A 107371-nucleotide genomic window follows, 5' to 3' on the forward strand; every position below is an offset into this window, starting at 1 on the left:
GTGCAGGAAAAGAGCAAAAACAGAAGGCATGTCATCTGTTGAGAAGGAGCACAGAGGCAAAGGAGGGCAGAACTGGACAAGTAAAGTTGATTTATGTCAGTTGAGAGAAAGCGTTTTAAAGTGTCCAATAATACCAATAATAACACTCCACAATCATAATCCATGGAATCCCTTGATCCACAGCCTCACCATCAGCCCTCCTCCTCACCTCTGATCAAAGTTAGGCACCTTTGCATCAAACTATTATGACACTGCATTCCTTTCAATCCTGTCATGCCCTTCATTAATCACTCATCGTGTACTGTAGGCCTACATAATTATCTGTTTTGACTAAAGTCATTTTCCATTGTTCGATTCGATTATTAAAGTTGACACCCAAAAAACTAGTTTAGCTGGTAGAACTTGATCTCTTCCTGTACTCAAGTATTTGCTCCTGCAATGTAAGATGGAAGCACTGTCTGTACTGATACAGGTATTATTGAATTATTATTAAACATGGAATAAACTTGGACCATGCCACAGTAGCCTGTCTCAGGACTGCCACCTGCCAGTATACAGTGGATAACTTCCCAGTCTCCAGGTTTTCGAAAGTATAGCTAACCACTTCAACCTTGACATCCCAATTTTGGGCATGTCATTATAGGCTAAAAATCTACAAGCTCACAACAAGCTGTGATGTGTTGTGAGCTTGTAGATCGGCTTTCCCCCAAAATAATATTTAATTTATTTATTTGATAAGTGGCTTGTTTTAAAATGTGTAGCGCTGTGGAATAGAGTAGACAATATGGCACATCAGGAGTCCATTATTTTCACAGAATTGAGACAGCTATTAGCAATCATTTCTTTTAGCTGTCTTGTTGTCTTCACCTGATGCAATTGTGTGTACAGGTACCATGTGCAATAGGCCTACTAAAAATCTCCAGCAACTCATGTAATGAGCATGTGTTCATCCTGTAATGAGCACTTTGATCTGAGGACCCCTTGGAAGACGAGATGATGCATCTCAAGGGGTTTATCCTCCAATAATTTTTTTTCAAAATGTTACTTTACGAGTCACCAAAGTTATTCAAACGCATTTTTATATGTTTCTACATTATAATGAATAAAATATATAGGCTATTTCTGCCACGGACATAGACATGTCTTGCCACTGACATGTTTGATGACCCCTGGGTGGAAGGGCACTTGACAGCACTGCATCAGGTGAAAAGTGAGACTAAAACTGAGTGATGGCAGCCAGCTCATTTAAATTATAATTATAAATAATGATGATAGTGAAATTATAATTATTTGTCAAATGTTCGTCTTCCACGGATGTTGGGCAGGCCTTTTGTCTTTTGGGAAAAGGGCACTTCGAGGCAAAAGGGCATCGAAAAGCGCGCCCCCCCCCCCCCCCCCCCCCTCTGCACGTGCCCGTTGTAGCTTGTATTTTGCATGGGTACGCACCCAATGCAAATGGCAGAACGATGTAGAGTAATTCAATGTAGGCCTATCTGTCATGTTTTGTGGAAGGAGATACAAAAAAAGTCAGCATTGATCTGCAGAGCTGAACCAAATGCTCCTTAGCTGCTCACTCTCCCTCAAACCTTCCGGTGATTTTCTCTTTTCACTTTGATTATTGCCCAGAGAATGGCTGTGAATAAGTGGTTTTAAAAACATTTTACCAAACAAGGCTACATAAAAGAAAGACTGCTACCTCTAAGTGATGCCGCTGCAAGCAGGGGTGAACTGGAAACAAAAATCAGCATGGGAATTTAAATTCAATTTGTTATTGTTGTACATAAAAATAAACGAGTGAAACATGATATTCATGGACCAGGCCCCTGTCTGTTTTGTAAACCATACAGTATTGTTGTAGGCTACTGCACAGGCTCATGCAACTGCACAGCTGATGAAATGTCAGGAAGGGCCATATTAGGGAATGGGATGGTCTCGCTAGCGCCTTCTGTACAACATTACAGACTTTTTAACCCCATAATGAGCAGGAGTATATATAGAGCCCTACACAGAGTCCTTCTAGTCATTCTTCTAGTCATTCCAAACCCTGACAAGCACTTGGAATAGTAGGAGTTGAGGCATTACATTTAGTTTGACTCAGTTCCCACTTCCCACATGTAGGAGGGCTATGTAAAGCAATGACTACGCCACCCACACATATAGGAGTGAGGGATCCTTTAAACACATTAACCATATAATAGATAGATAGATAGATAGATAGATAGATAAACTGCTCAAAAAAAGTTCGGAAACTTAACTTCGGTCAATTATATCTCCCCTTTAATAATACCAATTGGTATTGTGTTTTATATCATTTTTATCGTTGATTAGTCACCTTTACAACGAGGTACAGCTTGTAAGGATCGTGCATTTGTGGAATGAGCAACACAGCTAAACGTGTGGGTAGCGCCTCCAAAAAATTTGCCAAAATCACCCAATATGCTTCTGTTGGTAATCACTCTTGTTTTGAGCAACCTGTCAGCACACACCTGCTGAGAGGTGTGTGCCAGTAGTCACAGGTGTGTGACTGCCTCACAGGTGAGTGACTGGCACCTGAACATGGGTTCTTCAACTTTGTTGAGTTTGTACTCCAAGCAGCAACACTGCCCCCATGGAAAGATGCCACGTTTGTCCCTTCAGGATAAGGCCCGTGCAATAGGGCAAGTGAAGCTGGTGTTCCGTTATGCAGAGTGACAGCATTATTTGGTGTTAGCCCTGGTACCATTTCCAAACTTAGGACCAAGTTCTGTGAGACAGGTGAAGTCAACAAGGAAGACAACATCCCAAGACCCCTTGCTTCACTGAGGAACCATAGATTTACAGGCAAGATTTGCACAACGGTACCAAAGACAGATGTCAAAGTTGCAGGGTCCATGCTCAGGTTCCAGTCACACACCTGTGACTGGCACACACCTGCCTACAAATGGTACCAGGGCTGACAACAGGGCTGACATCAAATAATGCGTAATCTGCGTAACGGAACACCAGCTTCACTTGCCCTATTGCACGGGCCTTATCCTGAAGGGACAAACGTGGCATCTTTCCATGGGGGCAGTGTTGCTGCTTGGAGCATACACACTCCAACTCAACAAAGTTGCAGAACCCATGTTCAGGTGCCAGTCACTCACCTGTGAGGCAGTCACACACCTGTGACTACTGGCACACACCTCTCAGCAGGTGTGTGCTGGCAGGTTGCTCAAAACAAGAGCGATTACCAACAGAAGCATATTGGGTGATTTTGGCACATTTTTTGGAGGCGCTACCCACACGTTTAGCTGTGTTGCTCATTCCAAGAATGCACGATCCTTACAAGCTGTACCTCGTTGTAAAGGTGACTAAATAACGATAAAAATCATATAAAACACAATACCAATTGGTATTATTAAAGGGGAGATATAATTGACCGAAGTTAAGTTTCCGAACTTTTTTTGAGCAGTTTAGATAGATAGATAGATAGATAGATAGATAGATAGATAGATAGATCTGAACATGGTAAGGTTCCCCAGAAAGGTACGGGTTCAGAATGAACAGAACCAGAGGCTGATGTATCAAATGTGTCAAGTTTATTCCAACAGTTGGTATAAAAAGTAGTCAGGTTAAAATACAGAAAGGAAGAAAGCAGTTAGTATTACTGTGAGTTCTGCAAAGGGACTAAACCCAAAAGGCAAAGGGGAAATAAGGGTAAGGGCTTCGGGGCCTCTAAAGTAATAAATATACCAGAATTAAATCAAAACAAAATACAAATACGCAAAATCAAACTCATGCAATGCTACTTAATGGCCCAGTATAGCTCTGTCCTCCTCAGTCAACTCTATTGCACACAGTTCAATAGCAAAAACCCAGTCTAAACAGTATGGCACGGTGGGAAAAACAGTGATGGTTAGTTCAGCTCCTACAAAAAATCAAATAATAAAGCATTAGACCAACCCTCCAACAATTCATCCCAGACATTAGGCCCCCAATAGCAAGATGACAAAATACAGCAAAATAACAAACATACCCAATGAGTCAATATATACTCATGGCTCCCATTGATATAGGCCTGCACAGCCACAGGGTACTGCTGCTCAAAGGACCTGGAGGCTTCTGGAAATACAGATGTATATTAGTATAATTAACAACAGGCCTAATATTGTCAGCCTATCTAAACTCTTATATATACACTATTGCTACAATGAGTTATAAAAACCTTGTCATTTGTTTCAGATTGTCTTACCGAGAATTAGTCTGTAACCCTCATGCCTCCAGGTCTCTTTCACAAACACTCAAGCCAGGCTTCTGGCTAGACAGGAGGCCACACACCTGGCCACACCTCTTTATGCACTTTCCTTAAAGGGCCAGTGCTACACACAGATAAAGATCCAGTCGGTTTGTGGGCCTTCTACTAGTTTTTCTGTTGCCAACATTAAATTAAATATGGTGTATCTCTCTCACATTAATCTCTCAAGACAGATTCTTCTAACAGCAGAATCTGTCAGCACCAATGCCCTAAACATGTAGTAGTGTTGCTAGTAGGAATAAACACAGAAGCAACTGGGAGGAAGTGGACTAAGAAAGGGGAACCAAACCAAACCGAGTTCTAGTTACTACACAAAAAGGTAGTAATAGATTATGTTTCTTGCACTCTTGTATCCTTTTATGCTCTTTTATTATGTTTCTCACACATTTGTTTATGTTGTTTTTATATTTAATGCTGTAAAGTGACGACTGGTCTTTTTTTTAAAGAATAGAAACATATCATTTTGGGCCACCTGCTGGCGGCGCTATAACAGGCCAATTTTAGAAGGGTGGCATTTGTTCCTCAACATAGTGTGAATGTGAGTGCAAAGTTTTACCACAATCGGATGCTGCGTTCATGATTTGCGGCATTTTGAAAATTTCAAAACAAGCCACAACAGCAAAATTTTGATATGAATCTTAGCCAATCAGGATGGAATAAGAACAATCAAACAGATCCCTCTTGATCACATGACTATAGAGATCATGTGTACGTACCGATTTGCCGATACCGATTGGTTTGAAATTTGGATAAAATCGGAAGGAGCAATACCAAAAAAATTGTTTTACATAAGTCGGCCTCCTGGTGGTGCTATAGACCCCTTAACAGACGACGTCACACTGATAAGAACAACTATGCGCGCAATGAAACCCATTCTATCAGGTCTCGCTCACTCCCTCACTAGCCAACACACAAGCGCACCCCGAAACAACAGGATGGGACTCGATTGCGTGAAACAATCACCTGTGCGTCCAGTCTCAATGTTAGTAAACAAATAATTGGTCTATAAAAGGCAGATATGAAAAATGCAGGGCAATGTTTTTCCTTGATCTCTAGGTGCAGTTATAGGTAAAACAGGAATCGGCCTGTGATAACGCCACCATGAGGCTGATTTGAAGAATTTCATGTGCATTTCTTCCTTGGCATAGTGGGAATGTGCGTTCAAAATTGTGCAGAAATTGCATGCTATGTTCATGATTTGAGGCATTTTGTTCAAAAACGGAACACTCCTGCAAACTTTGGAAGCCATTCTTAGCCAATCAGGATGGAATATGAAAGAAGAGTTTTGTTTAATGACTATAGAGATACTGTGTAACGCTTTGCGTGATGTTTGGACAAGATCTGTAGGAGTACTAGTACTGTCCAAAATGTGTTTTGTAAAAAGTGTCCTCCTGGTGGCGCTATAACAGGCCTATGTGGTGGGTAAAATCCTGCCTTGGGCACCAAAATCCTCAGGGCCAGCCAGTGCAGATTTAAGCTTAATTTATACTTCATCACGCAATGGTGTTGCTTGCCAGCAAGAACAGATTTACAAGCTAACAACACATAGCATTACAATGCCAGGCCCTCGCCACACAGCATCACTGACTTGCCATTGCACCAGGAATCCCTAACAGACACCAGTCCCTGCTGCTAGATCCCACCGGTGCCAAGTTTCCTCGGTACAACAGAGATGAGCCTATTGGCTAATCCAGGTTGAAACAGCAGCTCAATTCAATGGCTGGTCCCAACAACACAGCTGGCCCACCTTGCATTCGCATTGAAGGATGAGTGTTGTTACAGTCATTGATGAGCCTCAAACCAGAGGAGCAGATGAGCGATAGCATCCTTATGGGCGCTTTGGAGCAGTGATTTGGCTGGTGATGAACGTGTGTGTCAGTTCGAACAGTTGCAGGTACCAACAGTCACTTTCCATCCCTGATATACTATCTGTGCACTGTGCATAACCCAAACTGCAAATGTACTTTCGGTGCTGATATCCCCCGGGCCCGCCGGGTATAATGGTCTAGCAGCTCCAATCAGCTCCTAGCCACGGACACACTCCATCATCCACTCACCAAATCACCCTAACACACCTGCAGCAAATCACACCCAGATAACAGCATGTACAGACATTCACAAAGAAGTTTAAAACACACTGTATAAGCATAGAATGAATAACATACAACCTCAGGGTTGTACCAATATAAACCACCAGAGATTGGAAGCTATTAGAGAAACGTTTATGTCATAAATAGTGAAAATAGCAGATCTACAACTAAAAGCAATGTGTTGCATCACAATGCTTTAGAACATGTTTGACATTATTTTTTGAACGTTTTTGTAAGATTTCTACACACAGCAATACCTTGATATTAAGAAGAAAATGTACTTTTCATTTTGTATTTTTGAATACTTAGGCATTATTAAAAGCATGTACTTTTGGAAAGCTTTACTTTAAGTACACATTTGATTGAGAAACTTTCACTTGTAGGCCTACTACTACTGCAGATGAGTATTATTATTATTATGATACTGTGCAGATCAGATAACATAACATAACTTGTGCCACAGAATACAGGAAAGAAGAGCTTTAAACGTAACCTGCTGTTATATGTTTTTTATTATAAAAAGGGGTTAATATACTTTATTTACAGTATATATCATGCTGTGACATATAAAGCAAATGTAATGTAATAATCAATGTACGGTGAACCCTAAAATTGGAGTTAAGGCTTAAATGCATATAAAATGGGAAAAATGTTAATATGTAGGTAAAATGAACATTCCAAAATAATGAATACTCAAACAAGGATGTCTTTATCTAATGATACTTGAAACGCCCAAAAGAGCAATTTCATCATTAACTTTCTAAGAAAGATAATTGTTTTCATCAATTGGTTTACTGACATTTTGGTCTTGCCATTACATTTTTACTGTGCATATCTAATTAAGTACAAAATGGACAAAAGGTACAGTGCATCATTTGATGTAATAATAGTACAATATTTATAAATATTAGGATGAACTTTGGAAGATAAGGGGTATAAAAACATTACATTCTCGGGGACTCTTGACCAGCACACATAAAAGAAGATTTCTTTTTTTTTTTTTACAAAGAACACAATGTGATTTAAGGACTTATAGGAAAGCAGATGCTCTCATGTTCATCACATTAATAATACTGGAATGTAACACTGGTAAAATCTCGACTCAGTATTTTTGAGTGTCTTGGCGCGGCTCACACCAGTAAGCCAGGCTATAAAGGATTTCTATCATTTCAGTGCTCAGGTCTTCCATTATCACTACATGGCAGTACTTATAATTGAAGTGAGTCCTAACACTTTTAAAACTTGATTCAAGAAATACCGACTCCAGATTAAATTTGCGACTCACAAGGATTGCCTTAAGCATTTTTGCTTCTTCTTCACACAACAAAATATATGGTTGAGAGTAAAAATATTGACAAATAAGTGTATTGAAGATATCGACAAAAGTGGCACAGTTTGCATGAATTGGTATATTCATCTTTATGGTCACTTATCCTAGCTAAAGGAAGACACGTTTTCTGATGCAAATATATCTTTGCAAAGATTTGAGTAAAGACAGAAAAAGAACTTCTGTATATAAAAAGCAAAAGTGATCCTTTTTAACACAACATGTTACATGTAGCTGCCTGGAGCAATAACCATTTTATGTGTAGTTAGACTAAAATAACCGTTTTGGCCTATACGTTTCTGGCCTGAAAGTGCTATGAAAATCATCTTTGGATGTCCTCAATAATTATCATATCTGGCAAGAAAGCAAACACCCATTAACCACTTTGAACCTGGCACCTGTATTTTGGGCATTTTCCAAAATAGCAACAATAGCCGATCTACTAGCTCACAACGCATTGCAATGCGACACATTGTGAGCCGGCTACTTTCGCATGACAATATAAAATAGGGCTTAAGTGGTTTTAAAAAAAAAGGTCCCTCTCCACAAGGTACAAACACAATTTGACCGTTTTTTTTTGGAACCGTATGGTGGGAAAACAAAATGTGTTAGAGGAGAGTGGATGCCAGAGGGGTCGAGACGGGGATGTATTTTTAGATGAGGGAGATCCTGATAGGGATGGTGGGGGAGTCAGTCCTCTGCTGTGGAGAGTGATGACTCACCAGGTGTTCCACCACTGTGTGTTTGGACATGTGCTTCATAAGATAGGTTTCCTGAAGAATGAGAGAGAACAGCCGTCAACATCAACAACACCTTCTGCCAACCCAAAAAGTAATTTTTAGTAAACAATCCTCTCTGACACACTGTTGTATCAGAATCAGAATCAACTTTATTGTCACATCACAGGTTTAATCCTACTACTATCCTACTATAATTCTACAAAGCTCTGTAGTGCATGGTGAGGTGGTGAGGCCAAAATTTGTTCTGCCCGGTTCTCCTCAGTAGCTGGAGCAATTGATCTGAATTTACACACCGTTTATCGATTTCACCAAATCTCAGCTGTTTATTAGCGTTTTTGAATGTCGCCATGGTTACGGCTGCCCAGCTGTGGGATGGCCCCGCGAGCTATGGGACGAACTGCCACCCGGGTTGCCAGATCATGTGTGCATATCCCCCCACGGGTACGGACTAGTCCTACTATAATTCTACAAAGCTCTGTAGTGCATGGTGAGGTGGTGAGGCCAAAATTTGTTTTTGTTATTTCCATAAAAAGAGAAAGGGATGAAGAAGAGGGCGGGGGGGGGGGGGCAAGGGGAAGAGAAAGAGATCAATAAAAACAACAACACAATTTGACTAAGTATATGGGAGCGGCAGTGGCTCAGCTGGTACAGCGGCCGCTTGAGAATAGGAAGGTTCCCTGTTCGATTCCGGCTCCCCCTGGATCAGTGTCGAAATGTCCTTGAGCAAGACACTGAACCCCTAACCATCAGTGTGTGAGAAGGGGTGAATGTAATGCACAATGTAATGTGATTTGGATAAAGGTACTATATAAATGCACTATTTTACCTTTTTTATTTTACCATATATATACTGTAAATGGGGCTTAACTCACTGAAGTGTACGCTCGGCCACACATGCTGCAGCAGTACGCCTTGGCGTTCTTGATGGCGTGTACAGACAAGTGGATCTGCAGTGAGGCTGAGTCTGAGTAGGCACGGTAACAGTTGGAACACTTGAAAGGCTTGTCTTTGTTGTGTTGTCTCTGGTGAGACTGTTGCAGGGAGAAAAAACACACCGCACAGCTGTTAATTATAACGTTTTAAGGGGGATTTGCAGCACGTCTAGTCTTACTGTTTCACAAAATCCCACAAGTGCATCTCATGTCATTAGTCAGCTGAAGTAGTGAATAACATGAACAGTTGTACTGGTTGAGAAAAACAATGCACATGCAGTAAAGGGAGAAGACAAATGATTTACCTGCAGATTAGAGAGCTGAGTGAAAGCTTTTTCACATCCTGGAGAGAGACATTTATAAGGACGGTCTCCTGTGTGGATTCTAAAGAAAATGGAAACGGTACGGTGAACTTAAGCCAAAGAAAGAGCTTTAGCCAAAACATAACATGCCTTTCAGGTTTGATCAAAACAGAGGCCAAAGACAACAACCTCTCAGCATCTCATCATAAATGACTCCACTATACGCTGATTCTGTAACATTTCTCAACTAATCCTCGCAAGCTTAAGGTGCAATACTGGTGCAAGCAGAAACATATGCTGTGCTATAAGCATGCACACATATACGGATTTAACTTTGTTGCTACAGTCTTGCTTAAACACTATAATTAGTGAGCACTAGCCTCAAATGACTTTACTCAGTGACAAACAAAGAATTTATGAAGCGCAACTTTTAAACATCAGTGTGTGACTGTAATTGACTGAGGTTTTGCTAAGTTTCTTAGCATCATCACACCCAAAATCTCAAAAATCCTCTGGCACACAGTCCCAAAACATTATCAAATGGTGAAGTAGGGCTAATGTTTGTGAAAGGCAACAGTTTATTGGGTAACGGCTACCATGTTGATCATAGGATAGTAGTTCCGATAGTTACACAGCATATCAAGGTCTCCATTAGACTGTGTATCACTGTTACAGACTTGTGTGGCCTCATTCTGTGTTTTAACCCTCTGGGCCCTATTCAAGACCATACTGGCTAAACCCACTATTTGAGGATTTAGGAGTGCGCAAGGGGCGTTCCTGTGCAAAAGTTGCTATTTTGGCACACCTGCCTTATCCGCGAAACACCTGCACTACCCGTTACATTATGCATAGGTGTGGTTTGGGCATTATAATAAATAATAAAACCAATCACCGTGCCAGATGCCATTGCCTTTAAGAGAAGACTGCGCAAGTCATTATCCCCAATGCAATCTTACGCTCTTCTCTCTGCAGTGTTGACAGGTCTGCTTATTATAAGCCACATTGGGCTTGTTTGCTTGTAAATAATGGTAGTTGCGGGTTGATGTTGTGAGCTTGTAGATCGGCTATTTTCAAATAGCCAACATATATAAATATGCACATTGTTTAATGGCCAACATATATAGGTTTGAAGTGCTCATATGGCCTATTATAGTCGCTACTTTTGGGCTTATTTTCATAGACTGGTTGCTTATTCCTCTCGCAAATTCTGGCAACACTGCTCCTGTCGCAGGAGCGGCACTGAGGCGCTCCAACATTGGACACCATACGCCCGACGTTTACTTCATAGGCTCTAGCCTTTGATTGCCTTTCAATGAAACCAATTTAGCATAGCGGGTGGTTTTAGATTTCGCTATGCACTTTCCAAAACGTGTGTGGGAAAAATAGCAATTTTGGGGATAATGCAACAACACGCCCACGGGCACACCTCCAAGTGCAAATAACGGAGTCTGCATAATGAATAGCGGGTATAGCGGCCGCAAAATACCGTTTAGGGACAGTGCCAGCTCTCTTATCCATTTTTCACAGGTAGCGGGCAGTAATTCACAGCGAGGGGGCAGCGGTTGCGGGTAAAGTAGTGGCAATTATAGGGCCCTCTGAGTGTGTTCAGTGCCCCATGGTAATTGGACAGTAAAATGCAGATTGGATGAGTGGTGTGGTGTCTGGAGACACACCTGGGCCTCATTCCTCAATAAGCCAGCAGACAGCATACAAAGCCTGGGAGGGGCTCCTCTTCAGTCTTTATGCCATTAGTCACCATGTGCTGAACCCTTTTTTGTAGCTAGCATACATTCCTGTTTTCTGAGTCTGTACCACCCTCCACCCTTCCTTTTCAGGTAGGGTGGAGTGTTCTGTTTGTTGTTTTGGCCATGGCCATCCTGAAGTTTAGACATTTTCCCTATTTGTATTGACACTTCTATTCAGTTTCTGTAACCTCACTTTTTACTTTATGTGTTACTCCTTAGCCTGTAGACTCCATATAAGGTCGTAACAATCACCTTTTGGCCATAACAGGTGAAAATATTCCCAAAAGCAACCTAGAGAAGTGTATAGTTAAAATGATGAAAAAGATACGTTCTGAGTCGGTGTAGGGCCTATATGCTCCATCGTATACCAGATATCAAGCTCACAGGGTCGCACTGTGAGCACTGTGACAAGCATTGTGAGCTTGTATATCGTCTATTTGTGGGGTGCAATACCGTCATATGACAATGTATAAATCAGGCTTAGGTTACAGCCTTTCACAGTTTTGCCTTGCTTTGATGGAATGTTAGTGTTTCTCAGAGTCATATTTCTTGGGAAGTTGATACACTTTTGACATATGGCATGTCTCTGTCTACAATGTATTATCTCATGACAAAGCAAAAGGAGAAGAAGAATGATAAACCAGCACATAAACAATAGTGTTCTAGCGCTACAGGCTTGGACCCTAAAAACTCAAGACTTACCCTATAGATTTTGATTGAAACTGGAATAATGAGTGTAAATAAAAATGAGACCTGGTGTGCTGCTGTAGATGGGAGAGCTGGCGAAAACATTTCTCACAGTAGGAGCAGTGATAAGGTTTAACACCAAGGTGTATGCGGAGGTGCTGGGCCAGATACGATGCATTGGCAAAGGTCTTGGTGCAGTGAGGACACTTGTGCGCCTTTGCTTCTGTGTGGATCTTGGAGTGGAGCTGCATGTCTGACTTGGAGAAGAAGGTCAAAGGGCAAAGTTTACACCTGTCGGTAGCAAAAAAAACACAAAGACACATAAACACACACTCATTATTAGGAAGCCATTTTTAAAGGCATTAGAATCAGAGATACTACACAGTAAAATGCTGTTAAAATCCTATATACAAATGAAACCAAATGGACCCAAATCAAAACCACCTAAGTGGAAAAAGCGGCACTCCAAAATAAATACTGCAAGACAGTGCAGTATTATAATAGAACAACATTACGAGCGACGCCCACTGCACTCTGGTTGGTTGTGGAAATGAAACACTTCCTATATCGGGTACACCGACGCGCTGGTCCAGGCTTTTATTTTTTAGCAAAACTTAACAATAAAAGCCTGGAGATCGAGGCTAGTCATTTAATGACATCAGTCACCTATGACATACTGTACCTATGATGTATGACTCCACACTTTGGCAAGGTTTCAGCCCAATTAGAGCCCTGGCCTGTTGACTTCCATTATCAAATTAAAGTTAAATATTTAAGAATAAAACCTATGAGGAAAAACTAATGGTGGTGGTACTTCTGCGGCCTACTGACAGTGTGCACAAGAAGGTTTGGGCTGATCGGTCCATCGGTTTGCAAAATTAGCCCCAGCCACACAGACCAACAACCCCTCTTATAGCGGCTTGCTTCCTGCAGAGCCACACCCTAAAAACAGAATTGCCAGCTAAACGGAACATTGCCACTGTCTCTCCTACCTGTAGGTTTTTTGTTTGGCTGTGATGGTAACACAAGACTGGTCGTTGCCTGAGGCGAGGATGGGATACGGCACCACTAAGAGAGGAGAAGACCCGTTCTCTGCTTTTATCTTTTTGCGGCCTCGCTCCTGTTTGGGAGGAGGCCCCAGGAGCCCAGCAAGGCTGCAGTTGCTTTTGACAGGATCAAGCCCATTGATACAGGACAGCCCTGAGATGAAGTGGTGAGGTGAGGGCGCTCCGCAGAGCCGGCTCTGGCTGCTGGAGGTGGGCGTGGTCGGGGTGATGACCTCCGAAGTGCTGAGGTTACCGGTCCTGGACGCCAGCGCCACGCCTGAATGGTTTGGAGGTGAAGAGGGACGTAGTCATTTATCAATTAACCCCATGCTTTTTTAACCTCCCATCCCTGTTTTGGGCATGTCATTATAGGTGACATTTGTCAAAAAAAAACAAAAAAAAAGAACCCCCAAAAAAGTAAAACATTCAAAAATAGTGAAAATACCCGATCTACAAGCTCACAACGTGCCACGGTAAGATGCGTTTTCTATTTTAACTATTTTTGCTATTTTTGAATCGGGCTTAAGTGGTTAAGAGCAAAGGTGTTTCTAGACTGTTTTAAACATTTAAGATTTAAACATTTTCAGTTATTACTAATTTACATAAATATGTCTTCACCTTACATGCATGGTATAATGTTTGTCAGCTTGCTGGCCTGCATAATTAATTTGTTGATATGTATGTTAATACAGATAATTCAAATGTGAAAGTTACTTTAAACATGGGGCTTGAACATGCAGTAGAAGACAAGTATTTGAAATGCAACCATGAAGACCGGTTTAAGCTGAACATACAGTAGAAAGCTTAAACTACGACCACAGCTTTCAACACTGAAGGAACAGAAAACAATATTAAGGCCCAAACACAGGGTCTTGTATGTCGAGCGATCAGATTGGGAGACGCCGGGTGTTAAAATGCGTTGAAAGCTGCTGCTCCATCACATAAAGACATGTAATGTAATCATGTAATTCATGTGTAATGAACGTAGTTTTTGAAATTGTTGGACACACCCCCTACAGAGGGTGGGTTTTTTAAGTGATTTTTGTGCTTGCAACAGTGACATTAAATGTGATTTTCATTTGTCAGGATTAAGTGCTTTCCATGAAATAATTGCGTCTGTGAAGTGCCAGTGTTGCCAGTGTCTATCCCACAAAACCTGCTACAGGAGCTATGGCAGCCATTATAAATAAAAGGATGCCTGTCATCTCATCAATCGATGTTCTTTTGCCAGAAATGAGTGCATTCCATAAAATAATTGCATCTGTGAAGTGTCTCTCTCTCTGTCTTTCTATATCTCTCACTCTCCCTCACACTCGCTCTCTGAACTAGCTCTCTCTCTCATCTCTCCCTCCCCCCTCTCTCCCCTGTCTCTCCCCAACTAGTCTCACTGCCGATTTAACTAGCAAATTGGATGACTGACCCACACAAATGCCTGACTACCAATACACACCGCACATCATTAGAGATGTACCGATACCATTGTTTCCTTACCGATACCGATACCAATACCCACAACTTGCGTATTGGTCGATACAGAGTACCGATCCAATACCAGTGTGTAATAAAAAATAAAATCTAAGTGGGTTCCAGGGACCCTCAGGGTTCCTTGAGGGGGTCTGTAACTAAAGGTCTGTAACTCTGAGAGTGTACAAATGGAACCATTGTACAAATGGAACCATTTCTATACTCTCAGAGTTATAGGGGTCCTTGAAATTAAAAAGTTTGAGGACCACTGATCTAGGAATAAATAAAATTCCATTAGTAATAGTTAAAGGGCAAACTTTACAGTTTGTAAAATAATAATGTAAATAGTACAGTAAGAGTATAAAACAGTAAAGCAACATCAACTGAAGCATTCAAAATATTATTGTAAATTAAATGTCTTCATAAAGCACGTGGTATCGGAATGGCATAGACTGGCATACTTGCCGAATAGCGATGCCAGCATTTTAGACAGTATCGGCAGGTTTTCCGATACTGGTTATCGGCACACATCTCTACACATTATGCAACCGATTTTTGGGCTCAGACTCTAATTGACGTCCCGACGTTGGTCTGGTGTGTCAGGGCTTTAAGAAGATAGCTCTGGACCGAACTGTGACACGATTAGATTACCTGAAAGGTGGTTCGTTCTAGACGAGGGTTGGTCGATGATTTGGCGCAGATGCCAGTCTTCCCACAATCCTCTTGCTTTAATAGCCGCCTTATCGTCCAGATTCAAGTTGACATCCCCCAGGATACGGCCTGTTAGAGATGTTACAGAAAATTCACACTTTAAGACGAGATAAAAACACCCTTCACCCCCCCCCCCACCGCATTAACAGTTACACATTGTAATAACATACAGAAAAACGTGTTAATTTTGTCGACTAAAACTATGACACATTGTTTTCGTTGACTACCTTTTTTCACTGCCAAAACTAAACTAAGCTATGATGACAAAAACTATGACTAATCATCAGTCATTTTATGCTTGTTACATGTGGGTGTCACGCTCCGAAAATATATTTTCTGCACACAGCTAAGTATAAATCTGCCATTATGACGTGCCATTATGGTATTTGGTCAACAAAAATGTATTAAAACAAAGAAAATCAGATGACTAAAATATGACTATAACTAAATAGAATTTTGTTCAATAGACTATGACTAAAACAAAATCTATATGTCCTGTCAAATTTAACAACTTTGGCCTTGTTTTTCTGACTTCCTGACTTTCTGTAAAGTTTCTTAAATATTGGTAGTTGCGGGTTGCGGGTTTGTTTCTAAAGTGTAGTTGCTTATTTGGGCTTGCTTCCTAATGTTAATGTCTTCATGGACCCCCAAATTAATATCTATTTGTCCCTCCCTAACTCCAATCTGAAAATATTTAGTGCCAGGGAGCTCCGTGCCAGTTTTGTGTTATATATATTTTCAAATAGCCTATGTTTTAAGTGGCCTATAGTCGCTTCTTTTGGGCTTGTGTTCATAGACCTCGTTGCTTGTTTCTCTGGCAACAGTGAAACACACCTGTGACTGAGCTGGAGGCAGGGCGGGCGTGCAGGGCGATGTCGGGCTGAGACGGGTTGTGGCCGTGGAGTCCCGGCGGTGTCATCTGCTGCGCTTTGGGAGCGGACATGGCGTGCTGGCCTCCGTCCGTCTGGTGCATGGAGACCAGCAGAGGCTGTTGGGAGGGGGCTGTGGTGGGGGGCAGGTGTGAAGGTCTGATCTTCTCTGCCATCAGCTGCTCCTTGATTTTATTGATCAAGACTAGGTTATCCAGCTGACAGCCAGGAAACAACGTTTGTGACAGGAGAATATTCATCAGTTCAAGAGTGTCATTCACGCTACTCTGGTGCCCTCTAATGGACGCTACATGACAATGTATCCATGGATTCATGCAAAATAGAATCTCACGACTGAATTTATTTTTCGTTAGGCCAAGTCCTAACATGCAATTTGTGAAACAGCGTGAAAGGATATGGGGATCTCTCCCCATAAAAGGAACCCCCGCACACTAGCGTTGTGTTTCATAAACAATTAGCACAATATGTGGTATTATGATGTTTTTGTAGCCATACAACCAACCAGCTGAACTGAAGAAATTGCAGATTGATGATAAAGTCGGCCATACCAGCCCTGACAAAAAAGGATAGACGTCATTTTGTATTTTAAAACAAAATGCCATGACGCCAGAGGGTTACCCTTTGCTTTTATGAAATATCTGAGATCATTAGGATTTTCTGGAAGATTGAACATGCATTCTATGGCTAGTTTGACCACTTCAAATACTCTTTCATCTTAAAATAACGAATAACGGAAAATAGAAGACATGCTGACTTCTATGGGATCCAAATGACTAAAATCAGTGAGTCGTGGTGACTTTAATCCATATGTATCCATAACTTTCTTGAATGTCCCTGAGGATATATAGGATACATTATACAGTATAGTAGTATACTGCATGAGCCCTAGTGTATATGATACCCCATAGGACTATTCGGGGGGCAAATAATCTGCCAAAAATAGCCAATTTACAAGCTCACAGCGCGTTGCATCGGCTATTTTCCTCGAAGAGATTTGGTGTAGAGGGATTAGGAGAATAGGAGGAGGCCTTGTACAGACCTATGGGGGACTATGGTGAATCAAGTAAATAGGGTTTATTAAGTGGTTAAAAACGGCATGCAAAAAAACAAAACAAAAAAATTCTTAACACTGTTTGAACATTGATAATTCTGCATGATCTCCTGCCCCGCATTATCATGCACAGAACATACACAGAAACACACTCTCAGTCACTTACCTGGGTAGGCATGGCAGTAGGTGGAGGCCAGAAATAAGGATTGTTAAAGCGAGGTTCAGCCATCCTGAAATCAAGGAACAAGTGTTACATGATTATTTGGCTTCATCTGTAGGTGAATGCTTTATCTGTAGGTGAATGCTTCACATCTGTAGGTGAATGTCATTTTGATCAGATACTGTATCTAAGATCAGACTAAACAGTGTGAAGGATCTAAAAAACACTTAACCACTTAAACCCAAGCATCTGTATTCTAGGGAAAACTTTTGTAGAAGATAGCCGATCTACAAGCTTACAACGCGTCACACTCCTTTTTTTCCCTCTACACCAAATCTCTTTGAGAAAATAGCAAATCTTCAAGCTCACCACACGTTGCGTTGTGAGCTTGTACATCAGCTATTTATTTCTGAATGTTCTCTCCAGAATAGGGAAGCTAAGGTTCATGTGGTTAAATGATCTTGCATGGCAGTAGTTGCTCACAGCTGCTGTAGGGATGCCATAATGGGAGATGATGTCATGTAGTATTTTCAAAAAATATGTTTGTATCAATTACAGTATTTCTTCCTTTTCCGAGAGCAAGATGAGTGTTTGTTTAAAGCCACGCTAAATCTAATTATAGACCAGGCCATTATCCTAACACTTTGTCTGAGTCAAAACTTCATAAGGGTTGCCCACAGATAACAGAGGCTTTTCTCCACTTCTTGTGGAGGGTGATGTAAGCAAAACTTTGTTAACCACTTGAAAACCTAGCTTCCCTATTCTGGGCATGTCATAAATGATAATATCTGAACATTTTGCTAAAATAGCAGATCTACAAGTATCGACTTGTATATCGGCTATTATGCAGGCAAATAGATTTGGTAGAGGGGGAAAAAGGAGGGTGCCGAGTATAGACCCCTGGAGGGTGCCGAGTATAGACCCCTGGAGGACCCCGGACAACAGAGTGAGACACAAAGGCATAGAATGGGATAGTATGGAGTGGAAATTTCAAAAAGATTCTAGCCCATGTTTTGGCAACCTTTTCCTCAGGATTTCCAACCACACTAATGCATGATGGCCATTTCTCTGAAAGATAAGACTCCTACAAAAACTATATATATACGAAACACTTTATCTGTTAAACTGTTATCTGAGAGAACAGAAACGCTCAACCAACAGGACTCAGATCATAATCTGTCGCTGTGTGACTGACTCCTCCTCTCCATATAGGCCCCAAAAGACAACCTCATGTCAGGGGAAACAGGAGACGTCACCTCAGAATACAACATCAACATGACCTGTCAACTGAATGATGCGTCTAATCTCAATCGCTGAGGTCAGTAATTCAACTAAATGTAGAGTTGTACAGTTTTTATATCGACAGATAGACCTTTATTGATCCCACAAGGGAAATTCAGTTGTCATTGGCAGTACTGCACAATGACATACAAGACAGATACAGAAAAAAGAGATACAACTAAGAATAAAAATAAAAATAAAGATAACAAACATAAGAGTACAGCGGTAGTAACGAAACAGGGATTAGGAATAGAATCCATAACACATTTAGGACATTTAGTGTAATTCATAATTGCTTGGCCCTCTGCACTTGGACCGACTATAACAGCACTCCAACAGAGCAAAGATTAAACTGATATGTCATATGATATATGGACTCTAATAGATGAAATTCTAGAAAAGGCAATACATTTGAAAGGAAAAAAATAAAACCCAATAGTAGATCAATCAGATTTTTTTCTTGATAGGCAGTAACCTACCTGTCTCCAAGGCAGAGAGAGTTGCTTGCTCATAAAGCTGTGATCTTAATTTCTTTCTTTCCATAGATTCTCTCTCTCTCTCTTTTTTTTTCTTCCAATCCTCGTGAATTTCTTTATACGACATTCTACATTGTGTGTCTTGGCAGCGTTGACCATACCAAAGTCTGTTTGACTTAGCAGAAGCATAGCACAGTACATTTCTAAGAGCCAAGACAAACACAAACGATAGGTCCAGGCATATGAACACAAACCCCAAAGAATATTTCTCTAATGATGCCAATGGGTGTCAGTTTCACTGCCGAGAGGCTCTTTGCCTCTGGGAAACAAGCTGAAAAGTCAAGATAGTTGGCTGCTTCTAATATGACGTCTTTGTCTATTATTTCTTTCCCCTTTGGGGGAGGGGGCATATTTCACTTAGAATTTGTTTTTGTTTTTTGGCCACAGTAAAGTATTTTAAAGTAAACATTTACTATGTGAAAATAGCTGGGTGGTCATTGTATTGGGACCTCCTCGCCTAATAGCTCCTGAATGTGAGACAGACAGGTCAGGTCAGGTGTATCAACTAATAAATATTACTTTTGAATAAACAGTAACACAACAGTTAAACCGCAAATCTACGGTATGCATTACTTAAATCTAAATAGCTTTTCATACAAGATTACATGTGAAGATCAATTACATGTGTATAACCTTGTCAGTGGAACTGCATTGCTAGGGAACATTGGGTCCAAGTGTATTTCCTGTCAGCTACTGATATTCACAAACACTGCAACAAGATATAAACTTGGACCCATTTACAATGACTATGTTGCCAGGTTACGTGTTGGTCTATTCTGATGTTATAAATGTGTATTTTCTGTACAGTAGCAAGATAACCAATAATAGCCTACTACTACATCAAGTAGCCTAATTAAATTATAATGGGACCTCAATGGAACTAAGCCATATACTTTTTTCGGTTATCCTGTGCAAACTGTTAATAAAGTATTCAATCAATAAAAAAATAATAAGATACAATTTAAGCCCAACCACTGGTATGCTATCTACTGTATGTATAATAATATATTATGTTTAAGAGCTAATCTTTTCAACAATATGTTATTGATATGTCAGATGCTATAACGTTACCATTAGTCTGCTAAATAAATCATGTAGCCTATAATTAGGCTGTTAAACAATTCCTGAACCATGGGCATATAGGCTACAATTATTGATTTTCCAAACTATCAAATGAAACGAACTGTCATCCCATTAAGTGGGAAAGGAAACGTTATTTTTAATTAATGCAATTTTACAAGATCACACAATCATACTGAAATAACATTATTTAATGAAGTGGAAAGGGGGGAAACGCTCTGAAACAAAAGTTAAGGTTAACTTTTCCTTTATCCTATCAGACAGCATTCATAACAATCATTAAAAAGCTAGACAGCAGACTGTACATACATGACATCTAAATAAGCTGATCGAGAGCATCTATCTATTCTACAGTATAGGCCAGGGGTCTTCAAACAGGGGGTCCGGGACCCCTAGGGGGTCCTCAGAGGTACTACAGGGGGTCCTCCAAATCTTTGTATGATAGGATTCTGATTCTAGGGGACATTAGCCAAAAATAGCCAATCTACGAGGCATTGTGAGCTACTAGCTAGATCTGCTATTTTTGGCAAAGAGGTTTGGTGTAGAGGGGGAAAAAGAGCAAACCAAGTACAGCCAACGGTCAAGTATTGATGCTTATATATAATGGTTAAATTAATGTCTGAAAATACACATTAACATGAATTAATAGAGAAGCTAATGTGTCAAAAAAAAAAAAAAAAACATGAATGTATGCAACATTGATGATAGCGTTGTCAAACAAGTCTATGAAGCCATCTATAAATTATATGAAAAAGTTTAATCTGCAACACAATGCTTCATCTTTCTCTCAGCTAAGGGGGTCCTTGGCCTGATAAACGTTGAAGACCCCTGGTATAGGCTATGGATAGATAGGCTACTATCCTCCTCCTCGGTGCTGTCTGTCTCCACAGCCTCTCCCTGCACATTCTCAGACAGTTTATTAAAAAATGTTCAGACAAAAGAAAAACAAAAATGGCAGCCCGTCTTATTTTTATAAGGACTAGGACGCCATATTCTGCAGATCCGAAATTATAAGGCACATTTATTTGCCTGGCAAATTCATTGGGATGAAAGTGCATCGGGATGTGCCATCCGTTTATTTGCATTAAGTGTAACGGATGATTGTTTACTTTGATTTGCAGGTTTGAATAGCCCGGCTCAGAGAGGAAAAAAAAAACCTAGACACTTCCTACAACAATCATCATGCCTTGCAAAATGCATTGCGTTATTATCATGGCAACTGCAGTCCCACGTTTACTTAAAGATCTACAGGGGATCCGCGATCGTGGCACATATATAAAACAGTGTTTGCACAATAATGGCTAAAATGCTGTCTTTTGTCAAATATGCTCTGGAAACGGTCTTTTTTTATTAGAACTTTTTACGACTCAGACATAAACGATCAAGAAACGACACTGTCTGGAATCTCAGGAAAAAATGTAAAGGAATTGCATCCAGTATAAGTGCACGTACCTGAACCTTGGATATTAGATGTGTTTTTATAAATGGTTTAGATTGTTCTTTTTCTGCTTTGCTTCTGTCGTAGTTCAGACCTTCCGGGTCGCCTACTGTTCACTTCTGGGTGCTGCAGGTAGAGAGATATTCACTGAGCTGAGATATTTTTTAACCCATTTTTTGTTTTCCAAAAGTATACCAAATAATAGCCTATGTGTTTGATATACGCTGTAGGATGCTGCATTGAGCAACAATAGATGTCTTATGTATCATTTGGAATGTTTATCACATTTCAATTCAAAGGCATAGGCAAAGGCACAGGACCCCAATGGAACAAGCCATAGTGCTTTTTGGCTTTTGGATTTAATCCTTTTTAGCCTCCCTTTGTATACTTTCTGTGCTTTTTTTTTTAAATATAAACTGCTAAATAAAGTATTCAATCAATCAATCAATCAATCAATCAAACAAACAAACAATCAAACAAATCAAGCATTTAAGGGATTTAAGGGTTAAATGCTCACACATTATCAGATTAAGTCTCTTCTCTGTAAAAATCAATGATCATACCTACCTATCCAGTTTAAGCAATAATAGCAGCACATGATGTGTGAGAAATGCGTGTTATAAATTAAGTTACTATATATTTTAAAATGATGAACAGTTTCGTAACCATAATTAATACAATCCCTCTCATAGCCTATGCCTATTATTGTAATATAAAGCCTGTATAAAATACTACTGACATCATAGCCTGTATCATTCCTAAAAAAGAAAAGAAAAAAGAAAAAGCTCATGCACATCCTAAAATCAGATAAAATGGGGCTAGCTAGCTATGGTCTAAAAATAACTAGTGAGAGGTGTGCAAATATCTCTGTTTCTAAAAAACATTCCTTTCGTTGTTTTAGAGCATTGGTTCTCAAAGTGGGGTCCGGGGACCCCCAGGGGCCCTTGGGGGGTTCCAGGGGGTCCCCAGCTAAATATGTTAACACAGCATCACAATCATTTTAACCACTTTATCCATTTTTATATTGGCTGTTCAAAAATAGAAGATATACAAGCTCACAGCGTGACACTTCGTGCCACGCTTCTCTTCTGGGGGGTCCCCCCAGGCGCAAAACATTTTCAGATGGGGGGTCCGAGGCCAAATACATATCAAATTGTGTTCAAAATGTTTCCTTTGACACGAAAAACTTTGAGAACTACTGCTTTAGTGTTATATTTACTGTACGTAAGGCATGACTCCCTCATGGCATGATTGATATTTACAGACAGTCATATCTAATCCTCTCAGGAGGAGCATCAGAATGAACAGACCGCAAAGCTCCTACTAATATGCTCTGTGCTTAGTTCAGCAGGAGATGGCAGCAGTGTGTTGTAAGCTGTGTGGTCACTTGTCTTGCTATTTCAACAGGGTGAGAATGGGCAGGTGAGTTGTTGTAGTGTGTAGATAAACAATTCCCAACCTGTGGGCCCTGGTCCAGAAAGGGTTGGGAACTGCTGTAGTAGATCTTTGTAAACTGAACAAATACAAATATTGCCAGAAGAAACCTGCCTGTTATGTTGCACGTGCAATGAGACATTGCCAAAAACATTTTTTTACTTGTGCACAAAAAAATACAAAGAACAGTCATTCCTCGGCTGCTTTTGGTATCGGTTACTTGGCCTGGAATATGAAGTTAAATAAGAAATAATACAACTTTTAAAGACTACAATCTACTGTAGCTTGCGGTTGTCATCAATTAATCTTGTGTCAAAAAAGCCCATATGATTCTTTCTCTCCATATAGGCTACAGTGCATGTCTGAATGATCCAATAAGTAATTACCTTTACTATTAGCAGCTTGTAAATATATCACCATATTAGTAATTTGTTCATCTTACTTTTGCCCATATGCCCAGGGGCATAGCAACACGCACGCACGCACGCACGCACGCAGGCAGGCAGGCAGGCAGGCACACACACACACACACACACACACACACACACACACACACACACACACACACACACACACACACACACACACACACACACACACACACACACACACACACACACACACACACACACACACACACACACAGTCAGTGTTAAGTTAGTTTAGTTAGTTGTTGGACTGGTTTTGCAGTGTTCTGTACAAACAACCACTCCCTGTGAAACACACATGTGCTCTCTCTCTCTCTCTCTCTCTCTCTCTCTCACACATAGGCCAGGTGCGAAGTGGAGAGACAGGGGGGAGAGTCTCGTTAACCTCAAAGGGGAGGGGCACAGGGGAAGAGAAGAACACATAGGATAAAACATTTGACGCTCATATTGACATGCTGCACTGGAGGCTCCTGTGATCACAGGTAAGGAAAGAATTCACAACCTCACAGCCATTTATATACTCACCTCTGTAAATATATCTAAGGGGTATACTGTATGTAATATGTCAATAAACTTATTGATTGAGGTGTGGTCAGGTGTATATGTAATTTTTATGTACAGCTTTCATAAAGCTATGTCACTGTACTGTACTGTACTGTACTGTACTGTACTGTACCTTACAGACTGAACTGGTCTGATATCATCAATGTTCAGGTGTGTGTTTGGGGTTATAGTTTGCATAATTCATTTTACCTCCACCGAAGCCTATCTGAAAGGAAATCTTAGGGAAAAGGCTAACCTGAATTTGCATATGGAGAGTTCTGCAGCACTTGAAAATGATATTCATGAAATACATGCAGATCGTAGTTTTTGAAAGATGAATCTGACTTTATTATTGAATACTGTGTGTGTGTGTGTGTGTGTGTGTGTGTGTGTGTGTGTGTGTGTGTGTGTGTGTGTGTGTGTGTGTGTGTGTGTGTGTGTGTGTGTGTGTGTGTGTGTGTGTGTGTGTGTGTGTGAGTGAGTGAGTGAGTGAGTGAGTGAGTGAGAGAGAGAGAGAGAGAGAGAGAGAGAGATAGAGGGAAAACCTGTAACATCAAGGCAAAAGTGCAGTCCAGGGTTCACTCCCTATTGTACACAAAAATATTGATCTCCAGACTGCAGCCATGGGTCAAAAACATCTGGATAACACACCGCTTGTAGAACGACTTAAAAAGAGGTCTGAAAAGATCCTCTCGCTCATACAGTGAGAGTGAGTTTTGTCACAGCACGTTTAAGAGTTTTTAATATTAGGGAACTCTGCTAACCTTATTGTTAGCTGAGTTCCTGGCATTCCAGGGATCTTATGCCCTGAGGGGGAAAAAAGGAACAGCCAGAAGTGGATGAATTTTGTTGCTATAATTGCTCTCTGTCCTGTGGTTTTGTGTTTTTGTGTGTTGTCCCATGCAGCCATGGATGGTGTGCTGGAGGGAGCTACTGTGTTGTGTGTATGTAAGCTTGCCTGCAGCGTTCTCTTCCTGCCCTCATTGACCGCGTCTCTCAGTCCAGTCGGTTTCTGTTGCTGTTGCCTGCTCCTCTTCACAGACTTTCTCGTCTCAGGTAAGAGTGTCCCTGTCCTTCTGGGCGAGCGACGCGCTCGTACAATGAAGTTTATATGATATTATATTATGTGTCTTACACACATCACATCCTGTTATGCTGTTTTATTATGTTTCTTGCACAATGTGCCCTCTGTTTTTCTTTGGTGACGTGCAAAGGCTTTGTAACCCTGTTTAAAAAGGGCTCTAAACATAAGGTTTATTATTATTAAAGATTATTATTGTCTTTCATACAGTACTTCTAACTGTCCTGTGGATCGCTGAGTCCTGGCTACCTGAGCTGTCCCTGTCGAGTGACTTCAATGCCCTCCGCATCCTGCTGTTTCTCTGCCGTACATATGGGGCAGTGCTGATCTTGACCCCTCCTCTGATCGCTGTGGAGTCTGTTGGGAGACTTTTGTGGCCCCTTGCTGACGCTGGTCACACCGTAGACAAGCGGGGATGTGAGAGCACTCTGACACCATGTTCTGGCGCCGCGAAGGAGTCCGCGGAGGCGAAAGAAGGGAACGTCACCGACGAAGAGCGAGACGATGAAGAGTGGCTGCAGTGCCATGCTGTTTGCTACCTGTGCTGCCTGACGGTGTGGGTCGTCTCTGCCCTTCACGTGAGATGGGGGTGGAACGTAGAGGTGCTGCGGACCGCTGCCTGCATGTACACAACCGACTCCAACGCCCTCCTTGTGTGCCTGCCAAACCTGCTCACCGGCTCCTGGCCGAGCCTTATGGAGCCCTGCTGGAGCCTGGCCTTCCTGGCCTTCCTCTCCCTCCTGCTGCTCCTGACCGTGGGCATGGGCCTTCAGAGGCGCCGCCGGGCCCGCGCACGGACAGGCCAGCGTACGGAATCACATGCTGAGAACTATTACGGTGGCTGGTGGCACCTCGTTCCAGGCCTCACCGCGTCGTCCAAGCCTGTGAGCGGTGGGACGTCCGTGTCAGTGTGGGTGTCAGTGCCGGGACCAGAGCCGCCTGTTGTTGACCCGGAGAAAGCACACAACAGCTGCACTGTTCACAGGTCATGTTCCTGGAACGGCATGCAGATGCCACCGCGTCACCATGGAGACCTCGTCCTCCTTTCATGTCTGTCTGCAGACGGGGGAGGACAGGAGCACAAAAGGACAAAGGGAGGTATACCATTGACATATTGCATAGAGCAACTCACAGACTCACCATACAGGAGCCAGTGTGGGTGGCAGCAGAGGGGCTTTCCCTGCCTGGGGGTGAATATAATCACAGGGTTGGTGGGTGTGCTCTCTCTCTGCGTGCTGCCTCTGAACCTCAGTGTGAACATTCTACTGATACGAACCATAGAGACTGTGCTGGGAATGGCTATGAAGTCCTTAGTAGCTCCATGGAAAAGACAAGAGAAGGGTCCGTTTCTCGACACATAACACTGACTGGAAGCTCTTTATGCTGTGTATATGGATCATCTCATTAATATTGCATGTATGCAGTATGTAGACAGCTGGTCTACCTGTCAATACTGGTTTAATAGAGTGTAAACAAGCCCTCTCTAAGCAGCTATTCACATGTGTCAAGTAATCTGTGGAAAGCCGCTGAAAGGTGCTGAGAAGGCAGGTTGAGGCGCGTGTGGCGCCTCCCACAAGCACAGACACTAAACACTGACTAAGACTGTAGAAATACTCTTTTTGAGGTATGAAATGCATCAGATTTATTAATTGTACAGTCGCTCATGGGACCAGCCTCCTCGGTTGAGATTGGGAGCCTATTTCTCCACAAAATATTATTTTTTGAAACAGGAAGTGTTCTTAAATGGCATCAAAACAGTCATACATGAAGTAATAACACAACATGAGTGAATAAAGATGACCTGAAGCCGTGTCACAAACTTTCTTTGTACAAACATGTGTTTATCTGCTTAGGTTACGGAATTGCTTTCAAAGCACTGCGCTCATGTGCAGCCACGAGGCGGTAAACTGAGATGTGATGTAACTGGTGAAATTGAACCAAGACAAAACCAACGCAAACATCTCCAATGCACACATTCACATACCTGGGAGATTTGACACTCAGCGGAACCCATCTAAAACCCTGAAGCTGTCACATGCAGTAGACGCCTGAATACGTACTCTCACATTTCACCACAAGGTGGCAGTCCAACACAGTGACAAGGCCTGGATACAAGGATAGGCTATCAGGCTGCATGACAGACATGCTATAGGATGAAACAGGAGAGGGATGAGGGGGATTCTGGGAAACAAAAGAATCGTTTTGATGGAGCCGGAGGGCTAAGGCTGAGCATACAGATGAGTCTATCTATATAGTACCACACCTCTCTCTGCGAAACTGACATGGCATTCAGACCTGTACAGACAAATCTACCTGAAACATACATAGCATACTAAACTGAGATTACGAAACACCTATAGCGTCTGTATGTGACCTTCTGATGTATGCGGACAGTTATTCATTTATCCTAAATGGATGTAAGACATCAATGTCCTGATGATTCAATCCAATAGTGATTCTCAACCTTTTGATTTCAAGGACCCCCAGTTTGATATGCATTAGACTACAGACCCCCATTTGATTAAAAAAAATAATCTCTGTGACCCTAATCTACACTGTAACTCCTCAGTGTTCATTTAACTGAGAGTGTATAACTATGTAGCCAAATGGAGAGTTACAGTAGAGAGTTCTATTTGGTTCCTATCAATAATTTAACTGGAACCCCCTCAAGGACCCCAGGGGGTCTCCGGGCACCACGTTGAGAACCAACGTAGTGAGAAAGTAGATTGAGTGAGTTGGCTTTGCAGATTTACAGTTTAAAAACTGAAGGGATGACAAAATACCAAGGTTCAATCAAGATATTGTGACTTCATTATGGCAACCTGCCCGCCCCCCTCCCTATCCTTTCTGCATTCACCTGCCACAACAGATGATAAATGACAAATAAGATAATGGTAAAGTATAGTGTCACGAACGCCGGGACAATTTTCCTCTGAATGGGTTTATATCACTCTAAAAGAACGATGGCACACGCCCTCAAGTGCTTTAGCTACTCTCTCAGCCAAGTGAATAGCTGCATATTGCACCAAACATGTGACTCACTTCTGCACGCTGCTTTATCAAAATGAAAGGCTTCAGGGGTGCATTTTCACGCCCACATTCAGCATCTTGTGTAATCCAAAGTCACACAAAGGAAGAGACCAGTCAGAAGTTGTGTTAGTTATTAGGCCATCATCTCCAGAGGCACACTGGATCATAGTTCAAAACAGGACAGCCAAGAGTTACACCCCATACATTTCTTTGTTTTTGTCGCATTCCTGAGCCAATAATTTGATGACCGGGTCATTGGTCAATAGGAGACTCAGTAGAGGCTCTTAGAGTCTCCGTCGGTCACCAAATTATTGGCTCAGTAATATGATAAAAACAAAACAATCTCCATGAATTCAAGGCGTCATGGGGTGTGTAATTAATAGAAAATAAGTATTGTTTTGGGTGAACAACGCCCTTTAACCACTTTCAACCTGGTGTCCCTTTTTTATATTGTAAAAAAAAAGAGAAGACATAGCAGATCCACAAGCTTGTAGATCGGCTATTCACACAAATTGTGCACATTTTATTTAGCACACAGTCATACATTGAAGTATATAATATGGATTAACCACTTAAACCCTATATACTTTGTTGACCAGGGTCCCCCAGGGCTCTATAGACCTGCTCCTTTTTTCCCCTGAACACCAAATCTCTTCACAAAAAGATATCTACAATCTCACAACTTGTGACACGTTGTGAGTTTGCAGATCTATTTTCACCGAATTGTTCACCCCCAGAATAGGGACGCTAGGCTTCAAGTGGTTAACATGCCAATTTTGTTTAACATGATTCCCAAGGGTGAAACTATATTTGAATACATGCAGATCAAAGTAACTAATACCAACGTACCAGATTCTTCCAGGTGTGTAGATATGGACAGTGCAGACAGCGCTGACCAGTGAATGAGCCCTACTTGAGCAGAGAACGGGCCTGTGTGAGTGATTCAGATTATTGACACTTTTTCAAAAGTATGCCTGTGTTCAAACTAATTCAAATAAGTTAAATAGCTCTATATTGTGATAGTACTCATTGCTATAGACTCAGCATTTTTAGGTCAGGATACCTATTTTAACCAATCAGGAGAGAGAACTTGCACAGAATACAGATTAAACAATTAAATGGAAGTGGAAGTGATAAAACTAAGAAATGAGCAGACAAAATACGAACTGGAACACTAAATTGAAGCTGATAAATGGGCTCATAAAGTTCCTGATTGGCTGACATTTTTCAATCCACCTGAAAATGTATTTTCTGTTTATTAAAGAGCTAGAGAGGCGGGGAGGCCTCTGATACTGAACAAATACTATATAACAATGATTACTATCAGAATATAGGGCTTTAAGCCTTTAACAAATAACGTTAACCAAAAAATATCACTTACCCTACCTTAAGTTTAAACATTGTCAAAGTGCCATTTGCTATATAGGCTATACCCTCAAAAAGGCAAACCATTGGTGAAATAGTCTGTAGCAATCTATAACAAAATTATTCTGATAGCTTTCGCTTTGACCTCTACTAACCCTAACCCTAAGTAACTTGCTCGAGTATGACTGTAAAATCCAACAGAATGTTGGTAAATATATATACAGTATATGCCTAATGGTTAGTGTGGGTGGGTGTGTGTGCTGCATAACTAGAAACTAGCGTGCACTGAGGGGTCAGAGGGTTCATACGGGGCCGTCCGTAACAAAATGATGACACTGGATCTTACATAATACATAATACTGCTGTGCATCATGTAACAATCTGTACTGTACCCAATTGCCCTTGGATATCTTTGAATTCACATTTGAACATAGAGCAACAAGTGAGATAATGCGATTGATGATGACGGAATATGAATGCCTTCATCCGGCAGATGCAGCCTTACAGTAAGGAGGTGACAAAAGTGACAGACCATAATATGCCTGCCTCAGGATGGTCACATGTCAGTTGAATTAGATTGTGGTTTCACAGCAGACGGCTCAGTCACTGGTTAATGGACACTTTCTCCTGAGGTTAAAAACAGTGAATGCTCATCTGGGGGGGAGAAAGTTACACCAAGCCAAAGATGATAAAAAGATGGTACTTTGCCTGGGGGGTCTGGAGTGAACAAAGAGGCTCAATCTCAATGGTTCAAACTGCACAGTTCTGCTGCGGGGGGAGATGTAATCGTGATGCAACGAGAGTCAATTCAGCTGAAATTAGAATTTAAAACAGCATGGCAGAGTATCAACCCACCCACCCTCTCACACACACACACACACACACACACACACACACACAGCCTTTTATAGTTTCAACAGCCTCAAGTGACCCATCTGGTATGTATGATCGTGGTGTTCCACATTATACAAGAATTTCATTAAAAATGTATGATAATCGATTCACCCTAGTCCTTAAAGGGATAGTTCCGCTTTGTATCTTTGAATCTGATATCGCAAGCTGATCCCAAGGTCAAATAGTAAAAAAACAGGGATTTTATGGGGCCTGGTTCTGGGACCCCCAGTGGTCCTTGAGGGGATTCCAGGGGGTGCCCATCTACGTAATTGACTGATGGTTAGGAACCAAATGGACCCCTACGGATCTGTAACTGAGAGAATTACATTAACATCGTAGACTGGGGGAGATAAAAAAAATCGTATCAAATAGGAGTCCGTGGCCCTAACTGGGGGTCCTTGAAAAAAAAGAAAAGGTTGAGAATCACTGTAGCACAGTGGTTATCAACCAGTGGTCCTTGAGGGGGTTCCAGGTGGTCCCCAGCTAAATGATGGAGAGTTGGAAACCAAATGGACCCATATAGATCTTTAACTGAAACCAAACAGACCCTTCAAATGCACCCTTACGGGTTCATTTGGTTTCATTTTACACTCTCAAGAGTTAAATTATTGTTAAACATCTGCATTACTTAATTTACAAGAAGTCTATACCAATTAGAGCATGTAGAAGAATTGTTATTTTTATCAACATTTGCCGGTTATCATCTCTCCTACGGTAACATCAATACAGCATGATGGAATTGTGGGAAAAATCTTATCCAAAAACAACAAAATATTCAAAGTTTTGGGTCTGAGAGGCTAAATCTCATCAAATGGTGAATCCGTGGCTCAAATGCCAAATAAATAATGGACCTTGATATGAAAAAGGTTGAAAACCACTGCTTTAGCAGACAACCAGTGAATGTGGAGAAGCACGTACTGTATGTGTGGCTGATGTGTCTCTCACCTGCAGTGAGAGAGAATTTGGCTCAGGCAGACAGCGATCATGCTCCTTGTCTTTTTCACTCATTGCGTGTCTGAAGAAAACGCCTCAGTATGAGAACAGAACGGAGACAGCCGCAGAATAACCTCTCACTTCATTGCAGGATGCCTGACGTCTCACTGTAGTGTAGGCAGTGGTGGACAGTACTCAACAACAGCACTTTGAGTCAAAGTATTGATACTCGACTGGTCAAATATTACTGGGCTACAGTACAAGCGAAAGTTGCCCAGTCAAGTTTGTACTCGAGTTAAGAACTTGCTTTTAAAAATACTTAAATTATTCAAAAGTACATGCTTTAAGTATTCAAAAGAACAAATTACAATTACATAACTACAGAAATGTTCAACACCTATCTATAGTAAAATTAGCAAATCTACAAGCTCAAATCTTTGAGCTTGTAGATCTGCCATTTTCAATATTTGAAATAGGGCTTACGTGGTTAATTCACAATGTGCATTTTTCTTCCTAGAAATGTAGTGAGTAGAGTGAAAGTACAATATTTGTCTTTGAAATGTAGAGGACTGAAAGTACAATATTTGTCTTTGAAATGTAGAGGACTGAAAGTACAATATTTGTCTTTGAAATGTAGAGGAGTGAAAGTACAATATTTGCCCTGAAATGTAGTGGAGAGTGATAAGTATCCAAAAATACGAAAACTCAAGTAAAGTACAGATACTCAAAAAAGTTACTCAAGTACAGTACTAAAGAAAATGTACTTTGTCCAAACATGACTGTCCATCACTGACTGTAGGACTCTTCAGATCTCTGATGTTGAACTGTAAAAAATTTACAGTATGGACAAGCACGGGCAGAGAGAGCATTTCAAGTAGCATTCCTCCTCCGCTCCCTAGAAATGATTCCTATGATGTGCGATGTGTCTGTGCACGTTGTTGCACTGCTACACAACCAAGACAGAGTCACGACAATTAGGTTGCTCATAACGATATTTTTTATTTTAAGTACATCGAAACAGTTTCCCCACAAACCTGTAGCGGTGAAAGCTTGCTACAGGGTGTTCACACGACGATAGATGCACAGCGGCCATCATCAGAAAAAGGACCAGATCATCATTATAATCATCAAAAAGGTGTCAGTCATCATCATCTTTGTATTACTATAACCATCACCAGCTCATATTAATTATCTCCTTAACACACAAATCATTCACGGAATTAACATCTTTCTTAAGACAGACCCCACAGAGGTCTCTACCGGACCAACAGACCTGGGCCAAGTAAACAACGGTAACAAATGGACTCCCAGAGTTAAATCAACATTCATTGAAGCATTGGCCAATCATTTTTGGTGCTCATTTTATCCTACTTGATGTACCAGGTGAGAGGGGTATCCGTGCCAATCAGAGGAACATTTATAAAAAAGTACTCATTTTTGTGTCACTACCTATTACAACTGGTTTTCAATGTGAGGTCCAGGGAGTGCCCCAGGGGTCCTTGAGGACGTTCCGGGGGGGTTCCCCTGCTAATTGATTGATAGCTAGATACCAATTGGACACTTTCAGATCTGTAACTCTTAGTGTACAATTGGAACTAAATGGACGGGTCTATTTGGTTCCATTTGTACAGTTTCAATGTTAAAAAGATTTAGAAACACTGGCCTATACTGTACCTTCTGGCACTGTTAGGATCCTATGCAGCAGAGCCACCTGTCAATTTCTCTAAGCAGGTTACAACAAATGCCAATGAGTTATTTGTAATCTTTATAGCAGGGGTCTTCAACGTTTTTCAGGCCAAGGACCCCCTAGCTGAGAGAGATGAAGCAGGGACCCCATCTATAGTGTATACAATTGTGTTTCAGATTAATCTTTTACTTGGTCTGCTCTTTTTTCCCCCTCTACACACCAAACCTCTTTGCCAAAAATAGCCGATCTACAAGCTCACAGCGCCTAAGTTCTCCTAAGAAAAGGGATGCTAGGGTTTTAGTGGTTCATGTAAAAAAAAAATCATATCACACAAAGATTTGGCAGCCCCCCTGTAGTAACTCTGAGGACCCCTTAGGGGGTAACAGTCTTCCACGCCGACATCTCGCCACTCCGACTAGTGGCTTCCGCGTGCGGTTAGGGTTAGGGTGAGGGTTAGGTATAGGGTTCGTTAACGTCGGAAAGGCGACATGTCGGAAAGCCGCCATGTAACCCCCTTAGGGGTCCCGGTCCCCCTGTTGAAGACCCCTGCTTTATAGAACTATTTGACCCAGGCCCACATCATACTGGTAACTGCACACAGTGGAACTCATGTCCACCTCGGTATACCCAACAAAACTTTCAAATGGACAACACGGATAACACACATACGTACATTCAAACACACTATATAAGTACGGTAGCAAAGGGAGGGGAAGGTGAAGTCATTTTTCTTTTTTTTTGCTCTTGAATTTCTGTTGAAGACTCTCTCACACCAGGTTCAAAACAATTCTCGCAGTAAAACACATTTAACTACAGCCAAGAGCCCCTCTGGAGGGCTATGTGGGCTGATGAGACTTAATATTCAGCTTGAACCAAGTCCGAGAAGAGTGCACACACACACACACACACACACACACACACATACTCTGTGTGATGATTTGGCTAAGGGACAAGGGCCTCTTAGCGCAGACTGTGGAGTGCTTGTGTATAACCAGTAAAAACATGAGCACTTGAGTAGCAACCACATAACTGAGCCTCAGAGGATATTATTAGGGACTGAACCATCATGTAATACACTGACATCCTTGTCAATAGCCTAACAATGCAAGTGCATTAATCAGATCGCATCCCATGGAAATCATTTTCTCAATATGACGTTTTACTCCATGAATATAAATAACATAATGCAAAAAAGAACGATTGATGTCAACTTTCAATGCACTCATCTTAAGCCTAATTTATACTTTGTCGTACAGCAAAAATAGCCGATCTACGCACAAGCTCACAATGCATGTCATCGCGACACGTTGTGAGGTGGTGGATCGGCTATTTTCACCATGTATTAATCAAATATTCAGGCCTAGGCTATTTTTAAGAATGTATGCCCGTAATGACATGCCGAAAATAGGGATGTCAGGTTTAATTAAGCTTTCCAGACTTCAGCATCTGCAAAGCAATGATGCCTATGTTTCAATTAGTGGTCACTTTCTCCATTGGATCCTACTTAATATGCTCCGATTCATTCATTTTGACTGGCCTTTAAACACACAGGAAGCAGAGAAACGGAAGCATGGTGTTCTACAACAGTGGTTCCCAACCTTTTCTGGATAATGGCCCACTTGACAAAAGCGTTCATGGCCCACCAACCTGACCACTTACTGTAACAGTGAGTGTCAGTCAAGTGGTCAGATGGGTGGGTCAGGTGAATTTTCAGAGCATGTTTATTTTAATGATCAATCAAAATTGATTGTGTTCCAGCTTGGATCAATGGAACCAACGTAGTATAAATTAAGTTCTTACTTATTGGCATCACAAGGAAAGCAACATTTTCAAGGTTTTAAAGACAAAATACTGTCATTTGTTTTAATATAAATGTTATATTATCATTCAAATCTTAAGTGTTTTGCCAATTATTTTGGGGACCACTTGCAACACCCTCACGGCGGCCCACCAGTTGGGGATCACTGTAGAGTGTGAACAGTATATAGATAATCAAATACCCAAAAGGTATACTGTGTAGGTAGAATCCAAGAATACTAACGCTTCCGAGGAAAGAGCAGAAACCAACGTACAGCAGCAGAAGAAGAATGAATGCCTTAACCCATTCAATCCGGGAACGCATCTGTGTCATTTTAAGATTTCTTTGGGCTATTAAAAAATAGCAGCTATACAAGCTCATAGCGTGGCACCGAGCTTGTAGGTATATTCAAAGCAAATCTTTGAATATATATATTTTTGATGCAAACATTTGTAACTGAAATCTGCTTCTGGAAATATTTGACAAAAGTTCGCTTTAAAAAATACATATATTCAAAGATTTAAACACATTTTCACGATTTTTCAAACATTTTTGAGTGGTGCCAACCACTCCTATATCTGACTTTGTCTCTGTGTCCGTGTGTATGTCCGTATGTCCAAAAAACAAACATTGATGACAACATCAATACGGGGCTCATCAAAGGCACCACTCTCTTCACACAGGGTGTGATTTTTCTTTATAGCCAAAGAAATCTGAAAATGACACAGATGCGTTCCCGGTCTTAATGGGTTAATAACTTGCGATATGTACAAACATGCAACAGCGAGGACCCACATCCCAGAATAGCAGCTTATTCTCAGATAAATTACATACCCTCAGATCACACACAAAGGTGGAGGATGGGACAGGCGAGAACAGGGGGTGGTGTGGTGGGTGGGGTCAATCTGTCAAGCCTCAAACTCGTTCATTCATTTTGTTGTCAGTGACACGACGAGACGCATTTCTGGAGGACATGAAACGGTAGCTTTCCTCGCAACAATGGACCCTGTTCATGGACATCTGCGATGAGACCCACAGAGAGCAGCCGAGAAACCAAGAACATGACATCATATTTCCCATCAGAAAAAGGGTCAAACACACACACACACGCACACACACACATGAAGTGAAAAGTGCCGACAGGCTTGTCAAGCCTGACAGTGTGGCCAAAGGAAATGAGTACAAACACAGCTAAGCTAACTGTACAGCAGAGATAAGACGGTGTCCAGAGGGCCATGTCAGTGTCAGTGTGGAGTCTGATAAGGAAAAGTCTTGGCCCCTGGGACTGTGCGAGGTGGGCCTGGGACAGTCCCTAATAGAAAAGGAAAAATCCCATTCTGGGTCACAAAGGCCCCAAAAAGAAGCCCAGGGGTCCTTCTGCCCCCATTAGTCTCAACAGCTTTTTAATGGAAAAAAGGAGAATGAGGCTCCACTCCAGGCCACAATGTATTTCAAAAATCCTAAGAGAGAGAGATAGAGAGAAGGAGAGGGAGGCAGAAAGAGAAGGAACAGCGAAACAGCACAGGTGATAAGAGCAGCAGCACACACAAGTCTTAATATCGAAAAAAGAAAAGAAAATCACCATGTCAAACACCCTGTTAAACATTTCCTTTTAAACTTCTTTTTTCTTTTTTAAACCTATCAAGTCTTATGGATTTATCCGTGACGGATACACAAGGCCGAAAGATCCCGGCCCGCAGATCACTGTTTTTTTTTGGCGAGTGCTGCTCTTAAAGGCGTACAGTGTTGATTCTTAGCGGCTGCACGTTCTTGCCATTGGCGTGGCTTTGGCCGGGACTGAAGTACGGGCACAGCTTGGCGGAGAACTTCTCCCTGTAGGTGTAGAGCCAGGACATGTCGTCCGCATTGTAGAACACCAGCAGGCCCTTGGGGTAGTCCAGGTAGACCCCCACCTTCTCCAGCTTGCTCTTGACGTTGAGGCGGGTCCAGGGCTCGGTGCAGGCGCTGTACTGGTTGCCGTCGTGCATGACGATGCAGTAGAAGCCGCGACTGGGCTGGATCTGGATGCTGCCCTTGCGGCTGACCGTCTCGTTGGCCACGCCGATCATCCACTGGGTCTTCTCCGACACCATCACCTCCCAGTAGTGGACGCCCGTGCCGAAGCCCTCCGCCCCGAGGACGGACACCTCCACGTCGAAGCGGCGCGGCGAGTCCTGCAGCGGTTGCGGGTGCAGGTTCCCGTAGGCCACGATGGTGCAGTCGTCCGACAGGATGAGCCTCTGGTGGGCCGTGATGGGGTCAAGGGTCAAGGCTGCCGGCACTGGGAGAGGGAATGAAGAGAGACAAAAGAGGGCGTAAATGGAGGGAGCGACGGTAGGATGTAAGGCAAGGGAGCTAGAGTAGGATGGAGAATGAAACAAAGATTGAGTCATCAGTGCTTTTACCTAAAGCCTAATTTAATATACTTGGCCATACAACCGTGTGGCTCTCAAAATAAACTGTTGGTTCAGATAATAAAGCCAATTACAGATAAGATAAGATAAGGTAGGATACTGAGCGAGAGGAGAAAAAACAAACCCCACTTCAATAAGTAATGAGAGAGCTTAGGCAAACAGCACACCTACAGTATACACGTATTTGCTGTGTCACTCTTATGCTTATACTTCGTCGTACGATGGCATTGCGTGCCAAGAATAGCTGATCTGCAAACTCGCGATGGGACGCGTTGTGAGCTTGTAGATTGTGCATTTTCAGTACGGGACACCATCATACAACGAAATATAAATCAGGCTTCATGGCCCAACTTCTCTTTCTCACTGCAGCTGTGGTGTGAATGGTTGTTTAGCCGAGGCAGTGAGCAGCTCAACCACTCTACAGAAGGGGGGGGGGGGGGGTTATTGAGTCAAGAGTCTAGAACGATCAAAATGTCACCAAGAAGGATTCATCAAGGACAGTCAGTGGAAATGAAAGAAACACGAGAGCGTGTTTGAGGGTAGTTTGGTGTGGACTGTTTAGCAATCAAACATATGAACTGGTGTGTGTTTGTGTGTGCTTAAGAGCATGTGTGTGCTTGCGAGTGAGCGTGCGTGTGTGTGTTTATTGTTGTATTGTTATGCTTCGTTCACACACACTAGTGGCGACAAAAGCAACAAAATGACCAAGCGTGGTTAGATACACTGTCAACTGGGTCGCTGTTGAAGTGTTGCTGAAGCCACACTGCTTAAATGAAATTGTGAAACAAAAACATGGATTGATTCAGCTTCAGTGCGTCAATGGAGCGCTTTTTTAGGGTCGGCTGTCAGTTTGCAGCTTCATGTTGCTGGCTTCCATTAAAAATTACTTGTAGCCTGTTGCTTTGTCACAGCTAGTGTAAACACAGCATTAGTGTGTATGTGTATGTGAGTGAGTGTACAGTGGAGTATTTGTGTGTAAACTATACTTGCTCACAGACGGTGTCTGTATGCAAGTATAGTTTTTCTTCATCTACTGTTGTATGATTATTGCTGTATATATAGTTCATTGTTGTGCACTTTTTAAATCTTTGCTGCTGTATTATCCTATACTAAACAACAGTGCTTCTCAACCTTTTCACCCCCCAAAATAATCATACCGTATTTGAACTGGGGAACAGTAGGCATTACATTTAGTTTGACTCGGTTCCACAGATAAACATTGTGAAAATAGCCGATCTACAAGATCACTACGCCTCGAGTTGCGAGGCGTTGTGGGCTTGTAGATAACTTTTCTTATATTAGTTTCTTATATGTTTTGACAATTTGGCCAATGTCTGACCAGTTTTTATAGTATAGTTTGATTACCTCTGATGCAGTAATTGTCTTTTTTCATTTCTTTCTTCTTTTTTTTATTTATTTAACAGGTCTTACAAGTCCTTAAATTGTCACTTTACTGTCATCTGGGGACCCCCCCACCCCTCCAACAAATCATATGGAGACCACAGGTTGAGAACCACTGCCCTATAATAATTGACCAGGGACGTTACAGAAGAAATAGTCACTACACTGACATATGACATGCATACCACTAATGCGGCAGTTCAACCACATGATCATACTCATCATGCCCTGAGGAAGAAGATGGTGGATGAACACCCTCTCTGACACTCTACTTCCCATTTCAGGAAGTCGAAACAAACAAGAGTCATACGATGACTGTGGCCGAAACTACACAGTGGGACTTTTGTTTTTTAATGTCATATACATAAACTATGGTCCAGAGAGGAAAGAAAATAAATAAATTACCACAGAGTTCATTCAAAGTCAAGTGTTCCCTAGAGTCCAAACGAGCAGCAATGTCATACCAAGGTATGCAAATACTAGTGGAGCAGAGAGCAGTAATTACAGCTATGGGAGGTGAACGGCTCCACAGGCCCAAAGCTGCTCTCTGTGCAGGATATGTGGGTTAGGGCAGTGGTTTACCACCACGGGGGGCCAACTGGAAAGGAGAGTGAAAGTGAAAAAAATATATACAAGAGATGATTGTGCCAATTTTACCACTTTCAACCTGGCATCCCCTATTTTGGCTACTTGGGGGTCCTTGGCATGGAAAAGTTTGAAAAATACTGGGCTGGGGGCGTTGATGGCCTAGTGGTTAAGGTGCGTACCATAGGCTATGATGCAGCCTGAGCGAGTCCCGGGTTCAACTCACGAGCCCAGCGGACTCTTGCTGCGTGTCACTCCCCGCCTCTTTCACCGTCTCCTGTCAAACTTCCACTGTACCATCAATAAAGGCAGAACCCCCCCCAAAAAAGTATCTTAAAAAAACAAAACACTGGGTTAAGCCTGATTTAGCTCACAACAGTATGAATCGGGCTTTGGAGAGCCCTGCTCTCAAACAGTGACCACACCGCCTCTGAGCCACACAGGGTTCAAGTTCAGTCAGTCATCATGAAGCCACATCAGGAAGAACAATACAGGCCTGTGTCCATGACCCTCTAGCAAATCCATGGAGCCGACTCAGAATCGAGTGGGAGGGGGATTTTGTACTGGATGTGCACTTCCTCTAGTATTTATGTCAGTCAGCATAAATGAGCATGGTAATGCGACTGGCCAGTGAGGGGGGGAGACGGTGTCTTCTCCAGTCAATGACAATGCCAGTGTGTGTTACAACACTTTCAGTTGCATTCTGAGTATGAATTTCTGTTCTTACACAAAACATGCAGGCACAGGAACTGCCAGCAGTGCCAACTGGATGAGTGAAGGCAGGCACCAGGTTTGTGAGGAGGTAGCCTGTTATTTATTCCCAAGAAAGCATTCAACACAGAGAGAGAGAGGGGGAGATAAAGAGAGACAGAGATACAGCGAGAGAGAGGGAGAGAGGGGCAAGAGAGAGAGAGAGAGAGAGAGAGAGAGAGACACAGACAGACAGACAGACAGACAGAGATGACGATGGCAGAAATGACTTTGTCCTGTCTCACTGGCAGCTACTGGTGATGAATTGGAACCAATTGTTCCATTTGGCAGCCAGTCAAGGAAGGCCAAGAGACTGCCCTGCCTCCCCTCTGCCAGGAGGGTAGGCTAAAAATGAGAGAATTGATCGAAGGAGTGAAATATTGCTCGGTGCATTACTTTAAGTAATCTTCTGTGAGATTGAGTGATGGCCATAGGCAGGCGGGGGGGGGAAGCTCCTCCGCAACATTCCGTCTCTAACACAGAAGGTTCATCACAGCCCTGCAGTTCCAGACATCCATATCTCATCAGAAGACAATAACCGCTCACAAGCATCCCAGCAATGTTAATGCAGGTTGGGATTAGTTCTCACGCTGGGATATTTCATCATCTGGGTCAGATATCCTGCTGCTGAATGAAATTATAATGAACTGTCCAGAGTGACCCTCACTACATTCCTCACTTAGAGGACATGCTTGTTTCGTATGAACCTTGAGAGTTTGTGTTGAACTACACCACTGTGCACTCATCGAGTTACCCTGTGGATACAGTTAAGCCTTTTGCAGGCACTCGTACAACGTGCAAGTGTATAATGTTCCAGTAACATCCGGTGATACATACCTGGTGAAATATCCTGAAACAGAGACTTCCATATTGTGTACTGTAAAGGCCCCATGTACTTGGATGTCGGGAAATCTTCATAGGTCAGATTGGTCTCATGTATCTTCCCTTTAATCCTATGACAGAAAACAGATCAATGTCATTCTATGCAAGTCTATGTTGTTGTGTGTGTGCGCTCTACTGCCTCAAGTCAATGGATCTGGTTTGTGTCTGGTCCGAATGTGGATTTGTTGACATTAACAACTGGGGAAATGTTTTGTGAATGCCTATGGCTATCATTCCAGAGCAACAGACATTATTAGTAACAGTCAGGAGGGCCCAGGTCTGGTGCTGTAAAGAGTATGAACTGTGAACACCCACACATATTATAAGAAAATGGGGTGAAGCGAGTTTAGGAGCTTATTTGGACTCCAGAAAAGAATATAAAACATGTTGTAAATTGCTAGGCTGATTAAAAGGCTTCGCCTGAAAGTAATAAAAATAATAAAACAAAAAAAAACACAAGGGATAACTTTTAGGATGGTTTAATTAAACCACCCCCACAGATTAAACATTACGGCTGGTTTACATCAGACAAAAAGACACCATCTGCTCAGAGATTAGCTCATTCTGTCGTTCAAATGTTTTTCTTTCTCCAAAATGTCTGGAACCCTGATGATTAAACAGTACGAGATGAACTGGCACCATCACAAATAATGATTTCTGGTTACTTTAGTCCCAGACATATAATATGGTTAAATATGCTAGCGTATGATATCCTAGCGTCCCTATTCTGGGCATCTCATAATACTGTAGGCTAACAATCAGCAAAAATAGAAGAACGTTCAGCAAAAAAGGCGATCTACAACATGTCACAAGACGATGCGCTGTGACCTTGCAGATCTGCTATTTTTGGTGAAGAGAGTTGGTGTACCAGGAAAAAAAAGTAGAGTATAGACCCCTGGGGGACTTGATCAACGAAGTATAAAGGGTTTAAGTGGTTAAATAGGCTGTAGTGGCATGGTGAAGTAGTCTATAATTGTATTAACAGTAGGACTCTAAGATACTGAATGTCGTTATTGTTGTTGTTGCTGTACTGTACATCTGTCTCTTGTCTCTCTCTCAACACAACTGGTCAAGGCAGATGGCCGCCCACCTACAACACAGCCAGGTTCTGGTCGAGGTTTGTTCCTGTTAGATAGATGTTTCTTTCCTTGCGAGTCCGGGGACCCCCAGGGGTCCTTGAGAAGGTTCCAGGGGCGTTGTTGTGAGCTTGCAGATGTGCCAATTAAAAAAAATCTAAAATGTGACAAATTTGGAATATTTCTGAAACATTTTAACACAAATTGTGTATGGGGGCTCCTGGCACGAACTCCTTTCAGAAGGGGGTCCGCAGCCAATAACATTCATTTGGGGGGGGGGGTCCTTGAACCACTGGACTACAGTATTGATCTCTTAGCAAACCTCTCGGAAGTGACAGCCACGCCCTCCAGGAAGTCGTGGCGTCCTGTCTCGTTGAGGCGCTCCTGCAGGATCTGTATGCCCTCCTTGACGTCGCGCAGCTGCTGACTGTAACGCTGGATCTTGTGCTCGATGTCGGCGAACTTGCGCGCCGTGTCGATCTCCAGCTCCTCCAGCATGCTCTTCTGGCGCTCGCGCAGGAACCGGTGCAGGCGGTCGAACGCGTCGCCGATGGTCGCGCGAAGACTTTTCGCCGACGACTGAAAAAGACAGAGGCAGGAGATGGTGAATTTGTGCAATGTTCTTTACTTTTCTTTAAAAGTAGCAATATCAATACAATGTAGAAATACTACAAGTTCAAAATTTTACTCGAGAGTAAAAGTACAAAAGTATTGGCATCCACAAAAGCTTTTTCAAAATTTGTCAAACGTTTTTTTTTTAAATTGCATATAGTAGAAATATAAAGTATTGAAAAATTGACATACTCAAGTAAAGTAAAAGTACCTCAAAATTGTATTGTACTTGAGTAAATGTACTTAATTACTTGTAATGTGTGATAAAGAAAAAAGCTTTCAGGCAATGTTCCTTTTGATGCGTTCTTTCAATGCAATATGAAAATGCACAAAGTGGCTTTGAACAGCGGCTGGCTTCATTAAAGTATTTCAGTCGCTACAGTGGCAGACTCTTAATTGGACATGACTCTGTATCCCCAGGGCTTGCAGTGCGCTTTAACAACATAAACATTATGTAAACATTTATTCATTCATTCTGCTCCTACGTGCATTGATTTTGTGAACACCATCTCAGTTCAGACTGATGGACAAACCCACGGGCGCAGCATATTGTTTTGTTGAGGCCATTAGTACATTTTTTCAGAGGAAACTTGTTTTAACAGGCTGATCAGACCGGGGCTGCCAGGGAAACCCCTGTGTATGAAGGTGGGTGATTAGAAGAGCGGCAGACTGGAAGATAAAACGATGCTATTACTGTGCCAAGGGAGAGAGGGCTGCAAGATGAGGAGAAGGAAGAGAGCGAGAAGTTGTGGAAATTGATTTCGTTGAAGGGGGGGAAATGAGAAGCTGGACATCAGAGGGAATGAATCATCAGAGACTGAGAGCGTCAGAGAGGGAGACAGAACAAAGGGGGCCAGATGAGAGAGCGCTGCAATAATCACCAGAGTAGCAGCACCAGACCTACTGACCAAAAGGAAATGCTGGGTAGGGGTGCAACAGTTAACTCTTTCATTGCCACACTTATTTCAGACTGTGTCGTCCCAGTGCCACGGAAAAAGGTGCATTTTTCCTCTGTTTGTTTTTTAACATTGAAGTGAATGGAGCAGCAATTTTTTGGATAGCGTTATCTCCTAGTTCCTTTGAGATAAACAAAAAAAAACAATACCAAAAAAATACATACATATTAATTTATTTTTTTTTTAATAATTTCGTCATTTCCGTCCGTGGCCATGATAGCCATAGTAGCATCGGACGGTAATTCCCGTTTTTGGCAGTCAAAGAGTTAATGGAACTAATCAATTTAATCGATTATAAAAGATATTCTATAATCGATAATTTAATCAAAATAATCTGTGAATAATCGACCCCTATTTTGGCTATGTCATTATAGGCGATGCGCGAATGTTTAAACAAAAACTAGTTAAAATAGCAGATCTACAAGATCGTCTATTTCAACTATTTTGCATTACACCATTGTGCGACAAACTGACTAAGCATAAAATAGGGCTTAAGTTGTAATAGATTTGTTGACATATATACGTGTATATATCTTCTTTTTTTTATTGTCACTGCCACAATACACACTAGACATACAGGGGAGCAAAATACCGTTCTCCGCAACTCATTTAAAAACAATTGACACATTAAAAAGAAAGTAGAGAGAGAGCAGACAACATTGGTAAAAAGAAAAGTGCTGATGCATTCAAAGTGCAATGTAGATACAGTACTATTCAAAAGTGCTATTCATCTCAAGATGAATATAAAAATAATAAATATATATATTTAAAAACCTGTTATCAAATAATCACTACTAAAATAATCGATAGTTGCAGCCCTGATGCTGGGCTTTGTTCACTGACATTTATTGTTCTCATCAATTATCCCAAAATATCTTTTTTTTTTTGTTCAAGGTTTTTTTATTTTATATTTTTACATACAGGTCAGTAATAAAAGGCATACAAAAACAGTGAATGTATGTATGTTATCCCTCCCACCCCCCCAAAGTTCACGCTCCCAAAATATCTTTGACCAAATACATTGATATCGATACGATAATATTGTGACAATGGTTTTATAAAAATAAAAAAAGTGAATATTGCAATGTGGAAGGAAAAGACAACACTTCTGCTGTAAATCACAATATTACAATATCCCAAATCCCAAATGATAGAATCAAGTCTCATGTTACAATATCAATATATCGATATATTGCCTAGCCCTATTTTAGGCAAGAAAACTACATTTGTGTTCATGCCTAAAATAGGGCTGCTAGGCTGCTAAACAACAGCAGAAAATCTTAATCTGAATTAGAGTGAGGACTACTCTCTCTGTGCATCTGTTAAGTGTCCGCAAAGACCAAAGATCTCAATTTAGAAAAAGATCTCAATTTAGAACTCCTCACAAGAGGAGCTGGATTCTGGAGCACTGTGACCCAAGGCTTCATTACTCCTGCCTAAAGAAAAAAAAATCAATCACCATCCAACCCCATTCGTGTTCCTTCTCAAACCAAGGGCAAATATACTCTCTGTGTTCCAGAGGGAGCCCATTAATATCCCTCCTGTGCAGGCACAGAGGGCTGTGACATCAAGGTGGGCAGTGTGTCCCCACTGTCCTCCCACCTGGGATTGCTAATGACACAGAGGAGAAAGAGATGGTGAACCGCAGCAGCTCGGCATTCGCTTTAACCGACGTGTCTGTCTCTCTGTCTGGGCCGGCAGGCTGCGGTGGTTGCTGGGAAGACGATTGCAGCCAACAGAGCGAACAGGTTCGCTGGCTGCCTTTCAGGGCACGAGAATGGGACACAATGTCTCCTGCCCCTCAGACCGCGAGACACTCCAGAGCACAAGGCCGACGCGGCCGTTACGGAGGAGAGCCAATGTCGCTGGTTAGAGCCTATTCACAGTAGACATTTTTGACGGGTAGACAACACAACTGAAGGTAATAACATCGATTGTGGCTGCGTTTCATTTAGGTGTAGCACACAGTCTGCCAGCATGGGAAACTCCTATACAGTTGGCACACAGACACACCATAATGAAACATATCCACGATCAACGATTAACCATCAAAGTATCTGCTGAGAAAAGGCTACATTTCTCCTCACCACGACTCATCTTCCACAGCAGCGGATCCCTAACTCCGGTTCTCGGGACACCCGGTACTGCTGGTTTTCCATTATATCAGGTCCAACCAGTCTCAGAGTAGACGGTTAGAATTACAAGGACAAGGGCATTCGGGTGGTGGAGGGGTAAAGTTCCTTTCCACCACCGAACCGTGGAGACTGGGGTTCCATTCCTCTAGAGTGCCTCCAGCTTGGCCGAGCACTCGCGGGTGGGAAGCCGGCAGGGGAGAACAATCTCTACACCCTCCCCAAGACCAACAGCAGGGGTTACAGTACAGGTGCAACATTTAATCGAACTAATCGATTTCATTGATTGTAAAAAATAATTGATAATGTAATCAAATAATTGATTGATAATCAATCTCTATTTTGGGCATGTCATTAAATGATATAAGTATATGTGTGTGTGCGTGTATGTATGTATATACACACACACACACACATGCGCGCACACACACACACACACAGTATATATACAACCACACACACTTTATATACAGTACACACATACATACACACACACACACACACACACACACACACACACACACACACACACACACACACACACACACACACACACACACACACACACACACACACACACACACACACACACACACACACACACACACACACACACACACACACACACACACACACACACACAATACACTAGGCTTTCAAAATGCTCTGTGATAGATCCTGCCATTTCGACATTCATTCCTGTATCCAATGTGACTGTGACAAAGCAGGGCTCATCACGAGAACATACAGTACTGAAAAACGCTCCAGTATGGGTGCGGAGACACTTCATTGTCAGCTTCCTAAATGCATCAGAAAGATGGAAAGATCAATTTTAGTCACACTGTGGCCCCCGTCCAGGCAGTGCGGCCTCTACAAATGGATGTAAACGTAATGAGATGGTGATGCTGATTTACTACGGGGGAGCAGCAGATGGCTGAACAAGAGACCTGCGGATGAATCACAGTCAGATCCAGTCGATGGAAGGCCACAAATGGACAGAGCCTGTATCTGCCTGACTCCGTTAGTATGCTGGCAGAAAATCCTGCAGTGCAGGACTCTGACCGACAGACAGACTGACAAGCACTGCTGTGACATGGGACAGCCATACGTAAACAGAAAGAATGACAAGAAATCTCTGACGGCAGAGACAGCCACGCGTAAATAGAAAACGTGACAAATATCTCTGACGGCAGAGACACCCTCCTTGTCAGACATACAATAGCTCAACGTCACTACAGGGGAGAGATGAGACAGGGAGGAAAGGAGGAGGAAAACCTGCAGTATTGACTAGATGCTCATGTGCAGCTGATTAAAACAAGTTGTCAAGATTAAAACGGCTGCTCAATAATCCAATTTACTTGTTGAAATTTCACTGTCAATACAAGCCTATTAGGCAGGGGGACAGATGGCCAGTGATCAAGGTCTTCCCGTTTATCGTCACCCGTTCTTTTAACCGGTTCTTTTAAGTGACTCAAATAGACACATTTGATTCAAATTAGCTGCCTGGTTTGAGGAGACCCATGCAGGCAGGCGTTCAGGTACCTTTGTCTCAGTGAGTTGTCTCTGCAGGAGCTGCAGGGCCTCAGTGTGGCCCTTCTCACTGTCCTGCAGGGTGGCCAGCTGTTCCTTCATTTCCCTCTGCAACACACAAACAAGAACACCACATGAGCAACTGGTGAAAGGACTTTAATACAAATCCCCAATTTAATCCATTACATTGGAATTATACTGGAATTATACTGGAGTGGTAGCAGGTCAAACTACACAATACTTGCAGGGTGCCATTCTAAATGCAATATACGCCCCCCCTTTTTTTTTTACTTGAAAACCATCATTCTGTATTTAACCACTGAAGCCCTACATACTTTGTACGACGAATAGCTAAAATAGGCAATCTAACATGTCAGCTTGTAGACTGAGCTGGTAGATTGTGAGCTCATGTAGCGTATCTTGACAACACCTTAAAAAAAAAAAAAAAAAAAAATTATATATATATATATATATATATATATATATATATATATATATATATATCTGTTTAACTTGACTGAATCGTCGTTTTATAAGTGTCACTTTTTCAACCTTCTTTTTCTCATTTGGGAAAAAAGACCTACATGAAACGTTTTATTACTGTGGTTGACTTCTTTAGTCAGAGGAATTGTCATTTGTAAGGGTGAATACACTGTTCTTGTTATAGCCAACTTGTTGCTAAGGGAACTGACGCCAAAGGTCCAAGTTCTGTTCAAGGTTGGACTCTCCTCATTCTGGCTGCTCAGTGGGAGGTTCAGGTGTCTCAGACACCTTCTAGCCCTAAAGGGCTTCCATGACTTATTGATTAAGGTGGACTGATTGTATTAACAGCTCGGCGCACTGAGTCACAGCACAGCAAATGTCAAGTCTGACCAGCAAAGAAGGCAAGAAGGTGGTGGTGGCGATATGAAACACAGAAAGAGGTGGTTTATTCAGTGTAAAATGAGCTCTCTGGAGATGGTTGGCTCTGTCAGAGAAACTGGGTCTTGTCTCTAGTCAGGCAACCCCACACATAACCAGTGTTTCTCTTAGCCCCCTCCAAGATTCCTCAGGATGGGCTCCTGTCACAAATGGTTGCAGGTTTTACACTGGTCCCCTGTGCTTGTCCAAATGCATTCTCGAATATATATTTCAGAGAAGCCATGGAGCTGCAGAGACACATTCCCTTCAGCTCCTGTGTGAACACAACATAGCCACGTAAGACCTATACTTCGTGTTACGACGAATAGTAAAAGAGCCAATCTATATCTTGTAGATCTGCCATTTTTTAAAATTTAGTTTTCACCAAAATGACATGCCCAAAATAGGGATGCAGGGTTGAAAGTGGTTAACATTAGGGCTGGATATTGGCAGGTAACTCACAATATGATACGTCTGCCAATACAATGCACATGACCAAAATGGTACAAGATACGTAAAGCCAAAACAAATAATGGGCTTTGAGAGTGGCATAGACTAGATTTAGTTACAGTACAATGTTTCATGTCCTCCTTGGTATTCTCTCACCTCTTTCTCCCTCTACATTGCAGAGGGATTTACCAGCATGTAGGCCAGGGTAAGGCTCAGTGGAATACAAATGCAGAAATGTTATTAAAAGCAAACCAAAAAAATATATACACTGCACATATTTCTATACGGGCCCATCAATATGACACAGGCATCACTGACTACATATCCTGATATTGTGAGACAGCTCTAGTTAAAATGCCATCTTGCTCTTTGTATTCACAGCCTGCCTCTTCGCTAAATGCGGTCTGTGTGTCATGCAGCCTTGTGTGTCACCTTCCCTGTAATCCTGAGGGACAACAGCTCTCCTGAACACCACTGCAGAATAAAAGCTTCAAATGGAACTGTCAGTTTAGCAGTGTCATTAAAAACACCCGCCACTCACAAATGAATACCAAAACAGAGGGGAAACAAAAAACACACATTAATACAAACGTCTTTGAGAGGGTACATAAAGGGCTGCTGCCGTAGCATCAAATTCCACCCACTTGGGCAGAGAAACAGCTGTACAAAACAACAGCATTGACATTCAGAGAATCCTTGACCTCAATTATGAGCTAGAAAATTAAAGGCAGATAAAATATGGGCTGTTGGAAATAAAGCACTCCCCCTCCCCTTTCAAGGACAAGGAAAACAATCCGTACTGCAGTCAGAGAGGGAACGTGACTCTCCATGTTAATAATAGGAGTGCAGCAGGATCAGCAGTCTCTCATCTGCGGTGGGTCAAAGGCCTCTCCCACCGGCAGAGGAAGAACCATCATGACAGACTTGCATGTTGTCTGACTGTCTAGCTCAAATGAAAAAAAACTATTGGGGAGGGATTCGATTAATTGAATAATCGAGAAGCCTGTTTAAAAAAAAAACATGTTTTGTATTGTTTATACATCAATGAATCAACATTAAAAAAATAGTTTTTTTTAATAATTGACTAGCCCCATTTAATACTTAGTCCTACAGTGTCGCACAAAATACATCCGTTTGGACGATATATTGACATTGTCCAGATTTTTTACCACTCAGATTTTCAAAAATAGACAATCTCACAATGCATTGCAACACACTTGAAAAGGCGTGTGTGGTTAAATAATACAGTAATAAACTTCAGTTCATGTATAATTAGAGTTAAAAGTTCTATTCACATATTTCAAAACGTTATGCTTATTTATACATGTTTACTTATAAGTTATGTTCTAGTAGTAGAACCTTTAATCAAATCTAAGTTTTTCAAGCCGATTTGATTAGAAAATCAGCATCGGACCCAAACATCTGGCATTGGTCAGGTGGCTCCAATGAGGCTCATCTATGACATATGACTCAACATTTTGGCAAGGTCTCAGCTCGATCCGTCACCCATCCTACTATAATTCTAGTAACCTCTGTCTGTTTGTCTGTAGTGGTGTCACTACCCGGTTCTCCTCAGTGGCTGGAGCAATTGCTCTGATTTTGCACACAGCCATTGACCATTACCATCTGAACTTAACTGTGAAGCCCGTTTTTCAATTTCATCAAATCTCAGCTTCTTATTAGCGTTTATGTGTCAAACAATGTCGCCTCCCGGGTTGCCAGATCATGTGCGCATATCCCCCCACGGATGCGTCGACCGGGTATGGTCTAGTTGACATAATGAGCCATTGACTCGATTAAAAAATGTAAGTTCCATATTATCAAAAACATTTAACGTATTGGCAGTGTGCATACAAAGTTTGATTGGTTCAGCGGTTTGAGAGATTAGCTCCAGCCAGACACATAGAAGGCTCTTATAGACGGCTAGTCTCTTGCAGAGCCACATCGTTTTTTAGTTTTTAATCTACTTTTTAACCCAATAAGGGTCTTATGTTGTTGCCGAATGTTTTTTGTTTTTGTGGGGTTATTTTTATGCTATTGTTTTTAAACCCTGTAGCACTTTGTGATCTGGTAAAATGTAAATAAATTAAATGTATTATTATTATGGACATATTAATGCACATTATTACACTGCTTAGTTACATACTTGATTCTGATTGGTCAATCGCTGAATTCAGCGGTGTGTTATTTCTGAATAATGACCGATGAGCTCAATAACAGTCCGCTGTCTAATCAAAGGGTCAGAGCAACTGCTGCGCTGCTTGAATTTTATGCTGTATCCAACCATGCCATGTAAACAAACACACAACATCATTTACAACTTAACATTGCTCTCAAGAATGTTTTTGAAAACATTTGAAGCGAGAAATAGAGGATGTAATAACCGAAAATGTATTTCATTTGAACAACACTTCCTTGTTTTCCGAGGCGACCGTGTCCGCCCACTCGTATATACTGTAGGTACAAGCAGTGAAATGCTTGTGTGGCATGTTCCGCAAGATGAAAATAATATGCATTATACTGGAATGCAATTAAATAAAACATACAGTAGCTATACGTTAGAAACTTAACCACACTATCCAAAACCAGACAAAAATAGCCATCTACAACCTCACAACATTGCTTGCAACGTGTTTTGAGGTTGATCTGCTACTTTTCACTACTAGAGGTTCAGGCCCTCACATCAGGAGTTTGGGCCTACATAAGGTGTAAGGGATGATGAGATCTGAAAGGTATGATGGAGCTAGACCCAAGTAGCGATTAATAGGCTAGCATTGTGGTTCTCAAAACTTTTTATGGCTCAGGGCATCCGTGTACTGTAAATATTCTTTTCATCCACGGCACCCCTGAATTACATTGTTACTTTATAGCACCCTACATTTGTCAAATTACGGCACGTAAATATGTACATCTGTCCCCCTAAGATACAGTATGTCAAGGGGAAAACTTGGCGAGAAAAGAGAGAATATCAGCATCCCTATTCTGGGGGGAACATTCGCAACGCGCTGTGAGCTTGGAGATCGGCTATTTTTGGCAAGGAGATTTGGTGTACTGTAGATCGAAAAAGAACACAACGTACAGTGAAACTCAGGTCTGTTTTACTAATTATAGAGGGTTTAAAGTAGGGTGAGTGATATCGTTTGGTTAAAGCAAAACATTTTTTGGGCACTATATTCTGTGTTTGTTCAGTAACAGGGGTCTCCCCGTCTCTCCAGCTCTTTAATAAACTAAAATTAAATGAATACATTTTCAGGTGGGAGACAAAATTTCATTCAATCAGGAGAGAGTAGCCATTTATCATCTTACATTTTATAGTGATCCAGTTCCAATTTTGTCTGCTCATTCCTTTATGTCATAACTTCCAATTTTACTTGTTTATCCTGTATCCTGTGTGAGTTCTCTCTCCCGATTGGATACAAATGGTACCCTGTGGTGACAATGTATTTTCTGTTTATTAAAGAGCTGGAGAGATGGCGAGACTCCTGTTACTGATCAAACACTCTATAGCGATTAGTACTATCAGAATACAGAGCTATTTAACACAAATTGCATTGAAAAAATATGACATTTCCCTAGGTCTAGGATGTCAAACTGTGGGGAATTGGGGGGGGGGGGGGGGGGTTATAAATCTAAAAACAATTTCATCCTTCTGTCCTTCCATCCTTTCTTGGCTTCTCTCACATTAGCAGCTCCAGGGTACATGTTGGGAGGTGTGTGTGTGTGTGTGTGTGTGTGTGTGTGTGTGTGTGTGTGTGTGTGTGTGTGTGTGTGTGTGTGTGTGTGTGTGTGTGTGTGTGGGGGGGGGTTACATTTCTTCAAGATGCTTAAAATTCCACAAACTTTCCTCACAGCTGCTAGCTTTATTAAATTCAGCCACTCGTTCACCAGTTAAAAAGGCAGTTATTGGTTTCAAAGTGCCTGCACCGATAGAGGTGGGAACAAAACATGCGGAGTCGCTGAACGTATAATGAAAGAGCCTACAGGAGGGAGAAGCACACACACACACACCAGTATAAATGGTTTCCTCTGATTTCAACAGATGCCATGCAAAAAGCACCCTGCAAAAAATGTAAAGGCAAAAAAAAGTTATGACTCATAGCCCTCCTGAAGGGCATATAGTATGCACAGGCAATATGCTGCTCAAATTCATAATTCATTTATTCCACTGAAAAACAGCAGCATCGACCCCTTTCATCCGATTGTCATTAGGCTACCTGTGCACACCCCAAAAGCACCCGCATAAACTGTGGTGCAAGTGATTTTTACAAGGACGGTTTAGCATAACCTTCCCCAAGCTCAGATAGTAATTCTGTCAGGTAGCAGACAGCCGGGGTAAATAGGCTGCCAGCCAACAGAGCAGCAGCAAGCAGTGAGCACACAGCAGCCGTTACAGACAGGTCTGCTGCTTTATGAGCTTCTTGTAAATCACTATGGGCACAGGGTCGGAAAATATGTCATCCATACAGAACCAGCCCTTGCACCGTTGTCACCGAATAGGTGTGTCACAGCAAGGGCACCGTCATAACACACGTTCAAAGTTATCAGCTTGTTTGTTAGGACAAGAAACAGGGCATGCATGTGTGTAAAGGATGGGCCTTTTCTTTCTTTTTTAACATATTTTTTAGGGCTTTTCTGCCTATATATAGTGGAGATGGACAGGAAACCGGGAGAAAGAGACTGGGGAGAGACATGCAGTGAAGATCGTCGGGAACGGGACTTGAACCCGCAATGCACTGTCAGGCTACATTGGAGCCTAGGTGCCCGGATCGCTAGGCCAGCGGTCTGGGCCAGGGATGGGCTTTCTTCTTTTAAATGTCCACACTTGAAAATGATGTTGTTTGTCAGCGGTTTATCGTAGCATGATGTTATGTCATATTTATAGATATAACATTGTACTAGCCTTGAACACTCCAACTGCATCATAGCGTAGCTTAACAAGTAGCTCAAATGACATACTTGAATGCAGCGAGGCAACAAGATGAACAGCTTAGTCATCTCTCATCGGTCTTTCTGGAAAGGCAACTTGTAACTGGTATTTACATACTGCACATTAGAATACAAAGCTGCCGATCCGCCTGCCTTTGAAGGACTGAGTGAGTAGGGTGGTTCATATACCCCATCAGAGAGCTAAAACCTTAGGCCTGGTACACCATATCCTGGTTGCGTGAATTCACATCATCATGCGTCTTCTGTAGACCAGTCTGGCCCCAAGCGCCGGGTGGGCGTTTTGCAGAACATGAGTACTATCAGATGCAGAACATCTGCGCTCAGGGCCCTGTGATTGACAGACGCCGATTCATTGGCTCTTAAAATTTTTTGATTTCTGCAAAACGCCCACCCAGTGCTTGGGGCCAGACCGGTCTGAAGAAGACACGTGATAATGTCAATTCACACGACCAGGAAAGTGTACCAGGCTACTAATCCCTGGCACATTGACTTCACTTGCAGGTCTGTCTTTCTTTGGTAGAAAAAGTAGTGTGTCCCATAATAGAACCAAGCACATCTACAACTAATTAATGTGCATCTAGTCTAACTATAGAGTGCTAAAGGTCGTGTAGCACTGCTGCAGCAGCACTGTATTGTATGAAGCTCAATTAAATAATAATATTTACATCATTTACGGTATATCATTTATATTACATTTTCGGTTAATCAGCCCTAAACGGAAAGTCAATAATTTCCGGTACATGCTTAAACATGCCCTATCATAAATGTGTGCACTGTGTTTTATGTTGCTTTACCAAGAAAGGCTTGTACTGTACAGTGGAGAAGTGAATCATTCTGCTCCACCCAGGGGGGGATAAATGACTCTGTTCAACCTCAAGATGGGATTTCAATTACATCCGGCAACAGAGAATAAATGATCAGTTCTCAGAATGACGAGGGGAGAGAAAAACACGAGTGACTACATAGTTTCATAAGAATGCTGTCAAATAAAGCCTGGTCCTCGTGTATTTTTACACATTACATTGTCCTGCACTAAAAAATTGCTGATCAATCGCATTGTGAGCTTGTAGATCTGCTATTTTTGACACCACCATACGACAGAGAATAGATGGTTTGCTATCTTTTTTTGACAGTCAGAACATTCATTATAGACCAGGGAAATACATGAAGATAAACTCCCAAGAGAATACTTATACAATGAACTTGCAATAGTCAAACAGGACACCAAACATTAGGTTACAAACTGGCAATGAGGAACAGAACACAGAGGATAAATTCACACAGGGACTAACTCAACACAGGTCTATGGTTTTCTATCTTTTCTACATCTACCAGGTATACATACTGTACTGTAGTTCCAAGGCATTCACCCAGCTGCTGCATCTCTAGGCGTAACTAGTCCGTGATTCGATTAAATGACAAGGATGCCAGGTCAATGCAATTATTAGCTTCCTAATAGGAAAACCAACAGTGCCTGGCATACCTGAGCATCAGGGTTTGGAAGCACTGGTCTAAAGCTATCTATTCATTCAATCAACACAAAGCAAACCTAGCACAGTCAAGATCAAATGGAGGAAGAGAAGACACAGACAGTAGTTAATGATGGCTTCCAGTATGCTGACCGGCCCCACGACCCCTAGAATCTCTATACTGCGTTTGCCAATTAGGTCATACAATAGTAGTAGAAACACAAAATGCCGCTACACACACACACACACACACAAGCAAAATGCACTTCACTATCAGACAGCTCCAATAAGACGCGATGACAAGTGAGGGGAGTATGAAATAGCTAGTGCATGGTCATGCCTTCCCAAAGACACTGTGACCCAAACCAGGCACAGTCTCAAGGATCCGACACAGGCTGCAATGAAAGCAGCAGCCATAAATGGAATGAAATTACGGGTATGAAACCACCACTAGACACACAGGTTTTGCATTGCATTGTGTGTCATGGTGCTTTAAGGAGCACCGATGTCAAAACACAGGCGATTGACTGCTGGAAGCAACACACGTTGTGAACACTGAGCTCTCTACCAATTGTTTTACACAAAGCACAGAGTTAATACAATCACAGAAACCTTTATGTCACCTCAATGAAAGTTTAACAAATCAGTAATGCAGTGATTAAAGCCAAGTCCCAATCTGTGATTTGTGGAATAGCTCTCCACAATAGAGATCTGTTTTCTAAACAATTAGCACAATATATAAAATCATGATGTTTTGGTATTATCGTTCTAAACCTATGTTCCTGCTATTTTACTATTTTACCAACCAGTTGAAGAAAGGGTGTTATGGATGATGCTTCTTTTTTTTTTAAATAAAAGATATATTACTGTAGGGCTAGATTCCAGCTTTGGCCTCCATAGAGGCCAATGCTGGCCTCTATGGATTCCAAACGACTGAAATTAGTCTTGGCAACTGAGAACTTTAATCCGTGGTAATGTGCTGCTAGTTAGGTTGTAATTAGCTGTAGGCTACACACATTACAATGATGAAACCGTGTGAAATTAAATCCCATGTTATGTAAGCAGGTTGGACAGTAAACGGATTACTGTGTCACCCTACTGTATGTGTAATAGCATAGCAAGAAACATAGGCTAACGAACGTTAAAGTGTTACACTAGCCTGTGTTATTACATGTACAGATATTATACACAAAGAGATGACATAATGCATACCTTTAGCTTATTATTATCCCTTCTTTCCCCTTTTCCTTAATTAAAAAATGTAATTATTGGCAAGGAGATGTAATTATTTTTTATTTGCAGATTTTCATTCAGTTACAGTGCAGGGGTTCATATGTAAGATTATCAAGCATCATATTCCAGTCCATTCATGAATGTCCATCACTGTTAGAGGTGTCATCTTGATGGGTTCTATATTCAGTCCATTTCTCCCATTTTCCAAGGAATAGAGTCTCTTGCAATCTCAAGTTATGAGTTAGTTTCTCCATTACAAATATCTCCTCCACAATGCTCAGCCACTGCTCACAAATTGGAGTTGCATTGTACCATAGCCTTGTAATTGCTTGTTTACTAACTGGCCTTTTTTCTTATCCATTTTGTGGTGATGTAGTTTAATTGGTAGCATTTCATAGTGCGACTGATTTTTACTAATTGCAGTGCTGTACAAAGCTAGAGGTGCGCTAATTGATAGATTTCCCCTACTTTCAGCTTTCAGAGAAAGTGGCTGACCTTCCAGCAGACAGTAACTTGCCACGCTCACACACTAGAATCAGGGCTCCCTCTCCAACAAGGTTAATTGACCCACACAGTGATGTGATGTGCACATTGGTGAAAGAAAACCGTTCACGCAAATGTCACCATTCTGAATTTCTGGGAAAATAAATAAATGTGGCATTAAAATAATTGCCAAATGCAGTATAATTTCTCAAACGTTAATAGGGCGTCCCGCCCAAATAAAGCCTGTGTGTGGGACACACTGATGGATGTACAGTAGGGACTCGGGAGCCATATTTGAGTTGCAGACCCATTTTCATGGGTCGCGAGTAAATCTTCCTTTTCTACGTTTCCTACATTTCTGGGGTAAAAATGCAGATTCTTTTCTTTTTAAAATTTGTCAAAAGAATTTCAGAAATTTCAAATAAATAGTGAAAATAGCAGATCTACAAGCGCAATGTGTCGCTCATAAATCAGCTACTTTCACTATTTTTGAAATAGCCATAAAATTGTTCATTCATAATGTATTTTGGTACACTTGGGTCCCGAGTAGACAGATTTATCTTTTGGGTCCCAAGCGGAAAAGTTTGTGAACCACTGATCCAAGTTGTGCGTCACGTTTCTCTCAGCACCTGCATAAGTAGACCTACCTCATAAGCACGGGACGCCATGCCGCGCACACAAACCTCCTCCTTTCATAGGGGCCTGTGTGGTAACCAAGTTCCTGCAATCTCATGTCTTTGGCCCCGGGGCGCGGAGACTAAAAGAACAAAACTTCATAAACAAACAACTGAACTCATGGCAACAAAACAAAAAAAATGCTGTCTCAAGCTATAAACTCCAGTGTTTATTCCGAGACATCAAATTGTGCTCAAGCTGTGTGCCTTGTATCCTAGCCTGTGAGTTTTCCCCTAGCATCAGCAGAGCCAACAGAGCCTCTCTCCAGGGGAGACGCCTGTCCCTGTAGCCTGAGATCAGCAGCCAGCAGCCAGCTGAGCTGACTGAGCAGGAATGACTAAGAACTCTGGAGCTTGGACCCACGGCATCTGCCTCCAAAATAACACTGGCCTGCTGAGTTAGAGGCAGCCTTATACCAAAATCATACTTTGCTGAGCGTCGCTCACCGAGAAGAGCGGATTCCAAATGTCAAAATCAGTTATTTTCAGACAGCGACGTTACTGTACAACAAAGGGGAGGCATGCGTTAATCCGACAGACCTTTTCTCCGACTATGTGGCATCCGCGTGCGGTTAGGGTTAGGGTGAGGGTTTGGTTCGGGTTTAGTATTGGAAACGTCGGAGCGCTGCGCTGTCGGAGGAATGCGCTGTCGGACTAACCTACTGCACCCCAACAAAGTATGATAAACTAGGCTTGAATAGACATTGGACAGCCTGTGGAGTGCGAGTGAGTGCGTGCGTGCGTGCGTGCGTGCGTGCGTGCGTGCGTGTGTGCGTGTAATTGCTGACTAATCATGCAAAATGTTATGCTTAATTTAAATTGTATTTTTATTTAAAATTGGAAACAAACGACAGTATCACCAAATGAATGAGAAATCCACACCAAAGAGGTACCGGTGGACGTGAAAATCTAAACAGAATAGAGTTAAAAGACAAAAGACGGTTTGGGTTCTAATCTGATCCACGCATGTAAATGTGTTCAGATTGTTTGACAATCAAATCTTTTAATTAAACACAGCAGATTTTAAATAAACTGTGAAACAACAGAATATAAAGTATGTGTTTGAAGAGGCCATTACCTAGTTATGTAACATAAACAAAAGATAAAAAGCATTTTGAAAAATTCCAAACTCGGTCATCTTCTTGTTTCACTTCCCGAGCAGCGGTCAAGGCACAGCACAAAAACAAACAGCACTTACGGTCATTCACTTCAAAATAAAACCTAAATTGACACATTTCATACAACCTGCATTATTTTATCATCAATGCATTTCAAATTAATCACATCCGTTAACGCATTACTTTCGAAAGCCCATAATAAAACAAATGTAAATGAAACCTCTTAATCCTATAGTACAACAGTACTGCAGTGCAGCAAATGTTTTTTAACAGACACTTGTAGTTTGAAATGAAAAGTTGACATATTGTATACCACATAAGAAATTACTCATCCTATAGTGCATTAGTAGAACTTAATATCTGTTCATACAAATGCAGTGGTTCTCAAACATTTTCATGTCAAGGACCCCCAAAATTAAGGCTTTAAAGAAATATACCGGTATATATATATATTCAAAGATTTGCGCACATTTTCACAAGTTTTCAAAAATAGCAGATCTACAAGCTCATAGCTTGTAGATCTTGAACAGCCAAAGTATACAATAATGGTTAAAGTGGTTAAACGATTGTGACGCTACATTAACTTATTTAGCTGGGGATCCTCTGGTACCCCGCCAAGGACCCCTGGGGGTCCCCGGACCCCACTTTGAGAAGCAATGTACTAATGCATCTAAAAAGACTGAGGTGTAACGTAACACAAAAGGCAGTGTTTTTATTTTGTTTTACACTGCCGACGGCGATGCAACACTCCTCCCTGTGCTGCCAGCACAGCTGGGACATGGTTAGAGATTACAGTGCCAGTGGCCACGCACTGGACAAGGAGATCAGCTCACAGCCGTGTGCCCAGCAAGCAGGGATTATCTACTCTGTAACAAGATTACTACCAGACAATGGCCCTAAAACAAAAAGAGAACTCACTTTGTGCCATATGAATCAATGTTCCCCAGATTTTCTTTTTGTTTAAAAATGCATTTCCAGAATTCTCTTGAGGGCTTTTGGGGTTTCCTCATGCATGCTTTCCAAAGCACGTTTTGTACTGTATACTTCTAGGATTTGAGTTTTTATATCAAGTTCTTCTATTACACTAAATGTATAATGGGTCTATACTCTCTATATATCATTGCTTTCGGGTGGAAATCTGTCCAAAACTGTTATTTTTCAGGATCCAAAAAATAATAATACCAGATCTACAAGCTCAAAACGAGTCGCATTTACGATGCGTTTGGAGCTTGTAGATTTGCTATTTTTGCTACATTTGTGTGACACTGTAGTATGATGAACTAGAGCAGCAATTTACGACACAACATAAAAGTTTAAATATGGAGATAAGGTTTCTGCCTGACAGCGACGATATAAATGTAGATCATTTAAGCACTATTAACCTGGCTTCTCCATTTTGTGCATGATTACATTATAGGCGAAAATTGACAAAATGTTTACAAATAGTCCAAACGGTTTTGTACAGTATGTATGAAATGCTTACACATACTGTAACATTGCATATTCGTATCTACATAAAAGTTTTAACCCTATATGCTTCGTTGACCAGGGTCCACCAGGGGTCTATACTGAAAATAGCCGATCTACCAGCTAACGGCACGTTGCTAAGCAACGTTGTTGCTTTGTGGCGGATTGTGAGCTTGTAGATCGCCTATTTTTGCTGAATGTTCACCCCCAGAATACCGATGCTAGGTTTCATGTGGTTAAGAAAAAAGATTCCGCATTTCCATCAATTAGTTTCAGGGAAAAGGCAATAATAGCATGCACACCCACTCCCAATTGCTATTCATTATGCACACACATGCACATTGCAGGTGCACAAGCTCATTACTCACACACACACACACCCCTTAACAAGTCATCTCTAGGGGCACAGTAGTTGGGTACTATAAGCGTATGACTTTAATCCATTAAAACTGCCATTTTAAGATTTCTTTGGCTATTCAAAAATAGCAGATCTACAAGCTCATAGCACGGCACTCTGTGCCGCGCTATGAGCTTGTAGATCTGCTATTTTTTGAGAAACCGTGGAAAATTTGTGCAAATCTTTGAACATAAAGTGAATATTTTTAACTCCCATCTATGCTTCTGGGGTTCCTGGAACAACTTATTTTGAGATGGGGGTCCGTGGCCAAATACATATAATTTTGGGTGGTCCTTGACATGAAAAAGTTTGAGCACCACTGATATAGCAACATACTGTTAGGATTTAGAAAACATTTTTAGATATGTATTTGGCCGTGGAAAAATATATATTCAAAGATTTACAAAAATGTTCAAGATTTTTCAAAAATAGCAGATCTACAAGCTCATAGCGCTATGAGCTTGTATATCTGCTATTTTTGAATAGCCAAAGAAATCAAAAAATGATGCGTGTCCGGATTGAATGGGTTAACAAGCATAACGCCCACGCACCCAACACTGTTTAATGTACGGTAACCTGCAGGTACTGTATGTGGTGGTGAAAGGAGAAGCAGGGTGTGTGTGTGTGTGGAGGGGCTGATGCTGCCGTAGTCCTCCAACCATTAGAATGTAGGGCACGTCATGTAAATGATGAATGTTCAGAGCACGCTGCTCCACTTCCAATGAGGAAGGGCACAGAGTACGCAAATGTACTTCTTCCTCCTCCAGTTAAACCCTAACGTTAAACATAGTATCGCATGTCAACTCAGATCCCACCGCCCCCCTAAAATAAATGGATGCATAAGTCTTTCAAATAGCTAATCGTAAGTCTTTCAAATTGCTAATCGTAATGCTAATGAGCCCAAACAGAGCTTGCTGGAATGAGAACGGTGCTGAAGGGCTTATTAGCTTGTGCGAGAACAAATTGTGCTGCGCTACAGAAGCAGAAAAGTACTGCAGGTAGAATTTACACAAAAAAAAAGAAAAAGGGTCATCAGATAGAAGGATACATTGGTATCACAACGTTCAGCGATACACTGGTGCCACAGCGTTCAGTGGTACGTTTGGTAATTAGGGGGCAGATGAAGCAAGCAAGCTCGAGCAGGGAGCTGCCTGCCAGAGACAAGGTACTGTACTCTCTAGTGGTCTTGACATAAAGTCAATTTATACTTACTTCGGGCAACTGTTTCACATGATCTACTAGCCGATCTACAAGCTCACAGCCACAATACGTCGCGTCCATGAAGCGCTGGGAGCTTGTAGATCAGCAATTTGCGGCGTGCAACACTTAGGGCTTGTTTGCCTTTTAGGCTTCGTAATCAAAAATTGCTCAGGGCAAATATGACAAATAACTTAAAATATACAAAGAAATTACTGACATATTTAATAATTTTCAAAATAGCATTAATAGCTGATCAACAAGCTTACAATGTGTCACTAAGTGACACGTTTTCAACATGGAAACGATTATGACGATTAAGCAAAATAATTGCGATTATGTCAAATAATTGCGATTAGGCGATCAGGCCTAGCGACACTGTCGTGCAACGGAGGATAAATTAAGCATTAGCAGCCTGAGTTGCTCTACCGTCATAGTTGTTCCTCCCCTGACTACTGTAATAACTCTTCTCTGTCTTCAGAGCTAGGAGTCATGGAATCTAGGAGAAACTAGGAGTCCAAGGAATCATCCTTGGATCCTGGAAAATACCTTTTATTTCTGAAGATGGCATTATAACACTGTAGACACCCAGACTTGTCTAGACAAGTATGAGGCCCAAACGATCAGCATCCCATCTGATACAGTATATTCCAGTTCAAGCCCATCTTTGACAAGCCATCAATCATCTCTGTCAGTAGCTACAGTAGGCACCAATCTGTGAATGGGCCATACATCATCTCAACAGGCAACTGATGAAGGCAGGGGGAAAAAAGGGTACATGCAAAAATTACTAGCTTTGTGCCTCTTCCTCCGACATTACATAATATCTCAACAAATCTGCCAGCTGTTCTCATAAATCAGCTTTCTAATTATTTTGAAAGGAAGGGGGCATTATTAACATCGATTCCAAGTTATATTCAGAGCTTTCCTATTAACCAAGCAAAACTAAGCTTGCCAGGAAAGCATCTCCTGCTGCTAGTGGTATTTTTATACAGAGCAACAACGGCCTGGAAATGACCCTCGGATATCCTTGACTGCCAGGGGATTATCATCACAACTAAATGTATGTTCATGTCCTTTCCAGATCAAAACAGCTTCCAAGGATTAGCAAAGCTGAGCAAAAAAACATGCACATACCACCTTGTATAAAACATGACATTGCTGCATGCTAGCAACAGAAAGCGGGGATAAACAGATTTATTAGACTCCTCCGTGTTGGCAGGCTGAATGCAGCTCAAGAAGAATCCTCATACAGCTGTTGTGCATGCAGGCTTTGAAATCATTTAGCTTGCCAGTATAGACGATTATGATGCCAAGCCCGATTTTGGAGAGTCCTAAAGCACCAGAATAATGTTTTGATCGATATATTTGTTGTTTTTAAAAAAAAGTAATTTTCTTTTATTTAACTACTTATTCCAAAATTTCTATTTTCTATTCTATTCAAAAATAGACGATTCACAAGCTTGCAGCTGAAACTGGTAAAAATAAATCTGGGACACATTGGCTGCATAATTGCAGATACCAATAAAAAAATAAAATACATTTACAAAAAAACTAAATCTAATAATGGCCATATCGGACAAAATGATTTATCAGTCAGGCTCTACTTGGCAGCATCACTGTTCTGCCCTAATAAAGTTAGGGCCTGTTTTCAGTCACTCCCTTGACATCAACTTATCTCTTGGGGACTCAAGGCTGCTTTGTAAAGTCACCAGACAGTACACAAAAACATTTCCAGCCCTAATATAGGCTTACTCACTAGACTAAATAGATCTGCCTGTTGATAAATTCTGTCTTGTGTTGATAAATTCTCTCTTCAATTCCAATTAATGGTATCTGGGTTAGTTGAGCCAACATCACGCTGTAGCACCGTAACATCAAGTAAAAGCCAAAGCCCCATGACTAGCACTATACAGAAAACTCTCTGAAAATAGACCAACCTTTTAACACATATCCTGGAAACTCCAGAGTAAAAGCGGGTCAGATTGTCCAAGCGGAATCAATTTAAGACCTCTAGCCTGAGGATACAAACCGTAGTGCAGAAACCTCTGCTAGCATGGCCAGGTGGAATTCCTCCTGAGAGAAGAGCTGACCAGAGGTGATGGGGGGGGGGAGGCCACACGGGTCTGTCTGACCGTTCTGCGATGATTAGTCTGACCCCGCCAGACCCAAATGCAGGAGTGAATTATGGGAGTGCAAAAGAGCCTCAAAAGAATATGTGGTCAGAGAAAAATGGTATGATTCAAATAATTTGCCCAGTTTTTGATTTTACCCATGTGGTATTGTCTCTTTGTGCAACTTATATGATCATGGGATACAGATGCTATTATATACTGTGGATATTAACTATGTGTATTGTATGTATATAGTTGGGCACCGATAGCTTAATGGGTAGAGAGGCCTCTGGGATTCAGAAGGTCCCCGGTTCGCCCCTTGGCCCAGGTCTGTGTCTAATAAATGTTCCTGAGCAAGACACTTAACCCCTAACTGCTCCCCAGGCACTGTATTAATGGCACCCACTGCTCTTAATAGTTAGGATGGGTAAATGCAGAGGGGAAATTGCAAATGCACTGTGACAAAAAAAAATACACACACCCCCCAAAATATAGACTGGGGTCCCAACATAAATGCATATCAAATTGGGGGTCCTGGAAATGAAAAAGCAAGCCTGAATGGAACCTGCTGTTTGATGTGAAGAATACACACTGACTGCAGTTACATAAAAGATGAAGGGTACATTACAACAACTTGATTTTCCTAATGTGCAAAAGCCACCATCATAGAATTGTCCGTTTTTCTTTTTTCAAAAGTGTGTTTTCAAAAGTGTTAATTGAAAATGTATCGAATTGTGACCTTATTATTCGAAAGTCACGACACCCCTAGTCAGTGGGTAAGCAAAAAGTGGAACTGGGCTTTGAACCTAAACAATAGAGACATTCAAAGCTTAAACTTTCATTGGCCTCTTCTTGTCTATTCATTTCACTCTCATCGGCTGCTTCCGTTGGGTCATACTTCAGTCTGGCTCATAGGTTGTACTGTATAAGTGACATCTCCTAACAGCAGCATGTCTAATTGAATCATCTCTGGCTAATCGTAGACTTACAGGAGATCTATGACCCAACCCGACCAACCCCAGGCCTCCTGAACAATGGCCTGTAAGTCTGCCATAATTCCCCAGCTAATCAGGAGCGCCAGGCTCAGCCTCAGTCTCAGGGGTCAATAAACACGCATTAAACTCAAAGTACAGAAAGAATCGTCACAAAATGAGTAGAGGAATTAACACCAATTACATAGCGGCCTTTAATCTAGTCAGTCGAGCTTCTCTTTTGCAAAGTGACATTTGGCCTGCTTTGTCCAAGTCCCTGAACGAAACATCTCATTAGCCTTGCCATTTGAAATTAGTCTCTCTATAGGCTACTCTGGCTATGAAGCCATGGAGTTGAAACACCTGTCAACGCACTATCACTGCCTGTTTATGGCGGCTTCATGGGGGGATAGACTTAGTTGACCGGAGTACCCCAGGGGTCTATACTACTAGGTTTGCTCTCTTTTCCCTATATACCAAATCTATTTGCTGAAAAGAGCAGATATAAACACGACATTTTGTGAGCTTGTAGATCTGCTATTTTCGCCGGATGATCGCCCCAGAAGAGGGACACTAGGGTCCATGTGGTTAACACTGGGAAAGGTGGTTTTATGGTGTGTGTGTGTGTGTGTGTGTGTGTGTGTGTGTGTGTGTGTGTGTGTGTGTGTGTGTGTGTGTGTGTGTGTGTTGGGGGGCAGATTAACTTCCCCTTTCCTTTAGCAGGATGACCTGCAAATTCCTCCTCTGCAGTGACCCTGCCTCTCGCTCATTCTGTGGTCCTGCCACTCTGCCAGACCAGTTCTCTTGTACACACAGAGTGCTTCCTAGACCCAGAGGTGGATCCCAGACTGTCAAAACCTTTACCTCGGGTACAGAGCATTATAATGAAAATAAATCCTGTTTACACATGAAAGATCATTCTGTTATTTGCCTATTGCAGCAGAAAGACCTTTAAAGCCATACGCTCACTGTGTCGTGAATATGTAAAAGTAAAATGACAGAACAGAATAGGAGTAGGCAGGTTTGGAACAAAACAACAGATGTGGAGTTGGTGGAACAAAGAACAACCGAAGGAGGTAAAAAGTAGAAAAGACGAATGTTTGCCATCTGCCAAAAGAGCCAACGGCTAAAGGTTAGAAATCCAAACTTGAAGAATAAAAGGACGTCTCCTGAGGAACAATAAGATATATATATTTTTAATGAAATTATGCAGTCAATCCAAAAAACACCTTAAGTAAGTAAAACAGTTATACATTCCACTGGGTACTTTGCGTTAGCAATCGGTCAAAATATGTTGGCACACTGGCAAACATATGGTATAATTTTAGAGCTAAGCCCTTTGTCCATAAGGCCCATAATACATGCAATTCCCAGAGGAAGCACAAAGTCTAACAGATGTACCAACATTTCAACTCAACAAAATGCAAGCCAAATAAATCACCCTCCATCTAAAAAACAAACACAGACTGATGGGAATATTAGCAAAAGGAAATAGAAAAGTATCCACTCTAGTTTCCTGCAATGACCTCAATGACCTATACAGCGTGTGGGCTAGATGCTAGATGACAAGGCATCTGATGGATTTACCAACAGTATGGGGCTAAATTGGCATCCAGCCTAGCCATCATGTCCCACCTTGAGCATTCTCCAACAATGGTAATGCTGCAACAAGCCACTGCATCCCTCTGGATGAGGATATTATGCCTACATTCCTCTAATAGAATATGACTGTTGTGCCTTTCCCCATGGCTCTGTTTACGCATGAATGAAACCTCTCCGCAACGCCACCTGCACTGACTGCCAACAAGATCATTATTTTGTTGGGGGCCCTGCTGGCAGCCACCTCCCGCCACATAATTAACTAACAACCTAAATCCCAAGCATTTAATAAAGCATGCAACTTATGAATGAGAAGAGCAGAGCATAGGTGGAGCAAGAGAGTGCGAGGTGAGAGAGAGAGAGAGATGGAGCTAAAGGGAGGGAGAGGACTGGGGCAAGCCATGGAAGACATGGCAGTCGTGGCTGCCCTTGAAATAGCCTGACTCATTACTGCAGTAGTGACAGCATGTGTACCGATGGCATCCTCTCAAAGAGCTACGGCCTAGCACTGGCAGTCACCAGAGTGACAGACAACCCTGTGTGCTACGGAAGCTTTTGTGCCAAAAATGAATGTGATAGTGTGTGTGCGTGTATTATTTTTTCTTTAAGAAACAGTAATTACACTCAATTCATCCTGAAATATAATTTCCTCTTTCACAACATTATTATCGTTAATGAAAAAAATAAATATTGGAGTTTTTTTATACTGCATTTGTACTTATTTATTTTAATAATTGCTTATTTATAGAATTTTGCACACAAGGGATTCAACAGTGTCTCACCACCCCATGGAATACTGCAAAACACGTGTTCCCCTTATTCATACTGTACAGTAGATATGGAAGGGAACATGCCTGCCAGAGGTGTAGCTTCTCAATTTGATTGACGCACGTCACCAGAGGGACACGGTGCTATCAAGCCACCAGCCAGCTCCTGCGACTCCTTCTGCCTAAACAGTCTAGCTTAATCTCTGGATAGCCTCCAAACAACAACCCTGCATGCATGGATAACCAGGGGCTACAGCGCCCATTTCTTTTCTTATCCAGCGTTACACTGCTCTAATGACATGCCGTGCCTATGGAGGTCCCCCGGGACCAACTGGAAAGCATTGCAGAGGCTCTGTCTCGCCCCAACACAACGATCTCACGCTGCCCAGTGACAATCTTGATCATCATAATTAAGGCACAGTGGTAAATGTGGCTTATAAAAAAAGACCACGTCACTAGCTGTAAGCCACCGAGATCTGACTTCACTGAGGGTTAGAGCAATCAACTGAAACCTCTATTTTAGATGGCGCCAGTTTAGCATGTCGGAAGATGGGAACACTAATCTCACCATCATTAACTATGCTGCCTAAAACAAAGTCATTATTTCCTAAACAACCCATTACAAGCTTTACAGGGTAGCTAAACGATGAGCAATGGCGATGAGAACTTTGGTTTCCTGTCATGGCGATATATACTTTTAATGGGTTTAAAGCCTTTAGGAAGATCAAAATATTAAGAATTGAGCAGTCATTTAGGTCATTATTTACGATCGTCATCGTGAAATCTCATCAGTCAAGTCTGGGACAAACAGTATTTAGCATAAGAGTAGTTTTGCTCTTGTAACTGGATTTAAGCAGCGTTTGATACCACCCTATGCGATCTGTGGAATAAAGCCCTTCCTAATCAATGCATCAGTTCCTCCAAGCAAATGGCAGAGGCTGCAACAAATCCTCTTCGATTCCCCCTTAATAGTCTTTACATAGAGACATGCGACGAGGAATTAATTGCATATTAGCGTACATGTATGGCAGATGCGTTTGTCATGCTGAGCAGTTGTGCACATTTGACTGCAGCAATATCCATGGGAGAGAGGGATATAAATCCGCAGGAGGTAAAAGTCATCGCAACAGCAACAAGACTGTGGTCCGGGGGTCAGAGGAGTAAGGTACCAGGATAATGAGAGGTCCCCCTCCGCTCCAGTCGCATAGCAAACAAAGTGCATTCATCAGTGGCTGGATCAACAAACTGACAAACGTACTGATGCCCAGCAGAGGCATCAACAAACTGGGTCTAACAACAACCAAACCTCATTCATCTGAACCCCACAGGAATGGAGGCTTTGAGAAATCAAATATTTGGGACTCAAAAAGGAATTGCATCACCAAGCCAAGCTGTCTTTCTGAGATGCAATGCATGTTTAATTTTCAGTTTGAAATGCAGGCAATTTTGCAGGTCAATAATTCAGTTTCAATACAAAAAAAACCTAATTCTATTGATGGTACATAGGTCTTATTGTAGGACTTATCTTTTCTCATTGTACCTTGTACAGGGAGGCTTGACTTTTATCAAAAACACAACGTATATAGAATAAAATAAATAACCCGCACACAGTCTACACTTGCACAATAAGGACAATTGTATTTAGGCAACGTTTCAGTCAATAGACCAGGCATCAAAAAATCTAAAACACTACAAAATGTAACACTCAGGGCGCCTTCTTTCAGTGTAATGGCTAAAGCACCAATCATAGTTGCGACTTGCAAGATCTTCAGAGTCAAGCCCCGTCTCTCCCTCTATCTCTAGTGTCCTGTCAATAATAAACCAGAAATGACCACACAACCATTTACACTCTGCTGTCTGACGTTTGTTAGGTAAACAAGGAGGTGGCATAAAACATTTCTATGCCTCTTGCCCTAATGGATAATGGGGCGAGAGAAGGACTTTGCCTATAGCAAGACATCAGTGCAGTATTCGGCATAGCAAAGTAATGTTGCTTTGCAGGATATTTAACTGACAGAAGATTCAGAGTTCAGACCGTAGCTAATTCTCCGTACAACCCTCAGTAGTCCCAGTTCTTCAGAGTCAACGAGATGAAGAGTAATCTCAAACTGAAAGAGGGAAAGGAAGAGCAATACACACAAACAATAGACAAAACATAGTCGAGGGAAATCCAGTGTACCATGCCACTAAAATAAATGGGCTCTAAAACATTGTCCAGGCTCTATACTAGTCTAGACAAACCAAATACCCATTACCCAATGTATTTATAATCTTTAAAAAAAATGTAAAGCGAGAAAGAAAAAAATGTTTTACAGACCCCCCCCCCCTTCTGACCTCAGCAGTCAATAAACTGGAGCTGATCGCTGCACTTTATCACGTCCTCATCATGTCATTTGGGCACAGTGTTTAAGGCTGTGTATAATCAAAGCTTGTGCTAAAAATGACCTTTGTGCCTCTGGGCACAACTGTGTCATGTTTGTTTCGATCTAACTCACAGCCTGGTCACTGAAAAGAAAGGACAGACACAAAATAAAACTGAAGCACGGCTAAAGTCACAGCACATTACTTTCTCAAAAGTTCAATTAAAAGAACAATTAATTCAGAGAATATTCTCTTTACATATGCAGTACAGGCACTGCTATTGATTTAAGATTTGATCACGAATAACAAATGAGATAGTAATCGTTTCTGCACCATCCGTTTCGTTCTATTGACATTTGCGTTTCTCCATGCTGCATAAGAAAGAACATTTCTGCTTGTAAATGTCTGCGCACACAAAAAGGTAAGTGTTCTTCCCGTTGAGTGGTTGCAGATCTGGGCAGCCTCCAAACCTCCTGCCAGCGTAGGAAATGCCACATCACTCTGCCTTGAAAAGAGCTCCAAGGATCGGGACAAGACACCACCCAAGAGAAAGAGCAACGTCTTGTACTGGGCCTAATTACTTCTGCACGAAGATTACACAGCACGGGTCCTTTTGAGTTGAATTAACACCGAACATTTTGCTGCGTACACCCTTTTTTGACCTTTCTGATGCTTCCAGCAAGATGCCTGCCCAAACATTTATGTTCATACTAGTAACATTCATTCTAAAATGTTCTATGGTGCTGCAGAATCACACAGCCCTGTGGATACAACTACTAAATAATGTGTTAACAGGATATATATTTTACTTTTATTACAAAATACATTAACCACTTTCGATCATTATAGGGGAAGATTTCCATTATTGTAGGTGAAGATTTTTAACAAATTTCACATTCACAATTAGCATCTTATATTGTGAACTTGCAGATTGGCTATTTTCGCTATTATCGTACAACAAAGTATATATAGTGCTTAAAGCTTAAAATCATATTTCCATCAAACTGCTCTTTATATTAGCCTCTGTGTGCTATTTTATGGCTGTGGACATCAACATATATAGTTATAGTTCATAAATGCCTCAACTGAACTGTGATCCAACAGGAATGTCAAAGATTATTTTTCTGTAATATATACGGCCATAAAATAACACAAAGAGGCTGATATAAAGAGCAGTTTGATGTAAATATTCTGTCAATAGTTTAAGGAGTAAATAATACAGTGAACTTGTAACAATAATAAACCTCATCACTGATGCAGGGTGATGAAGGGAGGGGCTGCCTTGATGTTCCAGCTCAAAGACATACTTTCAGAATGGTGTAAGTGGACAGCAGCACAATGAACAGTCAGGCCTTGGGCCATGTGAATGGGAACATCTTTGCGACACAGACAGACTGTGAAAGTGGCATACAAGAGGCTTAACACTATAACATCAATACCACTCAGTGCTCAAACAGTACCAACAGTCTCTTTCATGAGAAACTGCAAAACAACTTGGTGATTAAAAAAAAAGAATTACAATTTTGATTTATGAAAATGCCCTTTAAGCAGGATATGGGGTTAATTTGGCCATTTAATTACAGCCTATATTTGATGGATTAGAGCAGAACCACATAATCAGCCTTATCTGCCAGTTTACGCCCCTTTCTGAAGCACTTTAATTCTTGTAATGATACGCAATATGTTCATTCAACTATGTTGTGCAACATTCAAAACAAAAAGTAGGCTATTTCTAATGATGGAACATGCAGACATAAACAGAAGTCAGCCTCAGGGGTTATTTTTCTATGCACTGTTCAAATTCCATTTAAGCTCAACCCAATAGTAAAAATGAAACTGATTGTGGGTTGCTGAAAATCAATAGAATACAATGGAACCACAATAATGATCCTTATGAATATAACATTAAATATTATATTTAATAAAGTTATTTGTTTTGTTTTTAGTACCTACAATTTCCACTCTATAAAATGTGTTTTATTATTATCCAATTCCCACAAACTGAAGATCTGCCTATTGAAGGGGTTCTTTGAATCCTAAGAACTCTAACTTTGCCAAGTGAGTTGACCTACATTAGAAGTTTCCTGTTTCCATAAGATGCATGTAAATGAGACGATAGGTTATTCAGAACTATGTTAAATATGAACATCCCCAGTTCCCCACATCTCTGTGACACTGACCTGTATCTCCTCGTAGGCCTCGTCAATTGTGGTCACCTGATGTTGCTCGTGCAGGGCTGGCTCGTCACAGAAGAAGCACACCAGGCTCTTGTCACTTAGGCAGAAGAGCTTGACCTTCTCGTGGTCTTTGCAGGGATAGGAGCTCCTCTGAGCGTTGAGGATGGCGTCCAACGGGAAGGCAGAGTAGCGCTCGACAATGTTGGACAGCTTGAGACTCGGAGAGAGAAGAGGGTCGGCGAAGGTTCTCCGGCACTCTGGACAGTCCCGTGCTCCGCGGGGCTCCTGCCTGCTCCAGTGCTCGGTGATGCACTTTCTGCAGAAGTAGTGCTCACAACCAAAGCTGACGGGGTCCTGGTAGATGCTCAGACAGATGGAACAGAGGAGCTCGTCCTTCAGACAGCAAGCCATTTGCAAACACAGAGACAGAGCTGCATCTAACAGGACACCGTTCTGGAGCACTATATGGTTGGGTGATTGGTTGGTTCAATTGATGGTTCAGTTCAGTTCTCAGTTTCAGCTCTCAGATTGGGAGGGGTTCAGTGTCATGCAGATGTTCACTGACAGATTAGGATCTTAGATTTTCCACTTCTGATGTATCTGATGAAAAAGAGCACAAGAACACTTTTTTAATACTAATTCACATGGATTTTGGTATGGTTGATGTTGTTGCATCAACAGTACAGAAATTGACAGGATTTCGGTTATTTCAGAGTCAAACCATAATAAATATATTGCTCACGTTATATTCAATAAAAAATATCTTATCCTTCATAAGTTGTCTTTATTCATTCATGAGTTGTTCTGACAGAAACATGTTGGTTTACATGATATCGTTAACAACCCCACACTCTCATCCACATAAAGTACAGCTACATTTTGCCTCATGTGGCTTCGACCAGAAACCAGAACCAGTCTCTTTCCTTGTGTTCAACTAAGATCCGGAAAACTGGAACACTTTGCTCTTCAGAATCATTTTGAGAAGACTGACTTTTACCACCGTGGTGTTTTAATTGTTAAGTATTTGTGTTGTTCTTGTGAGATGTGCTGTTGCTTCAGGAAGCACCTGCAGTGGGAAACATTCTTGATTTCCTCCTCTCTGGATGGAATATTTCATTCAGTGGCAACAAGCAAACCTTAACTAATTGCTTATTTCTAACGGGGAAAGTCGAGAAGAGATAACGTCTGTATAACTAGAGCTGAGCTTGCTTGCTGTTTAATTGACTTGGTTGCTCCTTGCATGGCTACTAGCTGCATTTGTAAACACATCCGATCCAAGCCAGACCCACACGACACCACCACGGCAGCAGGGATACACAGTGCAGAGAGCACACACACAGCACAGCCAAACCAACCAACCAACCCGTTTAAAAGGCGAACACGCCCAAAGTGAACAGCCTAAAAAACTATCAAAGCGGATTTATTTGAGTATCTTCTCATGACAAAGTAGTCACCTGGCGTTTAGACTGAAACACTCAAAGTGAACTCACCAGCTCAGCCACACCATCGACCAACAGCTCCGCTGCTCACTGCTTGCTTAGTGCCCACTTCTCTGTTCAGGAAGAGACATATACAGCGGCATCAACGTTGCCAGGTTTACCAAGAGAAACAAGCAACGAGGTCTATGTAAACAAGCCCAAAAGAAGCGACTACGCTACGCCGTATGCTGCGACGCTACGGGACAACACAAATCTTGCATGGGGGTCCCCCTGGCATAAACTATTTTCAGATGGGGGGTCTGCGGACAAATGCATATTAATTTGGGGGTCCTTGACAGGAAAATGTTTAAGAACCACTGGTTTAAACAACATTAGGAAACAAGCCTAAATAAGCAACTACACTTTAGAAACAAGCTAAAAAAAACCTGCAACCATCAACCAATATTTACAAGTAACCTTACAGAAAAGGAAGCCCAAAGTCGCTTATTATAAGCGGACTTGGCAACCCTTAGCGGCGTCGAAACCATACCCCCTGTGTGAGATTTTTGGGTTATATTTACTGATATTCACAGGCAATGTGACATATAAGCTTTTAATCAATGTAAATACTTCTCATTTAATTATAATAATACCTTGAATAACAACTGCAATTATTAAATGTGTAATTAGGATACAATAAACCGTTTAGATTGGTCCCTTGAAGATGCGTTCGCCCCTCCAGTAATGGAATGGCCCAGTTCCTCTAGCCCTCCTCTTTGGCAGCGCTGCTCGCGCTCACAGCTGACAAGCTCCCTCGTTGCCTTGTCTTTCTGTCAGTGGTGGAGAAAAGTACTCAAATGTTTTACCTAAGTAAAAGTATCAATGGTGCAATGTAGAAATACTCCATTGCAAGTAAAAGTCCGGAATTAAAAAATGCACTTGAATAAAAGAACAAAAGTATTGGTATCATAAAATGTACTGTACCAAAAGTAGAACGTAGGCTACTCATTGTGCAGAATGTCCCATTTCACAAGTTTTCAAAAAATGTATAAAATGTATACAAATCTTTTGAAAATAGTAGATCTACAAGCTCACAATGCGTCGCATGGCATTGTGAGCTTGTAGATCAGGTATTTTCAAATGTCTGAAATGTTTGTAGGGCTGAAGTGGATAATGTATGTTTTTTTTGTAATAATAATAATCAAAATCTACAAAGTAACTAAAGTTTTCAAATAATTGTACTGGAGTAAAAGTATAATATTTGCCTCTGAGATGTAGTGGAGTATAAGTAAAAGTACAGAAAATTGGAAATACTCCAGTAAAGTAAAAAATACCTCAAAATTGTAGGTTACTTGAGTAAATGTACTTAGTTACTTCACACCACTGATTGCCTTGCCTTTCTGTAATAAATCCTCCAGCGTGCGCTGATTGTCAAATATGACCACTAAAACTGTCCTACTAATGTATTACATAATAAACCTTAATTGATGGAGGAAGGAATCATTGAACACAAACAGCAAAGCGAAAGTATGACATCCATCATTGTGGTCCAATTTGGACCAGTAGGTGGCAACACTGTACCTGGTACAGGTGAACTGGATACTTTTGCAACGTGAGTTCAGTTCAAGGATAAGTTATAACTAGGAACTTACTGTAAGTGGCCACTGGATAAATAACTGGGCACTTGTAGTGGGCCCTGGCCTGTGAATTTAGATAACTAAGTCTTTCACGGTCACCATTCACAGTCAGTTGGAGTCAAGAGGATTTATGTCACTCACTCATAGGTACAACTGGCAAACAGTGAAATATTGGTGTAGCATGTTCCGCGCTGTGCTAAAAACAATTACTTTATAAAAAAGGAATAAGAAGGCATTTTAAACATAATATAAAGTTTGCAATAGTAAAGGTAATAAAGACAGGAGTGAATAATATGAATAATTTAGTATCTGTAAGGTATACACATACAGTAGCCTAATACATTAGTGCAGTTGCAAAACTGCAATAAGGAGAATGTACAGACTGAATGCAGTTTAATATTTTTTTTAGGGCAAATTAATTCTTGGTGTCTGACCCAGTTTAGCAGTTAGGTAATAATGACCTAGGGGCACATACACATTTTTGATGACTCCTTTTGTTCTAACACAAGTGGGAGGGCAACTGTTAGTATGAACAAGTTTAGTTAGTAAAGTATTAACTGAATATATCACATCAAGCATAAATTATTTCCCCAAAGATGTATTGTGAGCTGAGAAATTGTGAAAATCCTGCCTGTCTGTGTATCTATTATGTAGCCTAGTGGTTCTCAAAAACGTTTGAATTTCAAGGACGTCCATAACTCTCAGTTACAGACCTGTAAGGGTCCATTTGGACCTCCCTCGAGGAACCCTGAAGGTCCCTGGACCCCACTTTGAGAACCACTGATGTAGCCTATTATGTACTGTTGACCCAGCATCTTGTGTTGTAAGAACCTTTATGGTGGGCAAAATGCATCTGTTGTTCCCAGTTCTCCAGTTACACTGTCCAGAGAGTATCCCACTCAGGACCGATCAACAACTTACGTCACACAGTATTTTTGTAATATATATTTATTTACTATTATTTACAGTATGTACAAACAAATTTCAGTAGCTGCTATGATTTAATGGATTTAAAAATAATACAGGTAATGCAGTGCTGTACCACGTAAAAAAACCGGTATGTTCATCTTGTTTGACTGTAAGTCGTTAAATAGTACTTAAGGTGTACACTTTGAATACAGTTTTTTCATACAGTTAGCATGAAATTAACGAGTGAGTGTATGAATGAGTAGCTACACCAACAGTATAAGAGTAATTACAGTCAGATAATTCAGTCATTTAAAGGCAGATGTGTTACAGAGCGAAAACAATAAATGTATTCCCTTTAGTTGCTGTTCGGGTAGGTACTGTACATTTGCACATACCCAGAATGTATCCTCTGTATTTAACCCATCCTAACTATTAGGAGCAGTGGGCAACTATTGAACAGCACCCAGAGAGCAGATGGGTTTCATTGTCTTGCTCAAGGACACTTCGACACCAAGCCAGGAAGATCCGGGAATCGAACCGGGAACTTTACGGTTCCCAAACGGCCACTCTATCTCCTGAGCAACTGCCACAGAAGAATAAATTGTGTCATCTGTTGCTCCTACATAGGATTTCTTCATTTATCATTCATGACAAAACTAGTGAACTTCCACTTGTTGTGGAACGGTGAGGCACTCCTCTTCCTCCCCAAGGGGCAGGTCATCAACTGCCTGTGCTGCATCTTCAGCTGGGATGATGGGGGCTGCTGCACCACCACAGGTCCCATTTCCTATGTGGAAAGTGATGTTGACATTCACATGGGAACCGTTGGCCAGGGGACTGATAGGCTGAGAGGTGGGTTGTGGGAGGACAGTGGGCTGGAAACTGATGGACTCTGTGTTGGTGAGTAAGGGCATGGGCTCTGACAGTGAAGACTGTGGGCTCTGCAGTGGTAGGGTGGATTGAAGTGAGCCTATGGACGGGTCCTCCTGACTGCTGCAGACCTCTATCCTTGTAAAGACACCAGGAATGTCAGAAAAGAAAAACAGATACTGTAGGTAAATAAACCTATATACCTCCCTGTATATACACGCACTAAGATAATGCGCATGCATGCACACAGACACACACACAAACATATGCACAAGCACCACACTACACAAATGTGTGAAGTGAACATAATGCACTTGCACAAGTATGAGCGCACGTGCACGTATACACATACAAAACATAAATGTAAACTAGGAAAAGTGCTCCTCGGAGCAAAGGTCTCCGCCAGGTCAGGTAGGTTATTGTGAGCCAGCAATGTTTGGAATTCAGTCATTATAGAATATGGAGGTGAGTGGAATCTGTAGTCGAAGTTGAGGGATTAATGATGTTGAAGTTATTGCACAATATCTTGATTTGTGGGATGTGCATGCAAAGTTTCACGGCAATCGGACGCTGCGTTCATGATTTGAGGCATTTTGTTCAAAACGGACCACTCGTGCAAACTTTGAAAGCCAATCTTAGCCAATCAGGATGGAATATGAAAAATCTTGATCACATGACTAAGAGATACTGCCTCCCGGTTGCAATTTAAAATGTAGGCATTTAGCAGACGCTCTTATCCAGAGCGACTTCCAAGTGCTAAATCAGTCTAGGTTTTATGCATTGTCCCTGACAAATAAACTAATAAATGTAATAAATAATTAAAAAAGACTGACCGGATTTATTGTAGGGTTCCTCTGTTCTCAAAAGACTCTGTTGTTCTGGGGATTTGTTGGAGAAAGAAACAAGCTCAACGTTCTTTGAATTACGCGGATTCACCTGTATCAGAGAAGGAGAGACAGACAAGAATAGTAAGTTGAGTAGTTGTACGAGCTCGTCTTATTGGATCTTGTTTATTCAAAACACGTATTTGTTTTAGCTCTTGCTCATTTGATTTTCCTATTTTGTCTCATCTGTTTATGAAAGTAGGTAGCTGATATATTGCACTTTTACTTTAGCGCTAGGTATACTCTTAGTTGCTTGTTTTAGAAGAGAATGCACTTAATACTTCTGGTGATTAGTAGTTTTGTTCCCTACCTATGTTGGGTTAGGTTATGCACTTATTGTAAGTCGCTTTGGATAAAAGCGTCTGTTAAATGACTGTAATGTTATGTAATGTCATCTATGTCATATGACGTATATAAATATTAATTATTTCAGATCATAGAGTAAACACAAGCAAAGAAACTCACGTCATTGTCCCTCTCACAATTTCCATTTGCATCTATTTTTGGAGGAATTTGTTCCAGGCTACCTTCACCATTTATCGGAATGGTTCTACGGCGGATCAACAGCACCAGGACAATAATGAACACCATAAGAAGTCCAGTGACACCAGCAATTACTGCAACTACAAAAGTAGGTAGACAAAACACATATGTAAATCCACAATGTTTGTATATCCACACAAAAAAAATATAATCTGAAACACTGTTTTGGTCACAAAGCTACTTATAATAAACCTTGACCAATTGGCATACCTAATTGTGGCCCAGAGTTGGGCCATGGTGGTGGTATTGTTGTTTTTGTTGTGTCTTGTTTGATAACTGGATCAGTTGTACTGATAGGTCTAGAGTGAAAGCTTGATGGATTTGCAGTCGTTTGTAGATTTATGGTTGGGTGCACAGAACTGCCACGTGGCTCTGTCTGTATCCTTGGATGCAGGGTTGTATAAGCAACAGGCTCACACACTGTGTCCGAGGTAGCACCGCCATGTTTCACGATAGCCCTTCCTTGACAACTGGAGAGGGAGGGAAACATTTCAGACGGTCAGAAGATAATGCACCGCAAATAACTATAGCCTAGCTATGCGGTTGTGCTTCACTCACTCTGTATGAGGCCGACAAAGCTCAGTGTAAGAGATCTTATCAGAAAATGTCCCATCAGGACATTTTTTACACCTCACATTGTAGTCTTTTCCGCCTGAAAAACATATAGAAAAAATCCCTTTAAATGTATATCACACTATATACTTTGCCGTGTGATGAATACTGAAAATAGCTCACAATGCATTGTGATGCAATGTGTTGTAAGCTTGTAGATCTGCTTTTTTTGCTATTTTAGAACATTTGAAAAATGTTGCCTATAATGACATGCCAAAAATAGGGATGCCGGGTTGAAATTGGTTAATTGTATATGGAAGACAAACATGATTTCACATATCTGTAATTAATAATGAAGTTACTGTTAGTTACATTCTGAAAAGATATCAATGGCCTCCTTGAAAATGGTGAGCATTGTACCTTCTTTAGAGACCCCTTCCCCAGCCTTGCAGGATTTGTATATTCTACATTCTGTACAGTATGGGTCCTCAAAGTCCATGTAGCAGTACCACCCAGTCTGACACACACATTTGGACCTGGTGGTACTGTTGCATTTCTGGGCATACAGCAGACCCTTTTCTGTTCAAAAAGAAACAAAGACGGCATTTCACATACAAGGGATACCAGAGTAATGAACAGCTACTGTATATAATAATGCATCCACCAACCTGTTTTACACTGAGGGCATCTCAAGCAGTTTGGAGAATAGTTAAAGTTCGCCAAGTATTGGCCGCTGCCACACTCTTGACACTCGCTGTCATTTGTGTCACTGCATTTCTTTATCAGCTTCATCCCTGTTAGAAATACAAACACATGGAAGTACAGTTCAATACACACAAAAACATGCAGAATTTGGTGGCATACTTTTCAAATATACTTTTCATTATGCTTTTCTGTGTTCTTGCTGGAGTAAAGCCTTCTTCTACCAGTCAGAGTCAGTGTTAGTCAGTTATGGCTATCAGTTAGGGTAAAATAAATAAAAGACAAAATTTGATAGTTGATACACATGGTTTTTGCAGCATGATGAACAAGGCCTATTCCGGGAGGATTTTGTGGAATGCTATTTGCTTTCAACAGAGCACTAAAATCCTGAATTGAAAAAAAATAATTGAATCTGTAACAGGTGTGTGATAAAGTGATGCTGTTAAAGTGGTTGTAATCCAATTAATTCCAAAATTGTGTAATGGACACTTAACATTTGGTTCCATCTGTACACTTGTTACATTAATGATGATTTTGGGGCACTCGGAGTCGGCTGGTGCAGGTGTAAAGTTCCTTTGCACCACCATGGAGACTTGGTTTGAATGCTCTGCTGTGCATCAATTGGCCACATTCAAGGGATGGGAACCGAGCAGAGAGGGCGAACTGTCGCTGTACTATCAACTCCTACAGGTTGGTCAGGGCACCTGTTCAGTGGGGAGCTTAACTGAGAAGAATATCATGTTCCTCCACATGCGTTACGTCCTCCCGGTGAAACTCCTCTACGAACTACAAACACCTCACACTGCGAGGGGTTGTGAGCTTGTAGATGGGCTATTTTCACAATGTTTTCCTATTTCTTATGTAATATTTGACAATTTGGCCAATTTGGTGTTAAAAAGGTCTTAAAAGTAATTCAATTGTAACTTTAGAAATGTGCAGATACCCTGTATAGTGTATACACACTTTATACTCTATGTTGGTTTACTGTTGAGAGTGAGAAAACAATGTTGCATATAAAGCTAATCATCTGGGGACCCCCAAAATAATTTGCGGACCCCCAGTTTGGGAACCGCTGACCTACACCCTCCCTATTGAGCAAACCAGTAGGGGTCAGCAGCAGAAAGGGTCTACAAAGGGGAATTGGGAATTGACAGAATGACTAAATTAGGAGAAAAACAAAAACAATTGCAAAACAAAACACTTTACTGTTATACATCTAATCTGAACGCCTTGACATTTTCCTGCATAATAAACATACACAATATTCTCTAAACTAAAGCCCTCTAAAATTGATATGATTGTATATTACTCCTGAAAGTCTGTAGGAATCAGTATGAGGCTATTCATGAGTGAAGCCAATCCATCTCTTACCAGGGGGACACTTGCTGCAGCACAAGTTTGATACATCCTCTGATAGATATTCTCTGTTTGGGTTCTTACATTCTCCACTTGAATCTGCATGATACGGTAGCGAATACTCCTGCTGTTTAACAGAAAAAGTACAAAAGAAAGAGGTTGCTGTAATGAGCAGCTCAATTAGAACAATTAGAGTGCAAGAAAGTCCCAAACTCAGATATGTGAGAAAAGCCTGACAAGTCTGTGTGTTTGTGTGTGTGTGTGTGTGTGTGTGTGTGTGTGTGTGTGTGTGTGTGTGTGTGTGTGTGTGTGTGTGTGTGTGTGTGTGTGTGTGTGTCCATAGTATATCATTCGTTTGTTTTCTTTGATTGATCTCTCTTCCCCCTTGCCCCCTCCCTTCTTCTTCTTCACTTTCTCTTTTTTTCTATGGAAATAACAAAACGCACAAAAACAAATTTCACCCACTTTTTTACTTCTGTAAACCTGTGATGTGACAATAAACCTGATTCTGATTCTGTGTGTGTGTGTGTGTGTGTATATGTGTGTGTGTGTGTGTGTGTGTGTCGCTGTCTTTCTCGTAAATAACTCAAGTCGACTTCAAATCTGTCACGTTGTGTGTATCACGTCCCGACAGATCAGTGTGTTGTGCGGAATGGGAATTCGGGCGGACCGGCGTTTGTCTAGAAACAAAAATCCCCAAATCTCTGTATCTCTCTGTCTGTCCTTTGTATGCCCATATATGGAGATCCCTGATGTCATCAACATGATGTCATGGTACTGACGCCATAGACTGGCCTCTGTACTAAGATTACTGCACAAAGTTCCCTGACAACGGGTTATCGCATATGCATAAGGGACATGCATTCCCAATGGGCATCATTCCTAACGGGCATCGGCCTATAGTTCGTAAAAGCAGGGTACTGTACTGACCTACTGCTGTTGGCTGGTTTTGGTGCCAGCCAGGTAATATCATTATCTGCAGGAGCTGCAAATGTTTGGTTTCCCACACAGAAGACAGAGGTTCAAATTCAGGGGGTCGTTACACACACAGATTTACCCAAAATAAATCAGTATTTCTAAGCGTTAGATGATAGTGTTTTGATGTGCGTATACAATCAGGCGCAAAACTACTTCCTTAGTTGAAAGCTTTGTCCTCCCATCAAAGAGTTGCTGATAATAGCAGTGTATTTCTTGTACAACAGGAAATAGAAGAGTCTACACAAGGGGCGGCTTCATTTTTATATACTGTACGTGTGGTTTAACCACTGACAGTAAAGAGTAGAGTCGATAGAGACATTCTTCCTATCATGAGAAGTTCTGAGAACATGCTGTTATTTCCTTTTTCACTTTGGCTGCATTCCTAAACAACCACACCATTTCTCCAGAAGTGATAAGAGATCATTGTAGACGGGAAGCAGCAGAACTCAAGGACATAAGGTCCTGTGTATGATGAGTTGTTGATTGGAATTGAATCAGGTGCCAATTTCCTTTAATGAATAGTCATGCAGGTGAACTATTACACTGCTGTTAATTTCCTTATTCTATGAATTCATGTGTAGTAGTATTGTTTTGACTGAAAGTGGACTTAATCTGATTAAATGTGATACAACAAATTCCTGACATTCCACTGGCTATATGCCAGTTATATGCTTGGTGGCTACAGTGGGAGCTGTTCTATTCCCATGTATTTATAACGATACATACAGAGTAAGAAAATGGATATATGGTACATTTGGCTATAGAGTAGACTCAATAAAAATGTGTTATCAGATTGAATATTAATCAATCTGATAACCTACTCCCATCATAGTCAATGCACTTGAATAGATTCACAGCTAAATTGATTTGTGTAGAAAGGTAATGATGTCGGCTATATTGGATTATGGAGAGATGTAGCATATTTTGATTTGACTAAATGAGACAAGTGAAGATGTTTTGGAATTATGACACCAACAACGTTGCTCCAGAATAATTTTAAATATGTTTGCGATGGCAGTATCCTAATAGCCTTGGATCAAGACTATCATAGATGTATTTTTATTTCTACAATACGAAAGTAAAAGTCAGACTCGATCAAATCTATGATAGTCTTGATCCAAGGCTAATCCTAAACCTACTGGAGCTGTGGTCCCCCCCCCCCCCCCCCCAAATTAAACCGTCATAAAGTAAGTGTATAGGTTACTACATTTATTTAAAGTTAAACTGCCTTTAAAGACATCCAGCGAATAGGAATGCAATAATTTACAACTTTCAAGGAAGTAGTCTAATCTCATCTACCGGATTAGCCTAGTACCTAACATTCCAACCCCAATTTAGACCTGCATAATAACGAGTGTGTGAAATAGTAAGCTTACTGCCCTACTTTCAAATTATTACGCTCCCGACTGATACCTGGCGTCCTTGATGAAGGACAGCTAGCCTACGGCATAATGTCTTACCTGCTTGGTAGTTCTGGCATTCAGCAGCAGGATCGCAAACAGTAAACACGCAGCGTCCTTCATTGCCTTCTTAATCGAAACTATAGACTACAACCTATGAGTACAACTAACGTGTAGTACTTCATTTTAGAAAGCTGACACAAACCGTCAGCGACAACAAGTTGTTTTTACGCTCGGAGTGATTAAAACTTCCCCGAAATCAGACCGGCTTTTACAGCCAAGACAGGAAACACAGTGAACTGCCTCTAAACTAGTCAGAGGAAGTTGAATAGCATCTCGTTTGGCTGCACACAGGCATGTCAAAAAGTAAAGTCTCTGACATCAAAAGCAATTCATATATTCATTCATTTTTTATATATATATATATATATATATATATATATAAATAAATGGACTCTCCTTTACATATCCTACATTTCATGACTCTTAATTTATTATGCATATCAGCCACTTTTTATGCACATTATTCTACTTTGCTATGCTCTAATTCTCTGATCTGTCTTTTAACTGCATTGATTGGCCTGCACAATTAAGAATTTCACCCATGTTACTTGTAATATGATGTGACAATAAAGTGTGATTCTGATTTGTGTGACATATAAACTCAATATGTAATTTCATTTCAGAATCAGAATCAGGGTTTATTGTCACAAAAGTCAGTTACAAGTAAAAGGCAGTGTCAGTTACAAGCAAAAAACAAGTGAAATTCATTTGTGCTTCTCAGCGACGGCAGCCTTCAACTCCATGGCGCCATAATTTGATGGATGTTTTAAATCCATGAATATGATACATCAAAATGTGCACAGTATAAACAGGTGTTTTGAAAGTAGCTATAGGGTGACAGTTCTTACTAGGCTACTCTGCCCTGAATCGACCCGTTTTCCTTCCTTTGTGGTAAAGCATTGTATCTAGCTCATCATTATTACTGTCATAATCTGTGGGCATGAGACAGTGAGAAAAGTCATACAAGCTCCGGAAGTTATATGCTTATAATGTAGTCAACTGATCCTGAGTCAGCAGTGCTCTTCACTCCTGTGTGAAGCACTGTGATTTCACAACAACCATTCTGAATTTTTTGTGCTTGTGTATGACTCATATAATTACTGTCACATTCACAGTATTCAGTACTCGTTCTAAAGAAAACAGAGTTTGCAAACAATATTATTTCCGGTCTCATCTTCTGGCTTTCAATCAAATGCCATTTGTCTGGTAAAAGAAAGTATTTAACTATACTGAACTGATCACCACTAAATCCCCAATGATGGTTTTAGGCCTTCGTTTTTAAAAACCTGACAGTCTAGAGGATAATTGACACACAATGGTTAAAAGTAGTTAAAAAGTATCAATGGTGCTCACAGGATCAAAACATGAGAAAAAAATGGCACTCAGGAATAAAGCAAAGGAAAGACCTTTATTAATATAAGGCAAATGTTTCGACCTCGGAAGGTCTTCTTTTTCTCATGAAACTGATATTTGAAAATGATATTTTAAGAGACTTAGAGAGAAACGCAAGGTTGCATTACCCATCTCACAGAACGCCCCTCTTTGTCTCGAACACCTTTTTGGAGGGAAAGTCACACAAGAGCACCTAAAACATTTCAGTAGCCCCCACAAACTATTCATCCACATACAATCTAGTTCTCAGAGGGTGATCAACAGACACCTTGTGATTAAACAATTCAATGTTAAATTCCCCCTCAGTAGGTGAGACACAGACAGTGTATAATATCAAAACTTTGTGCTACATGAAGGCTTTGAGAATGCAATGCTGATGTTTTTGTACTGAACTTTAAAATAGTGACAAAGAACTCTGACACAATTACATCGCATCCGTTTCAACACACCATGTGACGACTGCAAGCTTGGCTTCTCACAATCAATTAACCTGCATGAAAGTGGAAAAACTGTCTGTTTCTTGGTTTGGTCCTGTGTGTGAGAGATTAAAGCCTGATTTATGCTTTGTTGTATGATGGAATAATTAAGCATTAGATGGTCAGGTACAGTTGATGTTACAGTAAGTAGTAGGTGTGGTGTGGTTTTGTTTCCTGCCATGTGCAACTGAGGCATCCACCCATTCTTTAGAATTGCTAGTCTCATGGTTAGTAGCCTACAGGGGATAATATAATGTAAAAGGGAAGTTAAAACACTGAAAGATTTGTCAACTTGGGAGCCAAAAGAAACAATTAGAAAGGGAAACGTGAACTATTACTCAAAAAGCACTTCCTTAAAGCTGTTCCAGTCCTACACAAAACCACACAAGAAGTGAAAGAATTGAACAGTTCATGCTTTTGCTCACTCAGATAAAGGGTTTAGTTTCAAATATACTGTACATACTGTACACTATGTATATTAACCACTGCCTGTATATTAAGAGGGCTATAGACCCTTTAGAGTCTAACGTTTAGACGGCCGACATGTTGATGTGTCATAGACAGTAAATGCAGATGATGGTACATTAATTGTGGGTGCATTTCATTTAGCTGTTACGACTCCTATGGTACAATTAACTTCATGTTGGAACACAGAAACAACAGATGAAATACATCTACAATTAATGTTATTACCATTTACCCATATATGACACCTAAAAATGTCCATTCCACTGTGAGAAGAAAAACCTTTTGAGAGTTATAAATTAGTGCAGGTTGTGGTTCAGATAACAATTTACAATGTAAATTATGATATATGAAATATGTTCCAATCAACTTGAGGCTAAATGGTCAAAAGCACTGACTATTACCAAAACAGTATATCTTCAGTCAGATTAAGTCTGAACAAAATCAACTACTCAATGATCTAAGTTGAAGGAAGCTTGGGCAAAATAATGTATTGGCTTCAAATTACAAACTCTAATTAGTATTGGTTTATATATAAACAAATAAAAATTATATATATATATATATATATATATATATATATATATATATATATATATATATATATATATATATATATATATATATATATATATATATATATATATATATATATAAATAATAATTAAAATACACAGTATATCAAATATTTATAAAGTCAAGAAACATTGATGGATAATTTAAAACCAGAACATGAAAACAGACAATTGTTATGGTAGCATTATCAAATGGTAGGATGCTGGAAACGGTACCGGGCCAATCGAGAAACATCTAAGATTTTGTCAGCGCGCTGGCTGCCGGACACAGGTAGATCCTGTAAAATGATAAAGAACTACATGTGAATATGTCTTACTGCTTTTACAGTTAATTAAAATTTCATTTGCCAAGTTCACAGTAAAACTTCTGCAGTATTTTACCAAGTGGTCCTTGTTCTGTGACTTTTCCAAGGGACGGCCAGCAGAGGTCTCTATGTTTAGATTGCTCCGTAGGTCAAGGGTGCTAGGCTGTGACAGGGTGCTCTGGCCTGTATTTGACCAACCTGACAGACAGTGCTGGAGAATTGCAAGCAAAGTGATGAGATGAGTAATGACGTAGGGTTAATAATAATCTTTACAAAGGTAATAGAAAAAGCTCACATTTGGAAAATGGCACAATGATAAAATAATAATGATATAGTTGAGACTTTTCCACTGGCGCACTCACCGATGGTAACCCCAAACTATCAGAGGGGTCAAAACTACATCGTCGATGGGGTTTGTATTTGTAAGTTGGCAAGAGGGTGGAACAAGGAATGCTGACCCTGAGGTACAAATAAAGAGAATAAAGCATTTCACAAGGGCAAAATAAGATTTAGTAGTGTATGACTAAAGCCTGAAACGTACTCTATGCAAGCACGCAAATGTCAATGCCTGGCCAAGCCATCACAAACGTGCAATCCATCCCTGGTTAACATATTTGCAAGTGTGCTATTATGCACCAGTTACGTTTGAAACTACAACCTGCTATATTATGAAAGCTAGAGCAAAAGAGAGCACAACTCCAAGATGACAGCTTCATTCTGTTGTTGCCTTCTACCTAAAAAACCCTCATTGCAAATGCACGTCATGCTTGTGTCACATTACAACTTTCAGGTGACATATTACAGAACCCAACAACGCATGAAATCGATTTTTGCAGAGCTTGAACTATCCGCATTTGTGCGTGGAGTATGTTTCAGACTTCACAAAGACACATACTGCTATATATTTGACAGAGCAATTTCAATTTGACAGGTATTTAGGCACCATATTCGTGCCTGTGAGTGCACATGCTTTAACAGCATTGATACCTAATAAATGCTGGTTCTGCAGCAGTGTGAGGCTGAAGGGATTTTGGCTTTTTGCACACGGGACAACGCTCCTCGGGATCCAGTGGAATTGGGAACAGTCTGCTATTAATCCTGTAACAGAATGTACCTAGAAAAGAGCAAAGCAGAGAGACAAAATAATTATTATGAAGGGAATTAGCAAAACTGCTTGACAGAAAGAAATGAGTTAAAATACTATTCTCACACTGATGAGTGTCCTTGTGGGCCTCTTGTCCAGCCTCATCAATTAGCAGCGGTGGGACTGAAAAGTCATCCTCAGGAAACCTATTAAAAAGGACCAATGTATACAGTAGCAATTTAACAACACACTCATGAGTGCAGTTGTAATCAGCTTGACATAATTTATTGTCGCTGTCGGCAGAAACCTTGTATCTCTTGTAAATTAATGCCGTAATTCATCGTACAAGATTGTCGCGCAAAAGTAGCCAAAATAGCAGATATACAAGCTCAAAACACATTGTATCACGACCAGATCATCTATTTTTACTCATACCGTTTTTCCTTTTAAGTGAAAGTGGTTAAGTGTGTCGTGGGTACTGTAAATATTTAAAAAGTATTAAGAAGAGCTTGTGACTAAATAATAACTATATTGGATCAATTGGAACACAGGTTCTTTTTTTTCAATTTCCTGAAAAGTAACAGTTTTGGACATACAAGGTTTCCACCTCAGTGACGATATCCAAGTGTAATGGTGTGTGTGATCCAATTACCCTTCTTGTTGGCTGTGGACACATTCGTCTTGATTGACTGATCGAAAAGTAAGGAGGTCATTGAAGAACTCATCAGAATGCTCTACTAAGGAGCTCTCCACATCCAGGATTCCTTCAAGAAAAGAAACAAACACACCAGAGTCAGAGCTGTTCTTGTATTAAGAGAGCGCTTGTGATATAATGAAGATGAATATTGTGTGTACCTGCAATCCAGTCATATCCGAGTAAGGGCTGCACATATTGCCTGTGTGAGGCAGACATCTGTTCACATCCAGGAGACTGAAATGTGACTCTGTTTGCAGTCTCCCTCTACAAACACAGAATCATTTGTGTAATGTTGAGTAAGTTATCAATGCTCAGTTCATTTGAAATTATTGAGATGGGTCACATTTTCAGTGGTAAAGTATTATTTCCAGTTCAAAGCACCATCTGGTGGTCAAAATGGGAGGGAGAATAGAAACACAAAAATGTGTATGAACCACAATAACCACAATAAATCGTTTTTAATTCACCATTTTGGACACATTTGTTCATTTCAATGGAGCAATAAACAATGCCGTTATAATTTATGATGCACAAGTAATAAACAAATATGTAACAGATGTGTCATGTCTCACCCTTTCCTTGTCTCTGTCATGGAGAAGGAGATGGGGTCTGGGAGTGTGTTGCCTTGTGTCGTCTGGTCTTCTATGGACACTGGGACGCTTGTTACCGTCTTGTAAAAGGTCTGAAGACAAGTGATCAAGTATATCATGTCTGTGTTTAAGAGCCCTGGACGGTATGTGTATGTTAATAATTAACTTGACAACCAAGTAGATAACTTGACTTCAGTGAATCAATTAATATTTACATTGGTGGTTATTTGTTGATTTTGTTCGCAAGGGGTCCTTGAGGGGGTTCCCCAGTAAAATTAGATCAGTTTAACCACTTAACCTAGATCTGGTCCATAGCGTTAGAAGGAGTTCTCCTTCTAACGCTATGGGCCAGAGCTACACTTAACCCTACATCAGATTTTGAAAATATCCGATCTAGACACGCTCACAATGTGTCTGCTATGCGTTGAGAGCTTGTAGATCTCGTAGAAGCTTGTAGAAGTTACACTTTTTAAAAACATTTTAACAACACAAATGTATGGGTTTTTTCTGCCTGGCACAACATGTTTTCAGATGAGGGTCTGCAGCCAAATACATATATTTTTGGGGGGTCCTTACACCTTGACATGAACATGTTTGAGAACCACTGATTGAACACCTGTATGCTCACCTGCACCTCTGGAGACTCCATCTGCTCCACTTGTTTCATTGTGCACAAAGGACACAGAAGGTTTAGAGAGGGCAGCTCTTACAGAACCCCTGTCACCGTCAAACAGGGTCACCATTTCTTCAGGTTGTTGGTTGTCCATAGTCTCCTCTGCTCCAGAGCCACGTAGAGAGACATGGATCTGATTCTGTTCTGTTCTATCTGGGATCAGATCCAGTGTTGCCAGATTTTGTGAGAGAAATAAACAACCAGGTCTATCTATGAAAACAAGCCAAAAAGAAGCAACTAGGCCACACAAGCACTTTAAAGCTTTATGCATCAGATATTTGAAAATAGCAGATCTACAAGCTCGCAATGCCACGCGTTGTGAGCTTGTAGATCTGCTATTTTCAAAAACGAAATGTAAAAAATACATAAAATAAAATGTGGATATTTGGAATATTTTTTGGAATATTTTAACACCACAAATGCTCCCTGGCTGACACAAAACATTTTCATGAAAATATTTGAGAACCACTGGTTCAAATAATACAAAAAATGGAAGCAAGCCTAAACAAGCAAGTACACGTTAGAAACAAGCCCCAAAAAACGCAACCCGCAACTAACCAATTTTTACAAGTAACTTTACAGAAAAAGAAGCTCAACGTCGCTTACAATAAGCAGACCTGCCAACACTGATCAGTGGTTCTACTACCTGGGAGGACCTGCTGCTGGTTGCAGGTTAGATTCTGCAGTCTTTCACCTCGCTGCCTCAGCTGCACCAATAGTTCTTTGTTGCGCTCTCGCAAAACAGCCAAACGATCGGATGAAGACATGGTACTATTTATTTATTTCGCGTTCTTTTGGAAACACATGAATATACATCTGATCTGAAATCTGCTGAATGAATTCAGTTGGGATTTAAAAGTTGTTTTACTTCCTAACAACACGTTGACAACATCCGTTTGATTGGATAGAAACGGTTTACCCACAATTCCATGCAACAGTGTTGCCAGGTTTTGCAAGAGAAACAAGCAACAAGGTCTATGAAAACAAGCCCAAAGAAGCGAGCAATTCGCCCTTTAAACATAATACATATGATATATATGGCTATTTTCAATATATATATATATATATATTTTAACCACACAAAGTTTGTATGGTGGGTCCCTGGCCACTGACATAAAATATTTTCAGATGGGGGTCCGGCGGTCCGCAGACAATTACATATTAATGTGGGGGGTCCTTTACTTGAAAATGTTTGAGAAACACTGGTTTAAACAACATTAGGGAACACGCCCAAGTAAGCAGCTTCACTTTAGAAACAAGCCCCAAAAAATCGCAACCCGCAATATTTACAAGCAACTTTACAGAAAAACAAGCCCAAAGTCGCTTATAAAAAGCCGACATGGCAACGCTACATGCGACAGGATTGTACAGAGCCGGTGCAGGGAGAGATATTGAACAACAGAGGACGCCGTCGTTCTCTGATAAAGTGAAATGAAATATCAGTAAAAAAAGCGAAATGAAATATCAGTAAAACGCGCTTGAAGATAAGAGAAACATTGTGAAAGCACCACTTTACAAGGACAATATTTAAAAAATATATATAATAATAGTTCATTCTTACACCTATGTTATCAGTGGTTTAGTAGTTTTTTTTATGCTTTTAACATAAAAGAAAGAAAGTTGTGAATCCTTGTCTGAGACAAGGGTGTTTTCTGGCAGAGAGCAAGTTTAGATGGAGAAAAAAAAGGAAACTTTAAATGAGTGTGTAAATAAGTAATAATTTGAGATGTTTTGGTAAAGGACAATTCCTTTAACAGGTCCGTTCATGAAAGTCCTTGCGGTCTTGTTTGAGGGCCTGTGAGCAATTAGGGGTTAATAGTCTTGCTCAGGGACATATTTCATTTCATCGACACATTTGCTGGCCTGGCCTGGAATCGTACCTGGGGCAACCAGGGCCTCTGGCTCCCCCCAATTATCAAGAATGGATGATACTTCTTTGTCCAAAAAGTATGCCTACACATTCCTGGAAAGATTCAAGATTGTATTATGCAATCTTGATAAATTGATTTTATATAGGCTACACAGTGTACTTGACAGTGTAAAATTCTTTAGTCGGTTGCTCAACATTGTAGCATCAGAAATAACAAGAAATAATTTAGGATTTAGGATTTGCCTGCCTGCCTGCCTGCCTGCCTGCCTGCCTGTCTGCCTGTCTGTCTGTCTGTCTGTGTAGTAGTGGGCAAACATGGAACAAACCATATCAATCCTGGTTGCCGGAGGGTTAGCGGTTCCGGAGCTTACTCTTCCTGGTCTTCTCATTCAAAAGCCTGATTGTTTCGAGGAAGTAACTATTTAGCAGCCTACTGCCAGTGATCTTGTGGCTGCAGAACCTCTTGCCAAGTGGTATAATCTGAAACAGTCCATGGTTTGGGTGCCTAGGATCTTTGATAAGCCTACAGGCTTCGCTGACACATGTTGTCCTGCAACCCAGTCTCCAGCCTGGATCGTCGTCCTGGATGGAGGGAAGCTCACATCCATCCACTGATGCACTGGGTTGTCTGCATGACCCACTGCAGTGCTTTGTGGTTGCGGTCAGTATACAGTTCCCATACCAGGCATTGATGCAAAAGTGGTTCCGTGGTACCCCATGCCAATGCCAAACTTGCCCCAGCTCCATGCCAAACTTCTTAAGCCGCCTGTTGTCTCATGAAGAAAATCACGAGAAAACAGACCGTCCAAATCAATGAAGTAATTTGAGAATGTTATGATTCAATTACCATAAGTAACCATGAATAAAGTTTAACTGCTAGGACTGTGTACAAAACTGCAACTGTTTTAGCTCTTCTTAAAGATTATCGCCCCCTTTGGCTTTACAAAGTTACAAGGTGGTCTTTGTTATTATTATTATTATTATTATTATTATTATTATGTACAGGTACATAAGAATACAATAAAAAATCTGCTCCACAGGCATTGTAGCAGCATTGATAATAGTAAGAAAAAATAGTTGTTGGGGAAGGGTATTATTGTTTCTCAAGCTTTTTTTTGGTTGCTGATTTGGCCAGCTCATTCATATGCTTGATTGTCCAGGGGAAGAAGCTCTTTAGAAATCTACGGCCTGTGGTCTTATGGCTACGGATCCACTTTCCGTCACAATCATCTGAAACAGTCCGTGGTTGGGAGGTTACGACCACGATCTTTGATGATTGTGCAAGTCTTGCTGACACAGCGTCCATTATATGTCTTTGATGGAGGGATACCAGGCAGTGATACTGCCAGTCAAGTAGTACCTCTGTAGAAGGCCTGCAGGGCTTTGGGACCCATGCTGAACTTCTTCAGTTGCTTGAGAAAGCAGAGGCGTTGTTGTGCTTTCTTTACCACCCATTCAGCGTGTATGTCCCAGTAGAGTTTCTCAATGATCCCCAGGAATTTGAAGTCACTGACCCTCTCTACCGCAGCACCGTCTACTCTATATGTAGATGGGGATGTGCTCTCTGCCTGGCCTCCTGTAGTCCACAGATCAGCTCTTTGGTCGGGCCGACGTTTTTGATCTTGTTGGCGGCTTTTGGAGTTCTCACTGTTGGAATGTTTTGCCCATGGCATTCATTCCCATAAGTAATGTTAACTTGAGAAAGCCTGCTGTATTAATGAGACAAGACAATGGGTGGGGTTTATAGGGCATACAGGAGACCTCAGCTATCACTACTAATCAAATCTCAGGCCCTGAGATCTCCAGTGCTGTCGAACCAAAGTCATAACAATGATACAAAACCGATATGGATAAAAAACCTCATCAGTATTCCCATATTGAAAGGCTTTTTAAGAAATCCAGGATTCTTGCCTGAATTATGGAAATGATGATGTTAAATATGCATGGGAGTAAATGCCTATTCTTATATGTTAGCTGCCGAAATTACAGTAGCATCATTATGTCAAATATATCCTGCATAATACACAGTATAACAACATAGACAGGGTTGAAGCTTGCAAAAACGGTTCGTGGTAAGAGAGGGCCTAAGACAATTAAATGCAAATGTCAAAGGCACGACATCAACATACACTCGACAACAGGTGCTTCACAACATCCATGTAGGACATAAACAACATTTTGAAAAAGCAGAAAATATGTGTATGCATTATCTACTGTGCAGCCAGGTGAGATTAGTTTATCCACAATTAAACCTATCCATCCGCGGTGACGCTAATCATAGCTCTGCAGGTGGCAGAGGGTCACAGTCATAATCATATGTATGACCCCCTGTGGAGCGGATGGTGCAGAACCGCGTGGGCGAGCTGGTGCTCTGTATTCTGGTCACGGCTCGTTTGCATTGAGAGGTGTCCGAGCCAGTCGTCCCATGTGATTATCTGTCCTCAGTACTGTGGAGGTGGTGGGAAGTAACTAAGTACATTTACTCAAGCACTGTACTTAAGTACAATTTTGAGGTATACTTTTACTTTACTTGAGTATGTCCATTTTTCAATGCTTTATACTTTTACTCCACTACATCTCAGAGGCAAAATTGTACTTTGTACTCCACTACAATTATTTGACATCTTTAGTTACCTAGTAGTTACTTAGCAGATGTATTATTGTTAATACAAAACATTAATTAACCTCTTAAGCCCTGTTTTATACTTCAGGGCTATTCAAAATAGCCGATCTACAAGCTCACAATGCAACATGTTGTGAAGTTGTTGATCTGCTATTTTTCAAAAATGTTCAGCATTCTTACCTTTGTTCTGCAAGTAGGCTATATTTTGAATACTTTTGTACTTGTACTTAAGTACAATTTGGATACATGCTTTTTACTTGTAACAGAGTATTTCTACATTGTGGTATTGCTACTTTTACTTGAGTAAAACATCTGAGTACTTCTTCCATCACTGGTTGCACCCTATTATCATTAAACGGTACCAGTCATGAAGTCATACTCCTCTCTGTCCGTCTAATTACACTCCCACTGTTGGGCTCCACACATTTACTGCCTGCTGCCGGAATGCTTCATCGCTCATTAGGCACGGATAACAGACAGCGCAACAACAAATACAAAAGAAACAAAACAAGTCTACAGATTTATTATTTATTATATATAATAATATGTTATAATAATATAATAATACTTGTATTATTAATAATAATAATAATAATAATAAGGGTAATAATAATAATAATAATAATAATAATAATAAAAAGTTGTTTGGTAGGAATTGTAGGCTACTTTGTATTAAGAGGTATTGGTTTATTTGCCTGTTATTATCAAAGGGAATAGGGATATAGGACATGTGCTGTATATAGAGGACAGTAGCAACAGTGATTGGAGCAGGGGAGCCCATCGGAATGAAAGCAGTTTTGGGGCATACAAGCAAAAAGTCATTTATGTGCACTTATTCATTTCATAACCCGTAGAGGGCGATCTGTGACTCTAGAAAACACTTTTCAAACTTTGTGCTCATTTGCAAGAGTAGTAGGATTGATAAGTGATTTGCAGGTTGTTTTTTTTACTTAACTAAAAGTAGCAATACCGCAATGTAGAAAGTCTGTTACAGGTAAAAGTCTTCAATTCAAAATGTTACTTGATTAAAAGGAGGCTACAAAGGTATTGGCATCAAAACATACAGTACCAAACATAACTGTACTCATCATGCAGCATAAGGCCCCCTTCACACTCATATTATTGAATTGTAATTAGTAAAGCATTAATGTGTTCATCACTTTAATGCAGCTGGTAAAGGTGGGGCAGATTTTAATTAGGCCTACTCGATGTGCTGCTGGATAGAGTAACCTATAATAAGAAATCATCATTTAGCAGTTTATGTATGCTAATCTTAAATATTAAATCTGCAAAGTAACTAGTAACTAAAATAGTCCAATAGCCATGTATAACAGACAGCATATTGCAATTGTAGTGGATTAAAAAGTAGAATATTTGCCTCCTCTGGGATGCAGTGGCGTAGAAGTGTAAGGTACTGTACTGTGTCAAAAAAAAAAACTGTATTGTACTTAAGTACAGTAGGCTACCAGAGTAAATGTAGCCTAGTTAATTTCCACCACCGGTGATTTGGGGAAGTAAGGTTGAATCATACCTTGCTAAGATATCCATCTGGCTCCCCCAGGGCTCTATTAGGTCTGCTATTTACCTCTACACCAAACAAACCTCTTTGCCGAAAATAGGGTATCTACAATCTTGCATCGTGTTGTGAGCTTGTAGATCAGCTATTTTTGCCAAATGTTCTCCCCAGAATAGGGACACTATAGGGTTCATGTGGCAAACAATTGTGTAAGGAGAAACAGTAGTCATGTAGCCTTGGGTCAGATAAATATGTCTGTATACTGAAATCTGTCTGGCTGCCTTTGGAGATTGCAGCCAGCATTTGATATGTGCATAATTATATCGGTGGTTCTCAAACATTATCATGTCAAGGACCCCCAAATTGATTTGTATTAGGCCACAGAGCCCCATTTGGAAATGCTTTGTGCCAGGAAACTCCATAAAAGAAGATTGTTGCTGTTAGATTAGATTTAGTACAGAATTCTACAACTGTGATACTACAGGCAGAGGCAGGGAGATAACAGTCGAGAGAGTGAAACCTATGATCTGAAAAATCATTCTTATACATATACTTAGTCGCGTTACCAGACTGTTGCTTCCCACAATTTTCAAATGTTTCCGGCACACAGTCTGGGACTCAGAAGCTCTGATAATGATTAGAATATAAACCGGATGTGGAGCCTTCTCTCCATTTCCATTTCGTCTTTACAGTCGCGCAAATTTATCCTAATATAAATACAAATCATCTAAGTGTATTTAGCTTGCTGCTTAGCAGAAATGGAAATTAAAAAGTAAAATGTAAAGATATTTTAAAATATATTTTTCGTGAACGGAAGTGCCAGTTTCCTCTCTCGGATTTTGGGAGTTGTAGTTCCAGACTCTATATAGCATTCAGAGATTGTGGAATAGTTGTCTGGCTACACGAGACTACATATACTTGTTATTGTAGGTAACTTCTATAGCCTGTGAAATCATTTTGCTGGGGACTCGCTGGATCCCCCTCAAGGACCCCACTTTGACAACTATTGTGTTATATAACCAAAGGTGGAAAAAAATAAAAGTCAGTGGAGCTGCATTTTTTTCCTTCTTCCCGGTGCTCTTGTTATGTTGAAATGTATACATACTGTATGTATTGAATTGAAAATTGAATTGTATGTAATTGAAAGGAGAGCAGTCGCCCAAGGACTGAGTTAGTGTTTTTTACAGAGCATGTACTGCATGTAGGCCTGTGTTACCTCATAGCCTCTGGCTCGCGATTTCTTTCTCTTTTTGTCTGACCTGTATTGTCTGTCTCGGTTCCTCTGGAGTAAAGTTGCCATTGTCACACTGCGAATATGGGTTCATAGAACCATTTGTTACAGAATGGAAAAGTAAAGGAAAACAAACCAATAGCCAATGTATACATTGACCCTGTGTGTGGTGCATGTCTGTATATTTTCTCAAATTAAGCTCTTATTTTCTCTTATTGTTGGCTGGCTATGTCAATGTCAGCAGATTCTGTAACATAAAGTGTTTTTAACTGGCTAGACGCCATGCATATTATGGTCTTAACCAAATAAACCCTATAGCATCCCTATTTTGGTCATGTCATATCCAAACATTCGTCAAAAATAGCAGCTCTAAAAGCTCAAAATGTTTGTTGTTGAGAGACACCGTGAACATGTAGATCATCTATTTTTGCTATTTGACATATACAACAAAGTCTATAGCAAAGTCTATAGTGGTTTAAAAAAAGATCAGGAAAAAAACATTTGTCTTTAGAAATAAAACTGCAAAGGAAGTGCTGATTTCATAAGAATCTGACAAAGCAAAGGCTGAAATTAGATAATAGAAGAGGGAAAGATCAGCCAAGGCATCAGATGGAGGGGGGGGAGGGTGTCAGAGTGGGTGTCAGGGTGGGTATGTGAGGTGGTTCTGCTGATAAAGCGACAGAAGTGGTCGATTGTCCCTGCTGCTCTGGCGATAGCAGTGGATGCCATTAAGATAAGGAGGATTAGACCCGGGTACATCCAAAACGCTGTCCTGACTGCCAGCACCCGAGGGACAGGTGGAGAGGTCACATGGTGGGTGTGAAATACCTCAGCACAGAGGTTAACTGTCACTATGCAGTTTAAATAGCCAGGCTTTCACACAAAGACTTGTGTGATTCAATCAGGTCTAGTTCACCACTTTCAACCTGGCATCGATATTTTGAGCGTCTCCATTGTAGGTGAAACGTTGTTTTGTTTTTATTTTATCAAACATTTTCTTAAAAAAAAAAAAAAGATTATTAAAAATAGGAAGAATAATGGATGGGAATGGGAAGGTCACTGTGTCACTGTGGAAATACCCCTCCCTGAGCAAGACACTTAACCCTTAACAGCTCCCCTCATGCACTCATCTAAGCCAATGTATAGAAATGTAATTTCCCTCCCCTGGGGATCAGTAAATACCATGATGTTATGGAATTGGATATTCAAATATAGTGTTATCCTCCTATAATTTGACAAACCTCTGTCATGGTGTCATGGTTGGTGGTTGGTGAGGCCAAAACTGCTCGAGCAATTGATCCGAAATTGCACACAGCCATTGACCATTACCATGTGCACCTAACAGCGAAGCCCTTTTTTCGATATCACCAAATCTCAGCTGTTTATTAGCGTTTTTGTGTAAAACACTGTCGCCATGGTTACGGGGCTGCCTCCCGGGTTGCCAGACTAGTGGTAATAACAGCTGAAGTCCTTACTAATAACAAGAAAATGGACCATATCATTCCAGTTCTTAGATCTTTACATTGACTCCCTGCCTGTCAAAGATCTGATTTTAAAATACTACTGTTGCTTTATAAAGCAATGAATAGTTTAAGGCCAAAATACATTTATGATCTTCTGCTATATCATGAACAATCCAGACTTCTCAAGTCGTCTGGGACAGGTCTGCTTTATGTCCACAGAATCAGAACTAAATATGGAGAAGTGGCGTTGAGTTTTTATGAACCGCATGTCTGGAACAAACTCCCCGAAAACTGCAGGTCTGCTACAACTCTCAGTTCTTAAAACAAAGACTTTTCTGTTTGTCGCTGCATTTTACTGAGGTTTTTAAATCATTATTTTATTCTCTTATTTGATTGTAGTCAAATTTATAATACATATAATATAATGCCCTTTATAATGCATTTCTTTCTTTCTGTTAATGCTCTGTCTTAATGTTTAATATTTTGTGTAAAGCACTTTGAATTGCTTTGTCGTTTAAATGTGCTATGCAAATAAACTTGCCTTGCCTTACCTTGCCTAAAAGAGGGCACAATCGGCCTTTGTCAGCATAAACAACTCTCCCAAAGTTAGAAACTGGATTGTTAAAACTCTGCAGTGGTGTAACGCTGGGAGCTGCTCCACACAACCAAAACTGTAATTAATGACATAATGGATGTACCTCCTAGAGATGCCCAAAGAAGATTATAGGAAGGATGCCTTTGTGATGTCATATGCTACACTGCTTGTGTGAATGTTTATTTTATGATATTTACTACAGTACATGTCATCCATCACTGAAGTGCACTGCAAAATCCCCAGTGTTAATTTAATAGGTCAACGTTTACAACTAACTCTATCAACTCCAAACCAGAAACATCATTCAAGAATCATGAATCAAGAAGGGCGTATTTGTCACTTACTCATACAATTGCAAGGAGCAAAATGTTGGTGGGACATGTTCCACAGAGAGTCCTATCACTGTATAGTTGTATATACCGTATTCTTTTTTATTATTGTCATTCTATCCTATTCTTTATTTTCTTGCTTTAATATTTTTTCATTACACTGTATGTAGCACAATCTGCGGTCCTAGATAACATTTTGCTATAAGTCTGTATGTATAAGTCAGTGACAAATAAAACTTCTTGAATGTTGAACAATACTATATAGCAAGATAATAAAAACAAAAAATACAACAAATACATGTAATAATACTGATTGAAGATAATTCATTTATCTTTTCAATATATTGTACTGTATAATATAATATACAGTATAATACATAAAAAAAGGCTTAAAAAAATGTATGATCTTCAGTGTATATCCATAGAGCGGTACATATGTACAGTATTAAACTATGTGATCTGGACACACTACTTTTTCTTGTTTCTGGTTACTAAAAGTGGTAGTGTCAGAGAGGAGGAAGAGGGACAGTGTCAAGAGCATCCTGGACAGTAGCAGCCCCTCCCACCCCCTCTATGGTGAGCTGTGACAGAGAGGAGCACCTTCAGCCAGTGGCTCATTATCCCCAGGTGAAAAACACAGCGGTTCAGGTGTTCATTTGTACCAACAGCCATTGTGTACGTGGGCATGTTCGCGACTGAGTACAGTATACAAACATTGCATGTGAGTATTTGTGTGTGTGTGTGTGTGTGTGTGTGTGTGTGTGTGTGTGTGTGTGTGTGTGTGTGTGTGTGTGTGTGTGTGTGTGTGTGTGTGTGTGTGTGTGTGTGTGTGTGTGTGTGTGTGTGTGTGTGTGTGTATACGTGCGTGTGTGTGCACGCTTGCCATGTGAGTATAGTTTATTGCTATAGTTATTGTTCATTATTGTGCACCTTTTTACTCTCTTTCTTTCTCTTTGCTGCTGTAAGACCTTGAATCTTCCCCCTGGGAGATTAATGAAGTGTTATCCTCTCCTAAGTGTCAAGTGAATGTTCAGTAATAGAGATTGAGTCCCCAAGCATACTGTTCATAAAATGAAAAATATGCAATACGGGCATTGGTACATTCTGCCATGATGAAACTGTATGTTGTATAGTTGGGAGCATTTTTATGAGGGAAAAAGGAACATAATACCACAGAATGAGTGTGTGTGTGTGTGTGTGTGTGTGTGTGTGTGTGTGTGTGTGCGTGCGTGCGTGCGTGCGTGCGTGCGTGCGTGCGTGCGTGTGTGTGCGTGTGTGTGTGTGTGAGAGAGAGAGAGAGAGCGAGAGAAAGAGACACACTAATAAGCAGATTATGTCTTACTTATTTTCTCTCCCTAGGAATTTATCATGCATGCAATTATGTGATTAAGGAATCTGTCAATATGTTAATTGAGGTTAGTCTATGGTGTCGTAAGTGGAGACTAGCAATAAACCAGAGAAAAACACAATTAACGCATTTCCGAAAGAAAGATAAGGAAGGAAGTACACAAACAATTAGTTTTGTCTCTGTTGCTTTAGATATGTTAGGACATATCTTTCTTGATACATTTATGACTTGTGAGGTTGGAATTTGGGTCCTTTGCTGACACTGCTGGGAAAGCTTTTTGGATCAGTTATTAACAAACTGAAACTATGTTATGATCTTGGCTATTCTACATGTACCCGACTTTACGATGCATGTGTTCCCCCATACTCTTTTATGATTTATAATTGTAACATTAAGAAATGTGGCACATAATATTTCGTAGCACAGTGTCCAAGGGAATACACATGCAATCCCCCCCCCCCTTTAAACACAAACAACAAAACTAAAACACAGAACACAATCAACAAAGCACAGACACCAAAAGTAAAACAAAACAAAATACCCCTAGAAGCCCACAGCGTCACTGAAGCTGTGGGCCTCTCCCCATACCCATACTCAACTATCAACATATCGCACAGTTCTCCATGGGCAAAAGGGCTTACTACATTTTTGAGAAAGTGGATAATATCTACTGGAACAAACTGTGCTGTAATGGTAACTCTGTTCTTATGTTCTGTTAAAGCCAAAATTAAGGACATATGCAAATATCAAACAGAATTGTGGCCCCGAATTATATGTTACATCTCATTTATCTTTAACAAAGATCCTTTGGTTGCACAGTTGAGAGCTGGTATTCGTCCTCTGGCTATTGAAGTTGGTCGATTCATAAATATTTCAGAGGAAAACCGGCTGTGTGAACTGTGAGATTTGGTGAAGTGGAAAGTACTGAACCCCGCTTTCTTTTGGGCAGTTGAAATGATGATGATGACTTAGGGGAGTCACTGTTCCATTAAATCACTCAACAAAACCCTGAAATTCTGTTCAGATGAGCAAAGACTGGAATGTGTTTAAGTCTGCAAACTTTATCCCGAAAGCCTGGAAAAGAAGGCAAGAAAGATTGTGTAATCTATTCATTTATATTTTTCAATAATACATATAAAGTAGTAAGCTTCTGTCAAGATTAACCACTTAAACCTTTTTTTCCCCCGAATTCCCAAGGGCTCTATTATATACTAGGCCTGAAGACAGCAGACTTGCTGCCGAAACATTGATGTTTTGACAATAATATGATAATAATAATACACTTTATTTGTGTATAGTACTTTTCATACACGGTTGCAGTGCAAAGTGCTTCACAGGCAGGACAGTGTTCAAATAACTTCCCTGGCTTCTTCAAATTTGTGGTGTCTTAATTTATTAGCTCAGGCGGACTGGGCATATAACCGTATGCATAACACAATAATAACATTTCCTTTAATTCCTTTCATTCATTCACATGCTCAGGAGTCTTGTATGAGTGGATTGGGGATCTAATGCAGTGATTTTCAAAGTGCAGACTGTGGCTCCAGAGGGGCCGCCAGGGAAAGGTGAAGAAAATGGAAAAAGAAACAGAAGAGGAAGAAGAAGGGGAAAAAAAATAAAATTATAAATTTGTATATGAGTGTATTAATACAATACAATACAAATAAATAAGTAATACAATTGTTAAAGTAAAGAAAAAGCAAAAATAGTTCAGCTTGTAGAGCTCCTATTTTTGCTATTTCTGTATCTTTCTTTAAGCATTTCACAATAGGGGGCTGCTGCAGCCAGAAGGGCTATTTGGGGGTCCTTGGAATGGAATAGTTTGGGAACCCCTGATCTACTGTACAATGATGAATGAGAGACAAAGACAAATATCATAATGTTTGCTTTTAGATATATTCATCATGAGATAATATGGGACCCCATCTTGGGGCTTTTATTTTGCCACTGTGCCTAAAGGCTGATGAGTGGCCCATTATCCACTTAAACCCTATATAGTTTGTTGACTGGGGTCCCCCAGGGGTCTGTACTTGGTTGTACTTAGTTTGCAGATCTGCTATTTTAACTAAATGTTCGTCTGTTTTCACTGAACGTTTGCCTAATATGACATGCTCAGAATGGGGACGCTGGGGTTCATTCGGCCATAGCTAAATGGGTCGAGAGGCTGCCTGAGAGATAGAAGGTCCCCGGTTCGCATTCCGTCCCCAATACATGTGAGAAAGTGTCCCTGAGCAAGACACTTAACTGCTCCACTCAGCACTCATAAAGACCAGCTGAGCAGCCTTCAGCTGAAATTGAATTTCCCCTGTGGGACTAACAAAGGTTTCCCTCCCATTTGGTTAAAGGAATACTTCACCCAAAAAATGACTACATTTCTACCAATTACTCACCACATGAAGCCTTGAATACGTGGAGATGTTCTTTTTTTGTCGCAATAATCCAATATTTTACTAATTGCGACCAATCAGAGTAACACTATATCTAAAACATTCTCTTTGAACCTGGATGATCAGTAGGCCTCTTAGTGATTACACTGTGAGAGTTGTTTTGGAGTTTATATTGTTCTTTTACATAGTTTTGCAATTTGCATTGGTCTCCTTCCTACCACAGCAGTGTCAGCCTATATTGGATTATTGGTTCAGGAATGCGACAAAAACAAAAAACTCTCCATGGGGTAATTGATAGAAAAAAGTATTTTTTTTTCTAGTATTCCTTTAACCATTTAAACCCAGGAACGCATCTGTGTCATTTTCGATTTTTACTACTATTTTATACTTTGGCTATTCAAAAATAGCAGATATACAAGCTCATAGCTTGTAGAACTGTTTTTTTTTTTTTTATCGTGAAAATTTGTGCAAACCGTTGAATCTATATATTTTTTAAGCGAACATTTGTAGCTCAAATCTTTGCTTCTGGGGGTCCCTGGAACAGAATATTTTGAGATGGCGGTCTGCGGCCAAATACATATAATTTTGGGGGTCCTTGACATGAAAAAGTTTGAGAACCACTGCTGTATAGACATAACAGACAGATGGGATGGCCTCGTCAGCCAGCCCTGACCAGAAAGGATCCTGTCTCTTATTTCATCCGCTCTACCGGGATCAGCCATCCCTCGTTACCTAATCAAGAACACACAAGCATAATGTTCTGATTTAAAAATGGGGACAATTGACTTTTATTTCCTTTGATGTATCATGGTATCCCAACAACGTCGCAAAATGGTATTACATATAAATAGGATCCACATGGGGTGTCTGGTGGTGACGTTTCTCTATTCTATTGTCTATTCTATTATTCTATAAGAACACATTTAAAATAGAAATATAGAGTCCACACAGTACTGGCTACCATAGTGCATTTATTAAATTACCACCAAGGTTCCAGCTTCTCCGCCGTCTGAGACAGCGGAGATCCAGTGTGTGGACTATATTCTCCTCACTCTCTGCCCTTGGTTTCTTGCCTCTCTACAGTGACCTATCTGAACAAAACAAAACATAGCAATAAAGCAATGTCATATACTGTATAAATCTTAAAAAAGAAAATAAGGATCCACAAATTATATGATACAAATTGAAGTTATGCAGTTGAGGGCCCAAATATGCTGGGCTGGTTGAACATGTTGAAGGCTTAATCCAACAATATTTCTCAGGGGATATAACTGACAGGAACTAGGAAATTGTGATTACTCCTATTGGAAATTGATTAATGTGTGTTGTCCAAATTGTGTAACCTATAATTGTTATGTAGCCTACTTCGTTGACCATGGTCCCACAGGGGTACATAACAATTGTGTAACCTATAATTGTTATGTAGCCTACTTCGTTGACCATGGTCCCACAGGGGTACATATGGCCCCCTCCTTTTTTCTCTCTACACTATCTACCTCTTTGCTGAAAATAGGTCATCTACAAGCTTGAAGATGGGCTATTTTCACGATTGTTCGCCTTGATTGAATGATTGATGTTTTGTACATATCTGTCGAAAGGATAAAACACAAAAAAAGCTCACGCTTGCTTCCATTTTGGTCCTTTAAATTATGACATGCCCCGAAAAGGGTCATGTGGGTCAATTTTGTTCATTTTAATTATTTTTTCATAAGTGTTGCCTACTGCAGCTCAGACAACCATTTCCCTTCTCCGTTCTGATAGAGTACTGTTTCCAAGCACTTGTCTTGTTGTCTGGAACAGGCTTTTAGCAAAGTTGTGCAACCTTCTCCATCAAATAGGTTGCATTCATCTACAATAGCCTTATTAAAAAGCTTTCAGGCTTGTTGTTCAGACCCTGCGATCACCAAGAGGCAATTCATTTATGGCCTATGTGAGCGCGAGCCTTTCACTTAGTGCAGCTAATAATTCTCCAATTATAAAATTTGAGATTCCATACCATGAACATTATGTAGACTTGCTATAACTGAGCTCTTTACAGTCTACTCTGGAACCAAACAAAAAGTATTAGCAACGTGACAAAATGATGTCAATAAACAGCTTGTTTTCTGTTTCTGTTTCAGTGACCATGATACATCACATTACATGGAGCAACAAGTGTGCAGAAGCAGAGAGTGGAGAACACACACAGAAGCTGAGATAAAAACAAGAGCTTGGCTCTATGCTTTCAAACAAGAAAATTTAAGAAAACATACGCGATACAATTCTAATAAAAAGGAAAAAGTACTCAGAACACTAAAAGGAACTGAGGTCCATGGGTACAGTATATGATTTAAATGAGAGATTACATTTGATAGAATTGGTGGTAAAAAAAAAAGAGTGTAGGGAGAATCGTTTTCCCGCAAAGGAAATGGTACAATGTTTCCCCTTTCCCCATGAAAGTGACTTTAAGGACCCTTTTCATCAGTACTACACCGTAATATAACTGGACAGTGAGAGTTGTGTCACTCCTTTCTATTTTCAATAGTGGACTTTCCACCATCCCAGTGGGATGGTGGAAAGTTCAGTGGGGAACTGGAGACAGGACCTGACAATTGATCACATGCTCTCCTCACTCTATTCTGACCTCTATGAGCACATGGCTCAAATACAGTGTTTCCCCTGAGGATAAAGGACACGAGTCACCCTTTCATTCAAGCCAGGGGCTGTGCGAGTAATAACACAGATCAGACCTTTCTTACTTCATATCTTACTTCAGAAGATGACCAAATAGATCAGGTCAAAGCTCAGAAGGACCTATGTTTCAGGGGGCCCATGTTAAACAAATGCTCTTCAGGCTTCAGACTCTTAACATTCTTAGTGGCTCAGCTTACCCTGATTGAGGCAACACTGTGGTTATGGAAGTGGTCATTTAACCACATCAACCGTAGCGTAGCGTCCCTATTCTGGGGTGAACATTCTGTGAAAATAGCAGATCTACAAGCTTGTAGATTGTGGATGTTGTGGATCAGTTATTGTCACCAAAAAAAATCTGATTATGATGTTTTTACTGCCCAATTTCTTGCCCAATTTTTTCTTCTTTTTATTTGACCATGTACAGTAGGCTAAATGTTTTATCTGATAATTGTTGTAGCTCAATCAAAAATCTATTCATTTTTCCTAAACCATAACCATCATCCATATAAAATATGGTAATGGTGGTAGCTTTTAAAAAATGACTGATTGTGGAGACAGAAAGATTTGCTTCACATTTATAGTGAAAATACCCCATCTGTAAAATAGAGCTGGGTTCTGCAAACCTTAATTTCCCAGTCAGTGCATCTTTGTAGATTTTATTGTTGTTTTTGTATGAGGTTTTGTATGAGGTCAGGTTCAGGTTGTCACCACATCCATGAAATTCAGCATGGCTCATTTCAACTAATAATGAATATGTGAACAGTGCATGTGTATAAAGATGGTCTTTTTACATAATAGCGATGCATGATAATATCTCCCTTCCAAAATTGTTTACTTTGAAGATGAGCTCCCATCATAAATTACTCAACAACAACACCTGAGCATCACGGCCAACTGCGTGACTAGGAGCATTTTAACCAGCCTTCAGCGGGTCCCGCTTTCTCCATAAGATTAGATAATTAGCGTGGTTAATCAGCCTGATAATGTGCCTGGGAGCGGTGCCATCTCAATCTGACATCAGGCCAGGGTTCATATCTCTACCAGCAGTGCCACAAGAGTACAGCTCCTCCCTAGATTGACATCCTTCTATAAGTATAAAAAAATAATTTATGTTAAGTGGTTCTCAAACATTTTCCCATTTTTTGTATGGGGACCCCCATACAAGATTTGTGTTCAAATGCCACAAATAGCAGAAAGCCAATGTATGGTTTAAAGTGGTTAGACTGATGCTATGTTAGCTAATTTTCCGGGAACCCCCTCAAGGTCCCTGCATGGATCCCACTTTGAGAACCACTGTTCTATACGTATAAAAAGAACGGTGATGTTAAGTCTTTACCCTGGTTACTGTGTAGCTCAAGAATGTGTTTTTTGTGTTGATTGGTTTGTTTGTTTGTTACATTGTCTTTGGGCAGGTTTGTGCTACAGGCCAATAGACAGGAGGGTATAGAAATATGAGAAAGCGAGGTCAAAGAAGTTGAAAGACATAACCACCCAGATCTCCTGCCACAATGGATATTGCGATTATGTGGTCGATGCACTGCCCGATAAGCTACCGACGACGGGCCACTAGATGTTATTCTACAATGTTTCCCAAACTTGTGGTGAGTATCAGTTTCATTCCCTGGCTAACTGTTCCCTGGGAATTGTTTTGTTGTTACGTCAATTTCAATAAACTGTTTGCTTTAATTAAATCAGTCCCCGAGGGCATACAATGCCATATGCATTGCAAAATCCAGAGTGTTAATTTAACTCTGCAAATGCAAGAATGAACCCGTGAGGATCCATTTGTTTTAGATTAACTCTCTGGATTTTGCTGCTGCATAGTACTTTCTGGTTCCCCATTCCCAAGACAAATACACAGAAATACTGTTTTATTACCCTCTGAAATCCTACCCACTTTGTTTGTTTTATCTCATTCGTTTCTGAGAACTTACACAGATCTTCCAGGAACTGTACATTTAAGCATCACAGGATCTGGATCTGTCAATAGTGAAAATAAAGCAAAGTGATGTTTACAGCCAACCATCCTATAGTCTCTTGAACTCTGACATTTTAGCCCACCCAATATAACTCACTATACCATTATCCATCACCCCCCCCCCCCCCCCACACACACACACACACACACACACACACACACACACACACACACACAC

General features: G+C 40.9%; 5 protein-coding genes across 9 annotated transcripts; 1 reads left to right on the top strand and 4 right to left on the bottom strand.

Moving 5' to 3' along the window:
• Nucleotides 1–6860: 6860 nt before the first annotated feature.
• znf362a (zinc finger protein 362a) lies at nucleotides 6861–22013 on the bottom strand. Of its 2 annotated transcripts, none has more exons than XM_084061614.1 (9): nucleotides 21771–22013; nucleotides 17428–17491; nucleotides 16155–16374; nucleotides 15261–15389; nucleotides 13092–13422; nucleotides 12166–12390; nucleotides 9671–9749; nucleotides 9306–9464; nucleotides 6861–8466 (listed from the first exon to the last, which is right to left on the bottom strand). In XM_084061614.1, exons 2-9 carry the CDS (start codon nucleotides 17488–17490, stop codon nucleotides 8347–8349), a joined length of 1326 nt encoding a protein of 441 aa, XP_083917740.1. In that variant the 5' UTR covers nucleotide 17491; nucleotides 21771–22013; the 3' UTR covers nucleotides 6861–8346. The 2 variants fall into 2 exon arrangements, with proteins under 2 accessions (XP_083917740.1, XP_083917739.1); XM_084061613.1 differs by having other exon boundaries at nucleotides 16155–16407.
• Nucleotides 13435–27205, top strand: LOC311048365 (uncharacterized protein). Of its 3 annotated transcripts, none has more exons than XM_084061616.1 (6): nucleotides 13435–13618; nucleotides 18634–18739; nucleotides 23100–23178; nucleotides 23961–24100; nucleotides 25068–25217; nucleotides 25453–27205. In XM_084061616.1, the coding sequence occupies exons 5-6, from the start codon at nucleotides 25070–25072 to the stop codon at nucleotides 26601–26603; spliced, it is 1299 nt and encodes a 432-aa protein (XP_083917742.1). In that variant the 5' UTR covers nucleotides 13435–13618; nucleotides 18634–18739; nucleotides 23100–23178; nucleotides 23961–24100; nucleotides 25068–25069; the 3' UTR covers nucleotides 26604–27205. The 3 variants fall into 3 exon arrangements, with proteins under 3 accessions (XP_083917742.1, XP_083917741.1, XP_083917743.1); XM_084061615.1 differs by having other exon boundaries at nucleotides 23105–23178; XM_084061617.1 differs by lacking the exons at nucleotides 13435–13618; nucleotides 18634–18739 and having other exon boundaries at nucleotides 22249–23178.
• A 5239-nt stretch (nucleotides 27206–32444) lies between these two features.
• Nucleotides 32445–73202, bottom strand: trim62.1 (tripartite motif containing 62, tandem duplicate 1). Its single transcript, XM_084063554.1, has 6 exons — nucleotides 73102–73202; nucleotides 71615–72211; nucleotides 47300–47395; nucleotides 42380–42636; nucleotides 40937–41052; nucleotides 32445–37230 (listed from the first exon to the last, which is right to left on the bottom strand). The coding sequence occupies exons 2-6, from the start codon at nucleotides 72020–72022 to the stop codon at nucleotides 36680–36682; spliced, it is 1428 nt and encodes a 475-aa protein (XP_083919680.1). The 5' UTR covers nucleotides 72023–72211; nucleotides 73102–73202; the 3' UTR covers nucleotides 32445–36679.
• Nucleotides 73203–75607: 2405 nt separating this feature from the next.
• tnfrsf1b (tumor necrosis factor receptor superfamily, member 1B) lies at nucleotides 75608–83164 on the bottom strand. Of its 2 annotated transcripts, none has more exons than XM_084061544.1 (9): nucleotides 82921–83164; nucleotides 80498–80609; nucleotides 79093–79218; nucleotides 78845–79003; nucleotides 78431–78524; nucleotides 78083–78342; nucleotides 77795–77952; nucleotides 77279–77381; nucleotides 75608–76578 (listed from the first exon to the last, which is right to left on the bottom strand). In XM_084061544.1, exons 1-9 carry the CDS (start codon nucleotides 82981–82983, stop codon nucleotides 76232–76234), a joined length of 1422 nt encoding a protein of 473 aa, XP_083917670.1. In that variant the 5' UTR covers nucleotides 82984–83164; the 3' UTR covers nucleotides 75608–76231. The 2 variants fall into 2 exon arrangements, with proteins under 2 accessions (XP_083917670.1, XP_083917671.1); XM_084061545.1 differs by having other exon boundaries at nucleotides 76453–76583.
• A 2778-nt stretch (nucleotides 83165–85942) lies between these two features.
• miip (migration and invasion inhibitory protein) lies at nucleotides 85943–90059 on the bottom strand. Its single transcript, XM_084062458.1, has 10 exons — nucleotides 89827–90059; nucleotides 89136–89333; nucleotides 88490–88599; nucleotides 88076–88181; nucleotides 87873–87984; nucleotides 87347–87426; nucleotides 87124–87250; nucleotides 86499–86595; nucleotides 86213–86347; nucleotides 85943–86109 (listed from the first exon to the last, which is right to left on the bottom strand). The coding sequence occupies exons 1-10, from the start codon at nucleotides 89945–89947 to the stop codon at nucleotides 86020–86022; spliced, it is 1176 nt and encodes a 391-aa protein (XP_083918584.1). The 5' UTR covers nucleotides 89948–90059; the 3' UTR covers nucleotides 85943–86019.
• Nucleotides 90060–107371: the final 17312 nt, after the last annotated feature.

Source organism: Gymnoscopelus microlampas, assembly GCF_963454915.1.
Source record: "Gymnoscopelus microlampas genome assembly, chromosome: 7".
NCBI lineage: Eukaryota > Metazoa > Chordata > Actinopteri > Myctophiformes > Myctophidae > Gymnoscopelus > Gymnoscopelus microlampas.

What these genes read in the sequence shown, in the direction of transcription:
- tnfrsf1b (XM_084061544.1), bottom strand. Translation starts at nt 82,983, where the DNA reads ATGAAGGACGCTGCGTGTTTACTGTTTGCGATCCTGCTGCTGAATGCC. An exon ending in CTGCAGCAAGTGTCCCCCTG is followed by an intron (nt 79,219 to 80,497) that starts GTAAGAGATGGA and finishes TATTTCTAACAG; the next exon opens with GGATGAAGCTGATAAAGAAA. An exon ending in ATGCCCTCAGTGTAAAACAG is followed by an intron (nt 79,004 to 79,092) that starts GTTGGTGGATGC and finishes CTTTTTGAACAG; the next exon opens with AAAAGGGTCTGCTGTATGCC.
- miip (XM_084062458.1), bottom strand. Translation starts at nt 89,947, where the DNA reads ATGTCTTCATCCGATCGTTTGGCTGTTTTGCGAGAGCGCAACAAAGAA. An exon ending in GTCCACAGCCAACAAGAAGG is followed by an intron (nt 87,427 to 87,872) that starts GTAATTGGATCA and finishes CCTTTTTAATAG; the next exon opens with GTTTCCTGAGGATGACTTTT. An exon ending in CCACAAGGACACTCATCAGT is followed by an intron (nt 87,251 to 87,346) that starts GTGAGAATAGTA and finishes GCTCTTTTCTAG; the next exon opens with GTACATTCTGTTACAGGATT.
- znf362a (XM_084061613.1), bottom strand. Translation starts at nt 17,490, where the DNA reads ATGGCTGAACCTCGCTTTAACAATCCTTATTTCTGGCCTCCACCTACT. An exon ending in CATCTACAGCAGCACACCAG is followed by an intron (nt 9,750 to 12,165) that starts GTCTCATTTTTA and finishes CATTTTCTTTAG; the next exon opens with AATCCACACAGGAGACCGTC. An exon ending in CTCAGCTCTCTAATCTGCAG is followed by an intron (nt 9,465 to 9,670) that starts GTAAATCATTTG and finishes TCCCTGCAACAG; the next exon opens with TCTCACCAGAGACAACACAA.
- LOC311048365 (XM_084061616.1), top strand. Translation starts at nt 25,070, where the DNA reads ATGGATGGTGTGCTGGAGGGAGCTACTGTGTTGTGTGTATGTAAGCTT. An exon ending in CACAGACTTTCTCGTCTCAG is followed by an intron (nt 25,218 to 25,452) that starts GTAAGAGTGTCC and finishes TCTTTCATACAG; the next exon opens with TACTTCTAACTGTCCTGTGG.
- trim62.1 (XM_084063554.1), bottom strand. Translation starts at nt 72,022, where the DNA reads ATGGCTTGCTGTCTGAAGGACGAGCTCCTCTGTTCCATCTGTCTGAGC. An exon ending in AGGCCTACGAGGAGATACAG is followed by an intron (nt 47,396 to 71,614) that starts GTCAGTGTCACA and finishes TGTGTGTTGCAG; the next exon opens with AGGGAAATGAAGGAACAGCT. An exon ending in GTTTCAGGATATTTCACCAG is followed by an intron (nt 37,231 to 40,936) that starts GTATGTATCACC and finishes TCCCTCTCCCAG; the next exon opens with TGCCGGCAGCCTTGACCCTT.